This window comes from Bombina bombina, chromosome 8, assembly GCF_027579735.1.
Source record: "Bombina bombina isolate aBomBom1 chromosome 8, aBomBom1.pri, whole genome shotgun sequence".
NCBI classification, from domain to species: domain Eukaryota; kingdom Metazoa; phylum Chordata; class Amphibia; order Anura; family Bombinatoridae; genus Bombina; species Bombina bombina.
In genome coordinates, this window is record NC_069506.1 from 153,223,176 (window position 1) to 153,345,071 (window position 121,896).

General features: G+C 39.4%; 1 protein-coding gene across 1 annotated transcript; it reads right to left on the bottom strand.

Moving 5' to 3' along the window:
- Positions 1-61,269: 61,269 nt before the first annotated feature.
- On the bottom strand, positions 61,270-119,978 carry SPHK2 (sphingosine kinase 2). Its single transcript, XM_053690649.1, has 5 exons — positions 119,376-119,978; positions 116,763-116,912; positions 116,565-116,659; positions 65,017-65,132; positions 61,270-62,519 (listed from the first exon to the last, which is right to left on the bottom strand). Exons 1-5 carry the CDS (start codon positions 119,794-119,796, stop codon positions 61,514-61,516), a joined length of 1,788 nt encoding a protein of 595 aa, XP_053546624.1. The 5' UTR covers positions 119,797-119,978; the 3' UTR covers positions 61,270-61,513.
- Positions 119,979-121,896: the final 1,918 nt, after the last annotated feature.

Consider the following 121,896-nt stretch of genomic DNA (forward strand, 5'->3'; position numbering starts at 1 on the left):
TTCAGTGGAAAAGGTGCATTGGGAACAGGACTTTGGATGGCTCACTGTGGATGCGGTTTCTTTATATTCCAGGATACCCCACGAATGGGGTATGAAAGCAGTGGCATATTTTTTGAAAGAAGGAACAACCCACAGTGAATCATTCAATACTTTTGTGCTAGATGTCACCCAATTCTTGCTGTCCCATAACTAATTTCAATTTGAGGGGGAATTCTACCTGCAGAGACGGGGGACCGCTATGGGTGCGAAGTTCGCACCCACCTACGCCAACCTATTCATGCGTTGGTGGGAGCGGTCCCACATCTATGCGGCTGGAAACCCCTTCAGATAGAAAATTAGATTATATATCCGCTATATAGATGATCTTCTATTTGTATGGAGGGGCAACATGGAACAGGCACGCGCTTTTGTTAACTACCTGGGACTCAATGAAGTGAATCTAAAATTCACATTTGAGTACAATACGGTTCTGGTACACTATTTGGATCTTGAGCTAAGGGACTGGCCATCAGGTAGGGTTTCCTCACAGGTGTATAGGAAGCCCATTACGGGGAATAGCCTCTTACACGCAAAAAGTTGCCATCCCAAACACATGCCCCACTCTGTGGCTAAAGGCCAATTTATGCGGATCAAACATAACTGCACTATACCCCAAAGTTATGAAACACATGCAGACGACTTGGAAAGATGCCTGCAACAACGGGGATATAGTAGAAAAGTCATCAAGAGAGCCAGAAATGAAGTAAACATCATTCCACGAGAAACTCTCCTACAGGATAAACATATCCCAATAAAGGCAACGGATAACACACTGACCTTTGTGACAGATTATTCAGCCCAATATACACAGATCTGAGGTATAATTCGCAACCACTTTCAATTATTGGTGGCTGATGATGCTCTCACAGAAACAGTCAATAAAGGTTGTAGGTTTTCCTACAGGAGAAACAAAACAATAGGGAATTTTGTGTCCCCCTCCCAATTAAGAAGATAAACCACTGTGACAGCTCCATCCTCCTCATGGCTTAGCCACAAGGGAACCTTTAGGTGTGGGTATTCACAATGCAAGGCGTGCGAATACGTTCAAGTGGGCACCTCTTTTTCCTCAACGGCCACAGGTGAAACTTTTGATATTTCTTCATGTGTAAATTGTAGATCTACATATTGTATTTACCTACTTTGGTGTACAATGTGTAATCTGCAATATGTAGGATTGACCACTAGGGATGTCCGCTCCAGGATATGTGAGTATTTGTCCACGATCCGGGTGGGCAAGAGTAGTACCACATTGGTGACCCATTTTGTACAACAGCATGACAAGAATTGTCATTCACTTAAATGGATGATCATTGAAAAAATTCAGCCCCAAAAGAGAGGAGGGGATCGTTTCAAGGTCTTATCAAGACAGGAAATGTATTCGATTTTCAGGCTCCAAACTAAGAGACCTTGGGGCCTGAATTCAGAATACGATTTCATTAACTATTGGTCTTAAAATACTGGGAACCACCACCCCCTCCTGCATTTGGATAATATATTAGTGTTTTGGAAATATATTCGCAAGTTATAGGTTTATCTAACCCCAAGAGAATAAAAAAAAACAGAATACAATATATTTTCCTCTAGTCATAGGCTCACTCATAGATATTTACTATATCTCTAAATAATTAGCACCTCTTGATCAGAGCACTTATGGGAGTACAGTTTCCTCCTATATACAAGTATTAACAAATATCATTCTAGGAGGCCTTGTCCTTTTGCCATAGGCTCTTGCAAGGATGTTATCTTCTTGTCATAGGCTCACTTACAGAAATGTATATACCTTTTAGGGAGCGTCAATTTTGATATGGTTTAATTAAGGTTATTATTGCAACTAGGTAACTTTGATTAATATATGATGTATATTAATTTGTTCATTGTTTATTTATTTTTCAATTCTTCATTTATTTCTTTCATTCACTTATAGTCTATATATTTTTTACATTTATGGATGGTTTTGTTTGTTACAACTTTAGGCGCTCACCATCGTGTTTTTTAAAAGACTTATCTATTGTCATAGGCTCATTATCATTTTGCTGCTACTTACTGAAGGGTTGCATATTTTCCATCGCATTAGCATATAACTAGATCCATAGAATTAGATACCATTTTCCCGGTCATAGGCAGCCTTTGTTTTAGTTTATTTACTTCTGTCCAAAATGAATTATTACTTGTTCTTACTATGGGTATATATATTCATATTCAAGGTTTATTTTAATATAATCTTGTAAAATTATACGATATCAATTTTATCAATATATGATCAATCTATGCCCCCATTTGGTCATTTAATGAATTAAAAAGGTCATTTTGACTTTATGTACAACATCGTTATGCAGAGTTTAGTACAATATTGCTATAGCTTTTAAGGCTATACACCTTTAAATTTCAATTAACTGATCAACCTATTACACAATAGAACACTGGGTATTTAAACCAGTGTATCACTAGCTGTTTTAGGGACTATGAGTACGGCTCTCCTAGCCGAAACACGTTTGTGTTTTTGGGGGTTACCCCACATTTTCTTGTTTTTTTTGTATCTTTTTTAATGTTGGAATACCAATAAAGTGCAGTTTTTAATATATTAATTTTTTGAGTGCCTGGCGTGTTTCCTGTTTTTTTTGATTTATAACTATTTACCACTAGCCAGCACCTTCTGCATAGCCCACCGGAGCTACCCTCTGTGAGGGGATACAGGATTATTGCCCTCTTCATAAGTTCTAATTTGAGGCCGCCTATAACCTTTACCTGTACGAGTCTACTGGAGCCTAAGGATATTATCGGTACGCCCCTAGCATACATCAGCAGTGACACGCAGGATACGTCACTTTGCTAGGCATCTATTGGATCAGAGTCAGGAGTTACACGTTGGATACGTCACTGTACCGTCCTATTGGTAAATCTAACAATTCACGACATGAGGATCCCTGCATTAGGGACGACGCCCGGCTAGTTGAGCACTCGATCCCGCGGTGGTGGACAGGCTGGAGCCTGGGAGAGCACGCTGTCCATAGCTGGTGAGATAAGTTAACGTCTCCTATTATACCTTATGAAGTGTTGTATAGTAACTATCAAAGTATATGATATACAAAGTGATTTCATACGAAGGGTTTTCATGTTCAAATACATTTTAACAAGACTTTGGCTTTGAAGCTATCCGGCAGCTTTTTCGTACATTTAAAACAAAGGATTTGCATATTCTGAGATAGACTGTTTTAAAATCTGCATGTTGGATACACTCATCAGGTATTGGTTTAAACAGGGGAAGGCCATTGTCAGCAGTTACACTAAAATAGTGCTGTATTCTGATATGGACACACATGTGTGAATATGAAGATTTAAATAAACAAGTTAACACAAATATATTTTGCTGTACTCCAGAGGGTAGTGTAAAGTTTGTTCTCCGGTTAAAACCAAAGTGGAATATTTTTCTACAGACTGGTTGGGACTTTCTTTTTTCTATTTTGTAATTTTGGGTGGCAGGTGGTAAGCCACTCGTGCCAACTAGTCTCATTATCATGCAGCAAACCCAAGATGAAGCAGTGGTGGTATTCTATTCTCTACAGAAAACGGATGAAAGAGATGTGGACAATAGAGAGATTGATCAGATATTTTCACAGGACAGAAATAACTTTGATTTGCCTATGTTATTTGATGATATGGAACGTTTGCTGATTAAAGAGAAAAAACTGAAATGGGATATATGGACTCTGGAGAAATATCTGGCCCTCAATATGATACCAAGGGGGCTAAGGTTAATAAATTTCCCACCTTTGAGACGGAGGATTCAGAGTTCATAGAAATGTGGAATACTGTACTTAATGATTGTTCTTTTAGAGTGATGAAATTGCTGATTACTTATAAGTCAAAACTGTTATCGTCCATAAGATGTGAGATTGTGGAAGTACAATTACTTTTAAATACATATTCCAGAGTGGATTATCCCAATTTTGATAAGGTGTTACAACGAACCATATTAGAAGTGAAAAGTGAGATAGTTAACATCAAGCACACCAAATTCATTATAGATAAGGCAGACTATGACAGCAACAAAATATATATTTGGAATAAGAGCCAAAGATCCCAGTTTAGGAGATTTCAGAATTCTTCAAGAGGAGGTAGACGAAACAGGGGGAGAAGGTCAAGAGGTAGAAGAACAGTAACATTCTCTGAAAGTGAGGCAGACTCTGGCGGAGACAGCACACAGTCAGAGAATGAGGGTAACAATTTTTCTCAAGAAGTAGTAGATATGAACACCCAATTCAATAGAAATGGAGGTCATACATATCACCAGAATAGGATAGGAAACAGGGCAGGGTCGGGAGAGGTAGAGTAATATACAATTCCTCTTGCTCTAGGGGTCAATCAAGTCAGCAGAGAAGATACCAGCCCACACCTAATTATTCCTTTCCTCCTGCTCAACCTGTTACCAACACCATTCAGAATAGGGATGATGAGCTAGTGCAGTTGGAGCAGGTTTTTCAGGTGGGCCATCACCCCCGGGAAGGGGGGGGGCACGGCAGTACAGGGACCCCAGCAAGGGAGGTACCCATCTCGCCAGACGAGAGTCCCGTCCAAGTACATACCATCATAAATCTATCTAACCACATTTTGACTAATTATGAGGAGAGGGTGCTATCACTTGGTCTGGGATTTGTGCCAACAGTCAATTTCAATCTGTTTATAACAATATTAGACCTGAATAGATTTATTGCAATTTAACTCTGCGGAAACATTTTTCAGGCTCAAACGCAGACCAGGAAATAGTGACTACTGAGGTTACAACTCTGAGAGGTCTCCATCAGGAATTAGACTTCCTTGAGACATGTGACCTCATTACTCTGGGGGAGTTGGAGAGAAAGGGAACATTAAGGTCGGATGAGTTAAACCCTGAAAGGGTTAAAAGATACAGAAACCCCTCTACCTTCTACCCTATCCAGAGTAGGGGCAGTATTATTGAGACCTTCTAATAAAAGGGTGGGAATCTGATCTGAGACACCTAACTTTGTCTCAGGTAAGCCCCGCAAGAAATATGTCAGTAAACGAAAGGAAAGCCCTCAAATCTTTGGAAGAAAATGTAGATGTGGTTATTAAGAAGGCGGATAAAGGGGGCTCAGTGGTCCTCCAAAATAGATCAGACTACATTAAGGAAGCTCTAAGACAATTGGAAGATGTAGAGAATTATGAACACCTGAGACAAGATCCCACAAATAGATTCCAGAGGGAACTTGTGCACCTTCTGGATGGAGCAGTGGAGGATGGACTGTTAGACGAGAAGACTTCTAAATATCTCTTTGTGGAATATCCAGTCATCCCCCTGTTCCATCACCTCCCGAAGGTGCACAAGTCACTAGAAAATGTCCAGGGTAGACCCATAGTGAATGGTATAGGGTCTATACTGGAACATCTTTCGGAGTGGCTGGATGGAGTGCTCCAACCTCTGGTTAAATCTCTTCCCAGCTATTTTAGGGATTCCAAGAAAGTATTAAATTCAGTGGAAAAGGTGCATTGGGAACAGGACTTTGGATGGCTCACTGTGGATGCGGTTTCTTTATATTCCAGGATACCCCACGAATGGGGTATGAAAGCAGTGGCATATTTTTTTAAAGAAGGAACAGCCCACAGTGAATCATTCAATACTTTTGTGCTAAATGTCACCCAATTCTTGCTGTCCCATAACTATTTTCAATTTGAGGGGGAATTCTACCTGCAGAAACGTGGGACCGCTATGGGTGCGAAGTTCGCACCCACCTACGCCAACCTATTCATGGGTTGGTGGGAGCGGTCCCACGTCTATGCGGCTGGAAACCCCTTCAGATAGAAAATTAGATTATATATCCGCTATATAGATGATCTTCTATTTGTATGGAGGGGCAACATGGAACAGGCACGCACTTTTGTTAACTACCTGGGACTCAATGAAGTGAATCTAAAATTCACATTTGAGTACAATACGGTTCTGGTACACTATTTGGATCTTGAGCTAAGGGACTGGCCATCAGGTAGGGTTTCCTCACAGGTGTATAGGAAGCCCATTACGGGGAATAGCCTCTTACACGCAAAAAGTTGCCATCCCAAACACATGCCCCACTCAGTGGCTAAAGGCCAATTTGTGCGGATCAAACGTAACTGCACTATACCCCAAAGTTATGAAACACATGCAGATGACTTGTAAAGATGCCTGCAACAACGGGGATATAGTAGAAAAGTCATCAAGAGAGCCAGAAATTAAGTGAACCTCATTCCACGAGAAACTCTCCTACAGGATAAACATATCCCAATAAAGGCAACGGATAACACACTGACCTTTGTGACAGATTATTCAGCCCAATATACACAGATCTGTGGTATAATTCGCAACCACTTTCACTTATTGGTGGCTGATGATGCTCTCACAGAAACAGTCAAGAAAGGTTGTAGGTTTTCCTACAGGAGAAACAAAACAATAGGGAATTTTGTGTCCCCCTCCAAATTAAGAAGATCAACCACTGTGACAGCTCCATCCTCCTCATGGCTTAGACACAAGGGAACCTTTAGGTGTGGGTATTCACAATGCAAGGTGTGCGAATACGTTCAAGTGGGCACCTCTTTTCCTCAACAGCCACAGGGGAAACTTTTGATATTTCTTCATGTGTAAATTGTAGATCTACATATTGTATTTACCTACTTTGGTGTACAATGTGTAATCTGCAATATGTAGGATTGACCACTAGGGATGTGCGCTCCAGGATACGTGAGCATTTGTCCACAATCGGGGTGGGCAAGAGTAGTACCACATTGGTGACCCATTTTGTACAACAGCATGACAAGGATTGTCATTCACTTAAATGGATGATCATTGAAAAAATTCAGCCCCAAAAGAGAGGAGGGGATCGTTTCAAGGTCTTATCAAGACAGGAAATGTATTCGATTTTCAGGCTCCAAACTAAGAGACCTTGGGGTCTGAATTCAGAATACGATTTCATTAACTATTGGTCTTAAAATACTGGGAACCACCATCCCCTCCTGCATTTGGATAATATATTAGTGTTTTGGAAATATATTCGCAAGTTATAGGTTTATCTAACCCCAAGAGAATCAAAAAAGAGAATACAATATATTTTCCTCTAGTCATAGGCTCACTCATAGATATTTACTATATCTCTAAATAATTAGCACCTCTTGATCAGAGCACTTATGGGAGTACAGTTCCCTCCTGTATACAAGTATTAACAAATATTCTAGGAGGCCTTGTCCTTTTGCCATAGGCTCTTGCAAGGATGTTATCCTCTTGTCATAGGCTCACTTACAGAAATGTATATACCTTTTAGGGAGCGTCAATTTTGATATGGGTTTAATTAAGGTTATTATTGCAACTAGGTAACTTTGATTAATATATGATGTATATTAATTTGTTCATTGTTTATTTATTTTTCAATTCTTCATTTATTTCTTTCATTCACTTATAGTCTATATAGTTTTACATTTATGGATGGTTTTGTTTGTTACAACTTTATCTCTTGTCATAGGCTCATTATCATTTTGCTGCTACTTACTGAAGGGTTACATATTTTCCATCGCATTAGCATATAACTAGATCCATAGAATTAAATACTATTTTCCCGTCATAGGCAGCCTTTGTTTTAGTTTATTTACTTCTGTCCAAAATGAATTATTACTTGTTCTTACTATGGGTATATAGATTCATATTCAAGATTTATTTTAATATAATCTTGTAAAATTATACGATATGAATTTTATCAATATATGATCAATCTGTGCCCCCATTTGGTCATTTAATGAATTAAAAAGGTCATTTTGACTTTATGTACAACATCGTTATGCAGAGTTTAGTACAATATTGCTATAGCTTTTAAGGCTATACACCTTTAAATTTCAATTAACTGACCAACCTATCACAATAGAACACTGGGTATTTAAACCAGTGTATCACTAGCTGTTTTGGGGACTATGAGTATGGCTCTCCTAGCCGAAACGCGTTAGTCTGTGTTTTTGGGGGTTACCCCACATTTTCTTGTTTTTTGTATCTTTTTTAATGTTGGAATACCAATAAAGTGCAGTTTTTAATATATTAATTTTTTGGGTGCCTGGCGTGTTTCCTGTTTTTTTGATTTATAACTATTTACCACTAGCCAGCACCTTCTGCATAGCCCACCGGAGCTACCGTCTGTGAGGGGATACAGGATTATTGCCCTCTTCATAAGTTCTAATTTGAGGCCGCCTATAACCTTTGCCTGTACGAGTCTACTGGAGCCTAAGGATATTATCGGTACGCCCCTAGCATACATCAGCAGTGACACGCAGGATACGTCACTTTGCTAGGCATCTATCGGATCAGAGGCAGGAGTGACACGTTGGATACGTCACTGTACCGGTCCTATTGGTAAATCTAAAAATTCACTACACAAGAATCCCTGCCTTAGGAGGACACCCGGCTAGTGGAGTGCTCGATCCGCGGTGGTGGACAGGCTGGAGCCTGGGAGAGCACGCTGTCCATAGCTGATGAGATAAGTTAACGTCTCCTTTTATACCTTATGAAGTGTTGTATAGTAACTATCAAAGTATTTGATATACAAAGTGATTTCATACGAAGGGTTTTCATGTTCAAATACATTTTAACAAGACTTTGGCTTTGAAGCTATCCGGCAGCTTTTTTTTACATTTAAAACAAAGGATTTGCATATTCTGAGATAGACTGTTTTAAAAGCTGCATGTTGGATACACTCGTCAGGCTTTGGTTTAAACAGGGGAAGGCCACTGTCAGCACGTACACTAAAATAGTGCTGTATTCTGATATGGACACACATGTGTGAATATGAAGATTTAAATAAACAAGTTAACACACATATATTTTGCTGTACTCTAGAGGGTAGTGTAAAGTTTGCTCTCCGGTTAAAACCAAAGTGGGGCATTTTTCTACAGACTGGTTGGGACTTTCTTTTTTCTATTTTGTACCACTAAGGCACCTGTAGAATCCTCAGCTGTACACCACGCAATGCCCGGCGGGCTAGTACAGCAAGTCTAAAAAGACAAGGCATTGCTCTAAATGAACAATGAAACCTCCGACTTCTTATTCATGGATCCGAAACAGAACAGCTACCCTCCCTAGGAATCGAAGGTAGACAGGGAGAAAGGTATCCCTAGCTTCTTCTGAGAAAAAATCCAAACACGTCTAGGAACAGTTCCTCCTAGGAAGGAACATCATGGAAATAATAAAGTTCACAAAACTTTCAAAGGTTGACAAAGACAGGGGTATCAATGTCGTCCAAGTAGCCGAAACCTCCTGAATACACGAGGTGTACAAGCATACACCTGAAAGAGGTAACTTCAGCATCAGATGAAGGAATTATACTGTCCAAACTAAGATTTCACCCTCAGAAACTACCGGTGAATCCTCCACACCAGACAAGGCAAGAGAGTGACCTGTGAAGCAGAAAACTTTACTATCTGAATCTTTAAATGTCCTCTTGCATTTCCCTGTAAGAATGGAAAAACAGATGCTGCTACAGATACCGCAGAAGATACCTGAGCTGCAAAATCTGCGGGCAAAAAATACTCCTCCAGGAGATTGAGAGGAACCACAGGGCACTGCATGTGACGTCATAGAGGCTTTGGACTTTAAAGGAGAAAGCTGTTGAATTGTCTGAACAGCATCATCCTGGAAGACATGAGGGTCAGAGGGTCACACCTATCTGTGCATCAAATAGCTTTGGCTAAAAAAGAAGCACAGAAACAAAATAGACAAATTATACATTTCAAAAATTTGTCCTGAAAACATGACTCACACAAAAAGAAAACTATTTTTTTTTTATTTTTTTTTTTGTAAAAATTTTTATTGAAAGAATCGTACTAAACATGAGGAAAAGAATGTTCTGAAAAAAACAATTTGTTCCACAAGAGCCAACAATAAGGTATTCCTAGGAACAGACCCCTGTACCATACCAGAACATATGCCCTAAAACACACATCATTGTGTAAAAAAGGACTAAAATGCTTATTCATAAAAAGCTTACATAAAAGTTTATAAACTATGCACTCTCTACAGAAACTCTTCATTAAGAAAATCTATCAGGAACGCCCCTCTCTATGTAGGCTGAACCGTACTTAAAACATAATAAGGCACTTAGCTATAGAACCGCAAGAATACCAACAAAGGGGGAAGACATCCCACAGCAGAAAGGAATGCCGACCCGCCCTCAGTCCGAAGATGGCATTCCTCTGCATGCGTAGCAATCCCTAAAAAACGTAATTTATGTAAGAACTTACCTGATAAATTCATTTCTTTCATATTAGCAAGAGTCCATGAGCTAGTGACGTATGGGATATAAATTCCAACCAGGAGGGGCCAAGTTTCCCAAACCTCAAAATGCCTATAAATACACCCCTCACCACACCCACAAATCAGTTTAACGAATAGCCAAGAAGTGGGGTGATAAAAAAAGTGCGAAAGCATATAAAATAAGGAATTGGAATAGTTGTGCTTTATACAAAAAAATCATAACCACCAAAAAGGGTGGGCCTCATGGACTCTTGCTAATATGAAAGAAATGAATTTATCAGGTAAGTTCTTACATAAATTATGTTTTCTTTCATGTAATTAGCAAGAGTCCATGAGCTAGTGACGTATGGGATAATGACTACCCAAGATGTGGATCTTTCCACGCAAGAGTCACTAGAGAGGGAGGGATAAAATAAAGACAGCCAATTCCTGTTGAAAATAATCCACACCCAAAATAAAGTTTAATGAAAACATAAGCAGAAGATTCAAACTGAAACCGCTGCCTGAAGTACTTTTCTACCAAAAACTGCTTCAGAAGAAGAAAACACATCAAAATGGTAGAATTTAGTAAAAGTATGCAAAGAGGACCAAGTTGCTGCTTTGCAAATCTGATCAACCGAAGCCTCATTCCTAAACGCCCAGGAAGTAGAAACTGACCTAGTAGAATGAGCTGTAATCCTTTGAGGCGGAGTTTTACCCGACTCGACATAAACATGGTGAATTAAGGATTTCAACCAAGATGCCAAAGAAATGGCAGAAGCTTTCTGACCTTTTCTAGAACCGGAAAAGATGACAAATAGACTAGAAGTCTTTCGGAAAGACTTAGTAGCCTCAACATAATATTTCAAAGCTCTAACAACATCCAAAGAATGCAACGATTTCTCCTTAGAATTCTTAGGATTAGGACATAATGAAGGAACCACAATTTCTCTACTAATGTTGTTGGAATTCACAACCTTAGGTAAAAATTCAAAAGAAGTTCGCAACACCGCCTTATCCTGATGAAAAATCAGAAAAGGAGACTCACAAGAAAGAGCAGATAATTCAGAGACTCTTCTGGCAGAAGAGATGGCCAAAAGGAACAAAACTTTCCAAGAAAGTAATTTAATGTCCAATGAATGCATTGGTTCAAAAGGAGGAGCTTGAAGAGCCCTCAGAACCAAATTCAAACTCCAAGGAGGAGAAATAGACTTAATGACAGGTTTTATACGAACCAAAGCTTGTACAAAACAATGTGTAAGGATATGTTTAGTTGTTTTTAGAGAACACTACAATTACAGCCCCTGCTTTATGCAGGACCACTCAGTCTCACACCTTACCTCGGATTCCCACAGATTTAACTTAAGGGAACCCTGATATGCTCATTGATCTGAGGGTCACTACAGCAGGGTTGCTGAGTGAAACCGGAACCTTCACGCAACAATAAATGCTTAAAGCAGAAAAGAGAGTAAGTCTTATAGGATTGACTGCAGCAGTAGTGAAAGAGTTAATTAGTGCAGGTGCCTTAATTCAAACAGAGTTGCAATGGAAATAGTTTATGCAGCAGGCTTTAACAAACACACTGAAATTAACACAGTACTTTGATAAGTGAATAAATCAACCTCTGGTCATTTTGTAAACCATACTTTGATAATGAATATTAATACTTTGCAGAGTTGTTCAATCAGAGTAATATAAGCTGTGGTAAACTTGAGGAAACAGATATAGTTTAAGTTAGAGCAAACAGTTCATTTCAAGCACAATAGAGGTTAATTGCGTAAAGTATGAATTATGCTTATGCAATCCGATAATGAATAATGGTACTTTGTAATAATCTTTGTCACAGTTATTTGTTTGTAATATGGTAAATAGCAGTAACAAGGTTTAGTGCATATTTGATATCTGAAGCGAATATGGAAATCCAGCAAATGAGCGTTCCACAATATATAGCAAGTGAAGGAAAAATGAGGTTGCAGCAATACACACAGTTCATAGAATGCAATATATATAGACTAGAAATATTGTAGATGATATTAGCACATAGCGATACAGTTACCACACAGCAACAAGTCCTAGGAGTATCGCAGTAAGCCTGGCAGAGATCCACGGCGGGAGAATGAGGAGCGTGACGTCACACGCTGCAGGGGAACAACCTCACTACAGGAGAGAGACTGAGAAATCTCTTAGTGAACAAACGGAGTAAATCTTCAAGCACAAAAGAGAATCTGCAAGTTGATTCAAATAGGCAGATACTCCTGGGGAGCAATAAGTTGAGAATACAAAGTAGTATAAACAGCTAGGTCTCTTCTGAAGCAGCTTCACACTGAGCAACAAATTACCAAGCAATGAGTTCTGTTGGGAGGAGCCTTAAATAGTGGTAGTGAGTTGACATCCTTAAAGGCGCAGTAGGAAAAGAGATAAATCCCTGACAGGACACCCCCCCCAAGGAGCCGCTCCGCGGATCAAGGACCAGGACGATCAGGATGTCTACGATGAAACAAAGAGACAAGACGTGGTGCAGAGACATTATTGGAAGGCTCCCAAGAGTCCTCCTCAGGACCAAATCCCTTCCAACTGACAAGATACTGAAGTTGATTACGATGGTAACGAGAGTCTATGATAGACTCAATCTCATATTCCATGCCATCAATGACTGTAGGATCCACCGTCTCATTTTGAGTTGAATCTCTGATTGCACTGTAAGGTTTCAAAAGAGAAACGTGGAATGTGGGATGTATCTTCATGGAATCTGGTAGTTTAAGTGTTACAGCATTAACATTGATGATCTTTTGTATCGGATAAGGCCCTAAATATAGGGAAGCCAGTTTTTTAGATGGAACTTGTAAGCGTAAATGTTTAGTGCTTAACCAAACTTTGTCACCAATCTTGTAATCTGGAGGCTTGGATCTACGTAGGTCGTAGTGATGTTTCTGAACAGCCTGGGCTTCTAGTAAAACTTGTTTCAATGTTGAGAAATTGGTAGCAATGGTATTAACAAGATCATTAACAATAGGCATGTCGGAATTGTTGATCTGATTTGGATAGTATGAGGGATGAAATCCATAATTGATGTAAAATGGTGTCATTTTAGTTGATGAATTTACGGCATTATTATGAGCAAATTCAGCAGTAGCAAGTAGAGAATGCCAGTTATCCTGTTGTTGAGTGCAGTAGCAACGAAGGTACTGCTCTAATGTTTGATTTGTTCTTTCTGTTTGACCATTCGTTTGTGGATGATAAGCGGTACTCAAACGTTTAGTAATGTTAAGAGAGGAACACAATTGATTCCAAAATCTCGAGGTGAATTGCGTACCTCTATCTGTGGTGATTGTTTCAGGTAAACCATGTAGTTTTACAATGTGATTCAAAAATAGTGAAGCAGTTTCTGAAGACGTAGGCAATCCTCTATGTGGAAGGAAATGAGCCATTTTAGAGAATAAGTCCACTACTACCAATATGGTATTATAATTAGCTGACAAGGGCAGATCAACAACAAAATCCATAGCAATCGCTGCCCAGGGTCTGTCTGGTACTGGTAAAGAGAGAAGGTAACCATAAGGACTCTTATGCTGATGTTTCTTAGTTGTACATACCATACAGGAATCAATATATTGTTTAATAGTATCATTCATCTTTGGCCACCAGTAATTCCTTTTAATCAAATGAGCAGTTCTATGAACTCCAGGATGACCAGCCAATAAAGAGTCGTGAGCAGAGGTAAGTATCTCATTCCTGAGAGAAGGAGGTATATACAATAAAGTGCCATGATAGTATAAGTTGTCGGAATGTTTTAGTACATCCAAATGACCCAAAGATGAATCATCCTTCAGATGTTCTTGTAAGATGGTTTTAAACTCAGTTGTTAAACAAATAATTCTATCCGGAGGTATGATAGATGAAGGAGAAACCACATCAGTAGGACGAGGGTCTTTTCTAGAAAGAGCATCAGCTTTCATATTTTTTGAACCTGGTCTATAAGTAATGACGTAGTCAAAACGAGAGAAGAACAAACTCCATCGAACCTGACGAGCAGTGAGGGTCTTGTTTGATTTTAAATATTCTAAATTACGGTGATCGGTATAGATGGTGATTGGATATGTTGCACCCTCTAGGAGGTGTCGCCAGAACTCCAAAGCTGATTTGATTGCGAGAAGTTCCTTATCACCGATTCCATAGTTAATCTCTGCTGAACTCATAGTTCTAGAATAGTAGGAGACAGGATGTAAAGGTTCTTTTTCAGAACGTCTTTGAGATAAAACAGCCCCCACAGCAAACTCAGAAGCATCGACTTCTAGCGTAAATTGACATGTGGGATCTGGAAACTGTAAAATAGGGGCTGAAACAAATTTAGTTTTTAGAGTATTGAAGGAATGATCAGCATCTTGATTCCATACAAACTTAACTTGTTTACGTGTTAACGTAGTGAGAGGTCTAACAATAAGTGAAAAGTCTTTAATGAACTTTCTATAAAAGTTCGCAAAGCCAAGGAATCTTTGAATATCTTTTTTATTACAAGGAATAGGCCAATTAGTGATAGCTTCTACTTTGCTTGACTCCATTGAAATTCCAGCTGGTGAGATGCAATAACCAAGGAATGATATGGTGTTTGTATTAAAAATACACTTTTCAAGCTTTGCATAAAGATGGTGTGCCCTTAAACGTGCCAACACTTGTTTGACATGTAAAATGTGATCCTGTAGAGAATTTGAGTAAACCAAGATGTCATCCAAGTATACGACAATACAGATATCTAACAAATCATGAAAGACATCATTTATAAAACATTGAAAAGTCGCTGGGGCATTGCACAACCCAAAGGGCATTACAGTGTATTCATATAAACCGTATCTAGTACGAAATGCAGTTAACCATTCATCCCCTGCCCTCATCCTAATCAGATTGTAAGCACCTCTGAGGTCAAGTTTAGTAAAAACTGTGGCACCTTGTAAACGTTCAATAAGTTCAGGTATGAGGGGCAGGGGGTATCTGTTCTTTTTTGTGCATTTGTTCAACTGCCTATAATCAATGATGGGTCTAAGACTGCCATCCTTGTTTTTTACAAAGAACATTGCTGTAGCTGCAGAGGATGTGGAAGGTCTAATAAAGCCTTTTTTCAAGTTATCATCTAAATATTCTTTTAAATGATTTAATTCTGGCTGTGACAATGGATATATATGTCCATATGGTATGGAGCTTCCAGGTATAAGATCAATAGGACAATCATAGTCTCTGTGTGGAGGTAAAGACTCAGCCTCCTTTTTATCAAAAACATCAGCAAATTCACTATAACATTCTGGTAACTTATGTTCAGTGATATGACAAAGTGTGTGTACCCCAAAACAGGATTGTTTACAGTGGTTTGAATCAAAAACTACTGATGCTGTGGACCACGATATAGTGGGATTATGCTTTATTAACCAATTCAGTCCAAGGATTAATGGATAGACAGAAGATGGAAGAACATCAAAACAAATAAGCTCTGTGTGTCCTGAAGGGGTAACAACTTTGAGTGGGATAGTGTGGTGAGTTATGGGACCAGAGCTAAAGAATGAACCGTCAACCAGACGAATAGCTAAAGCAACACTCTTCTTTATTAGTGGGATGTGATTGTTAACAACAAAAGTGTTATCAGCAAAATTCCCAGAAGCCCCAGAGTCAATTATGGCCTGAACGTTTATCTTCTGATGGGACCACTGTAGGGAGACATAAATAGATAGATGAGATTTTATGCTGTCAACCAAATTAACAGTATGGTCATTGGACGAAGTCTTACCCTTCTTTTGTCGAATCAGAGAGGGACAGTCCCTAACAGCATGGTTCTTTTCAGCACAGTATAGACATAGGTTTAGTAGCTTACGCCTAGCTTTCTCCTCAGGTCTCAAGGGTCCCCTAATAACTGCAACATCCATGGGTTCTTCTATGGGTCTAGTGAATGCTGTGGAAGGTGTTGAGTGATGATAATTGGGGTTTCTTCTGGGGGTAGTCTCTGAATGGGATCTCTCTGACTTCCTTTCCCTAAGCCGACAATCTATGCCAATAGAGAGAGTCATCAATTCATCCAAGTCCTCTGGAATCACACCCCTTGCCAATTCATCCTTAACTGCATCATTGAGTCCCAAACGGAACTGATTGCGTAGAGCAGGAATATTCCACAGGGTGTCAGGAGCCCATCTTTTAAATTCAGTAATGTAGTCTTCTACCATTCTTTTGCCCTGTCTTAGAGACCTAATGGCAATTTCAGCAGTATTTTTTCTATTGTGATCTTCATATAAAAGAGACATTGCAGAAAAAAAATCTTCTAGTGAATTTAGGATAGGATCATTTTTTTCATAGAAAGCATTGGCCCAAGACCTGGCCTCACCTCTGAGAAATGAAATTACAGTTAGAACTCTAATCCTGTCAGTTGGGTATGACTTAGGTTTCAAAGTGAAAAGCAGAGTGCAGGAATTCCTGAAATCCCTAAACATAGCTCTGTCCCCAGAGAACTTTTCCGGTGGACTAACAATGGGTTCTGGACATGACTCAACATTAGTAGTTTTGTTTGCAAGATGATCATTAATAAAAAAATTTATACTCTGATTCTCTAGTTGTATATCCCTTAAGCCTTGAATCGTGTGATCCATACTCTGAGCTAAAGAACCAACTCTCCTGGACAGTTCACTTACATCCATGATTTTAGCTGTTAGTAGTATTCCTTTTTTATGGCTTGGTAATATGTAAGGATATGTTTAGTTGTTTTTAGAGAACACTACAATTACAGCCCCTGCTTTATGCAGGACCACTCAGTCTCACACCTTACCTCGGATTCCCACAGATTTAACTTAAGGGAATCCTGATATGCTCATTGATCTGAGGGTCACTACAGCAGGGTTGCTGAGTGAAACCGGAACCTTCACGCAACAATAAATGCTTAAAGCAGAAAAGAGAGTAAGTCTTATAGGATTGACTGCAGCAGTAGTGAAAGAGTTAATTAGTGCAGGTGCCTTAATTCAAACAGAGTTGCAATGGAAATAGTTTATGCAGCAGGCTTTAACAAACACACTGAAATTAACACAGTACTTTGATAAGTGAATAAATCAACCTCTGGTCATTTTGTAAACCATACTTTGATAATGAATATTAATACTTTGCAGAGTTGTTCAATCAGAGTAATATAAGCTGTGGTAAACTTGAGGAAACAGATATAGTTTAAGTTAGAGCAAACAGTTCATTTCAAGCACAATAGAGGTTAATTGCGTAAAGTATGAATTATGCTTATGCAATCCGATAATGAATAATGGTACTTTGTAATAATCTTTGTCACAGTTATTTGTTTGTAATATGGTAAATAGCAGTAACAAGGTTTAGTGCATATTTGATATCTGAAGCGAATATGGAAATCCAGCAAATGAGCGTTCCACAATATATAGCAAGTGAAGGAAAAATGAGGTTGCAGCAATACACACAGTTCATAGAATGCAATATATATAGACTAGAAATATTGTAGATGATATTAGCACATAGCGATACAGTTACCACACAGCAACAAGTCCTAGGAGTATCGCAGTAAGCCTGGCAGAGATCCACGGCGGGAGAATGAGGAGCGTGACGTCACACGCTGCAGGGGAAAAACCTCACTACAGGAGAGAGACTGAGAAATCTCTTAGTGAACAAACGGAGTAAATCTTCAAGCACAAAAGAGAATCTGCAAGTTGATTCAAATAGGCAGATACTCCTGGGGAGCAATAAGTTGAGAATACAAAGTAGTATAAACGGCTAGGTCTCTTCTGAAGCAGCTTCACACTGAGCAACAAATTACCAAGCAATGAGTTCTGTTGGGAGGAGCCTTAAATAGTGGTAGTGAGTTGACATCCTTAAAGGCACAGTAGGAAAAGAGATAAATCCCTGACACAATGAATATCAGGAAGATTAGCAATCTTTCTGTGAAAAAGAACAGAAAGAGCAGAGATTTGTCCTTTCAAGGAACTTGCGGACAAACCTTTATCTAAACCATCCTGAAGAAACTGTAAAATTCTCGGAAATCTAAAAGAATGCCAGGAAAAATGATGAGAAAGACACCAAGAAATATAAGTCTTCCAGACCTCTTTGACCAAGAATCAAGCGTTCAATCTCCATACCTTTAAATTTAAGGATTTGAGATCCTGATGGAAGAAAGGACCTTGCGACAGAAGGTCTGGTCTTAACGGAAGAGTCCACAGCTGGCAAGAGGCCATCCGGACAAGATCCGCATACCAAAACCTGTGAGGCCATGCTGGAGCTACCAGCAGAACAAACGAGCATTCCTTCAGAATCTTGGAGATTACTCTTGGAAGAAGAACTAGAGGCGGAAAGATATAGGCAGGATGATACTTCCAAGGAAGTGATAATGCATCCACTGCCTCCGCCTGAGGATCCCGGGATCTGGACAGATACCTGGGAAGTTTCTTGTTTAGATGAGAAGCCATCAGATCTATTTCTGGGAGTTCCCACATTTGAACAATCTGAAGAAATACCTCTGGGTGAAGAGACCATTCGCCCGGATGCAACGTTTGGCGACTGAGATAATCCGCTTCCCAATTGTCTATACCTGGGATATGAACCGCAGAGATTAGACAGGAGCTGGATTCCGCCCAAACCAGAATTCGAGATACTTCTTTCATAGCCAGAGGACTGTGAGTCCCTCCTTGATGATTGATGTATGCCACAGTTGTGACATTGTCTGTCTGAAAACAAATGAACGACTCTCTCTTCAGAAGAGGCCAAGACTGAAGAGCTCTGAAAATTGCACGGAGTTCCAAAATATTGATCGGTAATCTCACCTCCTGAGATTCCCAAACCCCTTGTGCCGTCAGAGACCCCCACACAGCTCCCCAACCGGTAAGACTTGCATCTGTTGAGATTATAGTCCAGGTCGGAAGAACAAAAGAAGCCCCCTGAATTAAACGATGGTGATCTGTCCACCACATCAGAGAATGTCGGACAATCGGTTTTAAAGATATTAATTGAGATATCTTTGTGTAATCCCTGCACCATTGGTTCAGCATACAGAGCTGAAGAGGTCGCATGTGAAAACGAGCAAAGGGGATCGCGTCCGATGCAGCAGTCATAAGACCTAGAATTTCCATGCATAAGGCTACCGAAGGGAAAGATTGAGACTGAAGGTTTCGATAAGCTGAAACCAATTTCAGACGCCTCTTGTCCGTCATAGACAGAATCAAGAACACTGAATCTATCAGGAAACCTAAAAAGGTTACCCTTGTCTGAGGAATCAATTAACCTTTTAGTGAATTGATCCTCCAATCATGATCTTGAAGAAACAACACAAGTCAATTCGTATGAGATTCTGCTAAATGTGAAGACTGAGCAAGTACCAAGATATCATCCAAATAAGGAAATACCACAATACCCTGTTCTCTGATTACAGACAGAAGGGCACCGAGAACCTTTGTAAAAATTCTTGGGGCTGTAGCTAGGCAAAACGGCAGAGCCACAAACTGGTAATGTTTGTCCAGGAAAGAGAATCTCAGGAACTGATAGTGAGCTGGATGAATCGGAATATGCAGATATGCATCCTGTAAATCTATTGTAGACATATAATGCCCTTGCTGAACAAAAGGCAAGATAGTCCTTACAGTTACCATTTTGAATGTTGGTATCCTTACATAACGATTCAATATTTTTAGATCCAGAACTGGTCTGAAAGAATTCTCCTTCTTGGGTACAATGAAGAGATTCGAATAAAACCCCAGCCCCTGTTCCAAAACTGGAACTGGCATAATTACTCCAGCCAACTCTAGATCTGAAACACATTTCAGAAATGCTTGAGCTTTCACTGGGTTTACTGGGACACGGGAAAGAAAAAATCTCTTTGCAGGAGGTCTTATCTTGAAACCAATTCTGTACTCTTCTGAAACAATGTTCTGAATCCAAAGATTGTGAACAGAATTGATCCAAATTTCTTTGAAAAAACATAATCTGCCCCCTACCAGCTGAGCTGGAATGAGGGCCGCACCTTCATGTGGACTTAGAAGCTGGCTTTGCTTTTCTAGAAGGCTTGGATTTATTCCAGACTGGAGATGGTTTCCAAACTGAAACTGCTCCTGAGGATGAAGGATCAGGCTTTTGTTCTTTGTTGAAACGAAAGAAACGAAAACGATTATTAGCCCTGTTTTTACCCTTAGATTTTTTATCCTGTGGTAAAAAAGTTCCTTTCCCACCAGTAACAGTTGAGATAATAGAATCCAACTGAGAACCAAATAATTTATTACCCTGGAAAGAAAGGGAAAGTAGAGTCGATTTAGAAGACATATCAGCATTCCAAGTTTTAAGCCATAAAGCTCTTCTAGCTAAAATAGCTAGAGACATAAACCTGACATCAACTCTGATAATATCAAAAATGGCATCACAGATAAAATTATTAGCATGTTGAAGAAGAATAATAATATTATGAGAATCATGATCTGTTACTTGTTGCGCTAAAGTTTCCAACCAAAAAGTTCAAGCTGCAGCAACATCAGCCAATGATATAGCAGGTCTAAGAAGATTACCTGAACACAGATAAGCTTTTCTTCAATTTTCCTATCTAAAGGATCCTTAAAGGAAGTACCATCTGCCGTAGGAATAGTAGTACGTTTAGCAAGGGTAGAAATAGCCCCATCAACTTTAGGGATTTTGTCCCAAAACTCTAATCTGTCGGACGGTACAGGATATAATTGCTTAAAACGTTTAGAAGGAGTAAATGAATTACCCAAATTATTCCATTCTCTGGAAATTACTTCAGAGATAGCACCAGGAACAGGAAAAACTTCTGGAATAACCACAGGAGATCTAAAGACCTTGTCTAAACGTTTAGATTTAGTATCAAGAGGACCAGAATCCTCAATTTCTAATGCAATTAGGACTTCTTTAAGTAAAGAACGGATAAATTCCATTTTAAATAAATATGGCGATTTATCAGCATCAACCTCTGAGACAGAATCCTCTGTATCAGAAGAATCATTAGAATCAGAATGATGATGTTCATTTAAAAATTCATCTGTATAAAGAGAAGTTTTAAAAGACTTTTTATGTTTACCAGAAGGAGGAATAACAGACATAGCCTTCTTAATGGATTCAGAAACAAAATCTCTTATGTTATCAGGAACACTCTGAACATTAGATGTTGATGGAACTGCAACAGGTAATGGTACTTTACTAAAGGAAATATTTTCTGCATTTACAAGTTTGTCATGATATTTAATACAAACAACAGCTGGAGGAACAACTACCAAAAGTTTACAGCAGATACACTTAGCTTTGATAGTTCCAGCACCAGGCAGCGATTTTCCAGTAGTATCTTCTGACTTAGTTGCAACGTGGGACATCTTGCAATATGTAATAGAAAAAACAACATATAAAGCAAAATTGATCAAATTCCTTAAATGACAGTTTCAGGAATGGGAAAAAATGCCAGTTAACAAGCTTCTAGCAACCAGAAGCAACAAATGATGAGACTTAAATAAAGTGGAGACAAAATTGACGCCCACATTATTTGGCGCCTAAATGCTATTAGCGCCAAAAATGACGCCACACCCGGAACGCCGACATTTTTGGCGTGAAAAACGTCAAAAATGACGCAACTTCCGGCGACACGTATGACGCCGGAAATAGACATTTTTTTTCGCGCCAAGAAAGTCCGCGCCAAGAATGACGCAATAAAATTAAGCATTTTCAGCCCCCGCGAGCCTAACAGCCCACAGGGAAAAAGTCAAATTTTAAGGTAAGATAAAAATGATATATTCAAATGCATTATCCTAAATATGAAACTGACTGTCTGAAATAAGGAAATGTTGAACATCCTGAGTCAAGGCAAATAAATGTTTGAATACATATATTTAGAACTTTATAAAAAAGTGCCCAACCATAGCTTTAGAGTGTCACAGAAAATAAGACTTACTTACCCCAGGACACTCATCTACATGTTGTAGAAAGCCAAACCAGTACTGAAACGAAAATCAGCAGAGGTAATGGTATAAATATAAGAGTATATCGTCGCTCTGAAAAGGGAGGTAAGAGATGAATCTCTACGACCGATAACAGAGAACCCATGAAATAGACCCCGTAGAAGGAGATCATTGAATTCAAACAGGCAATACTCTCCTCACATCCCTCTGACATTCACTGCACGCTGAGAGGAAAACCGGGCTTCAACCTGCTGCGGAGCGCATATCAACGTAGAATCTAGCACAAACTTACTTCACCACCTCCATAGGAGGCAAAGTTTGTAAAACTGATTTGTGGGTGTGGTGAGGGGTGTATTTATAGGCATTTTGAGGTTTGGGAAACTTTGCCCCTCCTGGTAGGAATATATATCCCATACGTCACTAGCTCATGGACTCTTGCTAATTACATGAAAGAAATGGCGCCTCTCTTCACTAAGAATGAGGCGGAGCCAAACATCATAGGAGATGAGACAAGCTACATAACGCTTACCGACAATAAAAATCAATTTAGATGTCATACCTGAGGCTGCTCCCGCTCGTCAGTCTGAATCAAAGGAAAGTAACATACTGCAGAAAGAAATACAGTGATCACCGTACCGCTCCACTGTTTATAAATAGCGGAAAGAGAAAGGTGTATCAGCCCCATAGGAATGGCGCCTAAAAACAAAGCGCGCTCTCCTAAATGACTCCGTTCAAGTTCTCATATAGCAAGCCTTAAGTTAGACAGAGTAACGCTTATTACCCAGGCTGTTTAACCCTGGTACACACAGGCGCAATTCATAAACATAGGCCTTGCTAAGGCTTTAGTGTAATAAGTCAAAACCCTGATTAAAAAATTAAGTCCAATTGAGGATTAACCCCTACCTGTCCTGAAGGAGATTAGACCCATCTCCATATCACATGCTAAATAGTGCCTGCTCTCTGCCATAACCCATAAGGATTTTGTGTCCCAAAGTAACTACAGGTTCTTAACCCCTTAAGTGCCAGCCTCCTACCCTAGAAGACAAAAACATAAATTATGCTTACCTGATAATTTTATTTCCATCTGTGAGAGGAGAGTCCACTGCTTCATTCATTACTTGTGGGAATTAAGAACCTGGCCACCAGGAGGAGGCAAAGATACTCAAGCCAAAGGCTTAAATACCTCCCCCACTCCCCTCATCCCCCAGTCATTCTGCCAAGGGAACAAGGAACATTCTGAGAAATATCAGGGCATAAATGGTGCCAGAAGAATAAAATTAAATTTAGGTCCACCCAACGGAAAAACGGATGGGAGCAGTGGACTCTCCTGCAACAGATGGAAATGAAATTATCAGGTAAGCATAATTTATGTTTTCCATCTTAATGGGAGGAGAGTCCACTGCTTCATTCATTACTTGTGGGAACAAATACCCAAGCTCTAGAGGACACTGAATGAAAAAAACAGGAGGGTAAAAGGAGGCGGACCCTAAACTGAGGGCACCACAGCCTGCAGAACCTTTCTCCCAAAAGCTGCTTCTGCAGAAGCAAAAACATCAAATTTGTAACATTTTGCAAAAGTATGTAAAGAAGACCAAGTTGCCACCTTACAAATCTGCTCCATAGAAGCCTCATTCTTAAAGGCCCAAGAAGAGGCCACAGTCTTAGTTGAGTGAGCCGTAATCCTCTGAGGAGGCTTATGTCACGCTGTCTTATAGGCCAAATGGATAATGCTCCTCAACCAAAAAGACAGTGAAGTGGAAGAGGTCCTCTGCCCCCTGCGCTTTCCAGAATATACAACAAATAAAGTCAAAGTCAGTCTGTATTCCTTTGTGGCCTAAAGATAAAACTTCAAGGCCCGAACCACATCCAAATTTTGAAGTAACCTTTCCTTTGACGAAGAAGGGTTAGGACACAAGGAAGGAACTACTATTTCCTGATTGATGATACGATTCAACACAACCTTGGGAAGAAACCCCAATCCAGTGCGAAGAACAGCCTTATCAGCGTGAAAAAACAGGTAAGGAGGCTCACATTGCAAAGCCGCTAAACTCAGAGACTCCGCTAGCCGATGCAATAGCCAGTAGGAAAAGGACTTTCCAGGAAAGAAGTTTAATGTCAAGCGCATGCATAGGCTCAAACGGAGCTCTCTGCAAAATCTTAAGAACCAAGTTTAAGCTTCAAGGAGGAGCAGAATTTCTAAAGACAGGTCTGATCCTAGACAGAACCTGAACAAAGGACTGAATATCAGGAAGCTCTGCTAGCTTCTTGTGTAACAGTACAGATAAAGCCAAAATCTGACCCTTTAAGGAACTGGCAGCAAGACCCTTATCCAGTCCATACCCTTACCTTGTGCCAGGGATATCCACGTTCCTCACACCAGGACAAGTAGGTCCTCCACACCTTATGATAGATGCGCCGAGTGACCAGCTTCCTGGACTCTCTCCGAAAATCCTCTCTGGGCTAAGACTAGGCATTTAATCTCCATGCAGTCAGCCTCAGAGAATCAAGATTTTGGTGTAGACATGGACCCTGAACCAGCAGATCTCTGAGACAGGGTAACCTCCATGGAAGAGACAATGACATCCCCACCAGATCCGCAAACCACATCCTCCGCGGCCACGATGGAGCCACCAGAATACCCGAAGCTTGCTCCTGCTTGATGCGGGCCACTACACGACTCCATCATCGACCACATCGCACCCCATGACTACATCCTCCTCGGTGACCTCAACTTCCATCTTGTTAACCCCAACGATCACAACACCTCCACCCTCCTGGAAAACCTCAGAACTATCGGACTGAAGCAACTCGTCAACTACCCAACCCACACAGCCGGCCACACCCTCGACCCATCTTCTCATCAGGCAGCCACATCTCAGTTAATCACATCACCGAACTTCTCTGGACTGACCACCACTGCATACACTTCTCCTTCAACAAACCCACCACCCACCTCCGACAGTACCACCCGCTCCGCAGAAACATCACCCAAGACCAACTACACCGCACTCTAAACAAATCCTCCCCACCTACCTCCACAGAGGCCAACTCCTCCGCCCGCAACCTCCACCGCTGGATTACAGACTGCTCCAACACCCTCGCCCCCCTCAAAAAACCATCTGGGTGCCAAACTACCAACAAAGCCAGCTGGTTCACCCCGGCCCTCCAGGACTTCAAACGCCACTGCAGACGACTGGAAAGAACCTGGAGATCCAGCAAGATTCTTCTGGATAAAGCTGCCTTTAAGGAAGCAATCACCACCCACCACCACCTCATAAAAGCCGCCAAAAAAACAACCATCCAAGACAGAATCAACTCTAATGCACAAAACAGCAAAGAATTGTTTTCAGTCATCAAGGAATTCTATAAACCCAACAGCGACACCACCAACATTCCACCCTCCCAGGACCTCTGCAATACCCTCTCTGCACACTTCCACCGCAAGATCCTCGACATCTATGACACGTTCAAGCCTCATAACTTAACCTCCACCACCCACTCCCCTACACCCAACGACACCCCTCCCAAATTCGCCCCCCCTCAACACACACAGACTATCTGGATCCCCGTCACCACAGATGACACCCTCAGAATCATGAAATCCATCCACTCCGGCACACCCTGGGACCCATGCCCCCATCACATATTCAACAAAGCAAGCAACACCATCGCTCCTGAACTCCACTATACTATCAACTGCTCCATCAAACCGGCACCTTCCCGGATATCTGGAAGCACTTAAACCCCTGCTGAAGAAACCGTCGGCAGACCCCACGGACCCGAATAACTACGCCACATCTCTCTACTCCCTTTCCCGGCCAAAGTCATAGAGAAGTCCATCAACTTGCAACTTATTGACCACATTGAGGCCAACTACACCCTGGACCACTCCCAATCCGGTTTCAGAAGCAACCACAGCACCGAGACCTCCCTCCTCGCCGCCACAGACGACATCTGCGCCATGCTCGACCGAATAGAAACCGCCGCCCTCATAACCTAGACCTCTCAGCAGCTTTCAACACTGTCGACCACAACACCCTCCACACCCACCTGGCATCCGCAGCAAAGCCCTGGAATGGATTACCTCCTTCCTCACGGGCAGGACCCAGAAAGTCAGACTCTTGCCTTTCTCCTCCAAACCCACACCAGTCACCTGCGGTGTACCGCAAGGCACTTCGCTGAGTCCCACCCTCTTCAACATCTACATGGCCCCTCTTGCCGCCATCGTCCGACACCATGACCTCAACATTGTCTCCTACGCCGATGACACCCAGTTAATCATCTCACTCACCCGAGATCCCACCACCGCCAAAAAGAACATCCACGAAGGCCTGACAGCAGTCGCTGCCTGGATAAAGGACAACCAGCTCAAACTGAACACAGACAAAACCGAAGTCCTCCTCCTCTGACCCAATAAATCCGCATGGGACGACTCTTGGTGGCCCACAACCCTCGGTCACCCTCCAACCCCAACCGAACATGCACGAAATCTAGGCTTCATTCTGGACTCTTCACTCTCCATGGACCGACAAATCAATGCCATCACCTCAACATGCTTCCACATTCTCCACCTGCTACGAAAAATCTTCAAGTGGATCCCTACTGAAACCAAGAAAACAGTCACCCACGCCCTCGTCAGCAGCCGGTTAGACTATGGCAACACACTCTACGCCATCTCCACCATCAAACTCCAAAAGAGACTCAAACATATCCAGAATGCCTCAGCCAGACTCATCCTTGACATCCCTCTCCAATGCCACATCACGAAACACCTAAGGAACCTTCACTGGCTCCCCATCAACAAGAGAATCACCTTCAAGCTCCTTACCCACGTGTTCAAGACCCTACACAACATCGGACCCGAATACCTCAACCACCGCGTAAATTTCGACACCACCGCCAGACAACTCTGATTGGCTGACCAAGCACACGCAGTCATCCCTCGCATCAGCAAATCCTTCTCCCACATGGCAGCAAAGACATGGAACACCCTCCCGCTGCACCTCAGACAATCCACCTCCCTTACAAAGTTCAGAAAGGACCTCAAAACCTGGCTCTTCGACTGAATGCCCATCCCCTACCCCCCTTCTCCTATCCCCTTTCCCTTAGCGCCTTGAGACCCTCTTGTGTGATTAGCTCACGCTCTATAAGTACCCAATAGAAGTGGCAATGGTGGAAAAATGTAAAGTAGGTTGCACTAGGTTGAACTCCCAGGGCACCGCTAAAGCATCAGTTCTGCCTGGGGATCCCTGGACTGCGACACGTATCTGGGTAGCTTGAAGTTGAGTCTGGATGCCATGAGGCCTATCTCCGGCATCCCCCATCTGTTGCAGATCTCTGCAAACACCTCAGAATGGAGAGACCATTCCCCTGGATGAAACAATTGTCTGAGAAAATCCGCCTCCCAGTTGTCCACACCCAGAATGTGGATCACTGAGAGCGAACAATTGTGGATCTCTGCCCATTCCAGAATCCAAGATACTTCCCTCATGGCTAGGGAGCTTCTCGTTCCCCCCTGATGGTTTATGTAAGCCAGGAGGTAATGTTGTCCGACTGGAACCTGATGAATTGGGATGACCACAAGGGGGCCAAGCCCTCAGAGCGTTGAATATCGCTCAGAGTTCCAGAATATTTATCGGTAGACTAGACTCCTCTCAAGTCCACCTGCCTTGTGCCTTTCTGGCACCCCAAACCGCCCCCCATCCTGATAGACTTGCGTCTGTAGTCACAATCTCCCAGGATGGTCTCAGAAAGGCTGTCCCCTAGGACAGTTGTCCCGGACGGATCCATCAAGAGAGGGATTCCCTCATTCGGATGTCCAGAGATCTGTTGGGATCTGAGTGATCGCCGTTCCATTGTCTCCACTTGCATAACTGAAGAAGCCTGAGATGGAACCTGGCATATGGAATGACATCTATGCTAGATACCATGAGCCCAATCACCTCCATACACCTGGCCACAGATGTCCTTAAGGAGGTCTGAAGGGCAAGACAGCTGGACGCAAGCTTGCAACATCTCTGATCTGTCAAGAATATCTTCATGGATAAGGAATCTATTATCATACCCAGGAATTCCACTCTGTTTCTGGGAACCAGAGAACTCTTTCCTTTGTTTATCTTCCATCCGTGGGATTGGAGGAGAAGAGCCCTTGAGTGTTCCTCCGTGAGACTGCAGGACGGAGCCTGGACCAAGATATCGTCCAGATAAGGAGCCACTGCAATATCTGGCGCTCGCCACTGCGAGCAGTGATCCCAGAACCTTTGTAAAGACTCTTGGGGCAGTTGCCAGAGCGAACAGTAGGGACACGAACTGGAAGTGTTGTTTCAGAAAAGCGAATCTTAGGAACCTGAAGGTAAGCATCCATCAAATATATAGTCGTCATGAATTGTCCCTCTTGAACTAGGGGCAGAATCGACCTGATCGTCTCCATTTTGAACGATGGGACTGACAGAAACTTGTTTAGACACTTTAGGTCCAGAATTGGGCGAAACGTGCCCTCCTTCATTGGGACCACGAAAAGGTTTGAATAATACCCCAGACCTCTTTCTGCTAGAGAGACTGGGACGATTACTCAGAGAGAAGAGAGATCCCTCACGCATCCTAGGAAGGCGTCTCTTTTCTGGACTTGCTGATAATTTTGACAGGAGGAATCTGCATCTGGGCGGATGAGTCTTGAATCCTATCCAGTAACCCTGGGCCATGACCTCCAGAACCCAAGGATCCTGAATGTCTCTTATCCAGGCCTTCGCAATAAGAGATAGTCTTCCCCCTATGCGATCCAGAGACGGATCAGGGGCTGCCCCTTCCTGCAGGTTTTGTCTCGGCAGGCTTCTTGCTTTACTTGTTTTTGTTCCAAGAGTGAGCTGGTTTCCAAGAACCCTTGGACTGCTATGTTTTCGCAGTAGGCTGCTGGCGTTGAGACTTGTCCGAACGAAAGGTAGATCCCATAGGCTTATTCTTCTTATCCTGCGGTAGGAAGGCACCCTTGCCACCCATGACCGTGGATATAATAGAGTCCAGGCCTGGACCATAAAGAACCTTCCCTTTAAATGGGAGGGAAAGTAATCTAGACTTGGAGGTCATGTCAGCAGACCATGACTTTAACCACAGAGCCCTACGGGTTAGATTCAGGCGAATAATCTGCATATTTGCATCACAGATGAACGAATGAGCGTCCCTTAAGGCCTTAATTCTTTCCTGTATCTCCTCGAGGGGAGTCTCCAACGTGACCATAGCAGACAGAGCATCACATCAATAGGTAGCAGCTCCAGCCACCGCAACTGGAAAATCTTTCTTAACATGGACTCCAATTTTTTATCCATGGGCTCCTTGAACGAAGAGCTATCTTCGAGCAGGATAGTTGTTCGCTTAGCGAGCGTGGAGGTAGCACCATCCACCTTAGGAATGCCCCCCCCCCCCCCCCACAGCTCAAGCTGCGAGTCCGGAACGGGGAATAGCTTTTTAAGAGAAGTAGAAGGGGAAAATGACAAACCAAGTTTTTCCCATTCATTCTTAATAATATTAGCCATTTTAATGGGGACTGGGAAAGTCTGAGGCAACACCCTGTCCTCGTAAACCCTATCTAGATTAGGGATCGAAGGTTCCTCCAGTAGTTTCAGTTCAGAAACCTCCAACATAGCAAGCTCCATCTTAAATTTAAAATCTGGTTCCTCTGCAGACGGAGGTCTAGAAGGCGCAGATTCCAACCCAGAAAAAACGTCCTCCTAAGAGTCGGATTCGTCTTCATCAGCGGATAATCTGTAATAGACATCCAGCGGAGTAGATGACCCCTGGGAAGGATAGCCATGTTTCACCTTTCACTTGCACTTTGCAGGGCGTGGTAAGACATTGAAGGACACAGAAACCGCCGTTTGTAACTGATCAGCAAAATCTGGCGGCCAAAGGGCCCCTCCCGCAGGATTAGTAGTGCCCTGGGGAGCTGTATGTGCAATCGGAGATGAGTGTAGGGACCGCACCTCGCGGGACGGAGAGCCCTCAGAGGTGGAGTACACTCTAACACAGTGCTTTCCAAACTTTGTGTCGTGACACGTTAGTGTGTCGGTGGCAGTGTGTAGGTGTGTCCCTGCTTCAGCACTAATTTCTTTAAATTTACTTTTCTTTTTTTTGGTTTCCAACTTCTCCGCCTGCCTGCTACGCATATCACATGGTTGACATGTGATTGATAACTAGTGGGTCACAGATCATCTTAACCTATTGGCGCAGCTCAGTGGGAACTGAAACTATTCCCATTGGCGGCACATTGGCACCTGACTGCACATGTAGTCTCCTCAATCGGCTTGTGACTGCATGTGTAGTCAGTTAGTGGGACAGCAGTGTGTTTGCAGCGCGGGCAGTAGTCAGTGCAACTCGCAGAGCTCTGAGGGCAGCAGCTTAAACGCTGAGCTGAAGTCAAAGTGTTTTTTTTTGCAGCTAGCTCGCAGTAGTGCATTGCTGCTCCTGATATATGAATAGGAAGTGGAAGGTTAAAAATGGTATTCATCCCATCAACCTCATACATCCCATTTAAATAGTGGTGTTCTTAAAACAAATATATATATTCTTGCACATACATACTGTTACTTGTAAATATATTTTGTTATTATATAATTTATGTATGTGTCTGTATCTCTTAAAACAAGTTAGTTTAACCTCCTGTTTGCTAGTACAACTGAATTACTGTGTTGCGAAATTATGTAGGTCTAAAAAGTGTCACCAACATGAAAAGTTTGGAAAGCTCTGCTCTAACATATCAGAGTCCTCAATAGCTTGTGCCTTTATTGCGAACTTGATAGAAATTAAATGGCACCTTTATATCCCAATGGCTGGGGCACTCACCACCTATGACCCAGACCACAGTGAAACCATTTTGTCTCCTCCAACCGCCGGTCAAGAGAGAGGAAGTTAAAGAGGCCACACCCGGTCACATGGAGTGCCATGCAGGAACGCCCCTCCACTAGAGAGAAAATGCGCCAAAAAAGGTCTGCGTCGATCTTTCGCTTAGAAAACTGACTGTTCACACACTGACAGAGCCTCATCTCACACATGTCGCAGCATCAAACACAATAATATTATGCACAAATCCCCCCCCCCGTTCAATAACCACCTTTCCAAGGGTATTACCCTTGATTCTATACAGGTAAAGGAGACACACTGTGACCCTGTCTTCTTACGCTATCATATGTGTATAAATAAAACGATCTTACCAGAATCTATGCCGTGGAACAGAAACACAACCCTTCAAGTGTGACAGGGTTGTAGCATCGCTCCTGACATGGACTTGAGAGCAGAAAAGCAGGCAGCGAAATTCGCTTATGGAGCTGTTAATCTGAGTCGGGATGGTTTTGCAGAAAGACTCTCCCTGCATCTCCGGACTCTAACATTCACCCATGCTTTCACTGAGAGGCTTACAGTACTACTTAAAACTCCAGTCCTATTTCGAAGAGTACTACCTTCCATAAGAGTCTTCCCCGAATCTTCCGACAACCTCCTGTGACGAAAGGCAAAGAATGACTGGGGAATGAGGGGAGGTATTTAAGCCTTTGGTCGGGGTGTCTTTGCCTCCTCCTGGTGGCCAGGTTCTTAATTCCCACAAGTAATGAATGAAGCAGTGGACTCTCCTCCCATTAAGATGGTAAAGGCACTTAACTGCTCATCCAGCTGTCTGGTAGTACAGCTCACCCTGCATGAGAGGAAGCCCTACTCACAGAGACCTGTGAATAAAAGAAAGATCAGAGTAAACCTACTCAGGCTTTCTATACCAGGGCAGCAACATGTTAGGAAAATGCAGCAAGGCCAACCCCACAAGTTCCTAACTGCTTTAATGCCACCACTGCCCTGCTGAAGAGACTAACGTGGAGTACGGCTAGAACCAGATTGTGATAGGTCAGAGCAATCCTGCCCTGGCTTCAAAACAAAAAAATCTTGATAAAAGAATCTTTATCAGACACCTAATTACTTCACCTCCTCCTTGCACTAGAGGCAAAGAGAATGACTGGGGTTTGTGGGAAGGGAAGCGATACTTAATAGCTTTGCTGTGGTGCTCTTTGCCTCCTCCTGCTGGCCAGGAGTGATATTCCCAACAGTAATCGATGATCCCGTGGACTCACCATGTCATAAGAAAGAAAACACCTACACCAGATTTTTTTTCTGACAAATTTATTTCCCCCCCATTTTCCTGCCCCCTGTATCACATGACAGACATCAGCTAATCACAGACTAGTATACGTGTGTATAGGTATATTAAAGTGTGCACAAGAGGCACCAGACTGCTCCAACCCTAAAGTCCCTCACGTTAGGGGAAAAAAGATATGCAAAAGAGTGAAAAATAGGAGAAGCGCTAAAAAAGCTAAAGGTGCTACAATGAAAACAATGTGAGATATATAACTTGCTATGCAAATATGATTTAATCAGACACTCAAAAGAGGTACAAATCCTGTAAAGATAGAATACATAAATGTAAAGACATTAAAAATCGGACGTCTCCGATATATTAAAACACAGATAAATAAAAAACGAAGAGCAAATGACTACTGTTGCCAATATAATAGAACTTGTCTCTGTATCAGATAAAAGAGTCGACAATCAACAACTAGGATCCTCAAAAACGATAAAAAAGGATCAATGCCAGGTAAAAATTTACCCGTGTTACCTTCAAGAGTACCGTCCGTTTGTATGGAACCACCTCCGTGAGGCGTATGCGTGTCCCGTGACATCACTGATCGGGAGGCGTTGTCTCTGAAGGAAAATCCTATTGGTCAGGATAACTTGACAGATGAACTATAGCGGCCGCTATATTGTAGAAAAGGTGTAAATCCCCGCTCTTAGTGCAGAACAGCACGCATGGTTTTAGTATATCCAGATCTCTCTTTCAGACCTTGTAGTAGCCTACGGGCTTTGATGTGCAACTTGGAACCAGCTTGGCTTAGGAACGTAACCCTTCACAATGCGGTCCTAGTGCTCTCCGTGGATTAAATTGAAATAGCTGAAAACCTGATACTTCAACAAAGTGTTAGAGTCCTTATAGACAATATAAAGTACAGGGTAGCTGTGACTTCTCATCAACGCATTTCTCCCTCTTACAGGGCTTTCTCAACATGAATTAGCTCCAGTCACAGCTTCCTTTTAAACAGTCCAGATTCATACCTATTGGTCAGGTTAGATTAATCAGTCTGACAGGTGTGCTCACTACAATTGATCTATTGGCAACAGTATTGGCAACAAATAAAAAAGACACAGGACTTTTCTAGAGATAGACATTTTCACTGATAAAAGTTATGTGTGTGTATATATATATATATATATATATATATATATATATATATATATATATACAGTGCGGCAAAAAAGTATTTAGTCAGCCACCAATTGTGCAAGTTCTCCCACTTAAGAAGATGAGAGAGGCCTGTAATTTTCATCATAGGTATACCTCAACTATGAGAGACAAAATGTGGAAACAGATCCAGACAATCACATTGTCTGATTTGGAAAGAATTTATTTGCATATTATGGTGGAAAATAAGTATTTGGTCACCTACAAAAAAGCAAGATTTCTGGCTCTCACATACCTGTATCTTCTTCTTTTAGAGGCTCCTCTGTCCTCCACTCATTACCTTTATTAATGGCACCTGTTTGAAAATGTTATCAGTATAAAAGACAATTGTCCACAACCTCAAACAGTCACACTCCAAACTCCACTATGGTGAAGACCAAAGAGCTGTCAAAGGAGACCAGAAACAAAATTGTAGACCTGCACCAGGCTGGGAAGACTGAATCTGCAATAGGCAAGCAGCTTGATGTGAAGAAATCAACTGTGGGAGCAATAATTAGAAAATGGAAGACATACAAGACCACTGATAATCTCCCTCGATCTGGGGCTCCACGCAAGATCTCACACCGTGGGGTCAAAATGATCACAAGAACGGTGAGTAAACATCCCAGAACCACACGGGGGGACCTAGTGAATGACCTGCAGATAGCTGTACCAACATAACAAATGCTACCATCAGTAACACACTACGCTGCCAGGGACTCAGATCCTGCAGTGCCAGACGTGTCCCCCTGCTTAAGCCAGTACATGTCCGGGCCCGTCTGAAGTATGCTAGAGAGCATTTGGATGATCCAGAAGCAGATTGGGAGAATGTCATATGGTCAGATGAAACCAAAGTAGAACTGTTTGGTAGAAACACAACTTGTCGTATTTGGAGTATTTGGAGGAGAGAGAACACCATACCTACTGTGAAACATGGGGGTGGCAACATCATGCTTTGGGGCTGTTTCTCTGCAAAGGGAACAGGACGACTGATCCGTGTACATGAAAGAATGAATGGGGCCATGTATTGTGAGATTTTGAGTGCAAACCTCCTTCCATCATCAAGGGCATTGAAGATGAATGTGGCTGGGTCTTTCAGCATGACAATGATCCCAAACACACCACCCGGGCAATGAAGGAGTTGCTTCGTAAGAAGCATTTCAAGGTCCTGGAGTGGCCTAGACAGTCTCCAGATCTCAACCCCATAGAAAACCTTTAAAGGGAATTGAAAGTCCGTGTTGCCCAGCGACAGCCCCAAAACATCACTGCTCTAGAGGAGATCTGCATGCAGGAATGGGCCAACATAGCAGCAACAGTGTGTGACAACCTTGTGAAGACTTACAGAAAACGTTTGACCTCTGTCATTGCCAACAAAGGATATATAACAAAGTATTGAGATGAACTTTTGATATTGACTAAATACTTATTTTCCACCATAATTTGCAAATAAATTCTTTCCAAATCAGACAATGTGATTGTCTGGATTTGTTTCCACATTTTGTCTCTCATAGTTGAGGTATACCTTTGATGAAAATTACAGGCCTCTCTCATCTTCTTAAGTGGGAGAACTTGCACAATTGGTGGCTGACTAAATACTTTTTTGCCCCACTGTATATATATATATATATATATATATGTATAAACACCCATATATTTGCATGGATTCGTCTATAATCAACAATTTATAAAATTATAACTCCACTTGGATAAAAACAATTAAATGCCTTCCAAGAACAGTATTAGTGTTACTGGAAAAAAAGTTATTTAAGAGAGCAACAATACATCTCACTAAGTTGTTATCAGTCTTATGAATTAGTGCTAAGTATAAAGACTGGATATTTGCTTATGTGCATAGAAGAAACATATATAAAAAAAATATAAAAATAAATAAATAAATAAAACGCATACAAATGCTACAAAAAATAATTAACTGCAGTTTTTTCTGCTAATGTGTAAAATTATATACATGTGCTTATATTAAAACAGGTGATCGTATATAAATTAAAGGACAGTGACTATTATTATTAAATTCTTAAATTGTCACAGAAAATCTGTGATTAGATTCAAAGCATATATAAGTGTATATGTGTACACCCCATATTACAAAGGCATCTAATTTTACCTTTGTATCGTGTGGCTATTAGTTATAATTTTAACTTTAAAAAGTGAATAAACGGTGAAAGTGAGAATATATTAAAACGACAAAGAATTTTAAGTCGTTCTTAAACTATAACATTAATCTAAAACAAAGGGTGAAATGTCGAGTTCAGAGTTCAAACCAGCTGGATATAGAGTATCATATTTATATATGTATTCTGCTTCTTTTATACATAGTAACTTGTCTATGTTACCTCCTCTTCAATGGCACTTAATATGTTGTATTCCCCAGAAGGTTAAATCCTTTGTTCGTCCTTTGTGTACTTCTTTAAAATGCTTATAGAGTCTGGTGTCCTCTTTTTCTTTATACATAAAAGGTGCTCCCTAATCCTATCTTTTAGCATCCTTTTTGTTTCCCCAAAGTATATTAAATTGCACGTACATTGGAGTACATATATGACCCCTTTTGTTGTGCATCTAATGAGTTCTTTTATTGGGATCAAATCTCCTGTAGATGGAATTTTTAAAGAGTTTTTTTTACAACTACGCTGACAGGCCTTACATGTGTAGCAGGGGAAAAAACCTGCCACTTTCTTTCCTGCAATGTCTGATTGGGTATTTAGACATTTTGTTTTCTTGAAAGGTACTGGGTACTAATATCTGTTTTAAGTTTCTTGATTTTCTAAAAACAAGTCTTGGTCTTTCGGTCAATTTCTTTCCTATAATGGGGTCTGCTTGCTTTTTAGAAAATCAAGAAACTTAAAACAGATATTAGTACCCAGTACCTTTCAAGAAAACAAAATGTCTAAATACCCAATCAGACATTGCAGGAAAGAAAGTGGCAGGTTTTTTCCCCTGCTACACATGTAAGGCCTGTCAGCATAGTTGTAAAAAAAACTCTTTAAAAATTCCATCTACAGGAGATTTGATCCCAATAAAAGAACTCATTAGATGCACAACAAAAGGGGTCATATATGTACTCCAATGTACGTGCAATTTAATATACTTTGGGGAAACAAAAAGGATGCTAAAAGATAGGATTAGGGAGCACCTTTTACGTATAGAGAAAGAAAAAGAGGACACCAGACTCTATAATCATTTTAAAGAAGTACACAAAGGACGAACAAAGGATTTAACCTTCTGGGGAATACAACATATTAAGTGCCATTGGAGAGGAGGTAACATAGACAAGTTACTATGTATAAAAGAAGCAGAATACATATATAAATATGATACTCTATATCCAGCTGGTTTGAACTCTGAACTCGACATTTCACCCTTTGTTTTAGATTAATGTTATAGTTTAAGAACGACTTAAAATTCTTTGTTGTTTTAATATATTCTCACTTTCACCGTTTATTCACTTTTTAAAGTTAAAATTATAACTAATAGCCACACGATACAAAGGTAAAATTAGATGCCTTTGTAATATGGGGTGTACACATATACACTTATATATGCTTTGAATCTAATCACAGATTTTCTGTGACAATTTAAGAATTTAATAATAATAGTCACTGTCCTTTAATTTATATACGATCACCTGTTTTAATATAAGCACATGTATATAATTTTACACATTAGCAGAAAAAACTGCAGTTAATTATTTTTTGTAGCATTTGTATGAGTTTTATTTATTTTTATATTTTTTTATATATGTTTCTTCTATGCACATAAGCAAATATCCAGTCTTTATACTTAGCACTAATTCATAAGACTGATAACAACTTAGTGAGATGTATTGTTGCTCTCTTAAATAACTTTTTTTCCAGTAACACTAATACTGTTCTTGGAAGGCATTTATTTGTTTTATCCAAGTGGAGTTATAATTTTATATATTGTTGATTATAGACGAATCCATGCAAATATATGGGTGTTTATACATATATATATATATATATATATATATATATATACCTAACTTTTATCAGTGAAAATGTCTATCTCTAGAAAAGTCCTGTGTCTTTTTTATTTAAGTTGCCAATACTGTTGCCAATAGATCAATTGTAGTGAGCACACCTGTCAGACTGATTAATCTAACCTGACCAATAGGTATGAATCTGGACTGTTTAAAAGGAAGCTGTGACTGGAGCTAATTCATCTTGAGAAAGCCCTGTAAGAGGGAGAAACGTGTTGATGAGAAGTCACAGCTACCCTGTACTTTACATTGTCTATAAGGACTCTAACACTTTGTTGAAGTATCAGGTTTTCAGCTATTTCAATTTAATCCACGGAGAGCACTAGGACCGCATTGTGAAGGGTTACGTTCCTAAGCCAAGCTGGTTCCAAGTTGCACATCAAAGCCCGTAGGCTACTACAAGGTCTGAAAGAGAGATCTGGATATACTACAACCCTGCGTGCTGTTCTGCACTAAGAGCTGGGATTTACACCTTTTCTACAATATAGCGGCCGCTATAGTTCATCTGTCAAGTTATCCTGACCAATAGGATTTTCCTTCAGAGACGACGCCTCCCGATCAGTGACGTCACGGGACACACATACGCCTCACGGAGGTGGTTCCATACAAACGGACGGTACTCTTGAAGGTAACACGGGTAAAATTTTACCTGGCATTGATCCTTTTTTATCGTTTTTGAGGATCCTAGTTGTTGATTGTCGACTCTTTTATCTGATACAGAGACAAGTTATATTGGCAACAGTAGTCATTTGCTCTTCGTTTTTTATTTATCTGTGTTTTAATATATCGGAGACGTCCGATTTTTAATGTCTTTACATTTATGTATTCTATCTTTACAGGATTTGTACCTCTTTTGAGTGTCTGATTAAATCATATTTGCATAGCAAGTTATATATCTCACATTGTTTTCATTGTAGCACCTTTAGCTTTTTTAGCGCTTCTCCTATTTTTCACTCTTTAGTATAAGTATACCCTGTGAGCTTGTGCACATGCTCAGTAAGATCTTGTTCCCTAAAAAGTGTGAATATAAAAAGACTGCAACATTTGATAATGGAAGTCCCTTTAAACATGGGTAGCAGCATGCTCCAATATTCAAAATATATTTAAGAGACATAAAACCCAAAAAAATTATCTTTCATGATTTAGATACAGAATTCACTTTAAAAAAAAAATTCCAATTTATTTGTATTATCAAATGTATTTCTCTCTCATGTTATTCTTTGTAGAAGAGATATCTAGATAGGTATTGTGCACATATCTGGAGCACTACATGACAGGAAATAAAGCTGCCAACTAGTGCTCTGACATGTGCACACTACTTAACTTACCTTCCTGCTTTACAACAAAGAATAACATGAAATCAAAGAAAATTTGATAAAAGAAGTAAATTGGAAAGTTGTTAAAGAAATGTTTTTGGGGTCTTATGTCCCTTTAAGAGAGACCTTTCTGGTTAATATGAGTCAGATTAATTTGTTGCATAAATTGCCAGATTGTGCAAGGTGGCAAATCTAATGTTTAAGTATTTTTTCTTCAGTAATGTGGGCATGGGTACCTAGATTTTAGAGTTCTGGGAAGGTCACGTGATGCTACGTATGGAATGATAAAGTGTGCATTAGAAATAGGAAATAAAAGCCCGTGTTGATATTTACCATGTACACTAGAAAATGACATACAGGTTTTTTGCTTGTTTTTGCAATTCATATGGTGGGATTTTGTCAGTTTTGGCTGTTTATGGAATGCAAGTTATTTTCTAAAAGTGTTTGGTTTGTTGTAAAAAATAAAACAAAAAATGTATTGCTTGTGTAAGTACCTTTAAAGGTAAATAAAATTAAAGGGACATGAAACCCAAACATTTTATTTTAAGATTCAGATAGAGAACACAATTTTAAACAACTTTCAAATGACTTCTATTATTTAATTTGCTTTATTCTTTAGATATCCTTTGTTGAAGAACAGCAATGCACATGGGTGAACCAATCACACAATGTATCTATGTGCAACTGCCCGCCCATTAGCAGCTACTGAGCCTATTTAGATATGCTTTCAACAATGGATATGAAGAGAATGAAGCTAATCAGTTAATAAAAGTAAATTGGAAAGTGGTTTAAAACTGCATGCTCTTTCAGAATCATGACTGAAAAAAATTGTGTTTCATGTTCCTTTATTAGAAACCCTGGGTTACATGAAACCCAGAATATTTCTTTCATGATTCAGATAGAGAAAACAATTTTAAACAACATTCTCATTTAATTCTGTTATCTAAAGTGCTTCATTCTCTTGGTATGCTTTGCTGAAGAAACAGCAATGCACAGGGTGAGCCAGTAACATGAGGCATATATGAGCAGCCACCAATCAGCAGCTCCTAAACTCACCAAGGCATTCTTTTCAACAAAGGATACCAAGAGAACAAAAATTAGGTAATATAAATTAAATTGTAAATTTGTGTAAAATTGCATGTTCTTTTTGAACTATAAAAGAAAGACAAAAAAGGGTATCATGTCCCTTTAATATAGTATACCCAACATATTTAGACAGAGTTAGCCCTAACATTCCAGCATGTAAAAAAGCAAAATGAACCTGGCTTACTAATGCTTCTACATTATGCCTATACTGCTGCTTTTCACCACAAACACTGGTAACCTTTTGAAAATGTAAATTTGATTAAAAAAAAGACAAACAAAATATAACACCGTTACAAGCTGCATTTATTGCATAGATCTAAAAATGAGCACAAACAGTAAAAAGGCCTTGGCATCATAAACATACATACATGACCTTTGCATTAAATATGTTAGTAGCTACAATCTCTTTCCCCTTTTGATCTGCAGGACACTGAAAAGAAGTAAAAGGGGATCTTACAAAAAAGGCACAGTATTGATAAACGCAGATTTGTTTGAGAATCTCATGGCACTACTGTGAGACCCAACGAGTGCAAAAATAAGGAGCTAGGATCCATGTTAGTGCAAAAGATAACAGCAAAGCCAACTCCTGAGAGGATTTGAATGATGGATCTATTAGCAAATTAAAAAGGACATTATATTTTAAAAAAAATTAAGTAACCAATCTTAAAGGGGTATGAAACCCAAACATTTCCTTTCATAATTCAGATGCGATTTTAAAACTATTTTTTAATTTAATTCTATTCAGTTTTTGTTCTTTTTCTTGGTATCTTGTTAAAAAGCAGGGACGTATGCTTAGGAGCTGGCCCATTCCTGAAGCACTATATGGCAGCAGTTTTTGAAGAATATTATCTATTTGCCAAGAGCACTAGAGGGAAGCACTATTTCCTGTCATGCAGTGCTCTAGATGCCTACCTAGGTATCTCTTCAACAAAGAATACCATGGGAAGGAAGCAAATTTGATAAAAGAAGTAAATTGGAATTTATATTTTATGCTCTGTCTGAATCCTAAAAGAAGATTTTTGGGTTTCATATCCCTTTAAATAATGCCCAAAACAAAATGCTAAACCTCATATACATGTATAACGAAGGCAAAAAACTATTATGGATGTGTGCCTTTATTGCTATTATACAGAATGGGTGAATAAGCACAACCGGTTACACACGATAACATCTGTAATGGAATGAACAGGCTACATTTCCCAAAGCAGTAATGCTAGTTTAATAACCATTACACAATTTAACTTCTATCGCGGGAGAACTATTTTGTTGCATGACTGCTTAAGACAAAAGCCTGTGCAACCTGTTTTATTCATAAAGGTAGCAGTAAATACAAAACTATTTTTGAACACATCAGCATATATTGAGATCAGTAGATTTACTCAGTATCCAGTACTTCAATCACTGCTTGAGGCATAATGTAATGGGCATATGGACATTCAAAGTGACCTGAAGGTCAAACTTATACTGATGGGGCATTGGTTATGGGGTGACATTTGCAAGTCAGTTCACATGATCTATAGCTGCAGTAATGAAGCCACTTTAGTCACCTGACAAGCAGAATTGTTCAACAAATACATTTGTTTTCTAGGCTATACTTACATTGCTCATCTTAATAATTATCTTGGTAGTAAATAAAAAAACACAATTGCAATAATCAAATGGTTTACTTCATATTCTTTCTATCTACTTCTCTTTGTTTGCTCATTGCATACTATAAACTTATTGGGAAGGCCAATAACAAAGGATGGTGTACATTTTAACATGAAAAAGGTTGAGACTTTAAGCATAAGGCAAATCAAACAGCAGTGCTATCCTAAATTAAACCTTTAAAATGGAACGGTCTACAAGGTGCATTTTTCAATGGCCGGGGAAACTTTCCTGCAAAATGAGTCAATCATAATTTATGTAAGAACTTACCTGATAAATTCATTTCTTTCATATTAGCAAGAGTCCATGAGCTAGTGACGTATGGGATATACATTCCTACCAGGAGGGGCAAAGTTTCCCAAACCTCAAAATGCCTATAAATACACCCCTCACCACACCCGCAAATCAGTTTAACGTATAGCCAAGAAGTGGGGTGATAAGAAAAAAGTGCGAAAGCATAAAAAATAAGGAATTGGAATAATTGTGCTTTATACAAAAAAATCATAACCACCACATAAAAGGGTGGGCCTCATGGACTCTTGCTAATATGAAAGAAATGAATTTATCAGGTAAGTTCTTACATAAATTATGTTTTCTTTCATGTAATTAGCAAGAGTCCATGAGCTAGTGACGTATGGGATAATGACTACCCAAGATGTGGATCTTCCACGCAAGAGTCACTAGAGAGGGAGGGATAAAATAAAGACAGCCAATTCCGCTGAAAAAAATCCACACCCAAAATAAAGTTTAAATCTTATAATGAAAAAAACTGAAATTATAAGCAGAAGAATCAAACTGAAACAGCTGCCTGAAGTACTTTTCTACCAAAAACGGCTTCAGAAGAAGAAAACACATCAAAATGGTAGAATTTAGTAAAAGTATGCAAAGAAGACCAAGTGGCTGCTTTGCAAATCTGATCAACTGAAGCTTCATTCCTATACGCCCAGGAAGTAGAAACTGACCTAGTAGAATGAGCTATAATCCATTGAGGCAGAGTTTTACCCGACTCGACATAGGCATGATGAAACAAAGATTTTAACCAAGATGCCAAAGAAATGGCAGAAGCCTTCTGACCTTTCCTAGAACCGGAAAAGATAACAAATAGACTAGAAGTCTTTCGGAAATCCTTAGTAGCTTCAACATAATATTTCAAAGCTCTAACTACATCCAAAGAATGCAACGACTTTTCCTTAGAATTCTTAGGATTAGGACACAATGAAGGAACCACAATTTCTCTACTAATGTTGTTAGAACCTTAGGTAAAAATTTAAAAGAAGTTCGCAACACCGCCTTATCCTGATGAAAAATCAGAAAAGGAGACTCACAAGAAAGAGCAGATAATTCAGAAACTCTTCTAGCAGAAGAGATGGCCAAAAGAAACAAAACTTTCCAAGAAAGTAATTAATGTCCAGCGAATGCATAGGTTCAAACGGAGGAGCTTGAAGAGCCCCCAGAACCAAATTCAAACTCCAAGGAGGAGAGATTGACTTAACAGGTTTTATACGAGCCAAAGCTTGTACAAAACAATGAATATCAGGAAGACTAGCGATCTTTCTGTGAAAAAGAACAGAAAGAGCAGAGATTTGACCTTTCAAGGAACTTGCAGACAAACCTTATCCAAACCAACCTGAAGAAACTGTAAAATTCTAGGAATTCTAAAAGAATGCCAAGAAAAATGATGAGAAAAACACCAAGAAATGTAAATCTTCTAGACTCGATAATATATCTTCCTAGATACAGTTTTACGAGCCTGTAACATAGTATAAATCACAGAGTCAGAGAAACCTCTATGACTGAGAATCAAGCGTTCAATCTCCATACCTTCAAATTTAAGGATTTGAGAACCTGATGGAAAAAAGGACCTTGCGATAGAAGGTCTGGTCTTAACGGAAGAGTCCACGGTTGGCAAGTGGCCATCCGGACAAGATCCGCATACCAAAACCTGTGAGGCCATGCTGGAGCCACCAGCAGAATAAACGAACGTTCCTTTAGAATCTTGGAAAAAGAACTATAGTCGAAAAGATATAAGCAGGATGATACTTCCAAGGAAGTGACAATGCATCCACTGCTTCCGCCTGAGGATCCCTGGATCTGGACAGATACCTGGGAAGCTTCTTGTTTAGATGAGAAGCCATCAGATCTATTTCTGGAAGTCCCCATATTTGAACAATCTGAAGAAATACCTCTGGGTGAAGAAACCATTTGCCCGGATGTAGCGTTTGGCGACTGAGATAATCCGCTTCCCAATTGTCTAAACCTGGGATATGAACCGCAGAAATTAGACAGGAGCTGGATTCCGCCCATACAAGTATTCGAGAGACTTCTTTCATAGCCAGAGGACTGTGAGTTCCTCCTTGATGATTGACATATGCCACGGTTGTGACATCGTCCGTCTAGAAACAAATAAACGACTCTCTCTTTAGAAGAGGCCACGACTGAAGAGCTCTGAAAATTGCACGGAGTTCCAAAAATGTTGATTGGTAATCTCACCTCCTGAGATTCCCAAACCCCTTGTGCTGTCAGAAACCCCCATACAGCTCCCCAACCTGTTAGACTTGCATCTGTTGAGATCACAGTCTAGGTTGGAAGAACAAAAGAAGCCCCCTGAACTAAACGATGGTGGTCTGTCCACCACGTCAGAGAGTGTCGAACAATCGGTTTTAAAGATATTAATTGAGATATCTTTGTATAATCCCTGCACCACTGGTTCAGCATACAGAGCTGAAGAGGTCGCATGTGATAACGAGCAAAGGGGATCGCATCCAATGCAGCAGTCATAAGACCTAGAATTTCCATGCATAAGGCTACCGAAGGGAAAGATTGAGACTGAAGGTTTCGATAAGCTGAAACCAATTTCAGACGCCTCTTGTCCGTTATAGACAGAATCAAGAACACTGAATCCATCAGGAAACCTAAAAAGGTTACCCTTGTCTGAGGAATCAAACGAACTTTTTGGAAAATTGATCCTCCAACCATGTTCTTGAAGAAACAACACTTATAAAAGACTGGAAAGGTTCTTTCTAGTGAACATGAGCAAAGGGAATTGAATCCAATGCTGTGGCCATAAGACCTAAAACTTCTATGCATATATAGCAACTGAAGGAAATAATAGAGACTAAAGGTACCAATAGACGGAACCCATAACATTATCCCTTGTCTGATAGAGACAAGGACAGTGACACAAACTATCTGGAAACCTAAAAAAGGTGACCCTTGTGTGAGGAATCAAGAGCTTTTGAAAAGAAGATCCTCTAACTATTTCCTGAAGAGTAAGTGAATCATATGAGATTCCGCATCCTCAGAAAATAATCTGAATGAAAACAGAAAAATGAAAATATGCATTTATTGTATCTAATGAAAACAAATAATGCTATCAACGACCATAAAAAGGCAAAATAGTTTGAATAAAACTCCAAAACCCGGTTCCTCAAAAGGAACTGGAAGAAAATACCCTAGAAGATTCCAGGTCTGAGCAGCGCTTGAACCCCATGGGTGCCCAGACATGCTTCAACAGTACCCAAAATATATAGGACAGAAACACAGTTAAAGAAAGTGTTAGCCTTACTGGAATAAAATCAAAGAAATTTCAAAGAAGCCTTAACCTGCCCCTTACCAGCCAAGCTGGAATACGGCACGTACATCGCAAAATTAGGGAGCTGATTTCGAACTCCAAATATAGACATGTTACTTGGGAAAGAACTCAGGAATTCGTTCCTTAATAAGAACAACCAAACCAGTATAAGCTTAAAGTTTTAGTCTTAGAACTCAACCTTGAAGCCCAGAGTAACAGATAAGAATTGAATCCAATTATAAAACAAATAATCGATTATCTTAGAACAAAAGAAATATGGATTTTTTTTTTTTTTTTTTAAAATCACAAAATTCTTCTAGCTAAAAAAGCTAAAGACATAGATTAACCCTCATTTGCGAAAATATTCAATAAAATGAAGACACAAATGAAATTATTAGCATGATAGTCCAGATTAAAGGACCAGCCAATACAGTGGATTTGCATAATCAATAAATGCAAAACAACAAGACAAATGCAACAGCACCTAGTCTAGTAAATGTTGTCCCTTTAACAATGCTAAAATAAATCATAATCTGATACTTGATCTTAAAGTAAACAGAGAAAATGAAGCAATTGCAATATCCAAATAAATCACAGGACCAAGAAAGTACCTGAAACTAAATAATTTTCCATAAATAAGATACAACTATCTAAAGGAAAATAAATACTATTTTGCTATAGAAACAATAGCATAATAAGCAGAATTAGAGATAGCCCCAATAAATTGGAGAACCCTCCAAATTGAGTTTAACTGCTGGCAAAGAATATAGTTTAAAACCTTTGAAGAAGGAATAAAAGAAAATTCTCAGCCTATTCCATTCCCTAGCATAGGGAATTGGAAAGAAAACCTCTGAAAACACAGAAGAAATAAATAGGCAGAAATAATGTCAGCTAGTCTTAAAGAACTAGTTACCTTAATATCCAAAATAATCAACACCTTTTCAACAAAGAACAAATGTACTTTAATAATAGAAAAATAATAAAAAAGTAGATTTGTTAGTGTCAATATCTGATGAAGAAAATTTCTGAAAGAGAAAAACATCATCAGAGAAGGATAAATCAGTATGTTGTTGGTCATTTGAAACTTCAATAATTAAAAAAGAAGTGAAAAAGACCTAAAAATTTTATTAGAAGGCACAAAGTCAGACAAAGCCTTTAACATAGAATCAGAAAAATATTTCTTATAAGTCTTCTAAATATTTCTTGTAAGAAAAGAAAATATATAAAGCATAAATACTAATGGAATCCGCATGTAAAAGTATAACATAATAACTTATTACAAACCATAGCTAAAGATAAACATTTATAACATTTAAAATAAATGAACTTAGCTTTGGTAGAACTGAAACTCAGTTAAGCGTTTTTCCAGAAGTGGCTTCTGATTCAGAGTCCATCTGAGACATCTTGCAATATGTAATAGAAAAAACAACATATAAAGCAAAATGGATCAAATTCCTTAAATGACAGTTTCAGGAATGGGAAAAAATGCCAATGAACAAGCTTCTAGCAACCAGAAGCAATAAATAATGAGACTTAAATATTGTGGAGACAACAATGACGCTCGAATTTTTTAGCGCCAAAAAAGCCGCCCACATTATTTGGCGCCTAAATGCTTTTGGCGCCAAGAATGGCGCCACAAAAACGTCAAAAAAAGGACGCAACTTCCGGCGACACGTATGACGCCGGAAATGACAAGAACATTTTTGCCATAGAAAGTCCGCGCCAAGAATGACGCAATAAAATGAAGCATTTTCAGCCCCCGCGAGCCTAACAGGCCACAGGAAAAAAAGTCAAATTTTAAGGTAAGAAAAAATTGAATTATTCATATGCATTATCCCAAATATGAAACTGACTGTCTGAAAATAAGGAACGTTGAACATCCTGAATCAAGGCAAATAAATGTTTAAACACATATATTTAGAACTTTATATAAAAGTGCCCAACCATAGCTTAGAGTGTCACAGAAAATAAGACTTACTTACCCCAGGACACTCATCTACATGTAGTAGAAAGCCAAACCAGTACTGAAACGAGAATCAGTAGAGGTAATGGTATATATAAGAGTATATCGTCGATCTGAAAAGGGAGGTAAGAGATGAATCTCTACGACCGATAACAGAGAACCTATGAAATAGACCCCGTAGAAGGAGATCATTGAATTCAAATAGGCAATACTCTCTTCACATCCCTCTGACATTCACTGCACGCTGAGAGGAAAACCGGGCTCCAACCTGCTGCGGAGCGCATATCAACGTAGAATCTAGCACAAACTTACTTCACCACCTCCACAGGAGGCAAAGTTTGTAAAACTGATTTGTGGGTGTGGTGAGGGGTGTATTTATAGGCATTTTGAGGTTTGGGAAACTTTGCCCCTCCTGGTAGGAATGTATATCCCATACGTCACTAGCTCATGGACTCTTGCTAATTACATGAAAGAAAAGACACCCCTGAATACTATCTACTTCAAGAAAGCCAATTACTATACAGACACCAAATCGTGATTATAGTTTACAAAAGTAAATCGGTTTAATTTATTTCTAACTGCTCTTTTAGTCTGTCATTTGGTATATTTTTTTAAATGAAATTACATATATTAGAAGAGCAATGAAAATGTGAATAAAGAACAAAAATGTGTACATGGCAGCGTTACTCTTAGGGTAAGTAAACAGCATTGCAGTAATAACTTAGTAGACAGAGCTGCACCTTTCTAAGCATCTGATGCACATTTTGTCAGGATTACAACTGCACAATAAGGGTTCTTTAACATATTTAATTCTGCATTGAAAGACCAGCAATTAAACACACTGAAAAGCATGTTGTTAGATGTTTATGTGTGTTAGTGAAAGTAACAGGAAATGCGTGTACACAACTAAGTATTCATTGTTTACAAGCTCCACAAGTATGATAAAATGTAGTTTTAAAGGAACATTGTAGAAACACATAGTTCAAAGGTCCTGCTCTTGAACTGTTGGTCCTGCCAATCACCGGCCATGCCTGTTCAGGCCTAGCAGTTGCATGTGGCTCCTGAGCAGACCTTCAGGGTCAGTAGTGCTAAAGTTAGAGAATGTAAACTGTGCTCTACAATGCCCCTTCAAAGCAAAACCTCATTTTAAATTCAAGAAAAAATAAATAAATAATGGAGTTTATACCCCCATATGGCAACTTTCTCAACTCTGGTTGTCCAAGCCCACTAACAGGCAAAGCTTTAGAATTGCCTCGGATGAAAACAAGTTATATATATAAAAACAATAACTAAGCAGCTGGTTATATTCCCTCGGTTGTACTTTATGATTCTAACAGACCATATTTTAAGGATGTCTGAGGGCTGGAGTTGGGAAACTACCCTATAAAGGCAATGAAAAAATAGCTATCACCAGTTTTATTAAGGGGCCATGATACCCAAATGTTGAAACACTTGAAAGTGACACAGCATAAATGTAAAAAGCTGACTATATAATATCACCTGAACATCTCTATGTAAAAAAAAAATAAAAAAATAGATTTTACCTCAAAATGTCCTAAGTGTTCAAACCCCATAACAAAAGGACTTTAAGCTGCAAATCAGTATGCCTGTCCCGTGACCTGCAAGGGAGCTTGCCTCATGCACACTCATGTTATTTCCCTATTCAGATTAAGGAAGTTTACTATGAAATCTCATGAGAGTTAATTGAAATCTCATGAGATCACAGTAAAAGAGTTCATGACCTCAGGACTGCTTATGTGGATTGGATGCTGTTCATTTCTTAATTTATTTTTTTACCTGCAGCTGGGCACTGGGGAGTAACTGAAAGATAACTTTTTACACAGCACTTACTCTGGTGAGCTGAGGAAATTGTAAGGTAAAATATCTTCCTTTTTTTACATAGAGATGCTCAGGTGATATTTTCCTGTCAGCTTTTTAGTTATGCTGCATCAGTTTCAAGTGATTTAGCATATGAGTATTATGTCCCTTTAAGCAAGATTGTGATAAAATGTTTTGCCCATTTGCACACATTTGCAGGAAGGCCTTCAAACAACAAGAAGTGTGTTGAAAAAGAGGGAGCCTCATGGGAGGAGAATGCTCTTCACTGCTTAAAGGGATACTAAACCCAATTTTCTTCTTTCATGATTCAGAGCATGCAATTTTAAGCAGCTTTCTAATTTACTCTTATTATCATTTTTTCTTTGTTCTCATGCTATATTTATTTGAAAAAGACATCTAAGCTAAGGAGCCAGACAATTTTTGGTTCAGACCCTGAACAACACTTGTTTATTGGTGGTGCATTTAGCCAACAATCAGCAAGCACAACCCAGGTTGTGAACCAAAAATAGGCCGGCTTCTAAACTTACATTCTTGCTTTTCAAATAAAGATGACAAGAGAATGAAGAAAAATTGATAAAAGAAGTAAATTAGAAAGTTGCTTAAAATTCCATGCTTTATCTGAATCACGAAAGAAAAAAATTGGGTTCAGTGTCCCTTTAAGTTATATCCTTTTGATATTCTATAGGGCAATGGCCCCTAAACTTTTTTTATTTGCATGTACAATGTGTACATACCAATCAACTCCAAATGCGTCCAAATTGGAAATGGGGATTGTAGAAAGCCTCAAACTGGCTTTAATAAGGTTTTTATTATTATATGGGAAACTTGCTAAAAAAAAAAAAAAAAAAAAGTTATGGCTTAAATTTATGAAGGTACTTGTGACCCTTTGAAATGTTGGTATACATTTCAAAGGGTCACAAGTTGGTGTATATATATATATATATATATATATATATATATATATATATATATATATATATATATATATATATATATATACATACACACACATATATACATATATACATACACACACATCTATACACATACACACACACACACTCTTAGTGGTCCATTCAACACTAAATCCATACACTCCATAAGTATTTTTGTACAGTAGGAATTCAACACTAACACTTTTAAATCCACAGTCCTTAAGCATAATTTCAATATTTTGCTCTGAGAATAGTATATGTCAAATCATATCTTAAAGTAAATGCACACTTGTATAGATTACATAAATCTATGTGTGTAGGGAAGACCAACAATTCTAGTGCATGGCTAAGTAGATGGTATAAAGTCTTCTAGGAAAAAAAATATCAAAAAAGGTGACTATATGTTGCAAACATTTTTCCAGACAATTAAAATAATTCATGCATTTCCCGCTCTTGCAAGGAAGCAGGTGCTTCCAGTGACAGCTTAAAATAAATACTCTATGAAAATGGATGTTCTTAATATTTCTAAAAATTACATTTTAATATAGCCTGCATAAATATACAAATTATTACATTATACGCAAAAGGAACCTGAAGTGCAAAAAGCATTTGGCTTTAAATTGATGGTAAATGCCAGTGCTAAAAATAAAAGGGGACTTTCAGTCATGAAGTATAACAAACTTTATGCTGAAAGTTCCTTCATTTGCCTACAGTGTATGCCTAGCTGAGCACCACCGGCCACCCACAGCAAAATGCTATTTTAACAATGAGGTGACATTTCCACCTCTTAGCCAATAGCTGTGCTTGCTGATCAGCATTGCTTTACACTGTGTTTCAACCAAATCCTACAATCTTGGTTCTGATTGGCTGGTAATGCGCCCAAGCTCATCCATATCAGATCTGGGAGTATAACCTTAATCCACTAACATTGCAAGCATAACTATATTACATTTTCAGAGCAGAGTATGATGCTGCGGCATGCATAACTAACAAGAGTTAATAATGTCTTCTGTATAAGAGCAGTACAGCATTGCATACCAATGCGTCATGGACTCATAGCCCTCTCTGTAACTTGCACCCCACAATATAATGAACCATAATTTTATATATTTTATAACAGTCTATAAATGTTGGGTAACAGATTCTGCTAACAGAACATATGAGGAAATGCCTGAAAAAGCATAAAAGAATGAAATGCTAAAAAGTGTCTCATTCCCACAGTATCATTCCCTAAAAATGTGCTGATATACTTCCAGCGGGTAACAGACCTTTGTCTTGCCCAGCCTTTCAGTGTTCACCAGAATATTTGAAAAACCAGCTCTCTCAAAAATGGCACAACCTCCTTTAACCGTAGAGATTCTGGATTCAAATAGCAGAAGGAAGTCGGTAGAAGGAAGTCTGCAAAAGGAGACATCTTCCAAGAGAAGGCCAATGAATGCTTCCCTATATGAACTCATTAGAAAGGAAAATTATAACATAAGCACGATTTTGGCTTCAGACGTTATAATTTAAGTAATAAGTAAGAGTCATCAAGACGTGAGCTCTAACCAAACAGGGGAAAATGGATGCCCCAGGAATTCTTACAACATTCATTATCTTTAAAAATGTAGACTGTAAACAAGCAAAGTAAGTTCCTAGCCCTCTCTCTCAGAGGTTGAGTATTTTATAAATAACTACTAAATGAATGCAGCCAGACATTAAATATAAGGCACGTTATTAAATTCCTAGTTAATCAGGCAAGTCTCAGAGAAGAAGCATCCTATCAGAATTCAAAGATTGTGACCACCATTAATCCTATACTGAAAGCAATTGAACAACTTTTAAATGTCCACTACGAGCAGTTCTGCAAATAGCTAGAAGCAGAGTGGGGAAGTTTATCTGTTCTTTATGATTCACCTAAACGTGTGCCACGGCATCAGATAGAGAAAAAAAATACCTGGGTAAACAGGAGCTCTATTGGAGCGCAAAGCTTCAATGCAATGCGAACGCTAGGTCCCGTTCGCATTGCAGGACACTTAAAATACCAGCGCACAACTGAGTGCATTGGTATTACAAGTGGGGTGCAAATATTGCGTTCGCTAAAGCACAACTTTGCGCTCCACTTGTAATGTGGTCATTATATAGGATAATAAAATATGTTGCTGGGTCAATGCAATATTTGTTTTCTAAAGATTCTGAGTCAGGTTTATAGATCAAAACCCCCAATATATAGCATGTTCTCAAAAGATTCAGTTTTTATTAATGCATGGCAAGGATTATTCCAATTATAAATACAGGGTCAGGCAGAAGCAACGGCACTATTTCATGAGCTTGTAATCTATATCAAATCTTTTATTAGACTTATATGCTTATTTATTTTCTGTAAGATTTGAAGTCTGTAATAAAAGATTTGATATAGATTACAAGCTCATGAAAAAGGGGCGTTACTTCTGTCTGACCCTGTATGTCCTTTATGCTCATATTTGAGACAATAAGACCATTTCCCGCATTTGTTTAAAGCATAAAATTAAGTATTGATTACGAAGTGTCTACTAAATGGGAATACATTTCTTTTTTATGCTGATACTTTAAATATATTCAACACCATTTAATAAAAGTAACATAGTTGATACTTACAAAATGCTTATCTGCATGTGACTCTCTAAACCTGATTGGTTATATTGTTTGCTGCAATTACTAGTATTGTGCTTATGTATGAACTATAAGAAGTTTGTTCAGTATGACGATGGATCAGTTTTGAATTTCATGTTACTGTATGTAAATGATAGTTTATTTTAGGCCAAGAGTGGCCTATAGTCTATAAATATTTGGTTTGTTAATTTATTTTCCTTCTAGATTTGAGTGTAAAGAAGAAGAGGCCCAAACGTTACCTCAAATATGAACTAAAGGAAACTATATTAAGAGAGGTTTACATTGTCATAGTTCTTTTTATTCATTTCTGGATTTGAACCTCTTAAGAAATTAATAAATAAATTAAAAAAAAATGATTTAGATGCCTCAGGAACAAGGACGATACTCCTTTATGGCTATATACCTGACTAAAACTGGAGAAGTTATCAATAGTGAAAATCAGAACAGCCATGAAACTACCTTTTCTCTTGACTACCACTTATTGTTTCCATGCCTTTGATCTTTTTGTTTCTTTATTGAATCACCAAAAGTCAGTGGTTTTAGACATTACAGAAAAAAAAATAAAAAAAATAAAAAAAAAATAAAGTCCAGATCTGTGTAGCTGAGGCAAAGATAAGCTTTTACCACCAGTTGTCTCCCCAATCAAGAAATTCAGTGTTTTACCAACAAGCATATAGGCGTTTGAAGCATTTATGCTTGATTCTTTTATGTTTAAAGCCATGGGTCTCCCAATACCATATTAGTAGCATTTATACACCTAGGTAGACAGGAACGAGCTTCTAACCATTCACACAGTAAGCCCAAATGGTATAATGCTTCAATGTTAAAATAGGAAATAAAGAGAAAGCAACCACAAACCCTAATATGGTAACTGTGCAAACCAAGCACATTGGTCATGTATGTGACCCTGAATAACTTCAACATGTCAAATTCACAATTATCTTGCAATGGAACACATGCCGAAAAAAAAACACCATTCCTGTATGCCGAAAGTGCAAACAAAAAGGCTCCCCGAAAAAATATGAAAGCGGCATTAAAAAACACTGGAAACCTTTGCAGCCACAACACTACAAATGTACCCTGTCCCATCAGCCAAGTTAACTAGATTGCATGCTCCTAAAACCAGGTCAATCTGTCTATCACCAGATAGACAAATAATTTATAGCCAATTTTTACATTTATATTTGTTTCTTTCCATCACCAGAGAGAAGCAGTGTACTCGTTTGGTGAACAGATACTGTGGACGAGCCAAGAAGAACACAGAACCCCCTTCCCAAAAAAAAGAAAAGGTTTGATTTGGACTTGATCAATAATGATAGTAAACAAAGATACTACCAAAAACAAGCAGTGAGCTAAGGCTCTTATATGCATTTATAGAACAATGGTTTGTATCAAAGCAATATCAAAGAGTGAAAGATAAAGTAATCTATCAAGTTGTATACAATTTCTTCTGTGGGTTTGGGGAATTGGTATTTATGTAGACCTTTACAGTTTATAGTTTGCACATGCATTTGTTGATTATTATTTAAATCAATAGCACATACGCGACTGCAATCAATGAAAGATACATGCTCTGCTCATTTGCTTGTTAAAATCATAGGATATGGTTTAACATGCAACTTTTCCAAAGTCTACTTATAAAAAAAATAGTACATTATCAGCCAAAATGCTAGGCAAAAGAAATAAAAAATACAGTTCTAGAATTTAACCTCAAGACTAAAGAATAAATTAAACATTATTTCAAATACTGTATATGTGAAATGGAGGTTGTATGTGCAGCATTATTCACAAATCCAAGTCTTCTGCTCAGATAACTAATGAGATGAAAGTCGGTTATACATTCATATACAAATTATTCACATTACTAGATTAGGAAGCTTATTCTAAATGACAAGCTAAAGTACATTACAAAATTAGCAAGCATTTTTTTTTATAATAAATTAGAAAAACAAATACATTTAAAAATAATGGTATTCAAGAATAGGTAAACCAATTTAATGTATCCTGAGATAGTAATTAACAAGTTCACTCAATAATATAACTATTGGCAAACTTGTATTTAGAAAAAAACTTAAATTACTTTTCTGGGATGAAGTAGTAATGTTTATACATTCCACTCTCTACAAAACATAAGATTTTATGGGCAAAGATTTGCAGGTAATTGAGCGTGTCCTGGGACTATTTCAGTATAAAGTCTACTTCATGCTCCATCTTAGGGATATATTATATTAAAGTTGTAAACAAAACTACCTTGTAGTAAGAACAGATTTGTTTTTAGTTTAGATTTTTGCACTTACTATAAGACTAAAAAAATTATCAATAGAATTCAGGCTTTAACTTGAGTACAACTTTCCCAAGTGGAAAGCAAAATAACCCTTTGCAAAAGTATAAGAAAAAGATAGGCCCATATTAAAGAGATAAGTGTCAAACTTTCTATCATGCATTTAGAAGATATTTCCAATATTACAAAGGTATTTTGTAAAATTTAAAACATGCTCTTTTAAATGACAGATGTATCCCATGTCTATTACAGCAAAATATTAACAGTAATTTGTGAAACTATGTATTCTAGTTAAAAATATACAGAACTCAAATTGTCATTTATATATTAAAAATATTTGTTCCCCAACACGAGGAGTCATTTTTACATGAAAAACAAATGCTGATGAAATACATTCCTATTATTATTTCTGGGTTTAAAGGAAGTTATCTTAATTCCTACTTTATGCTCAATAAAACTAAACAAAAACGAACGGTTATGTTGGTACTCTAAAAAAGTAAAGAATGCTGCAGAATAACTGAAAGTTATGGCTAATTAATTAATTGCTTCTCATGCAGAAAATATTTAAATTGAAAGTTTACAACTTATTTTTTGTAACCGTTTTATGTTCTCTTCCAAAAACAGAATTTATGTTTACCTGATAAATTGCTTTCTCCAACGGTGTGTCCGGTCCACGGCGTCATCCTTACTTGTGGGATATTCTCTTCCCCAACAGGAAATGGCAAAGAGCCCAGCAAAGCTGGTCACATGATCCCTCCTAGGCTCCGCCTACCCCAGTCATTCGACCGACGTTAAGGAGGAATATTTGCATAGGAGAAACCATATGATACCGTGGTGACTGTAGTTAAAGAAAATAAATTATCAGACCTGATTAAAAAACCAGGGCGGGCCGTGGACAGGACACACCGTTGGAGAAAGCAATTTATCAGGTAAACATAAATTCTGTTTTCTCCAACATAGGTGTGTCCGGTCCACGGCGTCATCCTTACTTGTGGGAACCAATACCAAAGCTTTAGGACACGGATGAAGGGAGGGAGCAAATCAGGTCACCTAAAGGGAAGGCACCACGGCTTGCAAAACCTTTCTCCCAAAAATAGCCTCAGAAGAAGCAAAAGTATCAAACTTGTAAAATTTGGTAAAAGTGTGCAGTGAAGACCAAGTCGCTGCCCTACATATCTGATCAACAGAAGCCTCGTTCTTGAAGGCCCATGTGGAAGCCACAGCCCTAGTGGAATGAGCTGTGATTCTTTCAGGAGGCTGCCGTCCGGCAGTCTCGTAAGCCAATCTGATGATGCTTTTAATCCAAAAAGAGAGAGAGGTAGAAGTTGCTTTTTGACCTCTCCTTTTACCAGAATAAACAACAAACAAGGAAGATGTTTGTCTAAAATCCTTTGTAGCATCTAAATAGAATTTTAGAGCGCGAACAACATCCAAATTGTGCAACAAACGTTCCTTCTTTGAAACTGGTTTCGGACACAAAGAAGGCACGACTATCTCCTGGTTAATGTTTTTGTTAGAAACAACTTTTGGAAGAAAACCAGGTTTAGTACGTAAAACCACCTTATCTGCATGGAACACCAGATAAGGAGGAGAACACTGCAGAGCAGATAATTCTGAAACTCTTCTAGCAGAAGAAATTGCAACCAAAAACAAAACTTTCCAAGATAATAACTTAATATCAACGGAATGTAAGGGTTCAAACGGAACCCCCTGAAGAACTGAAAGAACTAAGTTGAGACTCCAAGGAGGAGTCAAAGGTTTGTAAACAGGCTTGATTCTAACCAGAGCCTGAACAAAGGCTTGAACATCTGGCACAGCTGCCAGTTTTTTGTGAAGTAACACAGACAAGGCAGAAATCTGTCCCTTCAAGGAACTTGCAGATAAACCTTTCTCCAATCCTTCTTGAAGAAAGGATAGAATCTTAGGAATCTTTACCTTGTCCCAAGGGAATCCTTTAGATTCACACCAACAGATATATTTTTTCCATATTTTGTGGTAATTTTTTCTAGTTACAGGCTTTCTGGCCTGAACAAGAGTATCAATAACAGAATCTGAGAACCCTCGTTTTGATAAGATCAAGCGTTCAATCTCCAAGCAGACAGCTGGAGTGAGACCAGATTCGGATGTTCGAACGGACCTTGAACAAGAAGGTCTCGTCTCAAAGGTAGCTTCCATGGTGGAGCCGATGACATATTCACCAGATCTGCATACCAAGTCCTGCGTGGCCACGCAGGAGCTATCAAGATCACCGACGCCCTCTCCTGATTGATCCTGGCTACCAGCCTGGGGATGAGAGGAAACGGCGGGAATACATAAGCTAGTTTGAAGGTCCAAGGTGCTACTAGTGCATCTACTAGAGTCGCCTTGGGATCCCTGGATCTGGACCCGTAGCAAGGAACCTTGAAATTCTGACGAGAGGCCATCAGATCCATGTCTGGAATGCCCCACAGTTGAGTAATTTGGGCAAAGATTTCCGGATGGAGTTCCCACTCCCCCGGATGTAATGTCTGACGACTCAGAAAATCCGCTTCCCAATTTTCCACTCCTGGGATGTGGATTGCAGACAGGTGGCAGGAGTGAGTCTCCGCCCATTGAATGATTTTGGTCACTTCTTCCATCGCCAGGGAACTCCTTGTTCCCCCCTGATGGTTGATGTACGCAACAGTCGTCATGTTGTCTGATTGAAACCGTATGAACTTGGCCTTTGCTAGCTGAGGCCAAGCCTTGAGAGCATTGAATATCGCTCTCAGTTCCAGAATATTTATCGGTAGAAGAGATTCTTCCAGAGACCAAAGACCCTGAGCTTTCAGGGATCCCCAGACCGCGCCCCAGCCCATCAGACTGGCGTCGGTCGTGACAATGACCCACTCTGGTCTGCGGAAGGTCATCCCTTGTGACAGGTTGTCCAGGGACAGCCACCAACGGAGTGAGTCTCTGGTCCTCTGATTTACTTGTATCTTCGGAGACAAGTCTGTATAGTCCCCATTCCACTAACTGAGCATGCACAGTTGTAATGGTCTTAGATGAATGTGCGCAAAAGGAACTATGTCCATTGCCGCTACCATCAAACCTATTACTTCCATGCACTGCGCTATGGAAGGAAGAGGAACGGAATGAAGTGTTTGACAAGAGTTTAGAAGTTTTGTTTTTCTGGCCTCTGTCAGAAAAATCCTCATTTCTAAGGAGTCTATTATTGTTCCCAAGAAGGGAACCCTTGTCGACGGAGATAGAGAACTCTTTTCCACGTTCACTTTCCATCCGTGAGATCTGAGAAAGGCCAGGACTATGTCCGTGTGAGCCTTTGCTTGAGGAAGGGACGACGCTTGAATCAGAATGTCGTCCAAGTAAGGTACTACTGCAATGCCCCTTGGTCTTAGCACCGCTAGAAGGGACCCTAGTACCTTTGTGAAAATCCTTGGAGCAGTGGCTAATCCGAAAGGAAGCGCCACGAACTGGTAATGCTTGTCCAGGAATGCGAACCTTAGGAACCGATGATGTTCCTTGTGGATAGGAATATGTAGATACGCATCCTTCAAATCCACCGTGGTCATGAATTGACCTTCCTGGATGGAAGGAAGAATTGTTCGAATGGTTTCCATTTTGAACGATGGAACCTTGAGAAACTTGTTTAAGATCTTGAGATCTAAGATTGGTCTGAACGTTCCCTCTTTTTTGGGAACTATGAACAGATTGGAGTAGAACCCCATCCCTTGTTCTCCTAATGGAACAGGATGAATCACTCCCATTTTTAACAGGTCTTCTACACAATGTAAGAATGCCCGTCTCTTTATGTGGTCTGAAGACAATTGAGACCTGTGGAACCTCCCCCTTGGGGGAAGCCCCTTGAATTCCAGAAGATAACCTTGGGAGACTATTTCTAGTGCCCAAGGATCCAGAACATCTCTTGCCCAAGCCTGAGCGAAGAGAGAGAGTCTGCCCCCCACCAGATCCGGTCCCGGATCGGGGGCCAACATTTCATGCTGTCTTGGTAGCAGTGGCAGGTTTCTTGGCCTGCTTTCCCTTGTTCCAGCCTTGCATTGGTCTCCAGGCTGGCTTGGCTTGAGAAGTATTACCCTCTTGCTTAGAGGACGTAGCACTTGGGGCTGGTCCGTTTCTACGAAAGGGACGAAAATTAGGTTTATTTTTGGCCTTGAAAGACCTATCCTGAGGAAGGGCGTGGCCCTTACCCCCAGTGATATCAGAGATAATCTCTTTCAAGTCAGGGCCAAACAGCGTTTTCCCCTTGAAAGGAATGTTAAGGAGTTTGTTCTTGGAAGACGCATCCGCTGACCAAGATTTCAACCAAAGCGCTCTACGCGCCACAATAGCAAACCCAGAATTCTTCGCCGCTAACCTAGCCAATTGCAAAGTGGCGTCTAGGGTGAAAGAATTAGCCAATTTGAGAGCACGGATTCTGTCCATAATCTCCTCATAAGGAGGAGAATCACTATCGATCGCCTTTACTAGCTCATCGAACCAGAAACACGCGGCTGTAGTGACAGGGACAATGCATGAAATTGGTTGTAGAAGGTAACCTTGTTGAACAAACATCTTTTTAAGCAAACCTTCTAATTTTTTATCCATAGGATCTTTGAAAGCACAACTATCTTCTATGGGTATAGTGGTGCGTTTGTTTAAAGTAGAAACCGCTCCCTCGACCTTGGGGACAGTCTGCCATAAGTCCTTTCTAGGGTCGACCATAGGAAACAATTTTTTAAATATGGGGGGAGGGACGAAAGGTATACCGGGCCTTTCCCATTCTTTATTTACAATGTCCGCCACCCGCTTGGGTATAGGAAAAGCTTCTGGGAGCCCCGGGACCTCTAGGAACTTGTCCATTTTACATAGTTTCTCTGGGATGATCAAATTCTCACAATCATCCAGAGTGGATAATACCTCCTTAAGCAGAGCGCGGAGATGTTCCAACTTAAATTTAAATGTAATCACATCGGGTTCAGCTTGTTGAGAAATTTTCCCTGAATCTGAAATTTCTCCCTCAGACAAAACCTCCCTGGCCCCCTCAGACTGGTGTAGGGGCATTTCAGAACCATTATCATCAGCGTCCTCATGCTCTTCAGTATCTAAAACAGAGCAGTCGCGCTAAAGCTGATAAGTGGGCATTTTGGCTAAAATGTTTTTGATAGAATTATCCATTACAGCCGTTAATTGTTGCATAGTAAGGAGTATTGGCGCGCTAGATGTACTAGGGGCCTCCTGAGTGGGCAAGACTCGTGTAGACGAAGGAGGGAATGATGCAGTACCATGCTTACTCCCCTCACTTGAGGAATCATCTTGGGCATCATTTTCAGTGTCACATAAATCACATTTATTTAAATGAGAAGGAACCTTGGCTTCCCCACATTCAGAACACAGTCTATCTGGTAGTTCAGACATGTTAAACAGGCATAAACTTGATAACAAAGTACAAAAAACGTTTTAAAATAAAACCGTTACTGTCACTTTAAATTTTAAACTGAACACACTTTATTACTGCAATTGCGAAAAAGTATGAAGGAATTGTTCAAAATTCACCAAAATTTCACCACAGTGTCTTAAAGCCTTAAAAGTATTGCACACCAAATTTGGAAGCTTTAACCCTTAAAATAACGGAACCGGAGCCGTTTTTAACTTTAACCCCTTTACAGTCCCTGGTATCTGCTTTGCTGAGACCCAACCAAGCCCAAAGGGGAATACGATACCAAATGACGCCTTCAGAAAGTCTTTTCTATGTATCAGAGCTCCTCACACATGCGACTGCATGTCATGCTTCTCAAAAACAAGTGCGCAATACCGGCGCGAAAATGAGGCTCTGCCTATGATTAGGGAAAGCCCCTAGAGAATAAGGTGTCTAAAACAGTGCCTGCCGATATTATTTAACAAAAATACCCAGATTAAATGATTCCTCAAGGCTAAATATGTGTAATATATGAATCGATTTAGCCCAGAAAATGTCTACAGTCTTAATAAGCCCTTGTGAAGCCCTTATTTACTGTCTGAATAAAAATGGCTTACCGGGTCCCATAGGGAAAATGACAGCTTCCAGCATTACATCGTCTTGTTAGAATGTGTCATACCTCAAGCAGCAAAAGACTGCTCACTGTTCCCCCAACTGAAGTTAATTCCTCTCAACAGTCCTGTGTGGAACAGCCATGGATTTTAGTAACGGTTGCTAAAATCATTTTCCTCATACAAACAGAAATCTTCATCTCTTTTCTGTTTCAGAGTAAATAGTACATACCAGCACTATTTTAAAATAACAAACTCTTGATTGAATAATAAAAACTACAGTTAAACACTAAAAAACTCTAAGCCATCTCCGTGGAGATGTTGCCTGTACAACGGCAAAGAGAATGACTGGGGTAGGCGGAGCCTAGGAGGGATCATGTGACCAGCTTTGCTGGGCTCTTTGCCATTTCCTGTTGGGGAAGAGAATATCCCACAAGTAAGGATGACGCCGTGGACCGGACACACCTATGTTGGAGAAATTAGTATTTAAAATTTTTTTTTAAATTAAAGAACAAAAATAAAACTATAAACGTAGGCAACTTGTATTGTTAGCTAGGCACATGCCACAATTTCAAACCGCTTCAGTTTTGCCCTTCGACACAAACCAAAGCATTGATATAATATTAACATTTAGTTCAAACTACAATAAACCACAAGATAAATTTGTATTGCACAATAGAGCCTGGCACTGAACAAATCATTAAAAAGTAGTTAAACGGACTCTCTGAGACCCTGTGATGAGGTTGCTAAGTCCAGGATGTATCTGAGCCTGAATCGGACCATATTCTACACGCTCCCCATCAACAGTAAGAACTCCTTTCCTTGTAAGTGGTTCCAAACGGAAAGCTTGAACAGGCACATGGACAAGGTGTGGACATGCCATCTCAAAATGTGTTCCCTTTTCCATAGCCAGGAAGAGACGAACAAGGGCAGCTCTAGAAATCCCTGCTTTCACAAAGAAGAGGTGGATCAAACCATCGTCAAAGTAGGAAAATGGTGCAGTGAATAAGTCTGCTCCCAAATGGCTCTGATAAATAGCCAAAACAAGAATGAAATCATCTTCCACAGTTATCCAGCTCTTAGGTAACGGTTGCTCTAGTGGAGGAACAAGATCATCCTTTGGTCCGTTTACACTGTGAGGTGTATGATATTTTTTGTCATTGGATAATGTTTTTTCCTTTTGTGGATGGTCAGGCAGTGCGTCAAATGAGAAGCTAGTGGAGTGCAAGGCTGTTGGAGAACCTGGAGATGGAGTCTCAAAACTAGGTAACTCATTGGTATCAAATGCAGCAGAGGAACGCTTAAACATAATATTGCGCTCTTCACAAAGTCCCATGTCTGAAATTGTGCGGTGTAAAGGAGCATGATGAAAAGAAGAAAGGCTCCCATTGGGAGAAAGTGTGATACTTCTGCAGATGGGGCGGTGAGCATCTAGCACAGGTAAGTAGGAAAGACGGCCTCGATAAGTACGTAGTGATGCCACCCTTACCATAGTTCCAACAGTAAAACGAGCTGAGCCCATGTGTCGATACTTTTCACTTTCTATGTCCACATCAGAAATAAAGCCCCAGGCAACACTAAGAAAGGAAAATGAACGGTTTCCAGAGCAGGTAGTCACAGATACAAGGTCCATAGGCATAAGTGTACCACGACATAGGAGCAATATACAGTTTAGTAGCAGCTCTGTTCCCATTGCCTGTTCAAACCTGTAAGAAATAGATGTAATAATCAAAAACTGTCCAAATATTTTTTTAAAATAATAAAATTCATTCATGCATTGTGCTAAAGTTTTTTCACTATTGCAAGATTAATTTAAACTACACAAACAATTATACAATTTAAGTGACAAGGGTGGTTTGAGACACAGAAAAGCGAGAGTAGAATAGAGAGACTTACATGCTGAATTTATATAAAAATAGTTTCTATAGAATTTCCACAATTGTAAGTAGCCTCTGAGAACTATTGGAGACCCTGATTTGTGTGCCTTCAGGATGAACTTGTACTTGGAAGCAAGCAGTTATCTGGAAATTATTGCAGACACTGTATACTCATTACTTGGTTACTGATAGATGCATATGTATTGTTTCATTGTTTTCTTTTAGACTTATGGTTACGTTGTAATACTGATCAAAGTGTATGTCTATGCATTTGTTTTCTGTATAGACTTAATGTTTTATATTTTTCTTATACCCTTATAAAATATTAAAAAGAAAGGGTGGGGGGGGGGGCTTCGATCAGGTCAGAAAATTATAACATATGGAGAAAATTACATTTTTTTTTCCTTAAACCCTTCACTACCGGGACTTTCAGTGAAGAACTTGCCCAAAATACCAGAGAATTTTTAGCATTTTTGCTATCACTCCATTTAAACAGAAATAGAGACAACCCAAGGTATTGACCTAGGTATATTTCATGCCACCAATTCCCAGCTAAATGTGACAATATAAAAAAAAATAAAAATTTTTTTTTTAACTCTTTCACAAACTTTGAGTTTTTAACCAACATTGTTTACATGCCACTTGTGCAATCATGGCACAAATGATTGTAAAAGCTTCTTTGGGAACCCCTTTGTGTCTCCCATCTGACACTTCCCACCCCCTAATCCCTCCCTCACCCTCAATAATGGTCACCACCATCTTAGGTATAGGACAGTTCCTATTTTCTGCAGTGTGGGACCCCCCCCCCCCTCCTAGATTTAGCTTTCAACTAAGAATACCAAAAGAACAAAGCAAAATTGGTGATAGAAGTAAATTTGAAAATTGTTTAAAATGACATGCCCTATCTGAATAATGAAAGTTTGTTTTGGACTAGACTGTCCCTTTAAGTAAACTAAAAATATCACCAGAATGCAAGGATAACCATGTGACTTTCTTGCAAAAGATGCTCAAGAGAATTAGTCCATCCTCAATATAAGATTAAAGATTATATGCAAAGCCATTCCCATCAGCGAGTCACAACAGGGTGTGGTACATTCTAGAAGAATGCATTACATCAGGAGTCATCAACTGTGGCCCTCCAGAGGTTTTGGAACTACATTACCCATGATGCTGGTCAAGCATCATGGGAAATGTAGTTCCAAAACCTCTGGAGAGCAACATTACATAGTCTGTCATTCTGATAGGTTTGCTTTTAATTCATAAGTTGCCTTTTCTGCTGACTAAAAAGAGCATCACAATCATTCTTAAGTCTTAAACATTATATATCAGAGAAAACACTAGCACAGAGAATGCAACCAATGATAAACTTGTCCTGAAGGTTAAATACAATGAAACCTCGCAAAATAATGAAAGTCCCACAAAAGCATAGAAGTTAGATCTCTAGGTAGGATGTGAGCCAAGCCCTGGAAAATTAGATGGCTAAAGGATTTTAAAGGGACAGTCTACACCTTAGTTATCTTAAAGTATTACCTTAGATTAAGCTGTAAATAGCCTCTCGCACCCCTTCTTATATCAAGCAGCAGGAGCAGAAAAAAAATATTTAAAAATGAATATCATTTCTGGCCACTTTAAATTGGCTGCCAAGCTCCACCTATTGATGACATCACGGTCTGGGCTGCATTGAAGGCTCACTAGTTACAAAAGACTCAGTAGTTGGATTCTACAGACTGTCAATGCTATTCAGCAGAATGCCTAGATGCAACCCAGATTGTGATGTTATTAGTGGGCAGAGCTTGACAGCCATTTCAACGTGGCCAGAAACAATATTTATTTTAAAATAATTGTTTTACTGTTCCTGCTACATGATATAGAAAGGGGTGCAGGGGGCTATTTTCATCTTAATCTAAGGTAAGACTTTAAAAAAAGACTAAGGAGTAGTTTGCTGAAACTTCAAGCTTCAGTGTACAACTAGAGAATAGGCATTAAAACTATACAGAAAATTAGGAACGGCAATAAAATGACAGGTCTGCATATGACTGGCAGAGAATTTAGGTTTTATTGTGCAAAAGGAAAGGGTATCCCAAACTTTATAGTAAGCTGTACTATACAAAACTATGATCTGAAGTTTAAGGGCAACATTTAAAGAGGTAATCTGGGAATTAAGAAACAGCAATGAACTCAATTTGCACAGGGATTGCTTTTCTATTGGTTGATAATTGAGTTATTTAACTTCTAAAACTCTAATACCTGCATTTAAAACCATACTGTACTTGAAGGATATTAATATTTATCAATATGTACATATACAGAAGGCTTTTTTCCTCACCCTGCATTATAGTTGACAGCTCCAGCCAAAGCATTTCCTGAGCCACAAGGGAGAATTCCAACTGGCATCTTTATTGCATCTTCCCAGTCAGGGCGTTCCATCAAACCGTTAATAACCTACATTTAGATTAAACATACATAAAACTCAGTTATAGGATATATGGAATTTACTAAAAAAGTATTTAAAAAAAAAAAAAAAAAAAAAAAAAAAAAAAAAAAAGAATGCATAAGTCAAATTTTAACTTTTATGAGTCAGCTAGAGCGTGCAATTTTAAACAACTTTCCAATATACTTCCATTAACAAAATGTGCACAGTTTTTTTATATTTACACTTTTTGAGTCACCAGCTCCTACTGAGCATGTGCAAGAATTCACAGAATGTACTATATGCATTTGTGATTGGCTGATGGCTGTCACATGATGCAGTGGGAGTGGAAATAGACAAACTTTTCAGAAAAAAATAATAATCTACTACTCATTTGAAGTTTAGATACAAATCTACTGTATTTACTGGTCCTTTAAATGTGTTGTAATCTAAAATTCAGAAGGCAGATCCATAAAGGAATAGGGACTAAAAAAAAAATTAAAAAAAAGTCAGAATACTTTTTTTTTTCTTTACAAAAACAGTGGTTGAAAACAATGGTTTATGAATTAAGACTTTTTATCCAGATATTTAGAATAAAATTTCAATTTTACAGAAAAAAGGACAAAACAGTATCTAATTAAATCTTTATAATATTTAAAAATAGTTACCATCTCTTTATCGCAATATAATAATATAAAGCAGGATTAAAGTTGACCAAGGTTGTACAGAACCTGCAAAGAGCTGTTACTCAATTTCAGCTGAACTGGCCAAGTTTGGTTCCTGCTTAACATTTTGCTCTTGGCAATATTTATCCACCAGTATTTTTTTCAGGGTTTTTTTTTTTAATTTTTTTATTAACCTTTAAAACAGCTCTTAGAAATCAAAGTCTATTAATATCATAAGAGACAAATAAAACACCAAGTTTAACAAAAAAAAATAAAATAAAAAAAAAATGTATCTATACAGAAAGTTATTAGAATGTACGTTCCATCCTCATGTTGGCATTCGACCAAGTACTTTTGGAATATGTTTATAGCCTTGGAAAGTAGATTAAAAACCTCTATAACTACGATGAACTTATTAGATTTTTAATATAAAAGGGTCTAGCTAAAAGTGCAAAAATGCACCAAGGTAGACTGAAATAAAGCGGCGTCTACAAAACACTAACTATATAGTTATAGGCAGACAGGTTACCAAATATGATACAATCCAAATGCAAGGAGGCTAAAAAAATGCAGTATCAGATAAAAAAGACTAAGATAATTACATATATTCCGCATATAATATACAAAAAATAAAATGTAATATAGCTGCAAGCAGCAATAGAGGTGGCCAAGCGCATCGCCTTTGCAATGGCATACAAGCAGCTAAGTCACAATATAAAGCTTTAACACAAGTTTTTACAGTTCTAACACATGCAGTTGGGGAAAAAATACTTTTTTGAAATTTTTGGGTTTTTCAAGATGGCTGCTACAGCATATGACTAATACTTTCAATACGAATAGATGTAACTCTAGGTCACAATATATGGTTATACAGCAAATTTCACAGCTTTAACATAAGCGGTTGCAAAGAAAATACATTTTCGAAATTTTCACGTAAACCAATAAGGCTGCCACAGCGTGTGACCAATTCCTTCAACATGAACACCTGTGACTCTAGGTCAAAATATAAGGTTATATAGCAAGTTTCACAGTTCTAACATAAGTGGTTGCAGAGAAAATAATTTTGTGAAATTTTCGCATTAAAACAAAATGGCTGACAGATCATGTGATATACAGCCTTCATATTACGCATAATAGTGCTCACCATAAATGTCAATAAACATGGCAAAAATAAAACATTTTTGTAAAACAATTTTTGTTTTATTATTGGTTAAAAAATATCGTTAAGCGTTTTTGAACAATTCAAAATGGTTGCCAAACCACATGACCTAGCAACTTCTCTTGAACAAATCAGAATGTTAGTCATAAGATAACTCTATAAACAAAATTTCAAGTCTGTTCTATAAGTGGTTTTGGAGAAGAAGATTTTTGTAGTTTTTAAAAACAGCGCATACGAAACAAAATGGCCGCCAAGCAATGCAATGTATGGCTTTCAAATTGCACATACTAATGCTCACTATAGACCTCTACAATTTGCAGAAGTTTCATGAAAATGTGCAAATGTTTTACTTCATGTAGGCAACTGCGCAGTGCGACTGCAACATTGCCTTTAGGGGTCATGACTATGTGTAATCATGTGTCTATACACTGTAATATAGTTAAATAGTGTAAACATAAAGTGCAAATTTACACAATTTAACAGCGATTAAAAGGCGAATGGCTCATAGCGGCCATGTTGATTATGTAAAATCCACAGTTTGAACAATCTTGGTATATGACTTTGCAAAGAGCACATGTGCAAAATTGCGCTACATTGCACTTAGCGGTTTTAGAGAAGATGTTTAAAGATTTTCGCACTTTTCAAAATGGCAGCTAGATCATGTGACTAAATAACTTCTCTTGAACAAACTTTATTATAGGTCAGTACAGCAATGCACATAGCAAGTTTCACAACTGTAACGTAAGCGGTTCCCGGGAAGAAGATTTTCAAGCGTTTGTCGAAATTTGTCGCAAAAAGCAATATGGCTGCTAGATCACATGACCTATGAGATTTAGGTTGCATAGGATTATGCACAGCATAGATCTCTAGCACTGTGCCAAGTTTCATGGAGTTTTTGAGTTATGCTGTTATTATAAGCATTTGAAAAAAACGGTGGAAAAATAATGATAATAATAATAATCTGAGCAAAAACAATAGGTGTCCAGCACTATAGTGCTTGGCCACCTAAAAATACACATTTACTCCTGAAAAATAAAAGCATATGAATAATACATATAAATGGAACAGATACTCCTATATCATAGGTGATCACAATGATTTAAACAATCAAACAATTCATAAATCAATTCATATGCATGAAAAAAAGTCAATAATGTTTATGATGTTTAAAAATAGGTCCAAAAGATTTCACCATAAAGTTGAATGAGTAGATTCAAAGATGTTCCTAGTTATGTGTGTAGTCCGGTCTATTGCCAGGTTCCAAACTGCTTTTCCTTCACGCAGTCTTTGGTAATAGGACCAAACAACGGATCGTCTCAGTGGACACAAGTAGCGGTAAAGTGTTGCTTTTTCTTATGCCTATAGGGCAAAGCTACGGAACTCGCCCTGGGACACTTGCAGAGACAAACAGTAACGCGTTTCGGCTTTGATGCCTTTTTAAAACTCCGTTGTTTGATCCTATTACCAAAGACTGCGTGAAGGAAAAGCGATTTGGAACCTGGCAATAGACCGGACTACACACATAACTAGGAACAACTTTGAATCTACTCATTGAACTTTATGGTGAAATCTTTTGGACCTATTTTTAAACATCATAAAAATGATGGACTTTTTTTTCATACATATGAATTGTTTTATGAATTGTTTTATTGTTTAATACATTGTGATCACCTATGATATAGGAGTATCTGTTCTATTTATATGCTTTTATTTTTCAAGATTAAATGTGGTTTTTAAATTTTATTTTTAATTTTTTGCATATTATATGCGTAATATATGTAATTATCTTAGTCTTTTTATCTGATACTGCATTTTTTTAGCCTCCTTGCATTTGGATTGTATCATATTTAGTAACTTGTCAGCCTATAACTATATATTCAGTCTTTTGTAGACGCCGCTTTATTTCAGTCTACCTTGGTGCATTTTTGCACTTTTAGCTAGACACTTTTATAGATCTGTACTTCCTTTTGGGAGTCATTTGAGGGGATCTCCCTGATATTGTGGCATTGTATAGTTTTAAACGTAGCGCCTTACTCACCCTAATATTTGTTTTCTTATTAGATTTTACAAAGATGGAAAAAAATACTCTCTCTACAGAGACATAATTTGCTTAATTCTTATATAAAAAGGGAAACACAATTTATGCTTACCTGATAAATGTATTTATTTCCGGATATGGTGAGTCCATGGAATCATCAATTACTGTTGGGAATATCACTCCTGGCCAGCAGGAGGAGGCAAAGAGCACCACAGCAAAGCTGCTAAATGTCAATTCCCTTCCCACAATCCCCAGTCATTCGATTGAAGGAAAATGGAGAAAAAGGAAATAACACGAGGTGTAGAGGTGCCTGAGGTTAAAGTTAAAAATAACCGTCTTAAAATAAAGGGCGGGCCGTGGACTCACCATATCCGGAAATACATACATTTATTGGGTAAGCATACAATTTGTTTTCTTTCCTAAGATACAGTGAGTCCACGGAATCATCAATTACTGTTGGGAACCAGTACACAAGCTAGAGGACACAGATGATTATGGAGGGACAAGACAGGTAACCTAAACAGAAGGCACCACTGCTTGAAGAACCTTTCTCCCAGAAGAACCTCAGCCAAGGTAAAATAATCCAATTTTTTTTAAAATTTTGACAGGGAGTGCAGAGAATACCAAGTTGCAGCCTTGCAAATCCGTTCCACAGAAGCTTTATTTTTGAAAGCCCAAGAAAAAACAGAATTTATGTTTACCTGATAAATTTCTTTCTCCAACGGTGTGTCCGGTCCACGGCGTCATCCTTACTTGTGGGATATTCTCTTCCCCAACAGGAAATGGCAAAGAGCCCAGCAAAGCTGGTCACATGATCCCTCCTAGGCTCCGCCTACCCCAGTCATTCGACCGACGTTAAGGAGGAATATTTGCATAGGAGAAACCATATGGTACCGTGGTGACTGTAGTTAAAGAAAATAAAATATCAGACCTGATTAAAAAAACCAGGGCGGGCCGTGGACCGGACACACCGTTGGAGAAAGAAATTTATCAGGTAAACATAAATTCTGTTTTCTCCAACATAGGTGTGTCCGGTCCACGGCGTCATCCTTACTTGTGGGAACCAATACCAAAGCTTTAGGACACGGATGAAGGGAGGGAGCAAATCAGGTCACCTAAATGGAAGGCACCACGGCTTGCAAAACCTTTCTCCCAAAAATAGCCTCAGAAGAAGCAAAAGTATCAAACTTGTAAAATTTGGTAAAAGTGTGCAGTGAAGACCAAGTCGCTGCCCTACATATCTGATCAACAGAAGCCTCGTTCTTGAAGGCCCATGTGGAAGCCACAGCCCTAGTGGAATGAGCTGTGATTCTTTCGGGAGGCTGCCGTCCGGCAGTCTCGTAAGCCAATCTGATGATGCTTTTAATCCAAAAAGAGAGAGAGGTAGAAGTTGCTTTTTGACCTCTCCTTTTACCTGAATAAACAACAAACAAGGAAGATGTTTGTCTAAAATCCTTTGTAGCATCTAAATAGAATTTTAGAGCGCGAACAACATCCAAATTGTGCAACAAACGTTCCTTCTTTGAAACTGGTTTTGGACACAGAGAAGGTACGATAATCTCCTGGTTAATGTTTTTGTTAGAAACAATTGCGAAAAAACATGAAGGAATTGTTCAAAATTCACCAAATTTTCACCACAGCGTCTTAAAGCCTTGAAAATATTGCACACCAATTTTGGAAGCTTTAACCCTTAAAATAACGGAACCGGAGCCGTTTTAAGCTTTAAACCCCTTTACAGTCCCTGGTATCTGCTTTGCTGAGACCCAACCAAACCCAAAGGGGAATACGATACCAAATGACGCCTTCAGAAGTCTTTTATAAGTATCAGAGCTCCTCTCACATGCGACTGCATGCCATGCCTCTCAAAAACAAGTGCGCAACACCGGCGCGAAAATGAGACTCTGCCTATGCTTGGGGAAAGCCCCTAAAGAATAAGGTGTCTAAAACAGTGCCTGCCGATATTATTATATCAAAATACCCAGATAAAATGATTCCTCAAGGCTAAATATGTGTTAATTCAATCGATTTAGCCCAGAAAAAGTCTACAGTTTAAATAAGCCCTTGTGAAGCCCTTATTTACAATCGTAATAAACATGGCTTACCGGATCCCATAGGGAAAATGACAGCTTCCAGCATTACATCGTCTTGTTAGAATGTGTCATACCTCAAGCAGCAAGAGACTGCAAACTGTTCCCCCAACTGAAGTTAATTGCTCTCAACAGTCCTGTGTGGAACAGCCATGGATTTTAGTTACGGTTGCTAAAATCATTTTCCTCATACAAACAGAATTCTTCATCTCTTTTCTGTTTCTGAGTAAATAGTACGTACCAGCACTATTTGAAAATAACAAACTCTTGATTGAATAATGAAAAACTACAGTTAAACACTAAAAAACTCTAAGCCATCTCCGTGGAGATGTTGCCTGTACAACGGCAAAGAGAATGACTGGGGTAGGCGGAGCCTAGGAGGGATCATGTGACCAGCTTTGCTGGGCTCTTTGCCATTTCCTGTTGGGGAAGAGAATATCCCACAAGTAAGGATGACGCCGTGGACCGGACACACCTATGTTGGAGAAAGAGACAGCCCTAGTGGAATGAGCTGTAATTTTCTCAGGAGACTGCTGCCCAGCATTCTCATAAGCAAAACCAATTAATCTTCTCAACCAGAGAGAAAGAGAAGTAGCAGAAGCTTTCGGACCCTTACGTTTCCCAGAGAAACAAACAAACAGGGCAGAAGACTCCTGAAAATCCTTAGCCGCCAGTAAATAACATTTTTAAAGCATGCACAACCTCCAAGTTGTGCAACAAACGTTCTTCAGAAAAGAAGAACTATGACAAAGAGAAGGAACAACAATTTCCTGATTACAATTTCTGTCCAAAACCACTTTAGGAAGGAACTTAACTTAGTACGAAGAACCGCCTTATCGGCAAGAAAGATAAGGCAAATCCCACTGCAAAGCTGAGAGTTCCAACACTCTCCGAGTAGAAGAGATAAGAAGAAACAAAACCAGACGCTTATGCAGCAAGAAAAGAGAATACAGAAATCTGACCCTTCAGAGAACTGACTGACAAACCCTTCTCCAGACTTTCCAGTAGAAAGGGCAAAGTCCTAACCCTACTCCTAGAGTAGGCTACGGATTTACACCATAAGGACATTTACGCCATATCTTATGGTAAAGTTTCAAGTAACAGGCCAGAAACATGGTCTCAATGACCAACACAGAAAACACACGCTTAAACCGAACTAAGCGTCCAATCTCCAAGCAGTCAGCTTCTGAGAAATTATATTTGGGTGAAGGAAATAACCCTGAATTAGAAGATCCTTCCTCAGAGGCAATCTCCAAGGTGGGAAAGACTATATCTCCACTAGGTCTGAATACCCGATCCTGCGAGGCCACGCAGGAGCTATCAGAATTACTGATGCTCTCTCCTGTTTGACATGAGCAATGACTCATGGATGGAGAGTCCTACTCCCCTGATGAAATATCTGTCTGTTCAGAAATCCGATTCCCAGTTGTCCACCCCTAGAAAGTGGACGACAAACAGCAATCGGGAGCTTCCGCCCACAGACAATCCAAGTCACCTCCTACATGACTAAGGAACGCTGAGTTCCTCTGGATTAAATAATGTCCATGTACCGCATAGGTTAACTGGATTCTGGAGTGGTGGGATACAAATCCACACCTCCAAGGAGGCTGGAGGTTTAATCCAGTGCCTTAGACCGCACGGCCACTGATGTAAGACACTGAGGCGACCTTGTCCGACTGGAACCAAGCTAAGGATGACTGAGGACAAGCCCTCAGAACATTGCAAATCTCTTTCAACTCTAAGATATTAAAGAGGAAAGCAGACACTTCCATGCCTTAAGTCCCATACTGCTTCCCGGCCAAGCAGGCTGGAGTCCGTGGTCACATCACCCAGGAAAATCTCCAAAGCACATGCCCCGAGACAGCTATTGCTGAAAAACCACCATGGGAGAAAGTCTCTTGATGATTGATCTAGATCTATCCCCTAAAACAGATCCGAATGATCTCTATCATATAGAAAATAGCAAAAAGGGAATGATGCCCATGGAAACCATTAGACCAATTCCTGGAAAATCAACAGCAGCTAGATTCAAAGTCTCAACCCTCTCGTTTCAAGATGGTTAAGCTATCAACCGGACCATTAGAGCTTGCTGTTAAAACGGACATTAGACAGCAGAGAGAGGAAAAGGAATAAATCCTTGATTAGCTGACCTCTGATAATATTTTATCTATCTAGAAGAAGATACTAAGTTCCCCTCAAAAAAATCACCCTTGTAGATGGAACAAGGGAACTCTGCTCCAGATTAATTTCCCATCCATGGGAAAGTAGATTGGACAAGATCTCCCGAAAGAGAGTTTGCTCGAAGGATGACACCTGAACCATATATTGTCCAGAAAAGCCCCCTGCAATACCCCAATACCTAAAAGGCTTTTTTAGGAAGATGAAACTCAGAGACTTGAGAAGATCCTGATCATGGGAACAATAAATACACGCCCTTCAGGTCTATGTTCGATATGAACAGGCCCACTTGCAGCAAAGGAGAATTGATACTACTTTGAAAGGCAAAACCTGAGAAACTTGAGGTAAATACCTAAATCCCGTTCCCAGACTGGGACTATCACTCCTAGAAAAGGTCCTGAACCCATTTCAAGGAATGCTTCTCATCATACCTGGATTGTAGATACTCTAGAAGTAGAAATTTACCCCTGGCAGCAACTGCAGAACTAGAAAGCCTAGGCTGTACCACTAAGCCGCAGGTAAGCTTCTCATCCGATTTCCAAGATTCAGCCACAAGCTCGACTGGCTAGCACAGCAAGTCTAATAAGACAAAGCATTGCTCTAAATGAACAATTAAACCTCCAGCTTCTTATCCATGGATCCGTAAAGGAGCAGCTACCCTCCATAGGGATCTTAGTTCTCTGAGCCATAGTAGAAAAGCTCCCTTCTACTTAATGCACCATGCATTTTAATGGAGTCAGAGACAGGAAAATCCTTTAAAAGAACGGGAGCCAGGTATCCCTAGCTTCTCCTATTCATGTAAAATCATCCAAGGCACGTCTAGAAAACACCTCCTCATAGGAAGGAACGTCATAGAAATGATAAAGTTCACAAAAAAATTTCAAAGGTTGACAACGACAGGGTATCAATGTCTTCCAAGTAGCCAAAACCTCCTTTAAAAGTACATGAGGTGTGCAAGCATACATCTGAAGGAGACCACTTCAGCATCAGATGAAGGAATTATACTGTCCGAATCTGAGATTTTACCCGCAGAATCTACTGACGAATCCTCCTCATCACACTTAGGAGAGAGAGCGACCTGTGTAGCAGAATGAGGAACAGAAACCTTACCATTTGAATTTTAATATACTCTTGCGTTTTCCCTCTAGGTAAGGTAAAAACAGATAAAGCCACAGATACCGCAGAGGATACCTGAGCTGCAAAATCTGTAGGCAAATACACTCCTTCAGGCGATAGAGAAGAACCGCAGGGCACCGCATGTGACGCCATTGAGGCTTGGGACGATTAAGGAGAAAGCTGGGACATTGCCTAGACAGCATCTACCTGAGAGACATTGGGTTCAGGACAAAAACCCTATCTCACCCTGAGAAATTTGTAGCTAAACAAGCAGCACATATTACATGTAGGCAAACATTTACGCTGTAACAAATAACAAAGAACAAGAGACAGAGATGTAAAGTAAATTAAAAGAAAAACCTTTAATAAAATATACAAATATGTATATATGTAACTATGTAAATATGCTGTGTACTTGCACTCTATAAAGTACTGGAAAGGCTTCCGAGAACGATACTAGCGCTAAGCTAGAAAAACCAGACCACTTTCAAACACCTCAGCTTAACTGAAGTACGACAATGCATATTAAAAAATATCTGTTTTTAAAAACTTTCACTCCGCTTCCCCAGCCTAACTCAGCCCTGGAAGCACAACCGATCTACCTGGGTAGTGATCGAGAATCAAATTAACAACATATCATTGGGGACGCCACTCAAACTAACTGACTTCTACCACAATTCTAAAGCAAAGTGGAGAAAAGGGTCACGTGACCCACCAAAGAAAACTGCATTGCATACAAGCGCGTCTCTAACAATGCAGCGTCTCTTCCCGCCCTAAAAATAATGCCGGACGGCCGAAAGAAGAAAGTAATGATCACAAGGATAATGGAGATTCAGTCTTTTCCCACATCGGTACATGCAACATCCCCTGAGCTGTTACAGCAAAGCAACACATCGAGCATTTAGACGCTGTACAGCCCAACTGTCCTAGAGGTCATAGCGGTCTCTATGTAAATACATTCTCAGCCCATAAAACACAATATGATAAGAAATTTACACAACCGTTTAAGTGTGGAAGTAAGCATCCAAACTGCATAAGTCATATAAAGCAGTTATGTGGACCATCTACACAAAGTGTGCTAAAAAAATACAGCTTGTTAGCAGAACCCACAATGAATAAAAAGGATTATACTTTAATACATAAAAAGTCATAACCCCTGTCTCCAGTCACATCTTAGTGCCTGCTCTCTGCCTGTCAATATCCTTACAAAGGATACATTTGTCCCATATAAGCTGCAGCTGAATCTTATAAAGTGCAGTCTCCTATCCCCAGACGACAAAGGCACTTACCAGCAGCCTGGACGTCCGGCAGGAGGACAGCTTACCAGGTATGAGAGGACGCCACTCCCCACATGGACCTGTAGGGGAAAAAAAAAAAAAAAAAAAAAAGAGAACAGAGTAAACCTACTCTGGTTTCTAAACTAGGGCAGTAAAAGGTTAGGAAAGCGCAGTAAGGGCCACCTTACAAATTATTAACTGCTTTAAAGCCACCACTGCCCTACTGAAGAGACTAATGTGGAGTACGGCTAGACCCAATCTTGAGAGGAAAGATCAGAGCAAACCTACTCTGGCTTTCAAAATAATAAAATCTTGATTGAAGTGAATAAATACAATCTTCTCCAGACACCAAAACTTCACCTCCTCCTTGAACCAAAGGCAAACTGGGGATTGTTGTAAGGGAAGTGACATTTAGCAGCTTTTCTGTGGTGCTCTTTGCCTCCTCCTGCTGGCCAGGAGTGATATTCCCAACAGTAATTGACGAATCTGTGGACTCACCGTATCTTAGGAAAGAAAGCTTTTTTTCTTCAAAGCCATAAACAAGCGTTCTTCACATTGCAGAGCATTATGTCCATCAACACCTTATAAAATGTAATTTTATATGCATTAACACATTTTGAAAATGATATATAAAATAAATTAGAACTTCTCTCCCATGTCATTATATAATGGAAAACAGAGTTTATGTTCTTGTGAGAAGAAATGGACAGATAATATGCATATAAGATAAGATACTGTAAGGAGTCGTGAGAATTAACTGCAACTATACACAGAAAAATTTGCCATAAATTTTAATATTTTTGGGAGGATCTAAATGTAGCTTAAAGTGGTTTTTAAGAAACACCAAATACAAATAATAAATTTAGAAACTGTTTAACCCCTTGAGTACTAATGACGGCTCAGAGCTGTCATTAGCACTCAACTACTTTTTTCCAATCTGGGGGCCCCCACCAGCTCCTACCCCGGCGATCGGGCCTGCATAGTGACAGGCATCGCCGGGGCTTCCCGTTACACGCGGTAACGTCACGCACAATAACGTGATAACGTCACCGCGCAACTTTATTTAAAATTGTCCATACAAAGTATAGGGAAAGGGGGCATGCTGCTTAGAAACCTGTATCTCAGGGATCTAAGCAGCTACAGACCCCCAAGACCTACCATTGGAAAGGTAATCGCCTAACTCTTCCAATGGTATACGTCTTGGGGATCTGGGGGGAAAAAAGTTAAATAAAAAGTTTTTTTAAAATAGTAAAAAACAGAAAAATATAGAATTCAGCTTAGCACTCACAGGGTTAAAGGAACATTAAACACAAATTATAAAGTGTATGATAATGTACCTCCATATCAGAGAACAATATTACAATGAATAATGCAGCTTTGTTTTGTCAAACGAGCATATATTTTTAAGTTTTTTTCTTTTAACTGATTTCCCTGCCACCCAGAAAAAAGAACCCTTGTAAACCAATCACAAACTAATACACAGATATAGTATGAACTCTGTTTGTACATGTGAGGTTAAAAAAGGACATGAAACCAAAAATCGTTTTCTCTCATTATTCTAATAGGACATCCAATTTTAAAGAACTTTCAAATGTATTTCTATGATCAATTTTTCTTCATTCTCTTGGTATCCTTTACTGAAGAAGCAGCAATGCACTACTGGGAGCTAGCTGAACACATTGTTAAGCCAATGATAAGAGGTATATATGTGCAGCCACCAATAAGCTGCTAGCTCCTGAGCCTATCTAGATATGCTTTTCAACAAAGGATACAGAAAAAGGAGCAAATTAGATAGTAAAATAAAGTTGTTTAAATTGTATATTTTGTTTCATATCAAAACTAGCTTTGCGGTCATTAAAAAAAAAAAAAAAACTACAATTTTGTAATGCATACCAAATATAAATACAGTATTGAAGAAGCTCACAGGTGCTAATTACTTAATTGTATTAAAATGACAGTAAAACCCTTGGCAAGATATTTCTGTTGTCTAGCTATAGAATAACTTTTTAAAACTGTAATGGTTTTTCAACAGCTAAACGCCACCCACCGTTTGACTTATTTGGAAAAGCTGATATGGGCTTTAGTCTGCAGCTGACAAGGGTAGCAACTGTCAAACTTAGAATAAAATGCATTGGTTTGCACTAGTTATCTGTTAAAGCCAAATCAAGGAAACATGTGTAGCAGGGTTAGCCTTGAGAATTTAGCAGGGTGCTTTTTTATCAGTTTGGAAAATATGAAAATCCTTTATTTTCAAAGAAAAATTGCATTAAAAGGGGGCAAAATAAAAAAAAAACTATGAAATTAACTAATACTGTGACTGTAAAAGTTTAAAAGTCAATATAACGGAGGATATTTGTCAGGAATAGGCATAACTATATTGTTTAGTAGGCTTAGTAAGGGTTAAACATGAATTTTATATGGTAAATGTAAATTTCTTGGATTTGGATATATTTAATTTGATCACTGGAGAGGTCAATCAATAAAGGGTCTTGTTACTGTGCACGTCATTTCCTCTTAATGCCTAGAAAATGCGAAACTCATTTCATGAGCGTTATATGCAATAAGCATGAACAATCATATGTTATGAGGCAAAAACTTTTGTTTGGATCAAAGACACAATAGGATTAATGATCTAAACATTAGCCCATAACACATAAGATGATCTTTTTAAAAAGGGACAGCAAAGTCAAAATTAAACTTTGCTGATTTCGATACAGCATGACATTTTAAACAACTTTTTAAATTTACTTCTATTATGAATTTTGCTTTGTTCTCTAGGTATGCTTTGTTAAACAGTAATAGTAGGTGAGCTCAGGAGCGTGCACATCTTTAGTCATGTGGCAGCAATACTCCTAAGATCCAACATTTCTATAAATATTATTGCAAACACTTCTGCCAGGTGGCTAAAGAAATGTGCACTCTCCTGATCTCAACTAGGAGTACTCTTTAACAAAAAGATACCAAGAAAATGAAACAAAATGTATAATAGAAGTACATTTTAAAGTTGTTTAAAATTGTCTGCTCTATCCAATCCATTAAAGTTTAATTTTGACTTTACTGTCCCTTTAATACATTAACAAATGCCAAATATATCATATATACAAATTAGGGAGTGATTAACACATTAAGCTTGTATTTCTTGAGAATGCATTCATTTAGAACAGTGTGCCACGGGTCACAGAATATCAAAAATTTAGGGGCAGATTACAAGTGGTGTGCTATTGTCTGCGAAAGTCACGATAGCAATTCCTTATAGAGCAAAATTATTTTCTGTTTAATTTGGAATATAATATAGATAGGGTTTTTTTAAAAATGGAAATGGTGGATTAAGAACCAGGATGTAGATGCAAAAACTGCTACTGGTAATTTAAAAAATTTAAACAATGCAATATATAATTCTTCATTTAGCCCCTTTGGTTAAATTTCACCCCCTTTCTATAACATAATTCATTTCAGCACTTTAAAACAAGTTCACATGACCTCATTGTTGATACTTCCCTGCTAGGCAATAGGAAAAACACAATTTATGCTTACCTGATAAATTTATTTCTCTTGTGGTGTATCCAGTCCACGGATCATCCATTAATTGTGGGATATTCTCATTCCCAACAGGAAGTTGCAAGAGGACACCCACAGCAGAGCTGTAATATAGATCCTCCCCTAACTGTCATAGCCAGTCATTCGACCGAAAACAAGCCGAGAAAGGAGGAACCATAGGGTGCAGTGGTTACTGTAGTTTAAAGGGACAGTCTACACCTATATTAACGTTAGCCCATACCTTAGATTGTGTCATAACTCACCCCTTCAACCCCAATGAGTCTGCTTCAAAATCAAAAGTTTGATTTCAATCGTTACAAATGGCCGACAAACTCCGCCCAATCCCTTCTCCTCCTACCTTGAACTCGTCTTCTCTTTGTAGCTCATACTCGTGCACATAGCAGCCACTGACGTAATTACCGTCTAAACACGCATGAGCACCTTTACGGAAGTGAGTAAACTGAAGTCCGTCTGCGCAGCTGGCAATTAACCAAACCTATGGTTGTGTGCAAATTGAAAATATGCTTTTGTTCCGGATTTTTTGTTCCTCTGCTGGTGCGCATGCGCGAAACAACGAAAGCGCAAGACCGATTTTTAATCAGTGATCAACTTTTGATTGGAGCGTTTTATTGGAGACAGTCTGTGATGTAGTTTATAGGTGGAGCTGGTCGGCCATTTGTAACGATTTAAATCAAACTTTTGATTTTGAATAACTCCGTTTTTGAAGCAGACTCGTTGGGGTAGAGGGGGTGAGTTATGACAATCGGAACACAATCTAAGGTATAGGCTAACATTAATATAGGTGTAGACTGTCCCTTTAAATTTAAAAATTACCTGCCTTAAAATGACAGGGCGGGTCGTGGACTGGATACACCACAAGAGAAATAAATTTATCAGGTAAGCATAAATTGTGTTTTCTCTTGTAAGGTGTATCCAGTCCACGGATCGTCCATTACTTGCGGGATACCAATACCAAAGCTAAAGTACACGGATGAAGGGAGGGACAAGGCAGGTACTTAAATGGAAGGAACCACTGCCTGTAAAACCTCTCTCCCAAATATAGCCTCCGAAGAAGCAAAAGTATCAAATTTGTAAAATTTTGAAAAATTATGAAGCGAAGACCAAGTCTCCGCCTTGCAAATCTGTTCAACAGAAGCCTCATTTTTAAAGGCCCAAGTGGAAGCCACAGCTCTAGTGGAATGAGCTGTAATCCTTTCAGGAGGCTGCTGTCCAGCAGTCTCATAGGCTAAGCGGATTATGCTTCTTAGCCAAAAAGAAAGAGAGGTTGCCGAAGCCTTTTGACTTCTCCTCTGTCCAGAGTAGACAACAAATAAAGCAGATGTTTGACGAAAATCTTTAGTAGCTTGTAAGTAAAACTTTAAAGCACGGACCACGTCCAGATTGTGTAATAGACGTTCCTTATTCGAAGAAGGATTAGGACACAAGGATGGAACAACAATCTCTTGATTGATATTCTTGTTAGATACCACCTTAGGTAAGAACCCAGGTTTGGTACGCAGGACTACCTTATCCATATGAAAAATCAGATAAAGGAGAATCACATTATAAGGCAGATAGCTCAGAGACTCTACAAGCCGAGGAAATAGCTACCAAAAAAAAAAAAAAAAAAGAACTTTCCAAGATAAAAGTTTGATATCTATGGAATGAAGAGGTTCAAACGGAACTATTTGAAGAACCTTAAGAACCAAATTTAAGCTCCATGGTGGAGCAACAGGTTTAAACACAGGCTTGATTCTAACTAAAGCCTGACAAAATGCCTGAACGTCTGGAACATCTGCCAGACGCTTGTGTAAAAGAATAGACAGAGCAGAAATCTGTCCCTTTAAGGAACTAGCTGACAATCCTTTTTCCAAACCTTCTTGGAGAAAAGATAATATCCTGGGAATCCTGACCTTACTCCATGAGTAACCCTTGGATTCACACCAATAAAGATATTTACGCCATATCTTATGTTAAATTTTCCTGGTGACAGGCTTTCGTGCCTGTATTAAGGTATCAATAACTGACTCGGAGAAGCCACGCTTTGATAAAATCAAGCGTTCAATCTCCAGGCAGTCAGCCTCAGAGAAATTAGATTTGGATGGTTGAAAGGACCCTGAAGTAGAAGGTCCTGTCTCAGAGGCAGAGACCATGGTGTAAAGGATGACATGTCCACTAGATCTGCATACCAGGTCCTGCATGGCCACGCAGGTGCTATCAGAATCACCGATGCTCTCTCCTGCTTGACCTTGGCAATCAGTCGAGGGAGCAGAGGAAACGGTGGAAACACATAAGCCAGGTTGAAAGACCAGGGCGCTGCTAGAGCATCTATCAGTGTCGCCTTGGGATCCCTGGACCTGGATCCGTAACACGGAAGCTTGGCGTTCTGGCGAGACGCCATGAGATCGAGTTCTGGTTTGCCCCAACGATGAATCAGTTGTGCAAAAACCTCCGGATGGAGTTCCCACTCTCCCGGATGAAAAGTCTGACGACTTAGAAAATCGGCCTCCCAGTTCTCTACACCTGGGATATGGATAGCTGATAGGTGGCAAGAGTGAATCTCTGCCCAGAGAATTCTTTTTGAAACTTCTAACATCGCTAGGGAACTTCTTGTTCCCCCTTGATGTAAGCTACAGTCGTGATGTTGTCCGACTGAAATCTGATCTACCTCAGAGTTGCTAACTGAGGCCAAGCCTGAAAAGCAATGAATATCGCTCTTAGTTCCAGAAAATTTATTGGAAGGAGAGACTCCTCCTGAGTCCACGATCCCTGAGCCTTCAGTGAATTCCAGACTGCACCCCAACCTAGAAGGCTGGCATCTGTTGTTACAATTGTCCAATCTGGCCTGTGAAAGGTCATACCTTTGGACAGGTGGACCCGAGATAGCCACCAGAGAAGAGAATCCCTGGTCTCTTGGTCCAGATTCAGTTGAGGGGACAAATCTGTGTAATCCCCGTTCCACTGACTGAGCAAGCATAGTTGCAGTGGTCTGAGATGTAAGCGTGCAAACGGCACTATGTCCATTGCCGCTACCATTAAGCGGATTACTTCCATACACTGAGCCACCGAAGGGCACGTAATGGAATGAAGAACCCGGCAGGAATTTAGAAGATTTGATAACCTGGACTCCGTCATGTAAATTTTCATTTCTACAGAATCTATCAGAGTCCGTAGAAAGGAAACTCTTGTGAGTGGGGATAGAGAACTCTTTTCCTCGTTCACTTTCCACCCATGCGACCTCAGAAATGCCAGTACTACGTCCGTATGAGACTTGGCAATTTGGAAGTTTGACGCCTGTATCAAGATGTCGTCTAAATAAGGGGCTACTGCTATGCCCCGCGGCCTTAGGACGGCCAGAAGCGACCCTAGAACCTTTGTAAAGATTCTTGGGGCTATAGCTAATCCAAAGGGAAGAGCTACAAACTGGTAATGCCTGTCTAGAAAGGCAAACCTGAGAAACCGATGATGATCTTTGTGTATCGGAATGTGAAGATAAGCATCCTTTAGATCCACTGTAGTCATATATTGACCCTCCTGGATCATTGGTAGGATGGTACGAATAGTTTCCATCTTGAATGATGGAACTTTGAGGAATTTGTTTAAGATCTTTAGATCCAAAATTGGTCTGAAGGTTCCCTCTTTTTTGGGAACCACAAACAGATTTCAGTAAAAACCCTATCCCTGTTCCTCCTTTGGAACTGCATGGATCACTCCCATAACTAGGAGGTCTCGTACACAGTGTAAGAATGCCTCTCTCTTTATCTGGTTTGCAGATAATTGTGAAAGGTGAAATCTCCCTTTGGGGGGGGAAGCTTTGAAGTCCAGGAGATATCCCTGGGATATAATTTCCAACGCCCAGGGATCCTGAACATCTCTTGCCCACGCCTGGGCGAAGAGTGAAAGTCTGCCCCCTACTAGATCCGTTACCGGATAGGGGGCCGTTCCTTCATGCTGTCTTAGAGGCAGCAGCAGGCTTTTTGGCCTGCTTACCTTTTTTCCAGGTCTGGATTGGTCTCCAGACCGTCTTGGATTGAGCAAAAGTTCCCTCTTGTTTAGCATTAGAGGAAGTTGATGCCGCACCTGCCTTGAAGTTTCGAAAAGCATGAAAATTAGACTGTTTGGCCCTAGATTTGGACCTGTCCTGAGGAAGGGCATGACCTTTTCCTCCAGTGATATCAGCAATAATCTCCTTCAAACCAGGCCCGAGTAGGGTCTGCCCCTTGAAGGGAATGTTAAGTAGCTTAGATTTTGAAGTCACGTCAGCTGACCATGATCTAAGCCATAGCGCTCTGAGCGCCTGTATAGCAAAACCAGAATTCTTAGCCGTTAGTTTAGTCAAATGAACAATGGCATCAGAATAAAAGAATTGGCTAGCTTAAGTGCTCTAAGTTTCGCAAGTATGTCATCCAATGGAGTCGCTACCTGTAAAGCCTCTTCCAGAGACTCAAACCAGTACGCCGCAGCAGCAGTGACAGGGGCAATGCATGCAAGGGGCTGTAGGATAAAACCTTGTTGAATAAATATTTTTTTAAGGTAACCTCTAATTTTTTTATCCATTGGATCTAAAAAAAAAAAAAAAAAAAAGCACAACTGTCCTCGACAGGGATAGTAGAACGCTTTACTAGAGTAGAAACTGCTCCCTCCACCTTAGGGACTGTCTGCCATAAGTCCCGTGTGGTGGCGTCCATTGGAAACATTTTTCTAAAAATAGGAGGGGAAGAGAACGGCACACCTGGTCTATCCCATTCCTTATTAATAATTTCTGTAAACCTTTTAGGTATTTGGAAAAACATCAGTACACACCGGCACTGCATAGTATTTATCCAGTCTACACAATTTCTCTGGCACTGCAATGGTATCACAGTCATTCAGAGCAGCTAAAACCTCCCTAAGCAACACGCGGAGGTGTTCAAGCTTAAATTTAAATGTAGAAATATTATAATCAGGTATCTTTCCTGAGTCATTAACATCACCCACTGACTGAAGCTCTCTTTCCTCAGCTTCTGCATATTGTGAGGCAGTATCAGACATGGTTCTTAAAGCGTCAGTATGCTCTGCATTTTGTCTCACCCCAGAGCTATCTTGCTTACCTCTAAGTTCAGGTAGTCTGGCTAATACCGCTGACAGTGTATTATCCATGACTGCCGCCATGTCTTATAAAGTAAACGCTATGGGCGCCATAGATGTACTTGGCGCCATTTGAGTGTGAGTCCCTTAAGCGGGAGTCAAAGGGTCTGACACATGGGGAAAGTTAGACGGCATAACTTCCCCCTCGTCAGATTCCTCTGGTGATAATTTTTTTTTTTTAAAGACAGAAAATGATCTTTATTGCATAAAATGAAATCAGTACATTTGGTACACATTCTAAGAGGGGGTTCCACCATGGCTTTTAAACATAATAAACAAGGAGTTTCTTCTATGTCAGACATGTTTATACAGACTAGCAATGAGACTAGCAAGCTTGGAAAACACTTTAAATCAAGTTAACAAGCAAATATAAAAAACGGTACTGTGCCTTTAAGAGAAACAAATTTTGTCAGAATTTGAAAAACAGTGACAAAATGCAGTAAATCAAACGAAATTTTTACAGTGTGTATAATAGGCTAACAGAGCATTGCACCCACTTGCAAATGGATGATTAACCCCTTAGTTCAAAAAACGGATAAAAAAAAAAAACGAAAACATAATTTATGCTTACCTGATAAATTTATTTCTCTTGTAGTGTATCCAGTCCACGGATCATCCATTACTTGTGGGATATTCTCCTTCCCAACAGGAAGTTGCAAGAAGATCACCCACAGCAGAGCTGCTATATAGCTCCTCCCCTAACTGTCATATCCAGTCATTCGACCGAAACAAGCCGAGAAAGGAGAAACCATAGGGTGCAGTGGTGACTGAAGTTTAATTCAAATTTAGGCCTGCCTTAAAAGGACAGGGCGGGCCGTGGACTGGATACACTACAAGAGAAATAAATTTATCAGGTAAGCATAAATTATGTTTTCTCTTGTTAAGTGTATCCAGTCCACGGATCATCCATTACTTGTGGGATACCAATACCAAAGCTTAAGTACACGGATGATGGGAGGGACAAGGCAGGAACTTAAAACGGAAGGAACCACTGCCTGTAGAACCTTTCTCCCAAAAACAGCCTCCGAAGAAGCAAAGGTATCAAATTTGTAAAATTTTGAAAAGGTATGAAACGAAGACCAATTCGCAGCCTTGCAAATCTGTTCAACAGAGGCCTCATTTTTAAAGGCCCAGGTAAAAGCCACAGCTCTAGTAGAATGAACTGTAATTCTTTCAGGGGGCTGCTGTCCAGCAGTCTCAAATGCTAAACGGATTATACTCCGAAGCCAAAAAGAAAGAGGTTGCCAAGGCCTTTTGACCTCTCCTCTTTCCAGAGTAAATAACAAACAGGTGAGATGTTTGGCGAAAATCTTTAGTAGCCTGCAAGTAAAACTTCAATGCACGGACTATGTCTAGATTATGCAAAAGACGTTCCTTCTTTGAAGAAGGATTAGGGCATAATGATGGAACAACAATCTCTTGATTGATATTCTTGTTAGAAACCACCTTAGGTAAAAACCCAGGTTTTGTACGCAGAACTACTTTATCTGAATGAAAGATCAGATAAGGAGAATCACAATGTAAGGCAGATAACTCAGAGACTCTTCGAGCCGAGGAAATAGCCATCAGAAAAAGAACTTTCCATGATAGAAGTTTGATATCAATAGAATGAAGGGGTTCAAACGGAACCCCTTGAAGAACTTTAAGAACCAAGTTTAGGCTCCATGGGGGAGCAACAGGTTTAAACACAGGCTTAATTCTAACTAAAGCCTGACAAAATGCCTGAACGTCTGGAACTTCTGCCAGACACTTGTGTAAAAGAATAGACAGAGCAGAAGTCTGTCCCTTTAAAGAACTAGCTGATAGTCCTTTGTCCAAACCCTCTTGGAGGAAGGACAATATCCTAGGAATCCTAACCCTACTCCATGAGTAATTCTTGGATTCACACCAATGAAGATATTTACGCCAAATCTTGTGGTAAATTTTCCTGGTGACAGGCTTTCGTGCCTCTATTAAGGTATCGATTACTGACTCGGAGAAGCCACGCTTTGATAGGATCAAGCGTTCAATCTCCATGCAGTCAGTCTCAGAGAAAGTAGATTCGGATGATTGAAAGGACCTTGTATTAGAAGGTCTTGTCTCAGAGGCAGAGTCCATGGTGGAAAGGATGACATGTCCACTAGGTCTGCATACCAGGTCCTGCGTGGCCACGCAGGCGCTATCAATATCACCTATGCTTTCTCCTGTTTGATTTTGGCAATCAGACGAGGGAGCAGAGGAAACGGTGGAAACACATAGGCCAGGTTGAAGGACCAAGGCGCTGCTAGAGCATCTATCAGTGCCGCTTCTGGGTCCCTGGACCTGGATCCGTAACAAGGAAGCTTGGCGTTCTGGCGAGACGCCATGAGATCCAGTTCTGGTTTGCCCCAACGTAGAACCAATTGAGCAAACACCTCTGGATGGAGTTCCCACTCCCCCGGATGAAAAGTCTGACGACTTAGAAAATCCGCCTCCCAGTTCTCTACCCCTGGGATATGGATCGCTGATAGGTGGCAAGAGTGAGTCTCTGCCCAGCGAATTATCTTGGAGACTTCTGACATCGCTAGGGAACTCCTGGTCCCCCCTTGATGGATGATGTAAGCCACAGTTGTGATGTTGTCCGACTGAAATCTGATGAACCTCAGTGTTGCTAACTGAGGCCAAGCTAGAAGAGCATTGAATATTGCTCTTAACTCCAGAATATTTATTGGGAGGAGTTTCTCCTCCTGAGTCCATGAACCCTGAGCCTTCAGGGAGTTCCAGACTGCACCCCAACCTAGAAGGCTGGCGTCTGTTGTTACAATGGTCCAATCTGGCCTGCTAAAGGTCATACATTTGGACAGATGGACCCGAGATAACCACCAGAGAAGAGAATCTCTGGTTTCCTGATCCAGATTTAGTAGAGGGCACAAATCTGTGTAATCCCCATTCCACTGACTGAGCATGCATAATTGCAGCGGTCTGAGATGCAGACGCGCAAATGGCACTATGTCCATCGCCGCTACCATTAAGCCGATTACTTCCATGCACTGAGCCACCGTGGGGTGCGGAATGTAGTGAAGAACACGGCAAGCATTTAGAAGTTTTGATAACCTGGACTCCGTCAGGTAAATTTTCATTTCTATAGAATCTATCAGAGTCCCTAGGAAGGAAACCCTTGTGAGAGGAGATAGAGAACTCTTTTCTTCGTTCACTTTCCACCCATGCAACCTCCGAAATGCCAGAACTATCTCTGTATGAGACTTGGCAATTTGAAAGCTTGACGCCTGTATCAGGATGTCGTCTAGGTAAGGAGCCACCGCTATGCCTCGCGGTCTTAGAACCGCCAGAAGTGAGGCCAGAACCTTTGTAAAAATTCTTGGGGCTGTAGCCAAACCGAATGGAAGAGCTACAAACTGGTAATGCCTGTCTAGAAAGGCAAACCTCAGGAACCGATGATGATTCTTGTGGATCGGAATGTGAAGGTAGGCATCCTTTAAGTCCACTGTGGTCATGTACTGACCCTCTTGGATCATGGGTAAAATGGTTCGAATAGTTTCCATCTTGAATGATGGAACTCTGAGGAATTTATTTAGGATCTTTAGATCCAAAATTGGTCTGAAGGTTCCCTCTTTTTTGGGAACCACAAACAGATTTGAATAAAACCCCTGTCCTTGTTCCGTCCGCGGAACTGGATGGATCACTCCCATTACAAGGAGGTCTTGCACGCAGCTTAGGAATGCCTCTTTCTTTATCTGGTTTGCAGATAATCTTGAAAGGTGAAATCTCCCTTGTGGGGGAGAAGGTTTGAAGTCCAGAAGATATCCCTGAGATATGATCTCCAACGCCCAGGGATCCTGAACATCTCTTGCCCACGCCTGGGCGAAGAGAGAGAGTCTGCCCCCTACTAGATCCGTTGTCGGATAGGGGGCCGCTCCTTCATGCTGTCTTGGAGGCAGCAGCAGGCTTTCTGGCCTGCTTTCCCTTGTTCCAGGACTGGGTAGGTTTCCAGGCCTGCTTAGATTGAGGAAAAGTTCCCTCTTGTTTTGAAGTAGAGGGAGCTGATCCTGCACCTGCCTTGAAATTTCGAAAGGCACGAAAATTAGACTGTTTGGCCCTTGATTTGGCCCTGTCCTGAGGAAGGGTATGACCCTTACCTCCAGTAATGTCAGCAATAATTTCTTTCAAACCAGGCCCGAATAAGGTCTGCCCCTTGAAAGGAATGTTAAGTAATTTAGACTTTGAAGTCACATCAGCTGACCAGGATTTAAGCCATAGCGCCCTACGCGCCTGGATGGCGAATCCGGAATTCTTAGCCGTTAGTTTAGTCAAATGAACAATGGCATCAGAAACAAAGGAGTTAGCTAGCTTAAGTGTTCTAAGCTTGTAAATAATTTCAGTCAATGGAGCTGTATGGATGGCCTCTTCCAGGGCCTCAAACCAGAACGCCGCCGCAGCAGTGACAGGCGCAATGCATGCAAGGGGCTGTAAAATAAAACCTTGTTGAATAAACATTTTCTTAAGGTAACCCTCTAATTTTTTATCCATTGGATCTGAAAAAGCACAAATGTCCTCAACCGGGATAGTGGTACGCTTTGCTAAAGTAGAAATTGCTCCCTCCACCTTAGGGACTGTCTGCCATAAGTCCCGTGTAGTGGCATCTATTGGAAACATTTTTCTAAATATAGGAGGTGGGGAAAAGGGCACACCGGGTCTATCCCACTCCTTACTAATAATTTCAGTAAGCCTTTTAGGTATTGGAAAAACATCAGTACTCACCGGCACTGCATAGTATTTATCCAGCCTACACAATTTCTCTGGCACTGCAAATGTGTCACAGTCATTCAGAGCAGCTAATACCTCCCCAAGTAACACACAGAGGTTCTCAAGCTTAAATTTAAAATTAGAAATCTCTGAATCAGGTCTCCCCGATTCAGAGACTTCACCCACAGACTGAAGCTCTCCGTCCTCAGGTTCTGCATATTGTGACGCAGTATCAGACATGGCTCTTACAGCATCTACGCGCGCTCTGTATCTCGTCTAACCCCAGAGCTATCGCGCTTGCCTCTCAATTCAGGCAATCTGGCTAATACCTGTGACAGGGTATTATTCATGATTGCAGCCATGTCCTGCAAAGTAATCGCTATGGGCATCCCGGATGTACTTGGCGCCATATTAGCGTGCGTCCCTCGAGCGGGAGGCGAAGGGTCCGACACGTGGGGAGAGTTAGTCGGCATAACTTCCCCCTCGACAGACCCCTCTGGTGACAATTCTTTTATAGATAAAGACTGATCTTTACTGTTTAAGGTGAAATCAATACATTTAGTACACATTCTCCTATGGGGCTCCACAATGGCTTTTAAACATAATGAACAAGTAGTTTCCTCTGTGTCAGACATGTTTGTACAGACTAGCAACACTTTAAACAAAGTTAACAAGCAATATAAAAAACGTTACTGTGCCTTTAAGAGAAACAAATTTTGGCAAAATTTGAAATAAAAGTGAAAAAAGGCAGTTACACTAACGAAATGTTTACAGTGTATGTAACAAGTTAGCAGAGCATTGCACCCACTTGCAAATGGATGATTAACTCCTTAATACAAAAAACAGATTAACAAAACGAAAAATGTTTTTTAAACAGTCATAACAACTGCCACAGCTCCTACTTTTGAAGCCTTTTGAGCCCATCAGAGATGTCCTATAGCATGCAGGGGACTGCTGAGGGAAGCTGAATGTCACAGTTTGTAATTTTAACTGCACCAACTGTAACTTTTATACTATAACAGTGGAAAGCCTCAGGAAAACTGTTTCTAGCAAAAATAAAGCCAGCCATGTGGAAAAAACTAGGCCCCAATAAGTTTTATCACCAAAGCATATATAAAAACGATTAAACATGCCAGCAAACGTTTTATATTACACTTTTATAAGAGTATGTATCTCTGTTAATAAGCCTGATACCAGTCGCTATTAAATCACTGCATTTAGGCTTAACTTACATTAATCCGGTATCAGCAGCATTTTTCTAGCAAGTTCCATCCCTAGAAATATGTTTACTGCACATACCTTATTGCAGGAAAACCTGCACGCCATTCCCTCTCTGAAGTTACCTCACTCCTCAGAATATGTGAGAACGTCAATGGATCTTAGTTACTTCTGCTAAGATCATAGAAATCACAGGCAGATTCTTCTTCTAATGCTGCCTTTGATAAAACAGTACACTCCGGTACCATTTAAAAATAACAAACTTTTGATTGAAGTTAAGAAACTAACTATAATACACCACTCTCCTCTTACTACGTCCATCTTTGTTGAGAGTTGCAAGAGAATGACTGGATATGGCAGTTAGGGGAGGAGCTATATAGCAGCTCTGCTGTGGGTGATCCTCTTGCAACTTCCTGTTGGGAAGGAGAATATCCCACAAGTAATGGATGATCCGTGGACTGGATACACTTAACAAGAGAAATAGACGTTTTTTAACAGTCACAACCAACTGCCACAGCAAGCTGTGGCCCTACCTTCCCCAATAAACGACTTTGGAAAGCCTTTGGGCCCTTTAGAGATGTCCTATAGCATTCAGAGGGCCTTTGAGGGAAGCTGGATGTCACAGTTTGTAATTTTAAGTGCACCAACTGTAACTTTTTATACTACAACACTGGAAAGCTTAAGGAAACTGTTTCTAGTCAAAATTTAAGACAGCCATGTGGAAAAAACTAGGCCCCAATAAAGTTTTATCACCAAAGCATATATAAAAACGATTAAACATGCCAGCAAACGTTTTATATTGCAATATCATAAGGGTATTACCCCTGGGAGTAAGCATGATACCAGTCATTATTAAATCACTGTATTCAGGCTTAACTTACATTAATCCGGTATCAGCAGCATTTTCTAGTGTTTTCCATCTCTAGAAAAAATTATAACTGCACATACCTGATAGCAGAATAAACTGCACGCCATTCTCTCGCTGAAGTTTTACCTCATCTGTGTAATCCCCTCAGACATATGTGAGAACAGCAATGGATCTTAGTTACAACCTGCTAAGATCATAGAAACCTCAGGCAGATTCTTCTTCTATTTACTGCCTGAGATAAAATAGCACAACTCCGGTACTATTTAAAAATAACAAACTTTTGATTGAAGAAAATAAACTAGCTATATTTAACCACTCTCTCCTACAACGTCCTTGCTTGTTGAGAGTTGCAAGAGAATGACTGGCTATGACAGTTAGGGGAGGAGCTATATTACAGCTCTGCTGTGGGTGTCCTCTTGCAACTTCCTGTTGGGAATGAGAATATCCCACAAGTAATGGATGATCTGTGGACTGGATACACCTTACAAGAGAAATACTGAATGACACCACATGGGATTCCATAATAATTGTGAGAAAATACACAATATATTACATAAGGATCAATAAATTAGAAAGTTTTTAGTTACATGTTGTTAGTGCTGGTGTGATTAGGATTAGACTGCAATAATGTCCTTTTCCTTTACTAGGATTCTGTCCTCTCTTCTTTTGTTGTTTGCTTTTATGCATACAATATTGATTCTGATGTGTACCCTCATTTGTTCATCTCTCTTATATTCCTAATATCTATATTGATAAACATCTGTTGTAGACACATTGCAGATATGGGTGATATAATAGTTAGGTATAAGACAAAACCTCCTCCCCATTAACACACTATACGTACATTTATATGTATTTGTAAATATGATGCTAAGTAATATATACATTGATATGATAATGATTATAACACACTATGTGCCTTATAAGTTATGGTTATGTATATATTGGATGAATACCGAAGTTTTATGTACCACCTTAAAAGGACATTACGATATACAGGAAGTACCGCATCCGGAACTTCTGAAACACAGTTTAAAATTCCCAGGAGGGATTACAAACCCTAAGAAAAGCCACGCCTTGAAGAAGCTGAATAGAGTATCCCCATCGGTGAAACACGTGTAGCGTTGTTTTGTTTTATTATCTCGGCTAGGCCAGCCGAGAGTCCTGAATCTCTATGTCCATTTGGGAGACCGCCCACCATACTCACTACTCTACCAAGCAGCGAGAATCAGCAAGAGCACTTTACCTTTGGAAAACAAGCACACATAGCATACACAGGGGAAGCCGCTTTAAAACTCTGAAGATCCGGATAGTAGTGAATGAAGACTGGTGAGATCTAATCTGTTTTCTTACTTCATAGTAAGGGTCCCTTAGGCAAGGGGGTAAGCCCTCAGTATGTTGTAACCTGACAGTGAGAACAGCTGGTTGTGATTTGGGGATCTGCACCTGACGCACTCTCTCACGGCTGGTCTGTATTGAATGAACTGCCCATCTGCTGCTTTATCACATTTCTTCTAATGTGTATTGCATGAACTGCTACCCTGCAAACTAACACTATCCAATATTGCTTGCTGTTGACACTCGCTATCTATGTGCTTTTTTGCTCAATGCTTGGAGTACTGTATGCGTTTCTTTGTATGGATTCTATTGGAAGAGACTCTGGCATATAGGATCATCATATGAGCCATTCTTTATTAACCTGTAAAGGCTCAAGGAAACAGGAATCCGCTATCCTATTTCATCATCACCACATTCTATGAGCTCTTTTTTTATGAAAGGGGGACTGTGTTTTTTCCAATGGCCATTGGTAGATAGGTACATATTTTTATATAGGCACTAATCATTTATTTATTTTTATATGTATGAATTGTTTAATAAATACAGTGTTTTTGTAATCTATTTGTTAGCATAATAGTGTTTGGGGTGTTTGTGGGAGAGGGGTCTTGTCTCCCTCGGACCAGTAGCCACCTTACCCAGCACTGATAGCTTTATCCCCTTTGCACTTATTTTGATGGATAGTGATGGCATACAGCAAACTGTTTTTCTTCTGTAAATATATATATATATATATATATATATATATATATATATATATATATATATATATCACATATACACAACTGCGCTAACCCGTCATCTCTCAGAGCGTGCCCACAAAATCAATAGCACACCTGCCCATACCAAGCAAACAATCTGAACATAGTGCCCGAATAGAAACAACAGCGCAAGGGTTCTGAAAAGTAACAGAACCCCAAAGCGTGCACAGTCCAAAACACAGAAATCAGCAGAGCGCACAGGAAAAATAGCGAGCCAGGAGAAGCAACAATAGTATGGGGTAAGTAGTAACCATCCTACCGTAGTTGTACTCATCAGTTTAAAGTCCCTTTAAGCTCTGCCATGTCTTTCAGGTGCATTATAAACATACAGGGAAATATACATAATGTCTTTTCCTTGAAGTATCCTAAAGAAACAGACATTAAGGCCGATCTGTCAAATATATAATTTATGTGAATATGTTGCACACGCTACATGGGACGTACATTTTTGCATAATTTGTACTTTTGATGTTTGTATAACTACAACTATTTAAAGGAAATAGCATACTTTTGTGAAATATTTTCTACATTTAAATAGTTGAAACATTGGTATAAAAGAGGTACCCCCCCCCCTAGTAGCAGCATGAAGAATCCGTGTAAAGAAAGGATAAGAGTACAAGGCTCAAGTGGTAACTTCAACAAGAATCCTTAAAAGGACAGTATACACAATTTTTCATATAACTGCATGTAATAGACACTACTATAAAGAATAATATGCACAAATACGGATATAAAAATCCAGTATAAAACCTTTTAAAAAGCTACCAGTTTAGCACTGTTGATGAGGTTAGGCTGAGACACCCACTATAAGGGGCTGGGAAGACAAGAAGAGCAAACACTCCACCTTTCCCTTCATATGAAAAGACAGGTAAACAGAAGACAGAAGGAAACTGTAAACGCATGTATACATCCGACTGTGGAACTTGGTTAGGAGTTTGAAAATGGAGCATAATGTTATTAAAAAAATAAGCAAAACTATACATTTTTATAAAAACACTCCCAGATGGACTATATAAATGGATCATCTACAAAACATGTATACAAAGATAAATCTAGTGTACTACGTCCCTTTAGGTTTATATATCTGTACATTACCCTTTCACCCAGACAGATCATATGATAAGTTCTGTACAACCACAATAGATGGTATATTGCTCAATGCTGACAATACTTTTTAAATCTCAGACATAAAAATTCCTTGTCGAGTCAACAGGATACAAAGAAAAAAAAAATACTAAGCCAGTATGATCCCAGCACATACTTGATACAAGTAGTCATCAAAAGAGCAGCAGGTCTAGAATTATTCTACTGTAATGGTCCTTGGAGACCACAGACTAAAACTCATATTGATCAAACAATAGAATTCAACAACAGCAATTAAACAGCGCTACAAGTATTTGCAAAGCAAACTGCCAGCTGCAAACCAGTGAGTTTTCATTAAGGAACATAAAGGCAAAATAATTATTGGATAATACATGCTTAAAAAGGAACAGTAAAGTCATAATTAGACAGTCAAGATTTAGACAGAGCATACAATTTTAACCCCTTCATGACCAGACCACTTTTCAATTTGTTGACCATCTGGGACCAAGGCTATTTTTGCATTTAGCTGTAAATTTTCCTCTTACTCATTTACTGTACCCACACATATTAAATACCGTTTTTCTCACCATTAAATGGACTTTCTAAAGATACCATTATTTTCATCATATCTTATAATTTACTATAAAAAAATTTTTATATATATATATATATATATATATATATATATATATATATATATATATATATATATATATATATATATATATATATATATATATATAAAAATATGAGGAAAAAATGGAAAAAAAAACAAACAAAAAAAAACCCACACACTTTTTCTAACTTTGACCCCCAAAATCTGTTACACATCTACAACCACCAAAAAACACCAATACTAAATAGTTTCTAAATTTTGTCCTGAGTGCTTTTTTTGCAAGTTATGGGGCAATAAATACAAGTAGCTTTGCTATTTCCAAACCACTTTTTTTCAAAATTAAGCCCATTTTGGTATATTTTATGCCACCAATTCACCGCCAAATGCGATCAAATAAAAAATCGTTCACTTTTTCACAATTTTTTTTCACAAACTTTAGGTTTCTCACTGAAATTATTTACAAACCGCTTGTGCAATTATGGCACAAATGGTTGTAAATGCTTCTCTGGGATCCCCTTTGTTCAGAAATAGCAGATATAAATTGCTTTGGCGTTGCTTTTTGGTAATTAGAAGGCAGCTAAATGCCACTGCGCACCACACGTGTATTATGCCCAGCAGTAAGGGGTTAATTAGGGAGCATGTAGGGTTAATTTTAACTTTAGTGTAGTGTAGATGACAACCCCAAGTATTGATCTAGTCCCATTTTGGTATATTTCATGCCACCATTTTACCGCCAAATGCGATCATATAAAAAAAAAGTTCACTTTTTCACAAATTTTAGGTTTCTCACTGAAATTATTTACAAACAGCTTGTGCAATTATGGCACAAATGGTTGTACATGCTTCTCTGAGATCCCCTTTGTTCAGAAATAGACATATATGGCTTTGGCGTTGCTTTTTGGTAATTAGAGGGCTGCTAAATGCTGCTGCGCACTACACGTGAATTATGCCCAGCAGTGAAGGGGTTAATTAGGGAGCTTGCAGGGTTAATTTTAGCTTTAGTGTAGAGATCAGCCTCCCACCTGACACATCCAACCCCACAATTGTCCCCACCATCTTAAGTACTGGCAGAAAGTCTGCCAGTACTAAAATAAAAAGCATCTTAATTTTGCTTTATTTCCCCCCCCCCCACATATTTACATATGCTGCTGTGTAGGATCTCCCCCTAGCCCCCAACCTCCCTGACTCCCCCATACAGCCCTCTAACCCTCCCCCTATTTGCCGCCATCTTTTTTATTTTTTATTTTAAAATTCAAAATGTATAATTTTCTGTAGTGTAGCTGCCCCCCCCCTCAATACCCTATGTACCCTCCCCCCTAAATCCCTTCCCCAGCACGTTTGATCCTACCCTCTTCTCCCTCCTTTCCATTGACTTTTACTATTGCCGGGTAAATGCGGGCCGCTCACTCCCCCCCCCCCCCGCAACCTCAGGATCGCTGCCAGAGCTTCAAACCCCAGAGGACGTGCCAGGAACGTCCTTGGTCATTAAGGGTGTTTTTTGTAGGACGTTCCTGGCACGTCCTTGGTCGTTAAGGGGTTCAACAACTTCCCAATGCACTTCTATTATATAATTTGCTTCCATCTCTTGTTATCCTTTGCTGAAAGGTTCATCCAGGTAAGCTCAGAAGCTGAAAAAAAACCTAGGTTCTAGCTGCTGCTGATTGGTGTGTGTATATATATATACACATACACACATATACATATATATATATATATATATATATATACATATACACATATATATATATATATATATATATATATATATATATATATATATATATATACACACACACATACATACATACACATACATACATACACATATATACACATATATACATACATATATACACATATATATACACATATATACATACATATATACACATATATACATACATATATACACATATATACATACATATATACACATATATACATACATATATATACATACATATATACATACATATACATACATATATACACACATACATATATACACATATATACACACATACACTCATCCATGTGTTCAGTTCAGTAGAGCACCTTCAACAAGATAATAAAACTAAACAAAATTCGACAATCCATATATTTGTGTGTAAATGAATGACACATTGCACTTACCTAATATTTTCCTTCAATATGTTCCCAATTGCTCTATTGGTAAATTTTTGTATTTAAAATAACTGCTTTTGCTCATTGAAATCATCACCCATCATTTTTAAAACGGATATGAAATAAAAAGTTTCCAATTAAACTTATTTTCTCAAGAGATACCTAGGTAGGTGTCTGGAGGACTACATGGCAGAAAATAGTGCTACCATCTAGTGCTTTTGCATTATGCAAAAATGCACACTCCTGAGAAAACGTCCCATTTTTTTTTAACAAAAAGATACCGAGAGAACATTCATTTGATAGATGTAAATTAGAAAGTGGATTCAAATTGCATGCTCTATCTGAATTATTAACCCCTTAATGACCGGACCATTTTTCAATTTTCTTACCCTTAATGACAATGGCTATTTTTACATTTCTGCAGTGTTTGTGTTTAGCTGTAATTTTCCTCTTGCTCATTTACTGTACCCACACATATTATATACCGTTTTTCTCGCCATTAAATAGACTTTCTAAAGATACCATTATTTTCATCATATCTTATAATTTACTATAAAAAAAATAATAAAATATCAGGAAAAAATTGAAAAAACACACTTTTTCTAACTTTGACCCCCAAAATCTGTTACACATCTACAATCACCAAAAAACACCCATGCTAAATAGTTTCTAAATTTTGTCCTGAGTTTACCCAATGTTTACACGTTCTTTGCTTTTTTTGCAATTTATGGGGCAATAAATACAAGTAGCACTTTGCTATTTCCAAACCACTTTTTTTCAAAATTAGCGCTAGTTACATTGGAACCCTGATATCTGTCAGGAATACCTGAATATCCCTTGACGTGTATATATTTTTTTTTTAGAAGACAACCCAAAGTATTGATCTAGGCCCATTTTGGTATATTTCATGCCACCATTTCACCGCCAAATGCGAGCAAATAAAAAAAAAAAACTTTACATTTTTCACAATTTTAGGTTTCTCAATGAAATTATTTACAAACAGCTTCTGCAATTATGGCACAAATTGTTGTAAAAGCTTCTTTGGGATCCCCTTTGTTCAGAAATAGCAGACTTACATGGCTTTGGCGTTGCTTTTTGGTAATTAGAAGGCCGCTAAATGCTGCTGCGCACCACACGTAAATTATGCCCAGCAGTGAAGGGGTTAATTAGGTAGGTTGTAGGGAGCTTGCAGGGTTAATTTTAGCTTTAGGGTAGAGATCAGCCTCCCACCTGACACATCCCACTCCCTGATCCCTCCCAAACAGCTCTCTTCCCTCCCCCACCCCACAAATGTCCCCGCCATCTTAAGTACTGGCAGAAAGTCTGCCAGTACTAAATAAAAGGAGTTTTTTTTTTTTTATAAAAAAAATAAAATATTTTAGCTGTGATGGACTCCTGCCTTAGCCCCAACCTCCATGATCCCCCCCCCAGCTCTCTAACCCTCTCCCCTATCTAATTGCGGCCATCTTGGGTACTGGCAGCTGTCTGCCAATACCCAATTTGCCCCAAAAACAAAAGTATTTTTTCCTCTTTTGGATTTTTTTTTGTTTTCTGTAGTGTAGCAGCCCCCCACAATACCCCTATCCCCCTCCCCCTCCCAGATCCTTTTATATTATTATTTTTTTAAATCTTTCCCCCCCCCCTTCCCTCCTCATTGGTGTCAGTGGGCAGCTAATGCGCGCGCACGCGCGCCCCCCGCACGCTCCTGGCACCCGGCGTGCACATTGCACTTCTAGGAACCGGATGCCGGGTAGCGATGGACCGCCCACCCGCCTCCCTGTTACGCTCCCACCCACCAACGAACCGGCACCATCGCTACCGGTGCAGAGAGGGCCACAGAGTGGCTCTCTCTGCATCGGAGTCTTCTAAAAAGGTATTGCAGGATGCCTCCATATGGAGGCATCACTGCAATACCTTGAGAGCTGCTGGAAGCGATTGCGATCGCTTCCAGCACTCTCTTAGACAACTGACGTACCAGGTACGTCCATTGTCATTAACTGCTTGTTAATGCATGACGTACCTGGTACGTCAGTTGTCATTAAGGGGTTAAAGAATTGTTTTGTTTTCTCTCATGTCCATTTAAGAAAAGGCTCAGTGAAATGGTCTGAATATGCAGAAAGAGCAGATCGCTTATCTTTCCTCACTCACTCTATACACAAAGGCAGCAGGTATTTGAATGTTATTTTTTGGATGTGGTTTCAATGAGCAAAACCAGCTATACTCTGCAGCAGGTATAACAAGTCATTGGGAACACATTAAAAGGGAAACATATACAATAGACTGTTCATTTAAAGGAACATTAAACACCCATGCACCACCCTATAATTATGAGGGCTGCTATTTTGGAAGCTGGTTTCCACTGCAGGTATCCGAGTTATTGCACACGTACAAATACATCAGCACTGGAATGATGCAAAAGGTGGATTTCATTATGGTGACACACGAGTAGAAGGAGAAGCATAACCTCAACACTATGCTCATTATTTGCATTCAGTGTTTTATGTCCCTTTAAAGGGACACTGAACCCAATTTTTTTTCTTTTGTGAATCAGATAGAGCATGATATTTTAAGTAACTTTCTCATTTACTCCTTTTATCAAATTTTCTTTATTCTCTTGGTATCTTTATTTGAAATGCAAGAATGTAAGTTTAGATGCCGGACCATTTTTGGTGAACATCCTGGGTTGTCCTTGCTGATTGGTGGATAAATTCATCCACTGATAAAAAAAGTGTTGTCCAGAGTTCTGAACAAAGAAAAAAAGCTTAGATGCCTTCTTTTTCAAATATCGATAGCAAGAGAACAAAGAAAAATTGATAATAGGAGTAAATTAGAAAGTTGCTTAAAATTGCATGCTCTATCTGAATCACGAAAGAAAAAATTTGGGTTCAGTGTCCCTTTAAGTATTCTTCTGCATAATGTAAAAATCTACTGTGCCAACTCCTTTACAGCTACTTTAAAAGGGACATAATATCAAACCTGAAATGCCCATGAGTTTGAGAAATTGTACCCGATTTAATAGTTTTAAGTAAACATTTTATTCTCAAGTGAAGAGAAGTTTTTTTCTTAACTGCCTAAATATTAACTTTAAGTGCATTTCATTTTTATTGCATACTACTAATTTTAGTTTGTCAGTATATTTTCAATGTGAAAGTGTCTAGCTGTTTAAGCGCAAAAGATCTGTTTTTTATTCAGCATGCCTAAGGTTTGCAAAGTTGCATCTGAACAATATACAAGACTTCAGGAACAGTGTCCTTTGTACAGACGAGACCAAAGTAGAGATGTTTGGCCATAATGCAGTGTGTCACATTTGGTGAAAACCAAACACAGCATATCAGCATAACACCTTATACCATTACCAACTGTCAAAAACGGTGGTGGAGGGGTGATGATTTGGGCTTGTTTTGCAGCCACAGGACTTGGGCACCTTGCAGTCATTGAGTCGACCATGAACTCCTCTGTATACCAAAGTATTCTAGAGTCAAATGTGAGACCATCTGTCCGACTGCTAAAGCTTGGCCGGAATTGGGTCATGCAACAGGACAATGATTTCAAGCAGATCACCGAGATCAGCAAATATACACCAGAATGGCGGAAAAAGAAAAGAATCAAGGTGTTGCAAATGGCCAAACATCAACCCGATTGAAACCCTGTAATATTTTCAGGAACTTTTTGGCTATGGGCTTTTAGTGGCTAAATCCATTTTGGAATGTAATCACTGGAGAAACACACTTCCCATATCGGCCAAACCAAGTAGTTGGGACCCAATATCAGAATGATTGGAATCTACCTTAAATTTGCTGTAGCAAATTAAGGACAGATATAAACAAGCTTTCGCACATATCAACCAATCACTATGTAGCATGTAAGCGTGTCAGGGTCCCAGATCAACCATATTAGATCTAACCCAAGAAAAATCAGAACCGTGGAGAATGTGATGCATCAGGTTAAAGTCCAAAGAAGCAATCTCAACTTGAAGACTGATCTTTTTCAAAAGCCTTACAAAAGTTCTGTATGTCATGATGGAGAGGCATTTTTTCTTAGAACAAATACTAGCGTCCTAACTTGGTAAATTTACCATCCCTGCAGGTGCACAGGTCTGCAAGTAGTAAACCTGTGTCTGCAATCTGCACTTGCAAGGTTTCATCACAGGGCAAAATTTAACATTGCACAAGAAGTTTCTTGTGCAATGCTGCCCCCTGCTCCAGCGCAACCAATTGCACTAGAGCAGCGCATGTCAAGCATTCAGAACGAGCAAGTGTTGGGGTGATTGATCTCACCACTTCTGAGGTGGTGGAGAGGAAAAAAAGAAGTGGTTTCTGCTTCTTATATATGTGGAGCGGGCTTGCTTATGGGGTGCATGGAGTTTAGCTGTTAAAAAACAATTGCAGCAAACAATGTGTTTATTTTAAAAACGTTTAGACTTGAACAATGTTTTATTCTATAGCAAGACAACAGAAATGTATTGTACTCACAATGTGTTTACTGTCCCTTTAACAGCTTGTACTAAATGATGGAGGGCACACACCACCACTTGTGTGTTTAAGAGTACAGAACATTTCTGTAGCCTCCCAGGGCACACTAAAAAGGCCAGATTTTCATGATTTACATTGGATGAGAACAAGTGAATAACCATTGTCACTGACCAGCTGATTATTTCACCTGTCATCTACTTCAGATATCCTGGAAATATGGCCTGTTAGTGTGCCCTGGGGACTGGAATTTAAAAACAATGCAATACAAAATGTGTACAGCTAAACCTGGACATAGCTTCCAGCTAACACAAGCCTTATGACTGGATTTGCAAAAGGGGTCTGGTTCCCCGTCTTCCTAATGCAGAAAATTCCCCAAGGGTTATCTACATACGCAAAATTAATAAAAAATGATTGACAGTTGCTTGACTGATATCAAACAATGCAACATCTTGATTTATTCAATAGTATCCACCCAGGGTGCAGTCTCCTAAAGATCAAACCCAATCATTAAAACATCTGGGACAATCTATTACTAGATGAAATGGAGACTAAATATATCTATTTGCTTGGATATTAGTTTATTCAGCAATATGCATTACCAGCAAGCAGGGTGGATACAAATAAATTATCTTTTACTTAGTAATATAATTACATTCTCCTCCCTGGATTTGCTCCTCCTTATATTCCAGATATTCAGCCTTATAGATAACAATCTTTCTTTCATGTAATTGGCAAGAGTCCATGAGCTAGTGACGTATGGGATATACAATCCTACCAGGAGGGGCAAAGTTTCCCAAACCTCAAAATGCCTATAAATACACCCCTCACCACACCCACAATTCAGTTTTACAAACTTTGCCTCATATGGAGGCGGTGAAGTAAGTTTGTGCTAAGATTTCTACGTTGATATGCGCTTCTCAGCATTGTTGAAGCCCAATTGCTCTCAGAGTACAGCGAATGTCAGAGGGACGTGAAGGGAGTATCACTTATTGAATACAATGATTTCCCTAACGGGGGTCTATTTCATAGGTTCTCTTATCGGTCGTAGAGATTCATCTCCTACCTCCCTTTTCAGATCGACGATATACTCTCAATTTACCATTACCTCTGATAACTGTTTTAGTACTGGTTTGGCCATCTGCTATATGTGGATGGGTGTCTTTTGGTATGTATGTTTTTTATTACTTAAGACACTCTCAGCTATGGTTTGGCACTTTATGCATTTATATAAAGTTCTAAATATATGTATTGTACTTATATTTGCCATGAGTCAGGTTTATGTATTTCCTTCTGCAGACTGTCAGTTTCATATTTGGGAAATATAAACATCTTTTAAAGAATTTTTTTTCTTACCTGGGGATTAGTCCTTTTTTCAATTGACTACTTCTTGCAAATTGCGGGCGGTATTAGGCCCGCGGGTGCGTCAAATGTTAACCTTTATTGCGTCATTCTTGGCGCGAAAATATTTCTGGCTCAAAAAAATACGTCTATGACGCAACTTCGTCATTTCCGGCGTCATACTTGACGCCGAGACCTTCCACACGGTTACGTCATTAGTGACGCGAGTGTGTCATTGCCGGTTATTTTTGGTGCCAAAAAAGTTTACGTTACGTTGTGCGTCATACTTGGCGCCAAACTTTTTCATTATTTCAATACCCCATTGATGTTTGTCTCTTGCTTTTTTCTTATCAGAGGGCTATGCTATTTGCATTTTTTCCCATTCCTGAAACGGTCATATAAGGAAATAGATAATTTTGCTTTATATGTTTTTTCTCTTACATTTTGCAAGATGTCTCAATCTGATCCTGCCTCAGAAGTTTCTGCTGGAACATTGCTGCATGACATCAGTTCTACCAAAGCTAAGTGCATTTTTTGTAAAATTGTAGAAATTATTTTGCTGAATGTCATTTGTAATAGTTGTCATGATAAACTTTTACATGCAGATAGTGTGTCCATCAGTAATAGTACATTGCCAGTTGCAGTTCCTTCAACTTCTAATGTGCATGATATACCTGTAAATTTTAAAGAATTTGTTTCTGATTCTATCCTGAAAGCTTTGTCTGCATTTCCACCTTCTAATAAACGTAAAAGGTCTTTTAAAACTTCTCATTTAGTTGATGAAATTTCAAATGACCAACAACATAATGATTTATCCTCTTCTGATGAGGATCTATCTGATACAGAAGATCCTTCCTCAGACATTGACACTGACAAATCTACTTATTTATTTAAAATAGAGTATATATGCGCTCTTTTTTAAAAGAAGTGTTAATTACTTTGGATATTGAGGTAACCAGTCCTCTTGAAGTTCAGTCTAATAAACGTTTAAATGCTGTTTTTAAACCTCCTGTGGTTTCTCCAGGGGTTTTTCCTATTCCTGAGGCTATTTCTGATATGATTTCTAATGAATTGAATAAGCCAGGTACTTCTTTAATTCCTTCTTCAAGGTTTAAAAAATTGTATCCTTTACCAGCAAAATCTATAGAGTTTTGGGAAAAAATCCCCAAAGTTGATGGGGCTATTTCTACTCTTGCTAAACATACCACTATTCCTATGGAAGATAGTACTTCCTTTAAGGATCCTTTAGATAGGAAACTTGAATCTTATCTAAGGAAGGCCTATTTATATTCAGGTCATCTTCTTAGACCTGCAATTTCTTTGGCTGATGTTGCGGCTGCATCAACATTCTGGTTGGAGAATTTAGCACAACAGGAATTGAATTCTGACTTATCTAGCATTATTCGCTTACTGCAATATGCTAATCATTTTATTTGTGATGCTATTTTTGATATTATCAAAATTGATGTTAGATCCATGTCTTTAGCTATATTAGCTAAAAGAGCTTTGTGGCTTAAATCTTGGAATGCTGATATGACATCTAAATCTAGATTACTATCTCTTTCTTTCCAAGGTAATAATTTATTTGGTTCTCAGTTGGATTCCATTATTTCAACTGTCACTGGGGGAAAGGGAGTTTTTCTGCCTCAGGATAAAAAACCTAAGGGTAAATCTAAGGCTTCTAACCGTTTTCGTTCCTTTCAACAGAATAAGGAACAAAAACTCAATCCTACCCCCAAGGAATCTGCTTCCAATTGGAAGTCTTCCTCAAATTGGAATAAATCCAAGCCATTTAAGAAACCAAAGTCAGCCCCTAAGTCCGCATGAAGGTGCGGCCCTCATTCCAGCTCAGCTAGTAGGGGGCAGATTAAGGTTTTTCAAGGATATTTGGATAAAATCTGTCCAAAATCAATGGATTCAGAGCATTGTCTCTCAAGGGTATCGAATAGGATTCAGAGTAAGACCTCCTGTGAGAAGATTTTTTTCTCTCACGTATCCCAGCAAATCCAGTAAAAGCTCAGGCTTTCCTGAAGTGTGTTTCAGACCTGGAGTCTTCAGGGGTAATCATGCAGTTCCTCTTCAGGAACAAGGTTTGGGATTTTATTCAAATCTATACATTGTCCCAAAGAAGGAAAATTTATTCAGACCAGTTCTGGATCTGAAAATTTTGAATCGTTATGTAAGAGTACCAACTTTCAAGATGGTGACTATAAGGACTATTCTGCCTTTTGTTCAGCGAGGACATTATATGTCCACAATAGACTTGCAGGATGCATACCTTCATATTTCGATTCATCCAGATTATCAGTGAGATTCTCTTTTCTAAACAAGCATTACCAATGTGTTGCTCTACCATTTGGCCTAGTAACAGCTCCAAGAATCTTTTCAAAGGTTCTGGGTGCCCTACTCTCTGTAATCAGAGAACAGGGTATTGCGGTGTTTCCTTATTTGGACGATATCTTGGCACTAGCTCAGTCTTTACGTACTTCAGAATCTCACACAAATCAACTAGTGTTGTTTCTTCGGAAAAATGGTTGGAGGATCAATTTACCAAAAAGTTTCTTGATTTCTCAGACAAGGGTCACCTTTTTGGCTTCCAGATAGATTCAGTGTCCATGACTGTCTCGAACAGACAAGAAACGTTTAAAATTGGTTGCAGCCTGCCGGCACCTTCAGTTTCAGTCATTCCCTTCAGTGGCTATGTGCATTGAAGTTTTAGGTCTCATGACTGCAGCATCGGACGCAATCCCCTTTGCTCGTTTTCACATGAGACCTCTACAGCTTTGTATGCTGAATCAATGGTGCAGGGATTATACAAAGATATCACAATTAATATCCTTAAATCCCAATGTACGACACTCTATGACATGGTGGATAGATCACCATTGTTTAGTTCAAGGGGGTTCTTTTGTTCAACCAACCTGGACTGTGATCACAACAGATGCGAGTCTTTCAGGTTGGGGAGCCGTTTGGGGATCTCTGACAGCACAAGGAGTTTAGAAATCTCAAGAGGCGAGATTACCAATAACTATTTTAGAACTCCGTGCAATTCTCAGAGCTCTCCAGTTTTGGCCTCTGTTAAAGAGAGAACCGTTCATTTGTTTTCAGACAGACAATATCACAACAGTGGCATATGTCAATCATCAGGGTGGGACTCACAGTCCCCCCGCTATGAAAGAAGTATCTCGGATACTTACTTGGGCGGAATCCAGCTCCTGTCTAATCTCTGCGGTGCATATCCCAGGTGTAGACAATAGGGAGGTGAATTATCTCAGCCGCCAGACTTTACATCCAGGGGACTGGTCTCTCCATCCAGAATTATTTTCTCAGATTGTTTAGATATGGGGTCTTCCAGAAATAGATCTCATGGCCTTTCATCTAAACAAGAAACTTCCCAGATACCTGTCCAGGTCCAGAGATGTTCAGGCGGAAGCAGTGGATGCGCTGACACTTCCTTGGTGTTATCATCCTGCTTACATTTTCCCGCCTCTAGTTCTCCTTCCAAGAGTGATCTCCAAAATCATCATGGAACAATCATTTGTGTTGCTGGTGGCTCCAGCATGGCCACACAGGTTTTGGTATGCGGATCTGGTTCGGATGTCCAGTTGCCCGCCTTGGCCACTACCGTTACGGCCAGACCTACTATCTCAAGGTCCGTTTTTCCATCAGGATCTCAAATCATTAAATTTGAAGGTATGGAAATTGAACGCTTAGTACCAAGTCATAGAGGTTTCTCTGACTCAGTGATTAATACTATGTTACAAGCTTGTAAATCTGTCTCTAGAAAGATTTATTATAGAGTTTGGAAGACTTACATTTCATGGTGTTCTTCTCATAAATTCTCCTGGCATTCTTTTAGAATTCCTAGAATTTTACAGTTTCTTCAGGATGGTTTGGATAAGGGTTTGTCTGCAAGTTACTTGAAAGGACAAATCTCCGCTCTTTCTGTTTTATTTCACAGAAAGATTGCTATACTTCCTGATATACACTGTTTTGTACAGGCTTTAGTTCGTATTAAGCCTGTTATTAAATCAATTTCTCCTCCTTGGAGTCTTAATTTGGTTCTGAAGGCTTTACAGGCTTCTCCATTTGATCCTATGAATTCTTTGGACATTAAACTACTTTCTTGGAAAGTGTTGTTCCTTTTGGCCATCTCTTCTGCTAGAAGAGTTTCTGAGCCATCTGGTCTTTCATGTGAGTCTCCTTTTCTGATTTTTCATCAGGATAAGGCAGTTTTGCTGACTTCTTTTCAATTTTTACCTAAGGTTGTGAATTCTAACAACATTAGTAGAGAAATTGTTGTCCCTTCCTTGTGTCCTAATCCTAAGAATTCTTTGGAAAGATCCTTACATTCTTTGGATGTGGTAAGAGCTTTGAAATATTATGTGGAAGCTACTAAAGATTTCAGGAAGACTTCCAGTCTATTTGTTTTATTTTCTGGTCCTAGGAAAGGTCAGAAGGCTTCTGCTATTTCCTTGGCTTCTTGGTTGAAACTTTTGATTCATCAAGCTTATTTGGAGTCGGGTCAAGCCCCGCCTCAGAGAATTACAGCTCATTCTACTAGATCAGTCTCCACTTCGTGGGCTTTTAAGAATGAAGGTTCAGTTGATCAGATTTGCAAAGCGGCAACTTGGTCCTCTTTGCATACATTTACTAAATTCTACCGTTTTGATGTATTTGCTTCTTCGGAAGCAGTTTTTGGTAGAAAAGTTCTTCAGACAGCTGTTTCAGTTTAATTCTTCTGCTTTTGATTTAACTTTTTTTCTTTCAATTATAAAAATAAACTTATTTTTTTGGGTTGTGGATTAATTTTTTCAGCGGAAAATGGCTGTTTTTATTTTATTCCCTCGCTAGTGACTCTTGAGTGGAGATCCACATCTTGGGTATTGCTATCCCATACGTCACTAGCTCATGGACTCTTGCCAATTACATGAAAGAAAACATAATTTATGTAAGAAGTTACCTGATAAATTCATTTCTTTCATATTGGCAAGAGACCATGAGGCCCACCCTTTTTATGGTGGTTATGATTTTTTGTATAAAGCACAATTTTTTCCAAATTTCCTTTGTTGATGATTTCTACTCCTTTCTTTATCACCCCACTGCTTGGCTATTCGTTAAACTGAATTGTGGGTGTGGTGAGGGGTGTATTTATAGGCATTTTGAGGTTTGAGAAACTTTGCCCCTCCCGGTAGGATTGTATATCCCATAAGTCACTAGCTCATGGACTCTTGCCAATATGAAAGAAATGAATTTATCAGGTAAGTTCTTACATAAAATATGTTTTTGACAACCTCACATACAGATCATAACAATTTTAAGACTACAACTAATGGGTCCAAACGTGGCCCTTCCAATGCTATTCACCTTATCCTCCCTTCTAAATAAAGAATATGTATACAGTGGTCCAATAGTGGCCATAGTTTATTAATTTAAATTATTGTCATATGACACTTAAGATAAATAGGGGATCTGTTACTCATTCACTTACTACATGTTTCTCTTTTTAAATCTACATATGAGATTAAAGTCTTGCTACAGAGTAGGTCCATGAGTGGCCCCATATTTACTATAGAAGATCTTGCCAGTTTAAGTGTAGTTTGAGTGAGGCCAAAGAGTGGTCAACAAAACTCTACATAAAGTTCTTTGTCATTCTTGTGACTTATGTTTATAACAATTGCATACTTGTATCCAAATCATTAGCATTCTCTAATATTATTAACTGCGAGTATTGCTGCCTATATTGATTTATGTCCTTGTACCTCAATAAAATAAAGAATTTCAAGACTGAAGTAAAAAATAAAAATAAAACACAATTACAATATGGTTTGTGGTCTGAAAGAAATAAAAAAAAATTCAGGGAGGGTGGACCTGCAGCTAATAAAACTTTGAGGTGTTCCAGAGACTAAGCCATATTCTACTAGTTCTGTTGTAGAGAACCATTTGACTCCATACAGGGTAAGAACATAAAGATAGATGGTATAAAATGATCCTTCCCAGAATAGATAGATAGAGATAGATAGAGCAAGATAGAGACACACAGCAGACAGGATTCGAGTATATTTTTCAAAATTATTACAAAAATGTAATTGTGAATTGCAGCAGGTTTTTTTTTTGTTTTTTTTAACTTTAATTTTCTTAAAAACCTAATTTACTTTGACAATAGAATAATTTAATAAATCAATAGGGCTTGGTTCACTGTTGGATATTACTTTTTTAGAGAAGCCTAGATTTGCTAGAACACAGAAAAAACATAATTTATGCTTACCTGATAAATTCCTTTCTTCTGTTGTGTGATCAGTCCACGGGTCATCATTACTTCTGGGATATAACTCCTCCCCAACAGGAAATGCAAGAGGATTCACCCAGCAGAGCTGCATATAGCTCCTCCCCTCTACGTCAGTCCCAGTCATTCGACCAAGAAACAACGAGAAAGGAGTAACCAAGGGTGAAGTGGTGACTGGAGTATAATTTAAAAGATATTTACCTGCCTTAAAACAGGGCGGGCCGTGGACTGATCACACAACAGAAGAAAGGAATTTATCAGGTAAGCATAAATTATGTTTTCTTCTGTTATGTGTGATCAGTCCACGGGTCATCATTACTTCTGGGATACCAATACCAAAGCAAAAGTACACGGATGACGGGAGGGATAGGCAGGCTCATTATACAGAAGGAACCACTGCCTGAAGAACCTTTCTCCCAAAAATAGCCTCCGAAGAAGCAAAAGTGTCAAATTTGTAAAATTTGGAAAAAGTATGAAGCGAAGACCAAGTTGCAGCCTTGCAAATCTGTTCAACAGAGGCCTCATTCTTAAAGGCCCAAGTGGAAGCCACAGCTCTAGTGGAGTGAGCTGTAATTCTTTCAGGAGGCTGCTGTCCAGCAGTCTCATAGGCTAAACGTATTATGCTACGAAGCCAAAAAGAGAGAGAGGTAGCAGAAGCTTTTTGACCTCTCCTCTGTCCAGAGTAAACGACAAACAAGGAAGAAGTTTGGCGAAAATCTTTAGTTGCCTGCAAGTAGAACTTGAGGGCACGAACTACATCCAGATTGTGTAAAAGACGTTCCTTCTTTGAAGAAGGATTTGGACACAAGGATGGGACAACAATCTCTTGATTGATGTTCCTGTTAGTGACTACCTTAGGTAAGAACCCAGGTTTAGTACGCAGAACTACCTTGTCTGAGTGAAAAATCAGATAAGGGGAATCACAATGTAAGGCTGATAACTCCGAGACTCTTCGAGCCGAGGAAATAGCCATTAAAAACAGAACTTTCCAAGATAACATTTTTATATCAATGGAATGAAGGGGTTCAAACGGAACACCCTGTAAAACGTTAAGAACTAAGTTTAAACTCCATGGTGGAGCAACAGCTTTAAACACAGGCTTGATCCTAGCTAAAGCCTGACAAAAGGACTGGACGTCTGGATTTTCTGACAGACGTCTGTGTAACAAGATGGACAGAGCTGAAATCTGTCCCTTTAATGAACTAGCTGATAAACCCTTTTCTAAACCTTCTTGTAGAAAAGACAATATCCTAGCGATCCTAACCTTACTCCAGGAGTAACCTTTGGATTCGCACCAGTATAGGTATTTCCGCCATATTTTATGGTAAATCCTTCTGGTAACAGGCTTCCTAGCCTGAATCAGGGTATCAATAACCGACTCAGAAAAACCACGTTTTGATAAAATCAAGCGTTCAATTTCCAAGCAGTCAGCTTCAGAGAAGTTAGATGTTGATGTTTGAATGGACCCTGTATCAGAAGGTCCTGTCTTAGAGGTAGAGACCAAGGCGGACAGGATGACATGTCCACTAGATCTGCATACCAAGTCCTGCGTGGCCAAGCAGGTGCTATTAGAATTACTGATGCTCTCTCCTGTTTGATTTTGGCAATCAATCGAGGAAGCAGCGGGAAGGGTGGAAACACATAAGCCATCCTGAAGTTCCAAGGTGCTGTCAAAGCATCTATCAGAACTGCTCCCGGATCCCTGGATCTGGACCCGTAGCGAGGAAGTTTGGCGTTCTGGCGAGACGCCATGAGATCTATCTCTGGTTTGCCCCAACGTCGAAGTATTTGGGCAAAGACCTCCGGATGAAGTTCCCACTCCCCCGGATGAAGAGTCTGGCGACTCAAGAAATCCGCCTCCCAGTTCTCCACTCCCGGGATGTGGATTGCTGACAGGTGGCAAGAGTGAGACTCTGCCCAGCGAATTATCTTTGATACTTCCATCATTGCTAGGGAGCTTCTTGTCCCTCCCTGATGGTTGATGTAAGCTACAGTCGTGATGTTGTCCGACTGAAACCTGATGAACCCCCGAGTTATTAACTGGGGCCAAGCCAGAAGGGCATTGAGAACTGCTCTCAATTCCAGAATGTTTATTGGAAGGAGACTCTCCTCCTGATTCCATAGTCCCTGAGCCTTCAGAGAATTCCAGACAGCGCCCCAACCTAGTAGGCTGGCGTCTGTTGTTACAATTGTCCAGTCTGGCCTGCTGAATGGCATCCCCCTGGACAGGTGTGGCCGATAAAGCCACCATAGAAGAGAATTTCTGGTCTCTTGATTCAGATTCAGAGTAGGGGACAAATCTGAGTAATCCCCATTCCACTGACTTAGCATGCATAATTGCAGCGGTCTGAGGTGTAGGCGTGCAAAAGGTACTATGTCCATTGCCGCTACCATTAAGCCGATCACCTCCATGCATTGAGCTACTGACGGGTGTTGAATGGAATGAAGGACGCGGCATGCATTTTGAAGTTTTGTTAACCTGTCTTCTGTCAGGTAAATCTTCATTTCTACAGAATCTATAAGAGTCCCCAAGAATGGAACTCTTGTGAGAGGAAAGAGAGAACTCTTCTTTTCGTTCACTTTCCATCCATGCGACCTTAGAAATGCCAGAACTAACTCTGTATGAGACTTGGCAGTTTGAAAGCTTGAAGCTTGTATTAGAATGTCGTCTAGGTACGGAGCTACCGAAATCCCTCGCGGTCTTAGTACCGCTAGAAGGGCACCCAGAACCTTTGTGAAGATTCTTGGAGCCGTAGCCAATCCGAATGGAAGAGCTACAAACTGGTAGTGCCTGTCTAAGAAGGCAAACCTTAGATACCGGTGATGATCTTTGTGGATCGGTATGTGAAGGTAAGCATCCTTTAAATCCACTGTGGTCATGTACTGACCCTCTTGGATCATGGGTAAGATTGTCCGAATAGTTTCCATTTTGAACGATGGAACTCTTAGGAATTTGTTTAGAGTCTTTAAATCTAAGATTGGCCTGAAAGTTCCCTCTTTTTTGGGAACCACAAACAGGTTTGAGTAGAACCCTTGTCCTTGTTCCGACCACGGAACCGGATGGATCACTCCCATTGTTAACAGATCTTGTACGCAGCGTAGAAACGCTTCTTTCTTTATCTGGTTTGTTGACAACCTTGACAGATGAAATCTCCCTCTTGGGGGAGATAATTTGAAGTCTAGAAGGTATCCCTGAGATATGATCTCTAGTGCCCAGGGATCCTGAACATCTCTTGCCCAGGCCTGGGCGAAGAGAGAGAGTCTGCCCCCTACTAGATCCGGTCCCGGATCGGGGGCTCTCGGTTCATGCTGTCTTTGGGGCAGCAGCAGGTTTCCTGGCCTGCTTGCTTTTGTTCCAGGACTGGTTAGGCTTCCAGCCTTGCCTGTAACGAGCAACAGCTCCTTCCTGTTTTGGTGCAGTGGAGGTTGATGCTGCTCCTGTTTTGAAATTCCGAAAGGGACGAAAATTAGACTGTCTGGCCTTAGCTTTGGCCTTGTCTTGAGGTAGGGCGTGGCCCTTACCTCCCGTAATGTCAGCGATAATTTCTTTCAAACCGGGCCCGAATAAGGACTGCCCCTTGAAAGGTATATTAAGTAATTTGGACTTAGAAGTAACATCAGCTGACCAGGATTTTAGCCACAGTGCCCTGCGTGCCTGTATGGCGAATCCTGAGTTCTTAGCCGTAAGTTTGGTTAAATGTACTACGGCCTCCGAAATGAAAGAATTAGCTAGTTTAAGGACTCTAAGCCTGTCCGTAATGTCGTCTAGCGTAGAGGAACTAAGGTTCTCTTCAAGCGACTCAATCCAAAATGCTGCCGCAGCCGTAATCGGCGCGATACATGCAAGGGGTTGTAATATAAAACCTTGTTGAACAAACATTTTCTTAAGGTAACCCTCTAATTTTTTATCCATTGGATCTGAGAAAGCACAGCTATCCTCCACCGGGATAGTGGTACGCTTAGCTAAAGTAGAAACTGCTCCCTCCACCTTGGGGACCGTTTGCCATAAGTCCCGAGTGGTGGCGTCTATTGGAAACATCTTTCTAAATATTGGAGGGGGTGAGAACGGCACACCGGGTCTATCCCACTCCTTAGTAACAATTTCAGTTAGTCTCTTAGGTATAGGAAAAACGTCAGTACTCGCCGGTACCGCAAAGTATTTATCCAACCTACACAGTTTCTCTGGTATTGCAACAGTGTTACAATCGTTGAGAGCTGCTAAGACCTCCCCTAGTAGTACACGGAGGTTCTCCAATTTAAATTTAAAATTTGAAATATCTGAGTCCAATCTGTTTGGATCAGAACCGTCACCCACAGAATGAAGCTCTCCGTCCTCATGCTCTGCGAGCTGTGACGCAGTATCAGACATGGCCCTAGCATTGTCAGCGCACTCTGTTCTCACCCCAGAGTGATCACGCTTGCCTCTTAGTTCAGGTAATTTAGACAAAACTTCAGTCATAACAGTAGCCATATCTTGTAATGTTATCTGTAATGGCCGCCCAGATGTACTAGGCGCCAAAATATCACGCACCTCCCGGGCGGGAGATGCAGGTACTGTCGCGTGAGGCGAGTTAGTCGGCATAACTCTCCCCTCGCTGTTTGGTGAAATTTGTTCACATTGTACAGATTGACTTTTATTTAAAGTAGCATCAATACAGTTAGTACATAAATTTCTATTGGGCTCCACCTTGGCATTGGAACAAATGACACAGATATCTTCCTCTGAGTCAGACATGTTTAACACACTAGCAAAAAAACTTACAACTTGGTTATAATCTTTTTTAGCAAAAAAAGGCACTGTGCCTCAAAGAGGTACTAACGATTAAATGACAGTTGAAATAATGAACTGAAAAACAGTTATTGCATCAAATTTTAAAACAACACAACTTTTAGCAAAGGTTTGTTCCCATTAGTAAAAAACAACACTAATTAAATTTGTACATAAGAAAACAAAACAACGTTTTTTATACACAGTCACTATAAGAATTCTCACAGCTCTGCTGAGAGAATTTACCTCCCTTCAAAGAAGTTTGAAGACCCCTGAGATCTGTCAGAGATGAACCGGATCATGCAGGAAATATAAAAGTAGCTGACTGGAATTTTTTGATGCGTAGCAAAGAGCGCCAAAAACGGCCCCTCCCTCTCCCACACAGCAGTGAAGAGAAACGAAACTGTCACAATTAAAGCAAAAAACTGCCAAGTGGAAAATAATGCCCAAACATTTATTCACACAGTACCTCAGCAATGTAAACGATTCTACATTCCAGCAAAAACGTTTAACATGAGAATAGTTATTAAAAGGATTAGTGACCTTTAACACAGTAGTTCCGGTGAAATACCATCCCCAGAATACTGAAGTGTATACATACATGTCATTTTAACGGTATGGCAGGCTTTTCTCATCAATTCCATTCAGAAAATAAAAACTGCCACATACCTCAATGCAGATTCATCTGCCCGCTGTCCCCTGATCTGAAGCCTTTACCTCCCTCAGATGGTCGAGAACAGCAATATGATCTTAACGACTCCGGTTAAAATCATAGTAAAAAATCTCTGTCAGATTCTTCCTCAAACTCTGCCAGAGAAGTAATAACACGCTCCGGTGCTATTTTAAAATAACAAACTTTTGATTGAAGTCATAAAAACTAAGTATAATCACCATAGTCCTCTCACACATCCTATCTAGTCGTTGGGTGCAAGAGAATGACTGGGACTGACGTAGAGGGGAGGAGCTATATGCAGCTCTGCTGGGTGAATCCTCTTGCATTTCCTGTTGGGGAGGAGTTATATCCCAGAAGTAATGATGACCCGTGGACTGATCACACATAACAGAAGAAATCTGCACTGAGAAACCCCTCCAAAGACTAAGAAAGGGGTTTAAGGAAATGAAACATAAAAATTAAATTATCATGCCTATGGAAGAACATCAGTTAGTTAAACGTGTTCTTTTACATAAATGTTAATGGAAAAGGCGTTTAAATGGGAACCAAAGTAAAAATTAAACTCTTATTTAGATGGACAAATCTATTTCCAATGTTCTCCCCAGGACCTTTTTAGTGGGTGCACCACCTGGCTTATTTTACTGACCACCCAGCTACAAATTTTAGCCAATATTAAAAAGGGACACAAAACCCATTATTTTTTTAATGATTCAGATAGAGCAGCAATTTTAAAACGTACTCCTATCATCATTTTTTCTTCGTTCTCTTGCTATCGCTATTTGAAAAAGCAGGAATGTAAGCATAGGAACTGGCCCATTTTGGTTCAGCGTCTGGTGGCTAAATGTAGCTGTCATAGAGTACTAAAGACACGTGCACACTCCTGAGCTCTTATGAGCCTGCCTAGTTTTACTCTTCAATAAAAGATACCAAAAGAAAGACGCAAATTTGATAATAGAAGTAAATTGGAAAGTTGTTTACAATTGCATGCTCTATCTGAATCATAAAAGTTTAATGTTGACTTTACTGTCCCTTTCATAATGAATAGTAAAACCTTTATAATATACTTTATTTTCCACCCTTTCCTTATAATTTATATCTCAAAACTCAAATAGCCCACTGAAGCGTCACAAGCTTGCCACATATATGTCCCTAATTTGCATTTTGGTATATTATTTCTGTTAACAAAATGACAGAGGCAAGCCTTGTAATCTACAGATTCAAGTTCAGGTTGGCTCCTACAAATAAAATAAAGTGATGGACAGTATGACCATTGAAAAACAATTGTAGAAACATGTTAAATGGTTCTCATATAGTTCAACCTCTGCTAATATGTTAATATATTGGAATATTTTAGAAAAATGTAATAAAAAGATGTGGATTGTCCCTTTAAACCAGGACTCAACAAACCCAAGAGCCAGGGAGCCATTGACTCCTAGAATGTTACACCCCTGGCTCCTATTTTTTTTTTTTAGTTATTCTTTATAGATCTATATACAAATACCACTCCCTTGTTCCTGAAAGTATGCCTGGCTCCTAAATAGTCTTTCCTACAAATAGAGAAGTGTTCTACCAGGAACTACCAGCAGCTCAGTAGCTTGTTCTATTACCACCTAGGAGCAGGCTATTTTAGCCCAGTTGTGCTTTTCACAGAGGAAAACTTTCCTGAAGTATATCAGTCTGATCCCACCAAGTAAGGTCAGTCCAACCCTGAAATACCAGGCAATTATCCTCTGAACAAGGAACATGACAACCCCAGACAATCGCTTCAGCCTTCTGGGGGCCTCATCACTGAGGTGCAGCCATATTCCTCTAAGCACACTGGGCAAGTAGTCCAACGTTTGGTTTCCCCCATCACCCTTAGGGAGAACTCCCTAGAGTCATAATACAAAAGCATACAAAGAGAATCAGACTACCAGGAATAGTCTTACTGGCTCCTAAACAGATTTGTCGACCCCTGCTTGAAACTCATTTGCCGTTTTCAGCCAACATACTCCTGCAGTCTACAGGTCAGTGTACCTCATATAGAAGTCCATCTCCGGAAATGACAACTATGCCATCCCACTCCTCCAGATTGATACTTTGCACCAGGTCTCGAGCATGATTTTGTCTCTCTGTAAAAATAGATAAATAATAATTACATTAATAAAACACAAGACACTGTTTATTATTTTCAGCTGTTAGTTCTACAACAGATAAACACAAATCCTGTTATACCTGTTTGTATAAGGTTATAGCTGATATCTGCCTCTGTGATCATAGGTAATATATGGGTATGGCACTGCTGGAGGGCGTTACCCCGTCCACCACAGGGATTCAGCAAAAGCATCAACCGTCGTGCTCTTGGCAAGAGATCAGGAACAAAATCTGCACAATAAAATGTAACATCTTATTATATCGCGAGACAGAGCCACTACTGGATGTTAAAAAAAATCTTCTATAAATTGAAAAACATATATATTTATTTACTGAAAATGCATTTTTGTGTTGAAAGCCACAGTGCACTCATTACTGACAGAGTGCTTCCTTCAAGTACCAGTGCAAGGTGGAGGTCATTTTTAAAGGAGATAGAAAGAGCAATAGAGCAAGCAAGAAACACAGAGAGAACAGACAGACACACGCACAGAAAGAGAAATATAGAGCAATAAAAGGTGATGGGACAGATGTAAAAAAAACCCTGAGAACATAGCAGGGAAAGAGTGAAGGGTGAACTTTTTGAACACATGAGATGGTATTGTCTGCATTATTATGGTTATTTCATTTTAAAGAGATGTTGCATCTTGTATGTAGGTGTGCAGTATATACTAAATTAATGTATCACCAACACAAATCACATTTAGTGAGAAACATACATTTTAGTGATCCTAGCCATTTGTCAATGTGTTTGACATGCATGTTAAGAACATAGATAATTTAAAATACAAAGTATAACAAACCAATTGAACAATAAGAAAATATAAGTCATCATAACCCCTTAAGGACCAGCGACGTACCCTGTATGTCGCTGACCTTTTTTTGGGACTTGATTGTTTTACAGTGCGGTCTTGCTACCAGCATTGAGACTGCTCTATTCCACAAAGCCTGCTGGAGGGAGGGCATTAATAGCGTGTTCTTGCTAGACTTGTGCTATTATGTCCTGAAAAAACCATTAACGACCAGTGACATACAGGGTACATTGTGGTCATTAAGGGGTTAATTTACTGTTCCACCTGCACAGCACTGCAGAAGATAAAAAGAATACATTTTGACACCATTATACATTATGTGGAACAAACTTAAGACTATAAACTAATGTAGAAGCATTTCCTAGCAATATACCTAATAATCATCTGTACTGGCAATTGCAATACATTCCCAAGACATTACTAAGTACTGTAGGTGTTGAGAACACCCAAACTGATGATTTGTTAATGATACATGAAGCCTAAAATTTACATCAAAGACCATTATATTGTAAAAATGACATGCTGTTATCTATTAGAGAATGTACTTTTAGCAATAGTGACCCTGTAATACATATCAGGTGAGCCAATGACAAGATGTGTATATGTGAAACCACAAATCAGAAGCTAGCTCCCAGTAGTGCATTGCTGCTCTTGAGCCAACCTAGGTATGCTTTTTAACACAGGATACTAAGAAAAACAAAATTAGACCGTCCCTTTAAATGACTGCTAATAGCAGGGACTAATAAATATTCTTAAGATTTAATGAGTGGCCACCCAGAGAATTTATTTAGAAGTCGGGCAAAACCTTACATAGAAATTCATGTAGAAGAATCTAAAACAGCAGCTAGAACTAGAAATTTAGCAGCAGTGGCTCCAAAAGATATGTTAATCCCTTCTGCGATTTGCTAAACTCTGCAATTTCCAATCTCCCTAAAGTCAGTGAAACCAGTGGGTAACAAATGTAATAAAAAAGTATTTTGTGTGTAAATAGTCATGTAAATGAGATGATACAGAAACAACAAAAACTCAGAAAAACAGTAGCTCAAGCTATGTAAGAAATAATTATATAGGAAGTTCTGAGATTGAGAAACCATAAGAGCAAGTAGCTAAGTGTAAGTGTTATACCATTGAAAAAAAAAAAATAAAAGTAATTTATATTGTTCCAGTTTTAGACTCATTTGAAATAAAAGTTGAAAAAACACTTCCAAAACGCATAAGGGATTATTTGCCATCCTAAGGCAGTTTTGACAACCGGACACAAATATTTCTGTACTGTTTTTGTACTCCAATTTGAAACATTACCGTCCTTTGGAGCTCTGTAAACACAGTTTGTTTTCATGCATATATCCAGTCTAAACCATCTGAACGGTGTATAAACTTACCTCGGAAAACGTCCACTACCTACTACTTGCATATGTCATGTTATTGAGGTTTTTAAATGTGTGTGTATGAACGTTATAAGCACTGTGTTAATTTTGTTAAACGTTATCACACTATTATGCTCTCCTTACATTCCTTTTTATGCATGACCAATGAGGTACCTTTCTATCCGTTCTGCACTGCTCCAATCGACAAGGAAGAATAAAGTCCCCCATACTCTAGGAAACAAGGAAGGCATAACAACTACAGGTTCCACACATCCACCACACCGAAGGTCTCTCCCCTCACAGATGCGGCAACTTACCTCAAAAGATTGAGGTAACTTCTAGTAACTTTTAATAGAAGCATTTTTTGCTAATGGTAGCATATTGTAAAAACTATTATATTTAAAACTGAAATGTAGATTTCAATTTTGACCTTTCTATCCCGTTAAGCCTTCATTCAGACCCACACAAGCACTATTTAGCCATAAAAAGACTATTAAATAATCAACTACGTATCTTACCTGTTTCACTGCCAATGGGAACTCCCTGAATCAAACACTTTATTGCAATTGCCCACTTCTCAGCTATTAACCGGTTCCTGCTATAATCTGTTGATTCATCTACTCGGAATGTACGAACCAATCTTTGACGAGTGCGACCGGAGCCCATAGTGACCTTCTTCTTTTTTAAAGGATAGGAGTAGATTGAAAAATAGGCAAACTTATCTGAAGAACCATGATTACGAAGAGTGTGACAACCCACCATGTCAAGAAGGGACAGCACAGTTCGTTGGTCATCCTCTGGCTTTGGTACTAATCTCTGAATATGAAGACCTGTATGAGTCAGACTAAGTGCATAGCGAATATCTTTTGTTGGGTAAACTCCAAACTCTCCATGAAGGAGGGTCTCAGATCCGTGTCGGTGATCCAAAGACATTTTCATCTAGTGGTTTGTGTTCCACTTTTATTGCTTTTAAAGTGAAACTAACGAGAAACAAGCACAAGTGCATAGAATATGGATATATAATGCATTAAAGGGAAAAAACAAGGTGCCTTTAAATAGAACAAAAATACTTTCTAGACCATATTGGTGCAATACTTCTAAATGGTTTAAGTAAGCATATTATAAAGAAATTAGCATTACACATAGAATGCAAATTTCAATGATAAACTCATATCCATATACAGAATTGCTCCCGTTGTCATGTCTGACTGATTAATAATTAATTTTCTTTTTCAGGGGTGATCATAACCTCCTCAGATCTTTTGTATGCAGTAAGTAGATGTAAAAACTACTTTATATCCGATTATATAAAATGTATACACATCCTGCATGTAACAAAATGAAAAAACATTACAGTTTGTTCTCTTGGGGGAAAAAAAGTGTCAGTGTTGCACTTTGTCCAGAAGTAAAGGTTCTTAGTTCACGTCAGGGTTTTATTGGTTGAACTGTAAAGACATAAAAAAAAATATATATATGGCAGTTGAAAAAGGAAGTGCTTTTTATAACCAGGGCAAAATATTATATTGCATAACTAATCTAACATATAAACACACAATATAAAGAGTGTTTACCTGTTATATGGTTTCAAAACTGTAATACCACTTGACTTGGATTTAACAAACCTTGTGACACATTTAGAATGTGATACTGATAAAAAAAAGTGCATAAAGTAATTTACTAAAAATGTTTCTGCTCTGGATCAGTAATTCCAAGTGGCTCCCGAGCAGTATGTTAACTATGTGTTTAAACTCTTTGCAGGGGTTAAACACATACAGTTGCAGGGCATATGGTGATAAAATGACATGATCTGACAAATTAGAGCAGGTATTTTTTCACTATATTGGCCCTTTGAACACTGGGATTTTTATATAAAATGTATAAAGAAACATTACAGACAAAATTAAACTCACAATATTTATATAGAACATGCATTTTTAAGAATCTTTCCAAATATGTTCTACTATCAAATTGACTGTTCTTTTAGTATCATTTGATGAAAAGCATACCCAAGTAGGCTCAGGTGCAATAATGCATTATTGGGAGCTAGCTGCCAATAATGAAGGTGCCTCTTGTAACTGGCTCCACAGCTCATGCAGCTATGCAAGCAAAAAAACAATAATATAATGCCCTTACACATTAGAGAATTTTCTTTTTACACTGTGTTCCTCATGCACAGTAAAAACTTTGCAATAAACTTTCATTATTTATTTTTACCACATTTCCTGTAATTGAACTCTGTTTTATATCCGTAATAGGCCTCAGCAGGGGGGCCATATAAGGAACCACAAAACAATTACAGATTTGATAACAGAATGACTGCAGCTAGCCTAGTCTATTCCAGTAACCAGTCTGGACTAACACCTCTAAATAAGGCAAGATAGAGTATGGTAATTAAACAACTGCAGCAAAAAAATGTATTATAAAAGAGGTCGACAAACCTGTTTAAAATTTAGGAGCCAGTAAGAATATTTAGGAGCCAGACAGTGGTATTTGTAAATATATCTATGGAGAATAACCCAAAAAGTTAGGAGCCAGTGGTAAAATTCTAGGAGCCAGTGGCTACCTGGCTCCTGGGTTTGTCGAGCCCTGTAAGGGATATATGAAAACCCAAATTTTTCTTTTATGATTCAGATAGAGCATGCAAATGTAAACAACATTCTAAATTTACTTCTATTATCAATGTTTCTTCTTTATCTTGGTATATTTTGTTAAAAAGCAGGGACTTATGCATAGGAGCCCGACCATTTCTGGAGCACTATATGGCAGCAGAATGCTATCCATTTGCAAGAGCACTAGATGGCAGCACTATTTCCTGCCATGTACTGCTCCAGATGCATACCTAGGTATCTCTTCATTCAACACAGAATATTGTGGGAACAAAGCAAATTTGATAATCGAAATAAATTGGAAACTTTTTTTTTTTTTTTTTAAATGGTATGCTCTGTCTGAATCACTACAAATAAAATAATAATAATAATAATTTGGGTCTCATACCCCTTTAAATGAGACCAACATTTTACAATTGTCTGGTATATTAAT

Excerpts from the sequence above, each read along its gene's own strand:
- SPHK2 (XM_053690649.1), bottom strand. The coding sequence starts at position 119,796 with ATGAAAATGTCTTTGGATCACCGACACGGATCTGAGACCCTCCTTCAT. Across the intron at positions 116,660-116,762 it reads CTATAACCTTATACAAACAG|AGAGACAAAATCATGCTCGA; the intron begins GTATAACAGGAT and ends CTATTTTTACAG. Across the intron at positions 65,133-116,564 it reads GAGATGGACTTCTATATGAG|GTTATTAACGGTTTGATGGA; the intron begins GTACACTGACCT and ends ATCTAAATGTAG.